General features: G+C 37.8%; 1 protein-coding gene across 1 annotated transcript; it reads right to left on the bottom strand.

The window, feature by feature from the left end:
* Positions 1–27700: 27700 nt before the first annotated feature.
* On the bottom strand, positions 27701–140319 carry LOC140246801 (uncharacterized). Its single transcript, XM_072326133.1, has 12 exons — positions 140028–140319; positions 134684–134785; positions 123933–125518; positions 122975–123121; positions 121615–121797; positions 52464–52646; positions 35062–35244; positions 33580–33762; positions 32082–32264; positions 30594–30779; positions 28230–28412; positions 27701–27757 (listed from the first exon to the last, which is right to left on the bottom strand). The coding sequence occupies exons 1-12, from the start codon at positions 140317–140319 to the stop codon at positions 27701–27703; spliced, it is 3468 nt and encodes a 1155-aa protein (XP_072182234.1).
* Between the last annotated feature and the right edge of the window lie 3860 nt (positions 140320–144179).

Genomic DNA, 144179 nt, shown 5'->3' with positions numbered 1-144179 from the left:
GCATGAATGATGGGAACGCGTGATGCAGCTGTATTATCGTATTAACTGGACCGCTAAATATCAACAATATCCCCATGGCAATATTATTGTCATGTTTCACATTATGAAACATAACAGGGAATAATACTAACAGTGATCTACCTGGCAGAACTGCGCCAGCTTCACTGTTGTAGTGAAGAAATCATGGTTTAGCAGTTTTGTCCATTGTACACTGAAGGTCGACAGACATAGCGTAGTACACACCAATCGGGCCAAATCTTTCCCCAAAGAGGACGCATATCGAACATAACTATCCTGCTCATAAACGATTAACGTCAAATCTCGTACCTGAAAAGAAAACAAAAAAAGAAAGAGAGAAATAAACAACCAGACAAACAAAAAATTGCAAACGTCCCAACCAACCATATTCATGGTAATAAGTCAATTACACATGAACAGTTCGCCCCCCCCCCCAAAAAAAGCTAAGTGTAGTTTGTTGAATTCTTTCAAAAAAGAAGACTTTTCGTGAAAGGGTGTGTATACTTCTGGTCGAGGTGAGGATTTAGCTGTTAACAAAGAGTTATAAAAAACTCAATAAGCCAAAGTACACAAAAATGAAAAACAAAACAACTAAAAAAATCGAGATACGTAGTTTTGTCAAATCAAGGCCGTGCAGCGAAAGTCAATATGTTCAATGCGCGCAGTATAAAAAACGGTGCGCACCAATCGTTCTAAACAAAATTACTTCTCCATATTTTTAATATCATTGCTTTGATAAGATAATGACATCCACGTTTAGCGCTTGCGTATTTGATTATAGTTGAAGATAATTATGCGCAAGTTGTTGTTTTTCAATGTATTGGAAACTGCGTTGACATGGACATGGCATGATATGGTCAAAGTGATGAGCCACTTCCATGTCTTTATTCGTAAAGTCCAACAAGGTCAAAGGTGAAAAGGTCAATAAACTTGCATTGCAAAACCAACTACTCACAAATTGTGATATGCAGGCATGGCATCGGTTGGTGTTTTTTGCATTAGGGCCTAAGTTTACTACATCTTTGTACATTTTGCCAATTCCCATAGATCATAATACGTGAATCTGTGTTCTTGCTTCTACTATTTTGCAGTTGTTCGAATTGTGCGACGAAACAAAACTGATCGCTGGTGTACATATCCCTTTCTAAGTATTCATACGGAATGTCACATACTGTATATCGTGAAATCGTCGATGTCACGTTGTATCTATATCATTATATTATACATTGCACATTGTTGTGTTATTGTGCTCTACATTTAAATTTTCGTTTGATGAGCTATTTTGAACACACTTGAACCACTTGCCAGTTTCTTTGTCTGTGCATGCAGAGATCTGTGGGTTCGTTGTGTCAACATTGGTAAACAAAGTAATGACACACATGTTGAGAACGCAGATTATGTTGTGGAATGTACACGACAAATTCAACCCCCGACCTTAGAAATAAATTGTAAGTGTTTTCTTGAATGAAAAAACAGAAAAAAAAAACTATTTATTTGATTTCGAATGTTGCATGTATTTTAGGTCTTGTTTTGTACATTTTTTTTTTGTTCGTGCTTGTTAAACTATGTTTTGGAATGGTATCCCAGCTTTTTCCCCTATAGGAACTCTTACCAGCTTTCTCTTTAAATAATAACATGTTCTTTATTATTCTCATGCTGTAAATAAGATCGTCAAGGGTCATATATATATATATATATATATATATATATATATATATATATCTATTTACATATTCGCAGCTGTGTATACAACTATCCTAGTGCGTTCAACCTGCTGAAGAAAAATGTCACTCGCTTAGAATCAAAGATAAGTTAATTCAAGTGTCATGCTCCACGTAATGTGACCAATGGTGTATATCTTATCCTCTTTATACCAAGTATATGAATCCATACCAGAAATGAAATGCACGTGTACTGTGACATTGCAAAAAATGATGTTTAACATGATATTAAAGTGACTGTTAACTTATGATTTATTTTTTATATGATTATTTCCATCATCATATGGTTCTTAGAATTCAGGGAAGAACAGGGCCAGTAAGTATAAGATTTCGTACAAAATCACCTAACAATTTTATTGACTCTCGGCTGGAAAAAAAACAAAAATCCCAGTCCAAAACCAAGTCACACTGATTATTACCTATACGAGGTAGTTTTGCGAGGCATTAACAGTTGGTATTTTGCAGGGTCGGGAGTTCAGCGGGCGACATTAGAGCATATCACGAGCATCCGGGTTTTATACATATACAGTGGACTCCCGTTATAACGAAATCCTCGGGACCTGCAGTTTTCTTTCGTTATATCGGAATTTTGTTATAACCGAGCAAATAAACAATAGAAATATTAGATATGAAAGGACGATTTTGTATCGGGCAATATTGTGTACGTATAAGTTCGTCTTATTTCTAGGAGCATCGAGGCGTGATGGCTGCTTTTCAGTCCCCATTACGTATACCATCATTGAAGTCCTTATTTAGGACCGGAAGTCCGTGTTCACCCCCCCCCACACACACACACCCTCATCTTTACATGCATAAAGGTGGTAAATATTTAAAGAGATGATATGACAGTGCTGTCATGTGGTTGAAAATTAGATTGTATAAAAATGCAGAGTTTGTTCGCGAAAACCGATAAGTCTATTTGGTTCAATTTTCTTAGCCTGATCCATATACTGAATTCTTAACTCTTTATGTGCCACGTTCGCACGTCCGGCTCAGTCGACGGCCTGCCAACTTCGCATATTCTGCTCAACAAACAAAGCCGCCAAAACCGATCAATAAATCGCTAATCACTGCTAATCCCGCGGCACGATGAAAGCGTTCTTCGTGCTTTTGTTCCTGTCATATACGGCTTGCATTCTATGTGGTAATTGACTATCAAGTGGTGTTCCCAACTAGATTTGCTCGTACATTCTAAGTTTCTGTCACGGTTTTATGTGCAAAAGTCATGCCTTTACAGTAATGTACAACTGGTCATTCGAAAGGGAAATTGAAAACAGGTTCGTCATAAAATTTATATCGAAACAAAGTTTGGCATTCCTCTTTGACTTTGCCTACTTATGCCCATCTTAACAGAAATTTGTAGAGGTTATGCAAATTAGAAAAACAGAATTCTTTCTCAAAGCATGACTACCTTCGTGTCTCGGAATAACGTGGCACACAGGGGGGTTTCACCATGGCACATAAAGAGTTAAATGAACGCGAATGATGTAGATATCATATATGTTGGTAATGAATGGTTTAATTTTGAGAAATCTACGCATAGAGGAACATTTGTATTCTGTACTTTACAATGTGTTTTGCGTCCACTATTCGTTTTGTTGCAAACACCGATAAGTCCACCCTGGCGGTTTGAAATGGATGCGTTGCAGTCTTCTCAAGTTTTAAAGGCAGCCGGTCGTCGCAGGCGATTCGCAGCTCAGTAGAAAAGCACGACAAGCTGCTCCTCCCGTTATTGTTCCCCCGTACGTACCGAATGCCGAACACGACGCTACGCAGCGCACCAGCGAAAACCAGATGGGGCACGAGCGCCGTGCGAGCTGTCCACTGTAATTTCAACATGGACGCCCGAATACCTACCGAATGGGGCCGAATGGGTGAATGCACAAAACCGCACAACAGCCATGCGCATGAATATCTCTCCCGGTCTGCGACACAACAAGTAGTGAGAGCTGTCGGGTGTACGCACGTACGTATCTGGCTCCAGTCTCTGTTTATATGCACTATGGTGCCAATTTCAGCAATCTAAGCAATAATATTTCAAAATGTCTGAAAATTTTACATAACAATATCATAAATTACTCATATATTACGTTGTTTAATATTTGGTATATATACATATGCTTTCATGAAGAATGTATAGCAAGTTGCAATGCATATGGCCATATGGCAGGTTGTTATGATCTCATCGTGCAATGTTGTCTGCTGCGTCAGCTGCATGTGTTATACGTACAGCTTACAGTACGTTGGGCCGGATCGTAACATAACAAAGTTGATAGAAAGTCGTCGGTACCGGTATGTCAATATCAATATTGTGTGTGGTATGCGTGTACTGTTTGCAATAAAAAGTGCCGTACTGTTTCGGCTTAGCCTTGGCTTTGGTTTAGTAATGAAACCTCACAATAGAGATCAAACAGCCGTCCAACTCGAGGCAACGTATCTACTTGTTTGACGCTATCGACGAGTGGAGAACGCAGAGAGACGTGTTCTTAGCTGGAGGACAAGTAAGAGACCAGAGGGGGAGGCTTCAGCGTGCCGATGAAAAATTTGCTTTCCACTTGCTGGAGTTGCATGAACAGTTTTGCAGGAATTTTTATTTAGAATGTGCAAATTCGTGTTACGACATGCACGGTGGAATTGTGTTGCCACGGCTTACGCCAATCAAGCAACCCCAGCTGGCCAAGTCAACAACTTCAAGGAATCCAGATCCAGATGATGTGTAAGTAGAAGTCTTCACATGAATCAATGATTGAAGTGGAATGACTTTTTCTAATCTAGTATCAGTAACTTTAGGGCATTTGCGTTTGATCGACAAGTAGGTCTATTTGTCTATGTATAATTCCGCGAAAAACTTCTCTAAGTTCTCATTTATGTCAAATTATGATAATGCCGTATTTGAAATGACATTTGCTGTGTCAGTTTAATGTCATTAGTCCCATTAAATGAGAAGTTTTTCATATCAATCATGTTATGCAAATTCCCCAAGAATATGATTTAGGATTTGCAAATAAATTTTTAAAAAATGAATAGATCTATCGCAAGCTCCATCATACATGTAGTCTAACCCAATAGATCTGGTAGAACTCTAACGTTTAAACAGGGGAACTATAGGTTCAAAGATGATAGATCTAACAATAATAGATTCTAGTTTAGGCCCTACTTCGACTTGAAGGTATGTCGGTTGGTGCACGGCCCCCTTCTACCACGGCCACAGGTATACTGTGCAGTGCAACTGTGGCCGTTGGCCCTGCACGGGCACAGTCGCTTCCCCGTCCTGAATTTACACACGCCAGGGCAAGTATGGTTGGACCTACTACTAATCGACCGCCTAATGTTTATCTGCTTGATAAGAATATTGAACACTGAAATTCACGTAAAAAAAAAACTTGACCTACGTGATTGAAAAAATCCAGCTCTATCAAAATGCCGTTGTTCCGTTTTCGATTCGAAGTTTCAGTGCAAAAATATCGCCGACGAACTTGCGTGGCCTCGTTTCAGCTCCCCACGGTAAATCGCGTTATTAGGATCGACCGCTGTTTTTGCATTGACAATGCACGCAAACCGAGTTGTATTGAACACCGTGTTGTACGAAGCTTTTTAGAAGCCTTTTAGAAACTTCCATAGACATTACATTGTGCTGTCATTACGATTCGGTGAAAATATTCATTCGAAATTTTGTCCTTGATTAAAACCATTAATGAACAATGAATTATCGCGTTTTCCCACACCATCCTCATCTACATTCAAAGCCAATCCATTTTTATGTGCTTTGCGCGCAGAGAAGTGCGTACTAAGTGTTCAGTGCGCGAATTATACGCGGTCGGTTTCAGTAAGGGTGGTCGATATGTAGTAGGGCTACCATACAAGACACAGGGTCTCCGACCCAATCGTCCGCGTTCAGAATGGACAACTCGGCGGTAATATCCGCTACCCATGACGATGTGTCATCGTCCATGATGGCCACCCTACCTATATATAATCTGATCTGACGATTACAGTGTAGTTAACGAGTGACGACGATCGACGGTGCGATGAAGAGAAGACGTACAGTAAGGGTGCCGGTTTTCGACACTTTAGCACATTTCCTTGTTTACCATCAACACTGCACCGTTTTACCTCGGAATTTCGATATGAAGTTGAGCTACAAAGGCCAATGATAATATTCCTTAAACGAATTCCCATTTGAATGCACTCGCGTTCAATTTTTAAGCGATTTCCGTCACGCCGTCGCTGGCGTCAGATTTCGACACCCAGCATCATTTTTCGACACAATCACAGCGCGCATCACTCAGAAATCACATGGCGCGTACAGTACGCGTACACTGCATTGTGGACGCAAACTAGCAATCATACCGGCGCAAGAACTTGTTGTTTCCTCTATAACGTGTCTTGATATGGGAATGTCGAAATCTGGTGCCACATTCTCAAAGCCAACTCTTTCTACAAGTTTGCTCATTTATCACGAATTCAGCCATGAAATTACTAAAGACGATTATGAAATCAAACATCAAGATTTGGCAAACAAACTGATACTAAAGCAAGATATTATATTATAACATATTGTTATAATAATAATAATAATATAATAATAATAATAATAATAATAATAATAATAATAATAATATATTATATTATTATATATTGTTTCGAAATTCCGAGGTAAAACGGTGCAGTGTTGATGGTAAACAAGGAAATGTGCTAAAGATATTGTATTATAATGTAAATAGCACCAGTCTGCAAGAATCTTCAGTCTATTGAAGGAGGCAGACTTAATCAGAAGAAGAAGAAGAAGATAACCGGCACGGGTGAATTTGATTTTACGGCGATGTATACAAAATGCGTCATATTGTTTTGAACCCCTAAAAATGGCTGACATTAACATTTCTGCTGACACTGTGTTGCTTTTCTCCTAAATATTCTACCGTCGGATTATGATGACAAGTGACAAACGGTGTTTATATAAGACTAGAAATGTGATTGATAACTTGGTTGATTGCTGAAGTCAGAAGTTTGTACTGAGTATAAAATTTTATAAGAATTATCTGCTGGGTGTCGAAATCTGGGTCCTGTTGAAAACTGGTGCACTAACGGTACACTGTAGTAGTACGAAGTATAGGCAGCTAGCTACTATAGCTCATGCGAACATTGCATCACACAGTACATACAGTATACCATACATTCAATTCACATTACACAAAACGTACTCCCCGCGCTCAGATCAATCAAGCGAGCAAACGAGATACTATAGCGCGATACATTGCTTTAGGGATGTCTTGCGCACACACACATTTCGCTTCGTAGCAACTTCGGAAGCGAGTTTACGTGCTGCCGCCCGCGGTTGAAATATGTCCATGTATCTTCGCGACTGGGTGTCTTTAAGCAACGGCAATCAAGTCTAACACACACACACGCACATACATACACACACACACACACACACATACACAAACACACACACACACACACACACACATAAGATTGGTTTGGGGATGGAGATGTGCAAGACATTCTACATTTTTTTTTCGAATGTATTGGAAACTGTGTTGCATGGTGCACGCATGACGGCATAATTATAATTTATTATTATGGCCGTAAATCAGTTTTTGATAGTCGAAGTGCATCCGCATTTTTGAGCATTCATAATGAAATTTGACCTTTGGTAAATGTGCAAGTCACAATCTTTCATGGCTCAAAAAAAAAAATGCGTTGCCATGGTAACATCTGTCATGATATGACATATTTTGTATTTGTCACGTAATAATTTGTCTCATTGTACTTCTGTTCATTATGTAGCTCATGTAAGAAATTGATGTTATCGCAATGGTTACAAAAGAAGTGCAGCTTTAAAGACAAAAGCGTGCGTCAAAATAAACATATAAGGAGATTTTGCGGTGCACAATCAAAGTAAAAGAGAGTGATTTGGAATTAAATGTTTTGGGGATGAGTAAACCCTACATGACGTCAAAATACGAGGAAAGGGTATCCCTGGTAGTATGCCTCATACTATCTGGTATGTGGACGTCATTCACGACGTCAAACACAAGTTTCTAGCTAGGTCAAAACAGGACCACTTCAAAGAATTTTAGTTTCCGTGGACAGGAAGTGATGACGTCAAGCAGAGGCTGACCAATGCAAAATGAGATACTCAGGAAAGTTTTGACAGACAGAAAACGCCAACCAATAAAAAAAGGGGGCAGGACTTCTATGAAAACTTTCTAGGAAGTCACTTCATTTGATTAATTTTACATGGAGACCTATGGTCCAACAAATGTATAAATATGCAATATTTGGGCACAAAATTCAGATGCCACATGATTTGCGGAACACTCAGGACCAGGCTACGGTACTTCGAGATTGCGAAGTTAGAGAGTAGCAGAGTGTTAATTGGAATCAGTGTGATTCAGGAATTGTTGCATTTCGGCTTGGACAGCCTGACCGTCCAGAAGAGAATCTAGAGGATTCGAGTTTAAACACCAACAACTGTTGTAAGTACCTGACCATTTCATTGAAAGTTGTTAGTGCATTGTAGGTGCTATGTAATTCTCGATATGCATTGTACGTGTAATGTTTGCATACACTGTATGTCAAACCGAACTTTAACTGCATGTGAAAGAAATAGAGACCTAGAACAACGATTACATTTTAATGGGCTGATTAATCACCCCTTCTCAACATTGAAAGATAATGATGCATTGTGAAACATTATTATGGAAAGTATGTGTTTCTAATCAGTGGTACAATAATATGATGGAATATAAATGTGTTTTGTTTAAGTTATATGAATAGAATCAGGAATAGCCAAAGACCACAAATTATAAGGAAGGTATCATGTTATTAAATTAACAGGGTGTTTAGGGTTCCAGGGAGAGAGCCACCGTTTAGGGTTCCAGCGAGGACCAAGTTTAGGGTTCCAGAGAGGACCACAGTTTGGGGTTCCAGAGAGGACCAGAAGTTGGGAAGCCAACGAAACGACCAGAAAGGGGAGACGACCCGCTACTTCAGGCAGGGCATCGTCGACAGCCTAGAGCAACCAAGCAAGGAAGCTTCTATAGAATAAAACAATCGAGCAGAGCAACCAAGCTCAAGATCAAGCGAAATTGGAAATCTGTACTCAAGTTTGTACTTATGTTATTATTGTAAACCATCACAACTTTGAGACCAGCATAATAGATAACATTGAATGTTATATTGTACGAATATTGTGTGATTGGCCACTTATTTCGAGGCACATGAGTTGCACAAGTCAATCGGAGTTGATTGAATGAATGGTCTGCTAACAATCTGCTGCATTTGGAGAAAGTCAACCTTTGACTATATAGAAAAGATCCCAGTCGCAGGGAGGACTTTCAGTCCCCAAATTCAGAGGAAAGTCCCCTGTGACAACATCATATTTGGGCAATTGGTTGGGAAAATGTTTTGGATGGAGAAAGTTCATCTTTCTTCAAAACACAATTATTAGTGTAGGAATAAAGATGTTCAAGATATTTTTCAAATGTGTTAAAACTGCGTTGTCATGGTAACAACTCATTATGTTAATAATTATGTTAACGGCTTATTGTGGAAATAAATCTGGACAATATTGTGAATCACAGAATTTCGTAATTGTTTTCAAGCAAAATGCTCATGATCTTTGGTGCACTAACATTGGTGTATTTTCTTTTTTTAATATGTTGGGAACACAACTGCGTTGCTATGGTAACGAAATGTCATGAAAAAAATCAGAACAAAAATACGTTTGGATCAAACTGCTTATGTTTTATAGCAAAGCTCATGCTATTCGACACTCACAAGTCTTTGGAACAATTGAGTATCTGAATATAAGAACGACCCAAGTCCATGGAAGACCATTTCGAGTAAACTTAAAAAAAAAAACTTCATATCTTTTTTATTTGTCCAATGATATTCTATTTAACTGTGATGGGAAGGCAACATTGTATATACACATTAGAACATATATTATTATGACAATTAACATTTACATTAATTGTGGAGAGGCCATTTTGTGTGATGGACTTGGGTCGTTCTTTGATTCATATACATGATATTCTGCTATAGAGATGAGAGAAGGACGAGAGAGGGCGCTGTAATATGAATGTAAGAATGACCCAAGTCCTTCATTCTTACATTCATATAAGATTTAACTCATTTATTTCAGGCACTTCTGGGGGTAATTAGGATTTATCATTTATACACAAGATGAGTCCATGCATAAGCTACAATTTCCCATGTCAAACTGAATTTGGCCAAAAATTGGACTTGGGTCGTTCTTATATTCAGTATGGAAGTAGGACGCCATGTTTCGAATGTGTGGAATGGACTGCGGTGCCGATAGTAATGGTAGATTTTGGTTCCAGCGCTCCGTTTTTGTCCCGGGTTGGACGAAAATATACTGGTCAGCCTCGAGAAGCTTTCTGTCACACACGATGATTTAAACCAGCACGCAATTTTAGCCTCGACGCGTATCGTTGAGTATATGGCTTTTAGTCCTACATAACTGTTAGGCATAACACAACGTAATCAATTACATTGAAATCACCTGACACATGACATGCTGATTGCTGAATATGGACTAATCAGTTTTGGCCAGAAAACACTGATTTTAGGCTGAAATAATTCGTGTTTTGTTTCGTTAGAAACTGATTATAATAATATTCTTAGATTGGTCAAACTGTTCATTAAATCCCGGCGTATAGTATGTCCAAAAAATGGACGTATTGGTTCGTGCGAACAAACTCTCCAAATAATCCACATGGCCGGCGCTACGTTTCGAAAAAAAAAATGTACTGGTGCAAAAGAAGTGGGTGGGGAGGCGTGCCGGACCCCCAGGCTGGGCTCAGCAGCTGTTCCCCCGGCCGCGTGTTTTTTTTTTTTTTTTTAGACGGCACAGATTGGGGAAACTAAAAATCTATCGGGGACCCTATTCCTAAACCTAACCCTAATCCTAATCCTAACCCTAACCATCAAACCCTAACCCTAACCCTAACCCCAACCCTAACCCTAACCCTAACCCTAACCATAACCAAAAACCCTAACCCAACGTTTTTCCCATAGGTTTAACACGCGCCATGCCCCAATTTGTGCCGTCTTAAAAAAAAAAAAAAAAAAAAAAACGCCCCCCCCCCCGGCCCTGATCCCGTCAATTTACAGATGAATTTTGACTTATTTCTCACACCAAATTAAAGCTAACAAACTATACAATTAATGTTAAATGTTATTAAAGCAATTATATTTCATTTGGTTTGAATGGGTGAACCAAAAAAAAAAAAGCCTGAAATTACACTTATTTTTTTTTTTTTTTTAATCTTCATTCAGCCCTCACAAGTACGTATAACAAAATCCAGGCAACATAATGTTCTGTACAAACCTTGTCGCAGAGGGCAGCAAATAAGTCAAGAAATGAATCTATCCAGATGGAGTATGGCGTTGTGTGCGAGATTGCCATGTGTGGTATAAAGGGAGGGGAGAATCCAATCAAAGACGTTCAGAATCTGGACTGCACAAGAGGTAAATGAATGTACAGAATAATCATATGTCACTCAATTTTCTGAAAGAATGAGTTTAAAATTCAGCATTGTGAAGCTAGTTACTCGGAGTTTATGATCATGTACCATTTTTCTTTTAGTGTTTTTTTTTTTTTATATAGACTTACCGACAGTAAGAACTTTTGCTCGGCTCATATTGTAAATGCTGCCTTAGATATAGCAAACTTCAAATTGAATAACAAATGTCTTTCATGGCTTTTATATTTTTCAATTTTGTGTGGTTGTTGTTTTTTAATTTTTTATCTGCTTGTCTGTTTCAATTTCTGACTAAATAAAGAGCACTCAGTGTCCTATCATTCAAATACATACAACTGTACATCATTCAGTGATGTCTCACTCATCAAGGCAATGAATATAGTGTCTTGACTGGTAGTAAAATGCTACAATATGCCTGTGACACCAAGAACAACAATACAGGTCGTTTACACCAGGAGAAGATGGAAAGATCCAGGCCGGCAGGTCCTCCACCTCGCTGGAGGGATTATTGTACCTACTAGGTTCCCATTCTGATTGGATTCTTAGTGCAGGCAAATCGGTAGTCATGTTACCAAGCTCCTTTCTTGTTTGCGTTTTTTTTTTTTTTTTTTTTTTTTGCTAAAAAAACTGATGTCCATATATCACAACACATGCTCCATTTCTGATGAAGAGACATTTTTTGAAAGAAGGATATGTGTTGTTTTCCACTTCAAAAGGATTCGGACTCACTTACATGCAATATAGTTCTGGTTGTATGTCATTTTGTTATTTGTTTAGTTTGTTGAGGTGTGTGTGTGTGTGTTTTATTTTGTTTGTTTGTTTTTGTTGTTGTTTTTTTTTGATTGATGCATATGGCATGATTTCAAATGCATCGGACTGAGAAGATGAAGTTGTTGTTTCCTATAGTAGGGATCCAATCCTGATTTTTATCTTCTCAATGCATCCCCGAGCCTTCAGAGCCAGATGATACTGATCTAAGAGTGTTGCTTGTAACCACTTGAATGCTACATAAAGAAGTCCCGAGTATGCTAAGGCAGGTGTGTACGGGAAATGTATGTTATAGCAAAGTGAGCTCATTCTTAATGGGTTAAAGGGATGGTAGAGTATTGGTAGAGATGAGAATCGAGCTTTTAACTTTTTGCGAGATACCAAGAAAACACTTTTGAAATAGTACAGAGCATACCATTTTAAGAGAAATTCAAAGTATATTTGATGAAAATCTGGTTTGGAATGACTGAAACATCCAAAAACAAAGTAAAACAAAGCGATCGTAATAATAGGTAGGTCCCACACTTTATTAGAATCACTCTGTTTTTGATATCTCAGCCATTTAAAAACCAAATTTTCATGAAATAAATTTAAACCGAATTCCTCGTGGAATTACATGCTCTTTCATATTTTAAAAGAGGTTTCTCTTTATCTCACCAAAAAATGTTAGAAACCTGAAAATAGGTCTCAACCAAAACTATTCGATCCCTTTGATATACAGGATGCAGCATATTCTTGGGCATTGACATGATGGTGTCTAAAGTTTAAATGCAGTCTCCAAATATTGTATTTGGATTCTCGCTTGACAAGCTTGATATCTGATATCTCTGTGATAGATAATAGCACAGTTTGGTGCTATTGTAAAACTTTGTGGCTACTGCCCTCTATTGTTCATAATTTTGTGTAATCGACAATGTGGCAGTGCTCTGAATAGATGTAAAATGTCAGTGCAGCTGGCATAATGTATAATTTAGTATTTTTGAGCGGATGAACTTTATTATCTTCTGCCTTTCTTCTCTATCATAAACGAGCCTATTGCTGAAATATTCACTTTATCATTAAATTTGAAAGGCTGGGGATATATTGGTGTAAATTATTTTTCATGATTTATTTTTTACCAAGAAGGAAATGCATAGTTTGGAGAAAAGCTAAATCCAAGCCTGCAGGTGTCACTATTTATCACATTAAAAGTAACAAAAAGGTTTGCTCTCTTAGCACCACGTAGAGTAATGTTTTGTACACGGGCACTACCCTAGTGATTATGAGGACCTAACAACCATGATGATAACTTTGTTGTACAATTTTTTACTCCGATTTTAGGGTATAAGAACAAAAAGAAATGTAAAGATTCGAGATCTAAATTTATAACATCTCCTGGGCCATTTAAGTGTTTCGTTATGTGTCTGAAATGAGGGCCCCCTGTACGAGTTACATAATAGAATAAAGAAGTGAGTCTATGACTTCAATGCAAATGAGATTGTTAGTGCTGAAGATTTTGCATGAATTTGCATAACTGACCACTTTTAGTCCAGGAAGAATAAACTTGCCTGCGGACACGGAAGTATTTTATAACCATGACAGAGATTTTAACTCACTGCTTGCCTTTCAAAATGCTATTTTGTCAGTGGTGTGCGATGTACCATGTTTATCATTAGTTTTGTTGCTTTAATTCCTACTTGAACATGGAAACGACAAATACATTTAGAATCTTGTCACATGGTTCAATAACAGCTATAGCAAAGTGTACTTTGTTTTGCAACATAGTCAAATGATTTATTTTGCTATGTGATCACACGACATGTTTTGCCATGACATTGTGTAAATTTTGAAGGAAATTTGTATCTTATGTTCTGTTCTTGTTCTTGTTGATTTTGTTTTAATCTGATTTGTGCTATCTGTAAAATAATGTTCATCTGGGTTGTGAGCCTCATGAAGAAGCAGCATTGATTCTAGTGTTTGTATTTCTCAACATGGAGAAAAAAGAATATGAATTATGAATATAATTGACATTTATGATGAAATCTGAAGCTTTTGTACCAGTGTTTATGTTCTGAGTCAGTATTTTACATTTTACATTTTACATTCTTTTGAGTAAATGCTGTATGAGCTAGAGGTGTGGGTATGTGTGTGTGTGAGTGTGTTTGCGCGCGTTGGTGTATGTGCCTTTATACAAGCTCCACATAATGCACAGAAAGCAGAAAACTCACACACACACACACACACACACACACACAAACATATTAACAAGTAGATGGTATTTTGTAAACCTTATGAGATGTACAGAAAAATAAGAACAGAAATCTACCTCAGCATAGTTTCATATTCCAAGGTTTACAGGATTGTTCTGCGTGAATATCAGTTTTTATGTGTGTGTGTGTGTGTGTGTGTGTGTGTGTGTGCATGTGTGTTTGCAGTCTGTCACAAAAAAAAAACAAAACAAACACAAAAGTTTGTTAAATGCTCTAATTTCTAGACCAGATTTTTTTTTTTTCTGATTTTGGCAATCAAAATCATAACCATGATGTAGAGTTTTCCATGCCACACCATTTTTTCCTTGTTTTCTTTCTTTTGCACTCGTAATTCATAATCCAAGAACGTAATTGCCGAAAAAGGAGGATAGACTATGTTATATACCTGTATAATAACGAATATCTATTTGCAGTCAAAAGTCAATTAAGACTATACTAAATTTATACACGGAGAAACGGATTTCTAAGTGTTGAAAGCATTCTGAAACATTGGACAAAAGAAAATTAAAATCTCACCTTGATATCTTCAAATAAAACTGGGCATTCATATTTTGCTGTAATCTAGCGTCGAGCGTCGATACATGGGTTTATGGATGAGAGTACAATCAGAACATCATAAAAAAGAACGCAAAACATATCAAGGTTTATCAATAATGAGTTTGACATAAGATATACTAAAGCGAGATTTGTGAGTCCACGACATCATAGCCCTTGATTTCAACAAAAGTTATGCAAATTGGAAATCAAAGGCAATGATGATGTCTTTATGTAAAGCCCATTATTGACAAACTCAATATGTTTTGCTTTCTTCCTTTTTTTTTGATGATGTTCTAATAAGGGGGGGGGGGGGGGGCACGCCACGAGACTGACACCATGGAGTCATACAGCCCGCGAGTCATAGAGCTCACAAGTCCTACAGCCCATGAGTTGGCCAGCGAGACCAACACATTAAGCCCCGTGTGGTATCTGTAGAATCGCTGGCTGTTTTTAACCTAGTGTCGAACTAATGGGCCTCATTTGCTAGTGTCGAACTCATGAGCTGTATGACTCGTGAGCTGTATGACTCAAGGATGTCGGTCTAACGGTATGACCCCCTTTTGTTAATGCACGAGAATCTTCACAATCCGTAACTTTTTTCTTTCTGTCTGTCTTCCTTCCATTCCTTCTTTCTCTCGCTCTTCAATTCTTTCATTATCAAATATGTTTTTCTTCTCTGCACCCGCATACAACAACCATGTTCAATGATACAGGATGTATAATTACTACTTTTGTCCATTTCCGTGTCAAAGCCTTATCATTTTTTCTCTTTTTTATGGAATAATATTTGTTTCCTTTACACAACTTTACACAAAGATGTCAAACTCTTGAATTTTCTATGTGACGTTTAACAAGGGGGGGGGGAGTGACAACATTCAATTATTGATATTTCATTCCGACTATTTTTTTTTTTTTTTAGTTTACTATATAAAACGTGGACATTTATACACATGTTTCAAGTGTAAGCAATGCCGGATGTTATTTTGCAGCTGTCTAATTACAATCTTTTGCTAGCTCACAAAACTTAATGATTCATGTGATTCTATCAAGCTTCTCAATTACAAATACACGTAGAGTGCGCGTACGTCTTCATGTATACGTACATATTGGTCGTGAGAAACAATACTAGTAACTATATGATACTTTATACAAGTTTACATGGGAACAAACCAGTGTAAACAGACAATAATTTTATGGATAAAAGGTGTCCTACTTGAACAGAGAGAACCGTTTGTGGCAGATTTTATTCATATTGTACTTTAACTCGCGATAATACACACAAAACACAAAATAACACGGTCGGGTTTTTTTAAGCATACATGACTACTTGACATTTTTTGAGATTGCTAAACGACAGATTTTGCACTAAGATATTAAACGATACCAAAAAAGGAAGAATCAAAATAGCTAAACTACGGCTTAGTGTATGCATAGAGTGCCATGAACATTTCAATTTCTATATGTCCATGTGTCATGTCAACTATAAAGTGGTAATATTCTCGGCCAAACTTAGAAAATATAACGATACAGGAGTGGTCTCTTAAATTTGTTATACACTGCATTAATAATGTTTTATGTCATATAGATATCATTGCTGGAAATGAAAACACATGAAATGAAATACATTCAGGTAAAATTTTGCTCCTGCCCTGATCAACCTGTGCGTATAACAATAACTACCACACTGACATACATTGTAATACAATAGAAACGTAGAAATCCCAAACTATCGTAAATCTCTCTCTCTCTCTCTCTCTCTGCATTTACATTATAATATCTACATGATTACAACATAAGAATCATAGCATATGCCAGATAATCATTCCAGTTATCTCCGTATATTAATCATATATAATCAGAAGAGTGCTGACAAAATGCTTTATCAATCAAATGCCATAATGACAGGAGGTTCTACTATACATTGTAGCTCATATAGTCTCCTGTAGACGGGTTGAAAAACTCAAATGATTGGCACCTGTGACAACGGAATCATGATTATGTTGCGACAAAGAAAGTGTCATCATACTATACTCCCGCATCAGTGCCATCTATGTAGGTTTAATTTACATCAACACATACGACAATCTTGTATACATGCATACGCTTAACAGTATTACAGAGAAAATGCATGTGCTTCTATGTACCTGCACCACTAGCAACATTCAAGAACATCACATATATATCGATCAAAAATGATAAAGACAAAAAATAAAACAAGAAACTGCGCATTTATACATATCTACAATTTGACTCAAACTTCAAAATACATGCTCTTCATATATAGGTGCGAAATAGAAACATACAGAAATGCAAAACACGTAAGACACGTAATTACACACATAGCGTATGTTTGATAGTTCCACTGAACCTCAATAGGCTTTCATACGTTCACATTCTCATATCCAATAAATATAATTCAGAAGCATTATAACGGATTAACTCACAGATGTCTGGCCTAAATAGTAACTTTAAGCTGCGTGTTTGTCCATATTTAAAGAGAAGGGGAGCAAGTCTACTAAATATTGCTCCTCTTCACAAAAAGTAATAAAAAACGACAACCAAAAACGAAACGCATGAAAAACAAAGAAACAAACAAACAAGTAACCTTGCCAATATGATCTAAGAGAAATGCTGGGTGACGTGGCGGAGTTTCTCCCTGCCACCTAAATTTGCACATGTGCTTGCATGTGGATTGTCTCTGCTGGCCTTCTCTCTCTCCCTCTCTCTCTCTCTCTCTCTCTCTCTCTCTCTGTTTCGCCTAATGACTCGTTTTGTTCACCTTGGCATCCTGTTGGTGACGTAAAATGCACAGTACTTTGCAGCGATGTGCACTGACAACGTTATTCAACGAGTAAATATACACTTTAAATACACCAATATCAAACACGTCACACGTCCAATGAAGTGTGGTTTTCATCATAATGAGATCTCCTATACACGTTGAAATATTTTACTGTACGAAGCATTGACAACAACAAACACAGACGTATTATACAATGCACTTGCGGAATTCAAGAGTCATTAAGGAATTGACAGATATATTGCGTTGTCTATAGTGTGTAGGCCCTACACAACCATTCTTTTTCTTATTTCTGTTAAATGTTTTACATATAACAGCAACTTGTAACGATGTATCTCCAGTCAGTCATAATGAAATATAAAATGTACGGCGCACAAAGTCACATCAGATTCAACTAACAAAGAACAACAAATATCATAGCTGCGTGGACAACGATTTGTTCAAAGTTAAAGGAAGGATGGGAACATCATGTTTGACTTTTTGTTTTAAATACATACTTGCATTTAATCATCTTCATTATGACACAAACAACAGAATCTGTTAGAAATCATATCTGAAGTAACGTAAAATAAGCATGGATAATTCCTATGCTTATCTCAAAATTTGGAAAAGATACTACACTGTATATACAAGTTTACATGAGATCAAACCAGTGCAAACAGACAATGGATAAACGTGTCTTTAAGTACATATTGTTCTTCGTGAACAGAAAAAGCCATTCATAGCGGATTGCATTCATATTGTATTTTAATACGCGATAATACACAGAAAGCACAAAATACAGTTCTTGTTTTTTTAAGCATGGCTGTACATGACTAGTACAAATTTATGAGATTGCTAAATGACAGATTTTGCATTACAATATCATTTGACACCAAAAAGAGTTAAAATACCTAAGCCACTGCTAAACGTATGTACTACGTAGTGGTAATCTTCTTGGCCAATCTTTGAAAACATTACGATGCATGATCGTAAATGTGTTATGCATTGTATTGATAGTGTGTTAAGTCATGTAAATACTATTATTGGAAATGAAATGAAATACATATAAGTAAAATCGGGCTCCTGCCCTGATCAGCCTCTGCTTAAAATAACTGCCATACCGACATAAAACGTTTAATACAATACAAACATAGAAACTTCAAATCAATAGGATCTGAAATCTCTCTCTCTCTCTCTCTCTATGTACATAATTACACCTACCAAAATAGTTACAACTACATAAGAATCATAGCATATACCGGCGTATCGTCAAAGTCATATTCGTATATGCACATTATAATCAGAAGTGTGCTGACAAATGTTTTGTCAATGCAGCAATGACGCAAAAATCAAATGTCATATAATGCCAGGAGGTTCTATAGCTTCTATAGTCTCCTGTAGACGGGTTAAAAAAGTCAAATAAGTGGCACCTGTGACAACGGAATCATGATTATGTTGCGACAAAGAAAGTGTCATCATACTATACTCCCGCATCAGTACCATCTATGTAGGCTTAATTACATCAACACATACGACAATATTGTATACATGCATGCGCTTCAACAGAATTAGAGAGAAAATGTATGTACTTCTATGTACCTGCTCCACTATCAGAATTCAAGAACATTAATCGATACTAAATGATAAAGAAGAAATATGAAACAAGAAACTGACCCAAACTCTGACTCAAACTCAAAATGCATGCTCCTATTTTATATACATGTGAGAAATAGAAATATACATAAATTCAAAACACACATCCACGTATACACACATAGCCTTGTTTGATAGTTCCACTGGACCTCAATAAGCTTTCATAAGTACATATTATTCTCATATCCAATGAAAATAATTCATAAGCATTATAACAAATTAACTCACAAATGACAGGTCTAAAAAGTAACTTGAAGCTGCTGCGCTGGGTGTTTGTCCATGTTTAACGAGAAGGGGAGCAAGTATACTAAATCTTGTCCCTCTTCACCAAAAGTAATAAAAACAACAACAAAAATGAAACACATGAAAAACAAACGAACAAGTAACCTTGCCAATATAATCTAAGACAAATGCTGGCTGATATGGTGGAGTAACTGTTCCTGCCTGCCACATAAATTTGCACATGTTCTTGCATGTGGATTGTCTCTCCTTGCCTTCTCTCTCTCTCGCTCTCTCTCTCTCTCTCTCTCGCATAATTATGACGCTTTTTGTTCACCTTGGCATCCTGCTAGTACTTTGCAGCATTAGGCTATATACACTTGACAAAATTAATCGAGTAAATACGCACTTTAAATACGCCATTATCAAACACACTACACTTCCAGTTAAGTGTGGTTCTCATGATAACGAGATATCATACACATTAAGATATTTTACAGTACGAAGCATGAGTGATTGAAAACAACAAACACAGACGTATTTTAGCATATTAGTATGCATTTGCGGGATTTAAGAATCATCAAGGAATTGACAGACAGATTGCGTTGCCAACAGTATGTAGGCCCTACAAAACCATGATATTTCTTATTCTTTATTTTATTTTTTTTTGTTTTACATATCATACAAGTTATATACAACAACTTGTTACAATGTTTCTTCAGTCGGTCATGATGAAATATACATGTATGGCACACAAAGGCACACCTGATACAACTACAAACAACAAATATCATAGCTGCGTGGACAACGATTTGATCAAAGTTAAATGGAATGTGTGAAAATGATGTTTGTCTTTGTCGTGTTAACTACATACTTGCATAATCTCCATTAGGATACAAAAAACAGAATCTGTTCGAAATCAAATTCTCGTTGGCGTACAACAAACATGAATAATTTCCAAACTTTCTCAGAATTTGGGAAAGGTAAGAAAAGGAAAACAACCGATGATAAAACGGTGTAGTTATACATGTAGTAGGCTCCTCTAGATTATGTATTATTATTATTACCCATAAGCTAACATCCGAGGAGAAAGGTGGGGCACGAATAAATCATCTATCTAGACTGGTTTAATCGCAAATGGCGCACACCATCGGTTATTCAAAGAAAATGTGCAGAATTTTAGCAGAAAATTGTTCAAAACGGTTATTTTAAAGGCGATACTGTTCATAACACACACTGTAACGTTCTCCAAAAGTACACGGTAGTGACCCAGATAAGTAAACCTGTATACCAGTATAATTGTTATAGCTGACACGGCAATAAAACTTGAGCTATGTCGGTAGACCTTTCTGATAGGTATAAATACTCTTTGTAACATATTCTTTTTAACAATAAGCCTATCATCTCACCTTAAATTTACTTGCAATAAGTCAGAGCTCATGACCGATCGTGGACAACTTCAATACCCTCAATTAGTTATTGTTATATCTATTCGATAACTCTTGGAAATATTTATTTGCATTAAACATTGCTAAATCAATTTAGATCAGCATTCCTTTTTTGGTCATGCTGAAAAAGAAAAGAGATTGTGAAATGATTGATCAAAACGATTTCATACTGTCTGTATACAGATATAGACAAACAAAAACGATGGAATTTGCTTGAAGTAAGTGTACTGTCAATGTATAATGCATGGTTTCATTTACCGTTTCTTGCCATCTTAATTTGACCTTCTCGCTTTGAGAGTGTGAATGAAACACCGACCGCTACCTTTTCCAAGTCGAGATGACCGATTTTCTAGTCATCCTTGTGTGTGTGTGTGTGTGTGTGTGTGTGTGTGTGTGTGTGTGTGAGAGTTTCCCTTTTCATTTTAGACGTCATTCTGATATGCATTATTTCGTTAGTATGAGTCTCTGTGCATGTATGTTATTTATATTGTCGCCAAATATTACTGCTTGCTGTAATTGTCTACAGAGCCAGAAATTTGTATGAGTTTAGTGCATTATTTTAGTGCACCATAGCAAGAAGAAGAAGAAGAAGAAGAAGAAGAAAAAAAAAAACAGGGTCATGATAAATATTATACACAGATGTCTTCGCAAGACCGGTCCATCAGGCATCTCTCAGATTAAAACAACAACAATAGCAATAACAACAACAACAACAACAATGTAGAGTTCTCAAATCACTCCGGATATCAGTTAATTTCATTTGGCTCTCCGAGTCTTGCCGTGGAGTCATTCATTAGGTGACCTACGTTCAATTCAATATGTTTTCACTACGGTCAAAGGTCTCGTCTATACTCATCTACTCGTACTTCTTTCTCCCTTTTTTTTTCCCAAGCTGTTTCCAGATGCATTCTGTCTGGTTCAAAGTCTCTCTGCCGATGGGTTTGTTATCGTCTTCCTCAGCCTCCTCTTCCCTTCCGTCCATCTCTCCATCTCTGTGTGTGTCTTCTCTCCCTTGTTGGTCCCAGCTTATTAATCTCGTAACAGCTGTGTAATATTATTTACCATGTTAAACCTGGGTAAATTCTAGTCTGATGTTTCAAGTCATTCTCGTGTCTTTCGTGTATCTCCTCCTGGTCCTCTCGAGAAATCATCTCCTCGGATATGGTTATATCTCTGCAAGTTGTCAGTTTTATTCATAGCTGCTGCTTACCGACAAAATCTGGCCTGTTCCGTGACCTTTCTCCCCTTCTGGGCTGCTAACTCTGCATCTCTGTGTCAGACTATAAAAAAGTCATTGATAAGACAAACATTTTGTAACACTGCCGTTTTATAGGCCTCTACTTTGACGTTATTTTACACCATTCTAGATCATACATGCTGTCTGTGTTTCTATGTTATTGTTTTTTGTGTCTATATCTATGATAACATGGTTGATGATTTACTAGATTTAACTACAAGTTCGACTTATATTATATTTCTGAAGTTCATGAATTACAGAGCAACACGAGATGAAGAAATAAGTTAAGATGCTAGAACGCTAAACAGGTTCAAAAAATAATCGCATTCCATTGATGCAATTATGGTGATGCTTTTACTCGACATTTTTTTTTTTTTACAAAATGATTTTAAGAACACTAATATTACATTTAGATGGACTACAATATGGGAAAATTAGCAAAAAGGGCTGAAGAGCACGGCGCTTTGATCTAAGTCATCAACTAAAGTGGGAGGGGGCACTACCTAAGATTATCGTTAGTATTGAGACTGAAACGAATGTCGACAGTAAACTAGTAACTCATTCAGCATTTCTGAATGAGTCGGTAGCTTCTGGTTAATCTAGCACTGATCCGCGATTGATCATTGCTTTGAAGTGTTACCAACTTCTTCCCACCATGCTAGTATCCAAGAATATAAACAGGTCAAAATAATGACAGTGTATACGTTATAACTTACGCTCCAGTAACCATTCTTCGAAAAAAAAAAAGAACACGTATTTGTTCTACGTATGATTGCTTTTTTCTGTCTTCATTTGAGATGGCAATCATAAGCATGTTTAGAAGCTACGCGTTACCATAAAAGAATGGGTCAAAAGAAAACTAAATTATCACATACAGAAAATGTGGGTTGGGATAAGACGAAATAGTAAAATAGAAATGAATCGGATTAGAACTTACACCTTCTTTCTAATTCCACTCATTCGTCTTATGGCAAAAACAATACTGATATTAAAAACGAGAAAAAAAAAGTGTTTAGAGAGTGTTGAAGGATGAAGAGATTTTCTGATATAAACTGCATCACAAAACCAACCAAAAGTCTCCAGACATATATATATATTTTTTTTTTTAGGTAAGGGCAGATTCTAAATATACTCTGAGCTTTAAGATGATGTATTGCTCGATTCAAATGGACTTCCCTGAACTATCTTAATGCTAAAAAGAAAAGAGGCTATGTAGTACAGGGTCTATTCAAGCGCTTAATCTTCACCAAGCCGTGCTAGCTGTGCAATGAAAGGGACAAAACACAGGATGTAGACCACCGGAGCAACAACAATTAAGGAATCATGAGATTACACTGAATTAAGCATGGTATATCAACACATTTTGTCTATGATTAATGTCAAGTTTCAAAGCAGTAGATTTATCCTTTCAAAAGTCATCAGACTTGAAATTGAAGAGTGTGTAAAGGACTTCAAGAAATGAAAAGGGGACTCTTAAGACATACCTGATCGTTCTATCCCCCCCCCCCCCCAAAAAAAGGAGCTGTATATAAACTGCTAAAAACACATTTCCCCGTGTATGTTACGATCCCAAACTAGAAAGAATAATTATAGAGGAAGGATAGTAGTCCGGCAGCCAAACCCTGATTTTGGGGCTAAGGTTGCATTGGAATGTTCTAGTTTTTTTTTTTTTTTTTTAAGTGACATTGAATGTTTAAACCTTCTATTTTATCAATCCATATGCTGGAGCTCTGTCAGCATTGAGCAATTTGAGATATACGCGGAAATCCAAGATGGCCGCCGGCGGCCATCTTGAAAATGCTATTTACTTACTTTTAACCCCCCTAGCACATCCAAAATGGGCAATAAAGGTTTTTAGGGATGGAGAATTCAAATCTGAGGTTAGTTTGAGGATATTACTATGTTTTGATGTCTTAAAATAAAATGGCGTCCATTTTTCAAGATGGCCGCCATCAACATGCTGTAGTGTAGACTTTATATGTAGAATCGCACAAAGACCTGACTTATCATTTAAGTTTTCCCCTTTTTTTGGACAAGGGAGGTGCATAATGTAAAAAAGAAAATATGAAGATTAAGGCCTAAAGCTTAGATTCATTGATAAAAACAATACAGGTTAATCCTGTTATAACGTAGTCGCTTATAACGAATGACCGCTTACAACGAAGCAATGCTAGCTGAGTCCCGATTCTCTGTAAATACAACCGATTCGCATACAATGAAATTCGCTTATAACGAAGTATTTTATGTGATCCCAAGCATTTCGTTATAACAGGATTCGACTGTAGTATTATCAGAAGTATTTCAAAATAGTCATGTTGCTTTTCTGTATACATTGGTATACACACAATTTCAAGGTATCTTTTTGACATGATTTTTTGAATACTTCTGCTCTGTAACGGCTCATTATTCTTGTCACAATGACCAAACGAGAGAGACAAGAGATATTACCAGCCATCCAGAAGAAACAGATGAAATAGATGCATAAACAGTATCTTCAGGAAAAAAAAGACTGATATTCAGGAACATGATCCATACATCTCAACCAAATAAAGTAGTAGACAAACTTAAATATTTGGTTTTATACAGAACAGAAGATCTGTTTTATCACCTCTGCCTGTATAGCAGTGTAACCAATGGTGACACTACAAGGGAACAAGCACTTCATTCAGGTAGGATTGTTGAATTGTTTCACACTACTCTTCAGCAAGGACAGGCCCTCCAACAGCAGGGTGATGTAAAAAAAAAAATCTCCAACCGTCATTATATAGGGTTCCAGTTTGATCATTATATTGTATCACTCAAAAGAGATCACTTTCAAAACAATCAAGAAGTATTAAAAAAAAATCATATCAAAAAGATACCTTGAAAACGTTTTCCAGTTTGGGGGGGGGGTCAAGGTCATGCCACCCCCCCCCCCCCCCCGCTTCTGGGGGGGGGGGGCAGCTGTATTATGAGGGAGCGAAGCGACCGAGCCGAGCGAGCCGAGCGAAAAGAGGGGGAGGGTATGTCCCCCTCCCAGGGTGAGAACTTTTTGCAATTTTATGTTGGAAATGGCGCAATTTGATGCGTGTTTTTGCGTGTCTTATGGACTTGAAACGGCCACACTTGTTTAATGAAGGTAGCAGGATATTTAGATGTCGATTATTATTGAACAACTTGCCTATAAAGACATTAGTGGTAGCATTTGAATAAACTTCTTGTATTAATTAATGAATTTCATGAACGCTGTCTCTTGTAAAGCAATCAAATAGAAAAGGCATGCACACGTCGAGGGTGTACATAAGGGATATTTCTCCTCCCACACTGCTAGGTGATTTTACATTTTCAGACCTGAAATTCAGCGATCTGGTGCAAACTTTTGTTGCAATACTTGGAGTTTTTTCTAGCTCCCCCCCCCAAAAAAAAAATAATGGAAACAATTAGGGCTTTTTTCAGGGAAGTGTTAATAGCAAAATCACGGGATTTAGCTATTATTCCGCATGTGCATCACCTGTGTGTATGTACAAAGTCTAGAGGGGGAGGGTGTGGGAAGGGGATGCCCCCTCCCACTCGACGGAGCTATTGAGTTTTTAAAACTGAAATAACGCGATCTGAAGCACACTTTTTGTGGGAAATTCGGAAATTGCCATTCCACAAAGTGTACTTAGTCTATAAAGGGGACCAATCAAGATACCTCTCCCATATTCGAGGGAGGTTTTTTGTTTTTGTTTGTTTGTTTTTTTTTTTTCATTTTTAGAACTGAAATTCAACAATCTGGCGCACACTTCTGTTGGCATATCTGAAAATTTGTCAAATAGAGAAGTGCAAGTCTGCAGAAGGAGACATAGCAGGATGATGTGGGAGGGGATAAGCCCTATTCGGATGGAGATTCTGTATTTTCTGGTTGCAGTTAAACGTTTTTGTGTACACATTTTGTGGTACACGTATATGTTGGGAAAACTCGAAGTGTAGCCATAGTCTACTTGTTTGCACGGGATGGGGGGGGGGGGGAGGGAGATGGGGAGAAAGCGTGGGAGAGTGCTATCCTCACCCTCCCCGTACAGGGAGCTTTTGCCTTTTTAAAATTGAAATTGAGATCTATATTTCGTATACGCATATGATGGAATATTTGGGAAAGTATTTAAAAAAAATGATCGGGGGAACCGAGAGAGGAAAGGGTTGATTAAAAGAGGATATTCCCCTTGTACATGACGGAACTTTTGATTTTTTCAGAATGTAAGTGATAAGTCTTGTGCACTCAGAATTATTCAGAATCTTAAGGGGGCGACTGCCACATCTCCCCCCCCCCCCATCCTCCTCCCCCCGCTTTTGCTATGCTGGTGCTTAGACGGGAACTTTATGTAAGGGAGGAATCTTGGGATATTCATATTTATGGGTATTTTGATTTTTCCCCGATTTTTCCTTTTTTTTTTCTTTTTTTTTTTACGAACCAAAAGTATGTGTGTGTGTGTGTGTGTGTGTGTGTGTAGGGGGGGGGGGAGGGCTGCAGCCCCCCCCCCCCCGGTTCCGCGGCCCCTGTAATACTACAGTCGAATCCTGTTACAACAAAATGCTTGGGATCACATAAAATACTTCGTTATAAGGGAATTTCGTTGTATGCGAATCGCTGTGCCATAGGTTTGTATGTACAGAGAATCGGGACTTCAGCTAGCATTGCTTTGTTGTAAGCGGTCATTCGTTATAAGCGACTTCGTTATAATAGGTAACCTGTATTATTTTTATCAATGAATCTAAGCTTTACAGGCCTTAATCTTCATAAATGTGTTACATTATGCACCTCCCTTGTCAAAAAAAAAAAGGAAAACTTAAATGATAAGTCAGGTCTTTGCGCGATTCTACGTAGTCTACATTACAGTATGTTTATATGGCGGCCATCTTGAAAGATGGCCGCCATTTTATTTTAAGACATCAAAACATAGTAATATCCTGAAACTAACCTCAGATATGAATTCTCCATCCCTAAAAACATTCAATGCCCATTTTTAATGTACTAGGGGGGGGGGGGTTAAAAGAAAGTAAATAGCATTTTCAAGATGGCCGTCGGCGGCCATTTTGGATTTCCGCGTATATCTCAAATTGCTCAATGCTGACAGAGCTCCAGCATGTGGATTGTTAAAAGAGGAGGTCTTAACAGTCAATATCAATTAAAAAAAAAAAACTATAACATTCCAATGCAACCTTACCCCCCTTGGCTGCCGGACTATAGCTCTTACAGAAAATATGAAAAACTCAGGGAAACACGGTTGACATTTTTTCATCTTTTTTTGTGTCCTCATGTAAAATCAAGGGTTAAACTTTTTGAATTCCTTTTTATGATGCACGGTCACATACAGTCTGTTTCAGAGAGGACATTATACACTTTATACTGCTCAAACCTGGCTATGCCCATTCTATCCTATATACTTATCAATAAGACTGCAGAATTAGACGATCGAATTAGAGTATTTGAAAGTAAATCCCCATCTGCATTTAACAATATGAAATACAGAATAAGATACAATGAAATACAATAAGATACAATAAAGGGCATACCAGTCCTGTGTCTTGCCTTCTTTACTTGTCATCGAGCCACTGGTTTAACGGCTTGTCATTGATGGTAATGTCCTCAAGCTGTAGCGTGCACAAAAACACAGAAGTGAATCATACGACAGCGGCTGTCTATTACACCGTGTAGGCCTACATAATTTATATAGAATAACTGATTCATGTTTTCATTTCCAATAGGCAATTGCTGTGTAGAAATATATCACTCTGTTATTTTGGTCATGAATAGCACAGCTTATTGGATCTATTGTCTCGTTGATTTGATACATTTAGAAACGCTACACTGGGGGAAATGTGGTTAAAGTGGTGTAGCGGAGGCAAAAGACAATAATATTCCGGAAAATGGATCACCCTTTCCCTTGACGGATAGATACCAGATCATTAAACTTTTGTCGCAAGAACCTTAAGACTTCTGCAGTAGGCCTATATACTTTGATATCGATCCTATATTCCTATGAGTGTAAATTATAATGATGTTTCCTGCTTTAATAGCAAGGAGTAAATAAAATGGTATCTTGTTCAGAAAATACTCATTTACCTTGCAGTTTGCGGGCTGTGAAGCCATTCCTGTGAAAAACGTCTCAGGTAGGTCGGTGCAGTTAATATCGGCTCGTTTAAGATGAGGCATATGACACAGGAATTTGGCTAAGTGTGTTGCTGCTGATGGAGACCTTGACGACTGACGGTAATACGTTTCAAACTTCATCGAAAGTTTGCGGATCTGCAGAAAAAGACAAGAAGAAGGCACACTTACAGGAGTACTCCATTTCTTTTCACTCGTCTTCGTTATGCAATTTTTACGTGACAAACGCGGCCGGCGTCACATTTTCAAAAGGAGGGGGGGGGGTAACTTCCGGGTTTGAAGCTGTGGCAAGCAAAAAGATAAAGAAAGGTCTTCAGCGCCTCAAAGTTTTCATTTTTTTTAAGTGCCACTTCCGGGTTGAAAAAAAATATGTGCGGGGAAGGGGGGGGGGGGGGAGGGAGTGACAAAATGGTGACACCTCATGTATTATATGTATTTCTGTACGGGTTCCAACAAATTCCATCACCCCCCCCCCCCTTCTATCCCGTTTCGCCTTCCCTTATAAAAACCATCGTGCCATTGACAGATACACAACTTTATAATACAAGGTATAGGGAAGACTCACGACTTGCTACAAAGACGTACAGGACATGAAACAATAATGTCGATTATACCACCTTTGATGAATTCTCGAGGAACAACATTCTGTTGCAATTCTGATTATAAGTATCGGTCCGCTAACCTCTGAATTCACGTCAACTATAAACTTTTCTTTTTGATTCCCTTCTTTTTTTTCTTGCTCGTCAGAATTTTTTTAAAGATTTTTTTTTAAATTTAATTAGAAAAAAAAAAACATCCTTTAATTTGGCAATGTCGCGTCATTGCATATTCTCCAATGGAATCGTTTATTCTGCAAATATGGTATTCACTATTAAATTAAGTACGATCTCCTTATTCCAGGCCGTACTTCTGGTGTGCATGCTAAACACAAATGCAGATTCGACTGCAATGATGTTACTGTATGTCCAACAGAATACACCGCACAATGCCGGAAGCTCAGTGGGGTTATACTACTTCTTTATTCTTTTCATGACTGCAAATTTCCAGATATTAGAGTCTTATAGAAAGTTCACATAGATTTGATTCGATCACTGTGACTTATGCGCGTTATTGTCTTTCGTCTCGTTCTGCTTTGTAGACTTTTCTTTTTCTCTTCTTTCTGTAAGCAACTCATATGTCATGTGCAACTCTGCTGTATATAAAATGTAACATTATAAACGGAAGAGAATCTGTGGCAAGACAGCGCCGAGAGAAACCCGCCCCCTCCCCTCCCCCCCCCCAAAAAAAAAAGTTTGCAACCCGTCGTACTATTAAAAGTATCACTTAAAAAAATGTTCGAGAATGGGAGTTTGTTTTCACTTTTAATAAATAAATACGTGATTTGATTTCAAATTTATATCCTTTGTGAAGTTCATGGTAACGACAAAATTGCTAAAGAAATAAGTACACATAACTCCTCTACTCCACCACCTGGTCCGTTGTAAAGTGAGTTGTTACCTTGGTTATTATTTTTTCTACCAAAGATTCACCTTCTGCCTTCACATAAACCATGTCTTCATTAATTCTGTTGTCATTTTTTGGAGAAGGAATACCCCTACCCCAGGAATGAAAAAAAGGGGGCATGACATTGTAAACTTCAATGGGTCTTTTCACCGTTTGTTGGTTTTGTGATTTACAGTGATATTAATTTATCGGATTGATCTTAATTCAGATCATTAAGTATTGTGTATAGGTCCTCCTGGAATGCACGCAATGCTTCCCTGCTTCTTGGGAAAAATCCCCCCCCCCCTTAAGAACAAACAAGAAATTGAATTGAAGTTATCACTGAAGAAGTTATTATTTCAAGTTATGAAATGCAAGCTGTAGAGGGGTTATTCTGTTACACTACACGTGTTGATACAAGCAGGATTCGGAAATGCTTTTCTCACTGAAGGACATTTTTTTTTCAGCCATCAGAGGATAATGAGACATTTTCTGTATAGGACAACTGATCTCAATACAAATACTAAATTTATTTTTCATCGAAAATGTGAGCTCTGTTTTATGTTTTATAGACCTGTTTAAAGGAATGACCTGTATTAAGGTTGAGATAAACACGTAGTTGGAAGTGGCGATGTTTCTTGTCTATGCGGAATCCCCCCCCAAAAAAAAAAAAAAATAATAATAATAATAAAAAAAAATAAAATAAAAAATAAACATAAACATAAAAAAAATACAAATAAAAAATACAAATATAATATCAACATTATCCCTCACGACAATAGTATTGTCGTGTGTCATGTTATGAAACATAACAGTGCACACTTAAATTTGACGTACCTGGCAGGATTGCGCCAGCGTTGCGGCTGTAGAGAAGAAATCATCTTGAGACAGCAAGTTGCATATCACACTGAAGGTTGAAAGATGGGGCAGAGTACATATCACTTGTGCCAGATCTTTGCGCAAAGAGGACGCATGTGAATCATCACTCCCCCAGTCATCGCTGATCAAATCCAAATGTCGTAACTGTAGAAACACCAACCAAGCAACCAACCAAATCATCGCTCAAACTACACATAAACAACTTGTTCGTTGACTTCATTAATCGATTATGTTCAAGTCCCTGTTATTTGTAATGCGAATGATACTGAGATCAGTCACTAATGTCTAACTTCCATAATAGAAGATTGCATTTTCAGGATTATACCAAGAACAAAAAATGGTAGTTTTTCATTGTGTTCCGCGTTTAAAGCCAACACACACACACACACGTAGAAAAGCAAACAACGATGCAGAAGCATGAAGAACAGGAAAACTTGCAACTGTTACGAACATTTGCGTTGTCACATAATTATTGGAATATCATCCTTCACTCTTATTTTATTCTCTTTTTCTACAGTATTGCAGTACAAAAGTGCCATGTCGCATATACAACGAATGAGACTGGTATATACAATGCTCTTATTCAGCGGTTTAAGAATCCCGTGGCTTATTTTAGATTGAAGGTACTCTCATAGTTTCTGTTATCGATATGTTGGCCATTTAATACATGGGAAATATATTCTAGCAAAGCACATGCAGATGTCTAAAGAGATAATCAGAAGTTATAAAGAGCAAAAAAAAAAAATGAATGAGAATGAGATTGTTTCTATGACAGTATACTCGCAACTAATCGTCAGGTGCTACACTACATGACGTAATCATCAGGTGCTCGATAATCTTCAATGAAATGGTGTATACTTCCTCAAGCAGTGCCCATCTTGTACCTTTATATCAACATGTATGATGATGTACTGGTTAGGACTTGTTTCAGATAGCCAAATTGAGAGACAATGCATGTTTCAATGCTGTTTGAATAATCGTAAAGAGATATAAGAGAACCAAACCAAATGCCGTGTCCAAAACAAACACGTTGAATAAGGGAAAAAAATGTCCGAAAAATGAAATCAATCTGTAGATCTATGAATCGTACATGTCAAAGGAATTCTACTATGTTCAGCTTGTGTAAAATGTATTAAAACATCAAACATGAGGAAATCAAATCAAAAGAGACAAGTCTCTAGATAGCCATGGATTTCATGCAGCACTAACGACAGGGAACCAACACATGCAGACCACAGTGCGGTGTGTACAAACATCGCACTCGATTAAGCCCATTTTACACTTCCAGGGATCATCACGGACGATCATAATCCATCAAATGCCGTTGTTGATCCAATCCCAGCCGGATGTTGACACGGACAAGTATGGTGTTTACACGAATTATTCAGACACACACGAAATATAGCCCCGTATAGTTATGTACATCATCGTCCTGACATGACATACCTGACATGATGATGCTAAGGCGATGGCTGCTGAGAGGAAATCCCCATCCAGGTAGTTGCAATCCAGACTGAAGCTTGACAGACTTGGCAGAGAAGTTACCAATTGGGCTAAGTCACCTCCCACTGAGGATTCATGTTCAGAACCATCATCCCAATCCTTAAACCACACCTTCAAATCTCGTATCTGGAGAAAAGCAAATAATACCAACACAGACGAAAACATAGCGTTAAGTTAAGAAAAAAAAAAGAAAGAAAATAAATCAGACATAGAGACAATGACTGATTAAATGACTTTACACAAATACAATGTTCGTATAGACGCCTGTAGGACGAGTCTCGAGTAACTCGGGCAAGTGTCTATGGGAAATGCGTGTTGTAGCAAATTCAGTCCGTCCTCAAGTGGTTAATCGTGAGATGTAAGAACTTTTATTGCATTCTTTCTTTTAGTTCTTTTCTTTTCTTTCTTGGAAGAAACGTACACTCTCCGACATTGTATGTACGAGAAAATAATTCTTTGTTTACTATGTATGGAACTATGGCCCAAAATTTAGGCCTCTCTTGTTGTCAAAGGACACCCTTGCGTGCCTCTTTTGGGTTATAAGAATTCTTTCATGGATTCTTCTATCGATATGTTGGCCAGTTGAGACATTAAATAAAATGTCAAAACACGTGGGAAAACAGAAAATAAGAAGTTGCAAAGAATTAGATGATTAAAAAGGACACCAATATACCACAAGACTCTAGTACACGAAATAAATAACCATTTCCGCAGAAACTGGCATGGTCCTATATAACTTCATTGTTATTTTTTTTTTTTTTCAGCAATAATGTTAAGGCATTAACTTTTCGTTTTCATTATAGAAAATTATCAATATGACAAAATATCATTGTTTTGATAATCTTCATTGAAATGGTGTACACTTACTCAAGCAGTGCCAATCTTTTACCTTCATATCAAAATGTATGATGATGTAATAGCCAAAGTGGGAGACAATGCATGTTTGAAGGCTGTTTTAATTATATCAAGATATAAGAGAACCAAACAAAATTCCGCGTTTAAAACAAACAATTACGGTAAAAATGTACGAAAATTGAAATCAAAATCTAGGCTTATGAATACTATTTTTGGGGGGAATTTTATTTGTTTCGGCTTTTGGAAAGAGTATAGAAAAAATATATTCAAACAAAAGTATGAGGAAATCAAATCAAAAGAGACAAGTCTGTGAATAGCCATGGATTTCATGCAGCACTAACGGCAGGGAACCAACACATGCAGACCACAGTGCGGTGTGTACAAACATCGCACTCGATTAAGCCCATTTTACACTTCCAGGGATCATCACGGACGATCATAATCCATCAAATGCCGTTGTTGATCCAATCCCAGCCGGATGTTGACACGGACAAGTATGATGTTTACAAGAATTATTCATACACACACGAAATATAGCGCTGTATAGTTATGTACATCGTACATATTAAGTCCTTACATGACATACCTGACATGATGATGCTAAGGTGATGGCTGCTGAGAGGAAATCCCCATCCAGGTAGTAGCGATTCAGACTGAAGCTTGACAGACTTGGCAGAGAAGTTACCAATTGGGCTAAGTCACCTCCCACTGAGGATTCATGTTCAGAAGTATCATCGTAATCCTCTAACGTCACCGTCAAATCTCGTATCTGGAGGAAAGCAAATAATACCAACACAGACGAAAACATAGCGTTAAGTTAAGAAAAAAAAAGAAAGAAAATAAATCAAACATAGAGACAATGACTGATTAAACGACTTTACACAAATACAATGTTCGTATAGAAGCCTGTAGGACGAGTCTCGAGTAACTCGGGCTAGTGTCTATGGGAAATGCGTGTTGTAGCAAATTCAGTCCGTCCTCAAGTGGTTAATCGTGAGATGTAAGAACTTTTATTGCATTCTTTCTTTTATTTCTTTTCTTTTCTTTCTTGGAAGAAACGTACACTCTCCGACATTGTATGTACGAGAGAATAATTCTTTGTTTACTATGTATGGAACTATGGCCCAAAATTTAGGCCCCTCTTGTTGTCAAAGGACACCCTTGCGTGCCTCTTTTGGGTTAAGAATTCTTTCATGGATTCTTCTATCGATATGTTGGCCAGTTGAGACATTAAATAAAATATCAAAACACGTGGGAAAACAGAAAATAAGAAGTTGCAAAGAATTAGATTATTAAAAAGGACACCAATATACCACAAGACTCTAGTACACGAAATAAATAACCATTTCCGCAGAAACTGGCATGGTCCTATATAACTTCATTGTTGATTTTTTTTTCAGCAATAATGTTGCGGCATTAACTTTTCGTTTTCATTATAGAAAATTATCAATATGACAAAATATCATTTTTTGATAATCTTCATTGAAATGGTGTACACTTACTCAAGCAGTGCCAATCTTTTACCTTCATATCAACATGTATGATGATGTAATAACCAAATTGGGAGACAATGCAGGTTTGAAGGCTGTTTTAATTACATTAAGATATGAGGGAACCAAACAAAATGCCGTGTTTAAAACAAACAAGTACGGTAAAAATGTACGAAAATTGAAATCAAAATCTAGGCTTATGAATACTATTTTTGGGGGGAATTTTATTTGTTTCGGCTTTTGGAAAGAGTATAGAAAAAATATATTCAAACAAAAGTATGAGGAAATCAAATCAAAAGAGACAAGTCTGTGAGTAGCCATGGATTTCAAGCAGCACTAACGGCAGGGAACCAATACATGCAGACCACAGTGCGGTGTGTACAAACATCGCACTCGATTAAGCCCATTTTACACTTCCAGGGATCATCACGGACGATCATAATCCATCAAATGCCGTTGTTGATCCAATCCCAGCCGGATGTTGACACGGACAAGTATGGTGTTTACACGAATTATTCAGACACACACGAAATATAGCCCCGTATAGTTATGTACATCATCGTCCTGACATGACATACCTGACATGATGATGCTAAGGCGATGGCTGCTGAGAGGAAATCCCCATCCAGGTAGTTGCAACCCAGACTGAAGCTTGACAGACTTGGCAGAGAAGTTACCAATTGGGCTAAGTCACCTCCCACTGAGGATTCATGTTCAGAACCATCATCCCAATCCTCTAACGACACCATCAAATCTTGTATCTGGAGAAAAGCAAACAATACCAACACAGATGAAAACATAGCGTTAAGTTAAGAAAAAAAGAAAGAAAATAAATCAAACATAGAGACAATGACTGATTAAATGACTTTACACAAATACAATGTTCGTATAGACGCCTGTAGGACGAGTCTCGAGCAACTCGGGCAAGTGTCTATGGGAAATGCGTGTTGTAGCAAATTCAGTCCATCCTCAAGTGGTTAATCGTGAGATGTAAGAACTTTTATTGCATTCTTTCTTTTATTTCTTTTCTTCTCTTTCTTGGAACAAACGTACACTCTCCGACAGTGTATGTACGAGAGAATGATTCTTTGTTTACTATGTATGGAACTATGGCCCAAAATTTAGGCCTCTCTTGTTGTCAAAGGACCCCCTTGCGTGCCTCTTTTGGGTTAAGAATTCTTTCATGGATTCTTCTATCGATATGTTGGCCAGTTGATACATTAAAACAAAATGTCAAAACACGTTGGAAAAATAGAAAATAAGAAGTTGCAAAGAATTAGATGATTAAAAAGGACACCAATACACCATAAGACTCTAGTTCACGAAATAAATAACCATTTCCGCAGAAGCTGCATCTATAACTTCATTGTTGAATCTTTTTTTTTTTTCGGCAATAATGTTGCGGCATTAACTTTTCATTTTCGTTATAGAAAATTATCAATGTGACAAAATATCACTTTTTGATAATCTTCATTGAAATGGTGTACACTTACTCAAGCAGTGCCTATCTTTTACCTTCATATCAACATTTTATGATGACGTATAGCCAAATTGGGAGACAATGCATGTTTGAAGGCTGTTTTAATTATATTAAGATATAAGAGAACCAAACAAAACGCCGTGTTTAAAACAAACAATTACGGTACAAATGTACGAAAATTGAAATCAAAATCTAGGCTTATGAATACTAAATTTTTTGGGAATTTTATTTGTTTCGGCTTTTGGAAAGAGTATTGAAAAAATTATTCAAACAAAAGTATGAGGAAATCAAATCAAAAGAGACAAGTCTGTGAATATCCATGGATTTCAAGCAGCACTAACGGCAGGGAACCAACACATGCAGAGCACAGCGCGCTCTGTATACAAACATCGTACTCGTTTAAGCCCATTTTACACTTCCCCAGATTGCTATTAAGACGGATCATCACGGACGATCGGAATCTAATAGTATCGTTGTTGATCCATTCCCAACTGGATGTCTACACGGAGAAGTACGATGTCTACAGGAATTATGCAGACACACAAGATGTTTAGCGACCAACAGTTATGTGGTACGTCATACGTAGACCCGACATCATACATAGTCCTAACATGACGTTCCTGATATGATGATGCTGAGGCGATGGCTGCTGAGAGGAAATCACATTTTAGGTAATAGCATTCCAGACTGAACCTCAAAAAACTTGGCAGAGTGAATACCCATTGGGCCATGTCAAAGCCCATTGAGGACGAATGTTCAGAACCGTCATACCAACTATTTAATGATAGTTTCATATCTTGTATCTGAAGAAAAGAGAGCAATAAAAAAAATATGGCGTAAACTTCAAATGAATAAATGAAATAGCCTATTACAAACAATGACTAGCTATGTGACTTTCAAAAAAAAAATGCATTACTCATGCAGAAGCCGGAAGGCAAAATCCCAATCGTAAGATGTAAGAGCTTTTATTATCACATTGTCATTGCAAATCTATCGTTACTCTCCTTCACACTCACTTACTCTTCGGGAGTATGTACGAGAACATAATTCCTTGTGTACTTTATATGAAGCTGGTATTGTTCAAACTACAGGCCAACTTAGTGGCTAAAGGAGCCTCTGGTGTTAGGTTTTAGGTTAAGAATGCTCCCATGGATGATGTTATCGACATGGTGACCAGTTGATACATCAACCTTTCGTCAAAGCACGTGGGGGAACAGAAAATGAGAAGTTGCAAAGAGTTAGGTGGTTAAAAAACACAACAATGAACCACAAGATTAATATCACAGCAACAAATGAACAAACATTTCCACAGAGGTACATCTTAAGTATTCCTTATTGTTAAATTTCTCCACATTTCTATTACGTCATCAATGTTACATACCTCATTACAAGGACGTATCAATATCCCCACACTGCATTTTTGGAATAATCATCATTGAAATGGTGTAGACCTACACTTCTTCAAGCATTGCCAAATTTGCACCTTCGTATCGAATGAATTGTGATGAAAGTTGAAGTGTAAAAAAAAAAATCAACAAATGTCTGAGGAATTCAATCAAACAGGGGCATAATTTGTGAAGACCCTTAGAATTTTGAGCAGGACGGGGGTCAGGTAACTGAAGAATACATGCAGAGTACAGCATGGTGTATGCACTCTCTGCAGGCATGTACAGATCAGATCTGTAGATCGGACGAAATAATGCCTAGATTATTAAAAAAAAATGTCATGTACGTAAGTGAATACCATTTTCATAAGTTTGGACATTTCAAGTGTGTGAAAGAAAGTCAAAACATGTACAAGTATGTAAGGAAAACAAATCCATTACCATATGGTCCACAACATATTAAATACACCGTGAATCAAACCACAGTCTTACACACTGTGATCACAGGGTTATAACCACATATTCCATTACACTGTGCTAGTCACCACATAGCTCACCACACTATGGTATTCACCATATAGTCTACCACACTGTGGCAGTGACCACATAGTGAACCACAGTACATTGTGGTAGTCGTCGTTGTTGTTGTTGTTCTTTTAGTTTTGTGGAGCTCTCTGCCGGGTGGGCAATTTACTCCAAAAAATATATTGAATTCAAATGCAATTGTGAAAAGTAGCATACTCGACTTGTAATTATTTACAAAATCTAATTATATTTATTTCAATATTTACAAATGAGATATTTACAGAGAAAGTAAGGGACAGGTTTTAGGAAAAGATGTCGCCTGCCTACTCCTGCAACGAAATGCAAGGTTACGCCATTCCCGTCGGCCAAGCAGGTAGAGGACCCACCGGCCAACGCCGGTGAAGTCTCGGCCTTTCCAGGGGGCACGCGCAGGGGTAGTTGGTAGTCACGTTGTTGTTGTTGTTGTTGTTTTAGGTTCCAGTAATGGCAATCAGTCATAATTTTTACTATTTTTGCCAGACTATATAATATATATATTTCCCTATAGATTAATCATCAATATTTCTTAACAAATTCAAATTCTATCATAATATCCATATTTGTTTCATTTCCAACCATATCTTTATTTTAATTATAAAAATTTTATTGTTTTCCTCGCTCAGTCAAAACGGCCACGTTGCCACCCTCGGTTCTGTCTTACCAACCCGGCGAAGTGCGTTTCGCAGGCTTCTCAGGCGTGCGCCCTAGGTAACTCGAGAAAGATGATGGCGATCGTCATGCCTGAGCGTGTGGAGGACAATATTCCGATATAATCGAAATCCAAATATATTCATTTTATTTATCTTTTTTTTAATATGTATGTAGCGAACATTTGTGGGCAGAATCAAGGGTGCAAATGATGAAGATAGGTGCACTGGTGGTAGGCCTATACCTTCAACATATTCTAATGTATAATAAAACATCTACACTAATCTTCCAAATACTAATATACAGTAATACTTAACATACTGCGGCATATAATATAATATGCCTGTGTGTATATGCCTATATACACACACATACCTACTCATGTATACATCTGAGATCATACAAATACACATTCACATAATATCAATAATTCACTGTTTTACAAATTTTACAAAATAAATTTTCTACTTTACACTTCATTATAAAAATACTACATTATAATCTCTAAGGTTCGTCAAACTTATCCTTGACTCAAACGATTTGTCCTGTACACAAATGTGATTATGGAATTTTGAATATTTCGATTTTGAGACGCTAAAAGTTTAATGATATCAGAGTCACGTTTTGTGTTGGTTTCTGCCATTAACATGGCTCTTTCTATTGTATCTTTCGGGCATTATATTAGAAAATGTTTAACTGTTTCAGGAGTGGGGCAGTAGGGGCAGTTTCCTGTGGGGTGTTTTGCTATTTTTGCTAAATCATAGTTAAGGCCGAGACAGCCCATTCTCAACCTGTGTATAATCATTTCATGTTGTCTGGAAAGATGACATGTGAATGGCTGAAAATTTACAGATGATTGGATGGTTTTTAGAAAGGAGGTTGAGTTGTTCCACTTACTTTGCCATTCTGTTTTATACTTAATTACGAGGACTGACTTTATCTCTGAAAAACAAAGGTCGTTGTAGATTTCGATAGGTTTCGTCAAGGCTTCTTTAGCTCGGGAATCAGCGGCTTCATTGCCGTGAATTCCACAGTGTGACGGAATCCATTCGAGTGAGATGTCCGTGCCTTTATGTTCTAGACGAGTGACAATTGTCCTGATTTCAGTGATGAAGTTGTCGTCGTACGGTTGTGATTTGATGGCCTTAAGTGAGCTCAGCGAATCGCTGAATATGACAGCTCCTGTGTGGAGGTCTAATTGCTCAAGCCAGTTTAGGGCGAGGATGATTGCAGATAGTTCTGCTCGATATGATGATGTGTGATCACGTAATCTTTTGCATTGGGAATAACGAAGTGATGGCACGTAAAAGGCGGCAGCTGAATTGCCTTCATTAGGCAATTTGGATCCATCAGTAAATATGTGAAGTTGATGTTTCCATTTGGAATTGATCAGTTCTAGGCTCCATTGTTTTTGAATTAAGGGGTTGTCGTCTTTATTGAGCCACTCAGTTAGCTCTAATGAGATTTTGATTTCGCTTAAGTGCCAGAAGGGGATTTCTGGGGGAGTGAGGGGTTCGAGTTTTGTTGCGATATTTGCGCTTTGAATTCTAAGTCCGAATGGTTTACGTGATTTTTTTTTCTCTTTCATATACTCGTATTGCCAGCAGTTTTTTGTGCTTTGTGATACCGGATGGTTTGCGATTCTCGTCAAAGACGCATAGTATTTTGTAGTCAGCATCTTTCTTCTGATGTATAAGGGGAGTTCTCCCATTTCTACTTGAAGGGATTCTAGAGAATGGCGGGAGCTGCACCAGCACATACTCGAAGAGCCTGATATTGGATGGAATCCAGTGGTTTTTTTGAGCTTTCTGAGGCGGACTCATAAGCTTCACATCCATAGTCGAGAAGAGACCTGATCAGTGCAGCTCTGTACACCATAAGAAGGGTTTTAGAAAAGTTACCCCATGTAGTTCCCGCCAGACTCTTTAAAATATTCATTTTGGGTTTACAACGATCAACAACATCATTTATGTGTGTATTCCATGTTAATTTTTGATCAAAAGTGAGACCTAAAAATTTCTGACTTTGTTGATATTTCACTACATTATCATTTATTTTTATCTCCGGTTTTTCAAGTTTAATAGAGTTTGTGAAAATTACTGGGGTTGTCTTTCTGTCGGATAATCTAAAGCCCCATTCGTTGAACCAGGAGTTCAATTTTCCAAGACATTAATTGATTTTTTTGCCAATGAACTTTACATTTTTCCCTGATTTCCAGAGTACGCAGTCATCAGCGTACATTGACATATTTACAGCGGTATCAGTGGGTATATCATACATCATGAGGTTGAAAAGAAGGGGACTGAGTATACTTCCTTGTTGAAGACCATTGCTGATGGTTTGGGGACTAGAATTTGTGTTTTGGATCCGCACTTGAATTGATCGATTCGTCAGGAAGTTATGTAAAAAGCGAACCACGTTCCCTTTTAATCCTATGCGTCTTAGTTTGAATATAAGTCCATCAATCCAAAGAGAATCAAATGCTTTTTCGATGTCGAGGAATACAGCTAATGTATGCTCCTCATTTCCTAGACTTTTTTGAATGCTATTTTCTAAGTTGACTATGTTGTCTGTAGTACTACGTCCCTTCCTGAAGCCACTTTGGAGTGCTGGAATTAGATTGTGTTTGTCTGAGTACCACTGGAGACGAGATTTTATCATACGTTCCATGATTTTAATAAAGCAGGAAGTTAAGGTGATTGGACGATACGAGGAGACATTTTGGGGGTCTTTGTTTTGTTTTGCTATCGGGGTGAGTATAGAGTGCTTGCAGGCTTTGGGGACGTGGCCAGTATTCCAGATTTGGTTTATGAGTGAAAGCATGGTTGTTCGTGCTGAAGGGGGCAATTTGCTGTAGACAAGATAGTTGATTTGATCCTGTCCTGGGGCGGATGTTTTTTCCACAATCCAGAGATTTCGACATTTCGTTCATGGAGAAATCTAAAGTACTGAAGAATATTTTTCTAGTTCGTCATGTCGGTTTCTCTCTAGAACGGTATCGTAGAGGGCGGTATTTGGTTTCTTTTTTCCGATATTTGCAAAAAATTGCGCGAAAACTTCAGCCTTCTCTTTATCTGTTATTACTTCAGTGTTATTTACAAATAACGCAGGTATATTCCTAGTAAATTTAAAAGAAACATTATTCATTGTTTTTATGGTTTTCCATATTTCACTGGTAGGGGTAAAGCGGTTCAGTTTGGCGCAGTAGTTTTCCCAGTACTGACGTTTGGCTTGTCTAATAACTTTTTGAGCTTGTGCCTTCTTTATTTTATAATCATTTAGGTATTGCTGTGACATATATTTTGCTGCTCTGTTCTTTGCTTTATTTCTTTCTCTCACTTTTTCAGAGCATTGCTTGTTCCACCAGGGAACAGCTGGACGGTCTTTTTTTTTTCTTTTGAGGAACTGATTTTGAGATGATTTTTGTCAAATTTGTAATAAAATTCTCATAAAAAGTTTCCGTGTCCTCGTGCTGAATGTCAGCGGACAACAAGGTTTCAGATAATTCTGCAAAAGTATTCCAATCTGCGTTTTTAAAGTGATAACGACTTAATCGATCTTCTTGATTTACTTCAACACTGCAAGAGAAATTCTTAATTGTTATAGCCAATGGAAAATGGTCGCTACTGAAGCGATCGGTAAGGACAGACCAGTTGCTTTTATTTGCTATGTTTGGGCTTGCCATTGTAAGGTCAAGGCATGACAGTTTGCCGGAGTATGGATCTAACCTCGTTCCTGCGCCGTCATTTAGCAGGACCAGGTGTTGGTCGTTGATAAATTCCTCGATGAGGTGACCACTGCGATTTGTGTGCTCGCTTCCCCACAGGGTGTTGTGACTGTTAAAGTCACCAAGAATTATGACATTTTTAGTATCATTTCGATTGCTTCTGATTGACTGCGAAAGTGCCTCAATTGTGTTTTGATCAATCTTTCGACAGGGGTTACAGAAATTTATTACAGTCAAACGGGAAGAATTTATATGGAGAGTTCCGCATGAGAGGTTGGCGAGTTGAAAGGGATAGTGTCATGCACGTAGATGGCACACCCGCCTCGGGGGCCACTCTTCCTATTTCGTGGGAAGCATATATGTGACCCTGCACCTCAAAACAAACAAAAAGTCGCCAGACATGAATTTTTAATTAAGACCATATTCTAAAAGAGCAGACTTTAAGCTTTAAAATGATGTATAACTCATATCAAATGGACTCAGCTAACCTATCTAAATATTGGAAAGAAAGCACAAACTCAGGAAAAGTGTGAACTGAGAAAAGAGGCTCTGAAGTACAGTGTCTATTCAAGCGCTTAATCTTTACCAAACCGTGCTGGCTGTGCGATGAATGGGACAAAAAAAAAAAAAAACAGGAAGTAAACCACCAGAGTAACAATAATGAAGGGATTGTCAGATTAAAATGAAATTAAAGATGCCTCATTAACACATTCTGCCCAAAATTAATGCCAACTTTCAAAGCAGCAGACCTATCCTTTCAAAAGTTATTAGAGTGGAAATGAAGATTGTGGACAAGGTTTTTCAGAAATGAAAAAAGGATTCTAAAGACACACCTAATCACGCTATTCTACCAAAAATGTTTGAGATAAACTGCTAAAAAAAAACACACTTTCCTGCCCGTTTTATGATACCAAATTTTAGCATAATGCAAAAGAAGACCCGCTCTTTCAGAAAATATGAAAAAGTCAAGTTCGGCTAGGTTGACCCATTTCACTTATTTTCAGTCCTCACGCAAAATCAATGTGTGCGACTTTATGTTCGTTTTGATGTGCACGGTCACATATATGTAGTCATCAGGTGTATCAATATTTGCAATGCATGAAGGCACGGTTACTGACTAGATAACACTGTTATTGAATATGAAATTACCCTTTCATAACAAAATTTATGACATTGGGCATGTTGGGTATTTCATAACATTATTAGACAATAATTCAAAGGAAATCCCATCATAATACTTCGAATTTAGAATTATTTCTATGAATTCACTAAAATTTAGGTTGCTTTCTATGAATATTCATGAGCTATGCAAAAAAAAAATACCACAGAAATTCTACATGAAGTATCACATACTGCTTCTCAGCACTTACACTTAATAGGTAATAATGTAGGAGTATACACGTGTATATATATATAGGACAGGTTAAGTACTACTTAAATAAATTGTCATAATTCACAGCATAACTCCTCTATAAATGAGATTCTGGAATATGTGTTTTGTTTTGTTTTTGCTTTGTTTTTGTTTGGTTTTTTTTTCCAGTTGGTACGACTGTGTGGTACAGCTTTGTGGTATTGTCCTGTGATAGTCATGTGGTATGGCATGTCCAGAAAAAAAAAAACAAACAAACAAACAAACACAAGAATATCCTGTGATATTTTTCTGCCTTTTATTAAAGTGTACAAGAAAGCAGTTGCAAACACAGTGTGTATCAGTGCTACTGAATATTCTCGGCACACTACCAGAAGAAATTATTGTGTGCAAGTTACAGGCAATGAAGTGGAATTTTTACAAGGTTTTGTGGTACTGGAAGATGATAGTGATGCTTTCGATGATGGCCCATTTGTAAAGAATAGAGACAGGGAGAGCCATGCTGATGCTGAACACATCAGAGTAGTAAAACGTGTGACCAATAGATTGTATGCAATACCTCTTAATGAAATCGTAGCAAAGTATGTGATTTATGAGAGAAACAGGGAAATTATAACATGTCAGTTTTTGTTCTCTTTCCATAAAGTTGATACATAAAGTTTCCTAAAAACAGGTGGGGGAACATGCAATGAGAAGCTGCAAAGAGTTGTATATCATTGGATTACTGGATATTAATTCCATTTCGATTGTACGTAACGATATCCCTCTGCCAAGTCATGTCGCAATAAAGGGGCGTCACCAGCTTTTTTTTCAGGGGGTGCGTTTTAAAACTAAATAAAACGCCTATTTTTTTTTTTTGGACAAAGATTTGGAATTCAGGAAGCTCTCAATCCCCAGGCTTTTAGAATTTTTTTTTTTTTTTTTTTTTTTTTTTTTTTTTTTTTTTTTTTTTTTTTTTTTTTTTTAGGGAAACCAAGCAGGAAAAGGGCACCGGCGTAGCTAGGATTTCATTTTTTTATTATTTTTTTTTTCTGGGGGGGGGGGGTAGTATGCGAGGGAGCGAAGCGACCGAACCCGAGCGAACGGAGCGAGAAAACTTTTTGCATTTTGATGTTGTAAATCGTGCAATTTGACGCATATCTTTGCTTGTTTTATCGACTTGAAGCAGTCCCTCTTGTTTAAGGTAGCAGTATATTCTGATGTCGAATATTATTGAACAATAAGCCTATAAAATTATATCATCAAAGTACACTTTCTGTGTTAATATGTACACTGAATATCATGAACGCGACCAAGAAAGAGCGAGCGGAGTGAGAAAGGGGAGGGCGGGGTGGGAGGGGGTGTCCCCCTCCCACGATTAGAAGCTTTTGCATAATGATGTCGTAAATGGTGCAATTTGATGCATGGTTTTCCTTGTTTTATCGCCGAATTGAAATATTCCCACCCGTTTAAGGTAGCTGTATATTTTGATGAAGATTATTATCTAACAATTTGCCTATAGAATAGTATCATCCATATAAACTTCCTGTTTTGATATTTACACTGAATATCATGAACGCGACCGAGCAAGAGCGAACATGATTTTAGCGTATTTTCTATGTAATTTTTTATATTTTAGTGAATAGCGCCCTCAGTGGATGACTTTGAGAAATTTCCAATATTGGGTCATGTAAAGTATGAGTTGCTCTACTTATGTACCAAATATGATGGTTATACATCATTTGTGACCCTGAACCTCAAAACAAACAAAAGGTCGCCAGACATGAATTTTTAGTTAAGACCATATTCTGAAAGAACAGACTTTAAGCTTTAAAATGATGTACAACTCAAATCAAATGGACTCTCCTAACCTATGTAAATAGTGGAAAGAAAGCACAAACTCAGGAAAAGTGTGAACTGAGAAAAGAGGCTCTGAAGTACAGTGTCTATTCAAGCGCTTAATCTTCACCAAACCGTGCTGGCTTTGCAATGAATGGGACAAAAAACAGGAAGTAAACCACCAGAGTAACAACAATGAAGGGATTATCAGATTAAATTGAAATTAGACATGCCTCATTAATACATTCTGTCCATAATTAATGCCAACTTTCAAAGCAGTAGCACTATCCTTTCAAAAGTTATAGGAGTTGAAACTGAAGAGTGTGGACAAGGTTTTTCAGAAATGAAAAAGGGTTTCTAAAGACACACCTAATCACACTATTCCACCAAAAATGTTCGAGATAAACTGCTAAAAAAACACACTTTCCTGCCCGTTTTATGATGCCAAATTTTAGCATAATGTAAAAGAAGACCCTCTCTTTTAGAAAATAAATATATGAAAAAGTCAAGTTCGGCTAGGTTGACCCACTTCACTTATTTTCAGTCCTCACGCAAAATCAGTGTGTGCGACTTTATGTTCGTTTTGAGGTGCACGGTCACATATGATAAAGAAGTGCCTGGAAGGGGTCAAAATAACTTGGCCTTTATAGGGTTAAAGGGGATGGCTAGTAACCGATCAGTGAGAATCAGTGGGAATGCTGAGGGATGATTGTTCCAATCCTTGTGGAATTCATTCAAATAGATTCGTCATACAATTTATATCGAAACAAAGCTTGGCATTCCTCTTTAACTTTGCCTACTATTATGCCCATCTGAACAGAAATTTTTAGAAGTTATACACATTGGAAAAACAGAATTCATTCTCAAAGCATGACTACCTTCGTGTCTCAGAATAATGTGGCACACAGGGGGTTTCCACCAAGGCACATAAAGAGTTAAGAGTACATTATATATCTACTGTTGTGTGAAAATTATTTGCTTCAGAACGGTCTCACATTCAAGTAATGTGCAGATAAATGCCCCGTCACTTACCAGGCACGCTAACCTGGAAACATTAAACTGCACATATACTTGAATATGAGACCATTCTGAAGCAAATAATTTTTCACACAACAATAGATATATAATGTACTCTTCAATGAATCCAACAAGAATTGGAACAATCATCCTCCAGCATTCCCACTGATTCCCACTGATCAGTTACTCGCCATCACCTTTAAGGTAGCAGTACATTTTGATAGAAATTGTTATTTAACAATGTGCCTATAATTGATGTCATTTAAATAAACTTCTTGTATTAATTGTTACACTGATGTCATGAACGCGACCGAGCCCGAGCAAGCGGAGCGAGCGAGGGAGAGGTTGTGGGAGTAAGGGGGTCGTCCCCCAGCACGGTGAGAACGGAAATTGCATTTTGATGTTGTAAAATGGTGCAATTTGATGCATCCAGAAATTGTCATTCCCCGTTGTGTACTAAGCCTAAAGAAGGGTCAAGGCAATGGGAGGGTGGTAAGATACCTCTCCTATATTCGATCATAATTTTTCCACCTTCCAAATTCCAGGTCAAAATCTTGGGGGGAAGGAGGGGGGGGGGAGGAGGGGCGACTGCTCTTTCGCCCTTCCCCCCACTCACACACACACACACACACACACACACACACACACACACACACACACATACTTTTAGGTGAAATATTTGGACAGATTTCTAACAAAATAAAGCAAGAAAATATTTTCATTTTGGGAATTATAATTATGTGTGGGTGGGGCAGATATGGGGCGCTTTCTTTTCTTCCAAAAGCAACACAATCTTCTCATCTCATTCAATTATTAATTATGGAGGGGGCGCAAAATTATAATATGCTTGCCCGGCCAATTTTTTAGTTGGGTAAACTTTTTTCTTTTGTTTGGCCCCCCCCCCCCCCCTCCAAAAAAAGAAGAAAATATTTTCGTCTCGATAGTTAAGGGGGGGGGGGAGGGGGAGGGCAATATTATGATATACTTGCCCTCCAGTTTTTGGTTTCTTTTCTTGTATGAGGTTAAGGCTCGCGCTTGGGCTCGCATTATCAATATGGATTGGTCACCAGCAACGTGCTGTACATAGACCCTTCATACTTGTAAGTAGCACGAAGCACGTACATGCAAACATATACGTGCTCCGTACCGTACAGTACGGTCGATAAACCATAGTAAACACTGTAGAATACTCGTAGATATGTATGAAATCAGTGCTGACAGAGCCCAGGATGAGAATCGTTTTTGCACACGATTTTGTTGTCCCTGATGGAAAATAAAAGAGAGAGAGAAAAAAAAAACCCAGAATAATCATTTAGCGTCCGACGTTGAGGTCACTCTCAGACTGATGTGGTGATTTTCTTTTTTTTTTCTTCTTCTTTTTGCGGTCTGAAGGGGGGTGCGTCCGCACCACAACGCACCCCCCCCCCCCCCCCTAGTGACGCTTATGCGATCTTACGTTATGTTTGACTCTCACATGGCTATGTCTGATCAAATCACCAACATTAAAGCAGTCCGTTTCCAACTGCGCACATCGGTTTTTTTCGCAGGTATTTGACTCGCTCTGCAACGGAAAAAAAAAATGTTCACGCACTCATTTCTTCACGCCTTGATTTCGGTAATGATTTGTTTTTCAATCTACCAAACTACGAATTGCTCAATTACAAAAGCTACAAAAAAGCCGCTGCACGTATTGTTTCTTTGTCACGTAAACACAGTCATATTACCCCTATCCTGAAGAGTCTTCATTCGTTACCTGTACAGGAGCGTATTCGGTTTAAGATACTTCTTTTGATTTATCACGTTACTGAGAGGGCAGTTCCTGATTACATTGTTTGTTTGTTTCGTCAATACCAACGTAAACGAACTCTTCGATCCTCAACTTCGGGTGTTTTACATATTCCGTTTTCTATAAGAAATCTTGGGGGAACTAACTTTCGCTCACGCCCTTCCAACACTGTGGAATTCACTTTTTCGTGAGCTGAAAGATTCATATTCCTTAAAATCTTTTTCGGAGTAATTTAAAATCTTATTTATCTATCAGTGAATTTTGAAGACAAGTGCCTTTTGAAGACGGACTTTTATATCTTTTTTTTTCTGCTTTTCATCTTCTTCTATTACGGTGATGTATTTGTATCTACAGTCTTTTTTTTTTTTGCTTCCATGTAAAGCGCCTTGAGCATTAAATTAAAGTGGAGAATGGCGCTATAGAAATTGTATGTATTATTATTACTATTAAAAAACACATCAACCCAAAATGAGACTTATGGCAGTACATGAAATAAATGATTGATATTTCATGTTTGATCACGGCGGATCCAGTAGTGCCCTGAAGGGGGCGAGTTGGGGGAGATAGAGGAGGCGGGTTTTGTTTCACTCTTTCAACATTTTTTTTTTAAAGCATGCACGGCAGATTTCACCAAACTGTTGAATGCGATCTTTTACGTTGAATTCGCCATATCAAAACATGAAATTTCAGTCAGTAATGTCTTTATAGCAGTGACTTAGCTCTATTTGTTTTGATTTGACGGAAGAAGATACCCCCCCCCCAAAAAAAAAAAAAAAATCCAGAGTTTCTAATACGGACTCTGACCTTTCAACTCCTCCTCCCTCTTTTGGAGAGGAGGGGGGGGGGAGGTTCGAATAGAAAGAAATAATGAAGATCGTATCACCATAAAGATGCTATCGGCTAGGTTTGGGGAAAATCCGTCAACGATTTTCTTTTTTGCGCCCCAATGTGTAAAAGAAAGGAACTGCAACTGTAAACTTGAACTAAAAAGATCTTCCTTTTCTAAATGTAAGCCCTCCTATCCTTGTTACCGACCTGAATAACAACATTTTCACAAAAGTTCGTTCAAACTCTTATTGCAAAATAATTAGATATCCCCTGGCTGCGAGAGTAACACATTTTAATTTTTTTTTTTCATTTTCGGAATGACAAACCTTTGGGATAATGAATAAAGGGAATAACCAGGAATTCGGAGCAACGATTCGTTGGGAGAGGAAACGTATCAAAGTGCGACCTCAAACCTATTACTCAATCATCTCTTTGTTAACATTTTTTTTTTTTGTAAAGTGAACACAAAAGTACAAACAACTCGACGATCTCTCTGTCTCTTAGATGTAAAATAAAAAAAAAATAGTTGGAATGGCAAATTACTATTGCTTTTCATTGATGAGTATAAAAACACCATATCATGCTAAACGGAGGATTTCCGTGTTTTCATCAGACAATGATTGTATACTGCATCATTTTTGTTCGTTTGTGACGAAATTTCAATGCATGAAAAATAAACAAAAACAACCCCTACAGAGAAATTCGGTATAACGGGAGTACACTGGAAATTCTTTTCTCTGCGTGTTGGAGCTCCATCCCTTCTCCGTTTCTTCTCCTTTTCATTCAACTGCTTCCACGTTTAAGAAAAAAAAAATACGTTTCTTCTTGCCACATGCCCATTACAAACTTCTTCCGTCATTTCACCCTTTTCATTGTAATATATGTGACTGCTCATCACTTTTCGGATTTTTTGTTTTTGTTTTGTTTTGTTTGTTTTTTCTTTACATTGGTCGCAGTATGTACAAACTTCTTAGGGAATGAGAGAAAAATCGTTGTGAAGGGAAAAAGTAGAACGTATAAAGGCATAGAACATAATGACAATCACAGCGAACGTCCGTGATGGAAAGCAAAAATGAATTTGTTCTGTTGAGATGGCCGCTACCCTACTCAAAATATATACACGGGGAGCATTTGTCACTAAAAAGTGGCAGTGTTCCTTTATCTACTACTTTGAAATTCATGGACTAATTCTGACAACTAACATCCGGGAGCAAAACATTTTCCTTTTGCAAACGCAGGTTAATTGAATGCTAAACGTTATTCACTTTTGCGTATGAGAGACTCCGTGATTTGATAATTAATGTTTTAAAGTAACATTAACAAAATGCACAGTGTTATATTTTTGAAATTATCAAAAATTTCCTTTCTCAGAACGAAAGTCCGTAAGCGAAACTTTTAGAACTTTTTTACAGTTCAAATTGTCTTCAAAACCTCATCAGAAAGAAGTTTAAAACGTCAGAAATTTCGTATTACTCAAAATTCCATTTTCCTATTACTTGATTTTTTGTGTTCAGCTGTTTTCATGTCAAGAGGGAAAACAAGCGTAAAGTAAATTTTGAGCTATTTGTTCCTCATGATCACATACCGCTTTAACAATTCTGAAACTACTGCTCTATATTATCGCTATCGGTCGTATTGTATACGGCACGGACGTTCGCTGAAATTGTCACGGACGTTCATTCTACTACTAGGGTCATGTTCGATTACGGGAAACTAATTGACAAAGAGTACGTAGCCTTCCTACCCCTTTCAAAATTTTGAAAAGGTATTGTCAAAGCAAATAATAAGAAATTTAACACCCTTTCAACATATATATTGCTCAGAGAGGGATAAGGAGGTGAATTTTCTGAGAAAATAAAAACTTTTTATCATTTGCTTCGCTTTCGGTGAATTGTATGGTCCAAAAAACTGCAGACGTGCCCCAGTCCGCTACATGGAATCAAGCTCATCGGCTAGAAAGCAAAAGGTAAAATGTGTCTTCGCCATCAAAGCAAGATGGTTTCCCACTTGATAACGCCTTATTTTTTCTCGGAGGTTCGCCTAAAAGCGAAAATTCGGTTCGCATTTGACAAGGGATGGACAGAAACACAAATCATACATATTATCGTGTGGCTAGATCTTAGTTGATTACGACACATAACAATATCGCCAATAACGTTTAATGGGCTACGATCTTTATTAGTAAATAACGGACGAACCTCCGTGACGAAAACTGAGTATAATCTTGTATGAAAGAATGTTACGCCCCACAGCCAGCAGACGTACAATTTTTTGCAGGATACGTACATTAGGTGGAACACCAAATTTTTGTGTACATTTTAGTTGAGACAAAAAGGCAGAATTTGCATCAGCGATAGAAATCAAGCATCACCGACGTTCGTCTGTTTATCACTTTGATACTTAAATTGTTCTCTGTAATTCTATGCGTGCTCATACTCTCTAAAAAAAATCGAGTGAAAATCTTCACTCTAAAAAGAGTGAATACAAAAAAGAGTGAATTTCGAGTGAAATTGGAGTGAATTTTGAGTGAAAATGCTCATTTTCACTCATTTTGGAGTGACGTCAGGGATCACTCGAAGATTTTGGAGTGATCCCTGACGTCACTCCAAAATGAGTGAAAATGAGCATTTTCACTCAAAATTCACTCCAAATTCACTCGAAATTCACTCTTTTTTGTATTCACTCTTTTTAGAGTGAAAATTTTCACTCGATTTTTTTTTAGAGAGTAGAGTTCTTATAATTTAGTGGTACTATACCCATGATGTGTCACATCCAGAACACGGTCAGATATTAGATGCCACGTAACTTAAAGGGCGAATAATTTTGTTTGAGAAACAGAAATAAAATGGAAATAGCATTTTACCATATTTTTACGTTTTAAGTCCTTGTCAAATGCAAAGTATCTGTCGAAAGGCCATCAAACCATCATTTCCTGAAAGGAGATTTATTAGGCTTTGAGAAGACAATGAAGAGTTTGTTTGCAAAAACCGATAAATCCATATTTGCCAAATGGAGATATTTGCGATTAAAGGTCAAGAAAAATAAAGAGAATAATAAGAAATTTTTTACTTCTTTTGACCATAACTTCAAAAATGTACCTTTATATGTAGTGACCAATATATCATTTAAAAGTTATTATCTTTTACTTTATGACAGAGACCTTAATTCCAAATCTTCAAAAATGGACTTATCGGTTTTTGCAAACAAACTCTTCACATGAAAGAAACTGATTTCTTAGATCATCCTGGTGTGTTCTGAGGGAAAGATTGCCATAACGTGCGAAAATTGGTAATTGTGCATCGTTCAAAATTCTCACCTACATTTTATATACACCTTACATAGTCCTAACATTACATACCTGACATGATGATGCTGAGGAGATGGCTGTTGAGAGGAAATCACCGTCCAGGTAAGGGCATGTCAAACTGAACCTCAACAAACTTGGCAGAGTGAATACCCATTGGGCAAAGTCACCGCCCCTTGAAGGCGGCTGTTCAGAACCGTCATACCAGCGCTTTAATGAAAAGTTCATATCTTGTATCTGGAGAAAAAAAATAACAAGAACAAACCAAAACATGACTTAAACTTCACATTAATGAATGAAATGATAAACAAAATGACTAATTACATGAATTTACACAAATACATTGTTCAAGCAGAAGCCTGAGGGTATAAGCTCAATCGTAAGATGTAAGAACTTTTATTATCACATTGCTAATGCAAATCTCTCTTTACACACCTTTGCACTTCCGTACTCTTCAGCAGTATATTTACAAGAACATAATGCCTTGTATACTATGCATTAGGCTAGTATCGTCCAAACTACAGGCCTACTTAGTGGCTAAATGAACCCTGGTGTTAGGTTTAGATTAGGAATTCTTCCATAGATTTTGTCAATATAGTGACCAGTTGATACATGAACCTTTCATCAAATCACGTGGGAGAACAGGGGAAAAAAAGAAATTGCAAAGAGTTAGGTGATGAAAAAACACACTAATATACTATAAGACTTATGATACACGAAAGAAACAGACATTTCCACAGAGGTGCATCTTTAGTTTATATCTTTATTGTTAATTTTCTCCACATTTATATTACGGTATCAAAGTTACAATTGCACATACGTCATGATAAGGAGTTATCAATTTGACCACAGTTCATTTTTTTTAATGATTATCATTGAGATGGTATAAACCTACACTTCTTGACGCATTACCCATCTTGTAACTTTATATTGATTGTATTATGATGTAAGTGGAAGTGTATTAAAAAAAGACACATGAACACACAATCAAAGTAATGTATGAGGAATTCAATCAAACAGGGACATACTTCGTGACGGAGCCCCCCCCCCCCCCGCCAGGAAAAAACAAAACAAAACAAAACGGATGGAGGTCAAGGAACTAACCTTGACAGCATAACGCCGGGATCATAAAGAAATAGAAAAAAAAGTGAAATGTAAAGAGATTGTTAAATGTCATAAGCTATAGATTTTGGAAGTGTTAAAAAAAAACACGTACGTATTACAGGAAAACAAATCAGAGGAATCTAAATTTTGGCACATATTCATTAAGATTGGTAAAACTCTGAGCAAACGAGCTGGGGACCTCCCAGCAGTGCACAATTTGCGGTAACTCCATACACCACGCTCGATGAGCAGACTGCCATAAAGACCTTACAGAAATAGGCTTGTTGCTTGAAAATGTATACACGAGTGATGGCCTACGTAACACAAATAACTGGCATAATGCAGATTAGCAGCTAAGGAAAATTAAACAGATCATCTCAGTCACAGTTGGGTCCTCCCTCTAAATATCAGCAAACTTAACGTTATTGTTCTGATCATTCTATGCGTTTCGGTTTGACGACGTGAAACTATATAACGTCCTGAAGCAAATATTGCGTACAGAATTGGCTCTACATAATTTGCAGAGACAATACGTGTAGTATATGATTTAAGTACAGAATGTGAATAACAGGATGGCTTCGGACGTGATCAAGGGAATTCGTTAAGCAATATGTGATCGGCATGTGAGAGGTTCATATCATTGGTTAATTTCCATTAGAATTATTTATTTGTTTTTCTTAGGTCTCTCGAATTCTAAGACTGTCAACCAAGTATAGGGGTCACACCTGTAAATATAATTGAATATCCCTGAGTGCTTCACAAATTGAACCAAAGATGCTAGGTATGGGTAAAAAAAAAAATCATAAATAAAAATCATAAATGCAGTTCGGCAAAAAAAAAAAGAGACCATAGGGTGCATTAAAAAAAAAAAAAAAAAATATATATATATATATATATATATATATATATATATATATTTTTTTTTTTTTTTGGGGGGGGGGGGGAAGACTCGTAATTTTGCTTTGCGAACCCTTGAACAGAGTTTGACCTGAAGAATCCCCTCGGAAATTTGATTGAAGGAAGGGATTATCTCACTTTTTTTCAGATAAGTGCAGGTAAAAAAAACTCATTTCTCCCAGCGAATTCAAATACAGAGATTCTTTTTTTTTCACACACAAAACTTTCAATATCGACTGGGAATGTAAAAACGCTGTAGCAGAATGTTAAAATCATGTGTTTCAATGGTATCATCTACCGATGGTATATGTAGAAGAACTCGATGACTAACAGAATTGCTCATAAACCATAACCGCTGCTTCAATACTATGTAAACCTCACAACGGATTTCACCAAACTTGGCAGATAACGTCCTTATGGTGAAACTTGTTATGATCGTATTTCTTTGAATGATCCCCCCCCCCCCCCCGACGAAGATAGGAAGGACAGAGGAGTTGAAACATCAGAGTACATGAGCTTTTTTATCTTTTTCCGTCAAATCGAAAAAGATAGAGCTAAGTTAATGCTATCAAGACATTAAATGACTGAAATGTCATGTTCAATTGTGACATATCCAGCAGCAGAAGGGGGAGAGGGAGGGGGTTGAAGCCTTGGAGTCCATAAACACTGTATTTGTTTGTATCTTATTCTGTCGAATTGAAGAAAAAAAGTAGAGCTAAGCTAAGTGCTTTGAAGACAGTAATGACTGAAATTCCATGTTTGATTATGGTGGATTCAGAGGTGTCCCAATGGAGGAGGGATGGGCGGAGGAGTAGTATTTTCGCTTTTTTCACCTTTCGTTTTTTGCTTTGTTTTTGTTTTCAGTTGGTACTTCTGTGTGGTACTGCCGTGTGGTATTGTGCTGTGATAGTCATGTGGTATAGCATGCCCACAGAAGAAAAAAAAAACACAAAATATCCTGCTACATTTTTTTTTTCTGTAATTAAAGTGTACAAGAAAGCAGTTGTAAAGACCGTATGTATCCATACTACTGAACATTCTCGGCACACAACCAGAAGAAATTATTGTGTGCAAGTTACAGGCAATGAAGTGGCATTTGTATATGGTTTTGTGGTTTTGGAAGATGATAGTGAAGCCTTCGATGATGGCCCATTTGTAAAGAATAGAGACAGGGAGAGCCATGCTGATGCTGGACACATCAGAGTAGTAAAACGTGTGACCAATACAGCGTATGCAGTGCCTCCTGGTGAATGTCGTAGAAAAGCATGTGATTTATGAGAGAAACAGGGAAGTCATAACATGTCACTTTTTGTTCTCTTTCCACAAGTCGATACATAAACTTTCCTAAAAAAAGGTCGGGGAACATGAAATGAAAAGTTGCAAAGAGTTGTATATCATTAGATCATTGGATATTAATTCCATTTCGATTGTAGGTAACGATATCCCTCTCGCAATCAAGTCATGTCAAGGGGGGGGGGTGCGTTTTAAAACTAAATGTAACGCAGATTTTTGGACAGACATTTAGAATTGAGGAAGCTCTCAATCCTCAGACTTTTAGTTTTTTTTTTTTTTTTAGGGAAACCAAGCGGGGAAAGGGCACCGGCGTAGCTAGGCTTCCATTGTTGTTGTTGTTGTTGTTGTTATTATTTTTTTTTTTTTTGGGGGGGGGGGGGCTGTTATAGTATGCGAGGGAGCGAAGCGACCGAGTCCGAGCGAATGGAGCGAGAAAGCGGGGGGGGGGGGGGGTGGGAGGGGGTTGTCCCCCTCCCACTTTAAGAACTTTTGCATTTTCATGTAGTAAATGGTGCAATTTGATGCAAGTTTTTTGCTTGTTTTATCGACTTGAAAAAGTCCCACTTGTTTAAGGTAGCAGTATATTTTGATGTCGATTATTATTGAACAATATGCCTATAAAATGGTATCATCAAAGTAAACTCCCTGTTTTAATATTTACACTGAATATCATGAACGAGCGGAGTGAGCAACGGGGAGGGTGTGTCCACAGTGAGGTGGGAGGTGAGAAGTTTTTGCATATTGATGTTGTAAATGGTGCAGTTTGATGCATGATTTTGCTTGTTTTATCGACTTGAAATATTCCCACCCTTTTAAGGTAGCTGTATATTTTGATGAAGATTATTGTTGTATTTGCCTATGGAATAGTATCATCCACATAAACTTCCTGTTTTGATATTTACACTGAATATCATGAACGCGACCGAGCAAAAGCGAGCGGAGGGAGCGAGAGGGGAGGGTGTGGGAGGGGGTTGTCCCCTATCCCACGGTGAGAACGTTTCTTTGTTTTTGTCTTTGTTTTTTTTTTTTTCATTTTGATGTTGTGAAAGGTGTAATTTGATGCAGGTTTTAGCGTGTTTTATCGACTTGAAGCAGTCCCACTTGATCTTGATTAAGGTAGCAGTACATTTTGATCTTCCTCTGCTTGTGGTCTGTCTGTCTGATCTGTCGTCTTGAGTCTTATGCAGTGAAGACTGCGTCCCTCAGCCAGGACCTGGCAGCAGGGGTGAGGCTACGAAGGGCAGTCATCCTCCCGCCAGGCGATGGATGGTGCAGTCCTCTACCAGGTGATCTGCTGTCTGTATTTCCCCGCAGTCGCATCTGTCTGTCTCTGACAGTTTCCACTGGTGCAGGCATGCTTGGAAGCGCCCGACTCCAGTGCGGAGTCGGTTGAGGGCGACACCAGTCCTTTCGTGGGAGGTCGCAGCCAGAGGGGTGAGATGTAAGTGGCAGCATGTTAGTGAGTCTGCCTGCAGGCTGTTGCTCCTTCCATTTGTTTTTGAGCCAGGCCTTCCGACTGAGGTTCCTGTTCTCTGAGAGGGCTTGTGCAGTCCTGATAAAAGGCTTCCTGCTTTTGAGGCGCTGTCTAGGGAGGGCAGCGTGCATCTTGGTGTGGAGGGGATGGTGTTCTTCCGTGTCAGCCTTCAGTGCTGCCTGTCTTGTAGCGCTTCTCTTCTGAGGTGATGGGGTGGAATGCCTGCTAGCACAGGGAGCTGGTGGGTGGGGTTGGTTTCAGGCAGCCTGTGATGGTGCGGAGAGCAGAGTTGAGTTGGGTGTCCACTCTCTTGGTATGGCAGCTACGCCCCCAGGCAGAGACACAGTATTCCGCTGGAGCGTAGACAAGGGCGAGGGCGGTGGAGCGGAGGGTGGTAAAATCTGCTCCCCAGTCATGGCCGCATAGTCTGCGTAGAAGGCACACTCTGGCAGATGCTTTCCCAGCTACATTCAGTGCATGGTGACGGAAGGTGAGTGAGCAGTCGAGTTTCACTCCGAGGTAAGTTGGAGTAGCACAGAATGGAAGATCGGTTCCTTGAAGTTTGACATGGAGTTGGCGGTCAAAGGAATTCTACTATGTTCAGCTTGTGTAAATGTATTAAAACATCAAACATGAGGAAATCAAATCAAAAGAGACAAGTCTGTGGATAGCCATGGATTTCAAGCAGCACTAAGGACAGGGAACCAATACATGCAGACCACAGTGCGGTGTGTACAAACATCGCACCCGATTAAGCCATTTTACACTTCCAGGGATCATCACGGACGATCATAACCCATCAAATGCCGTTGTTGATCCAATCCTAACCGGATTTGACACGGACAGTATGGTGTTTACACGAATTATTCAGACACACACGAAATATAGCCCCGTAGAGTTATGTACATCATCGTCCTGACATGACATACCTGACATGATGATGCTAAGGCGATGGCTGTTGAGGGGAAATCACCGTCCAGGTAGTAGCAATCCAGACTGAAGCTTGACAGACTTGGCAGAGAAGTTACCAATCGGGCTAAGTCACCTCCCACTGAGGATTCATGTTCAGAACCATCATCCCGATCCTTTAACAACATCTTCAAATCTTGTATCTGGAGGAAAGCAAATAATACCAACACAGACGAAAACATAGCGTTAAGTTAAGAAAAACAGAAAGAAAATAAATCAAACATAGAGACAATGACTGATTAAATGACTTTACACAAATACAATGTTCGTATAGAAGCCTGTAGGACGAGTCTCGAGTAACTCGGGCAAGTTTTGAGGAACTGATTTTGAGATGATTTTTGTCAAATTTGTAATAAAATTCTCATAAAAAGTTTCCGTGTCCTCGTGCTGAATGTCAGCGGACAACAAGGTTTCAGATAATTCTTCAAAAGTATTCCAATCTGCGTTTTTAAAGTGATAACGACTTAATCGATCTTCTTGATTTACTTCAACACTGCAAGAGAAATTCTTAATTGTTATAGCCAATGGAAAATGGTCGCTACTGAAGCGATCGGTAAGGACAGACCAGTTGCTTTTATTTGCTATGTTTGGGCTTGCCATTGTAAGGTCAAGGCATGACAGTTTGCCGGAGTATGGATCTAACCTCGTTCCTGCGCCGTCATTTAGCAGGACCAGGTGTTGGTCGTTGATAAATTCCTCGATGAGGTGACCACTGCGATTTGTGTGCTCGCTTCCCCACAGGACATTTTTAGTATCATTTCGATTGCTTCTGATTGACTGCGAAAGTGCCTCAATTGTGTTTTGATCAATCTTTTGACAGGGGTTATAGAAATTTATTACAGTCAAACGGGAAGAATTTATATGGAGAGTTCCGCATGAGAGGTTGGAGAGTTGAAAGGGATAGTGTTATGCACGTAGATGGCACACCCGCCTCGGGGGCCACTCTTCCTATTTCGTGGGAAGCATATATAAATGTAGTCATCAGGTGTATCAATATTTGCAATGCATGAAGGCACGGTTACTGACTAGATAACACTGTTATTGAATATGAAATTACCCTTTCATAACAAAATTTATATCATTGGGCATGTTGGGTATTTCATAACATTATTAGACAATAATTCAAAGGAAATCCCAGCATAATACTTCGAATTTAGAATTATTTTTATGAATTCACTAAAATTTAGGTTGCTTTCTATGAATATTCATGAGCTATGCAAAAACAAATACCACAGAAATACTACATGAAGTATCACATACTGCTTCTCAGCACTTACACTTAATAGGTAATAATGTAGGAGTATATATATATAGGACAGGTTAAGTACTACTTAAATAAATTGTCATAATTCACAGCATAACTCATCTATTAATGAGATTCTGGAATATGTGTTTTGTTTTGTTTTTGCTTTGTTTTTGTTTGTTTGTTTTTTTTTCCAGTTGGTACGACTGTGTGGTACAGCTTTGTGGTATTGTCCTGTGATAGTCATGTGGTATGGCATGTCCAGAAAAAAAAAACAAAACAAACAAACAAACACAAGAATATCCTGTGATATTTTTCTGCCTTTTATTAAAGTGTACAAGAAAGCAGTTGCAAACACAGTGTGTATCAGTGCTACTGAATATTCTCGGCACACTACCAGAAGAAATTATTGTGTGCAAGTTACAGGCAATGAAGTGGAATTTTTACAAGGTTTTGTGGTACTGGAAGATGATAGTGATGCTTTCGATGATGGCCCATTTGTAAAGAATAGAGACAGGGAGAGCCATGCTGATGCTGAACACATCAGAGTAGTAAAACGTGTGACCAATAGATTGTATGCAATACCTCTTAATGAAATCGTAGCAAAGTATGTGATTTATGAGAGAAACAGGGAAATTATAACATGTCAGTTTTTGTTCTCTTTCCATATTAAAAGTTGATACATAAAGTTTCCTAAAAACAGGTGGGGGAACATGCAATGAGAAGCTGCAAAGAGTTGTATATCATTGGATTACTGGATATTAATTCCATTTCGATTGTACGTAACGATATCCCTCTGCCAAGTCATGTCGCAATAAAGGGGCGTCACCAGCTTTTTTTCAGGGGGTGCGTTTTAAAACTAAATAAAACGCCTATTTTTTTTTTTTGGACAAAGATTTGGAATTCAGGAAGCTCTCAATCCCCAGGCTTTTAGAATTTTTTTTTTTTTTTTTTTTTTTTTTTTTTTTTTAGGGAAACCAAGCAGGAAAAGGGCACCGGCGTAGCTAGGATTTCATTTTTTATTATTTTTTTTTTCTGGGGGGGGGGGGGGTAGTATGCGAGGGAGCGAAGCGACCGAACCCGAGCGAACGGAGCGAGAAAACTTTTTGCATTTTGATGTTGTAAATCGTGCAATTTGACGCATATCTTTGCTTGTTTTATCGACTTGAAGCAGTCCCTCTTGTTTAAGGTAGCAGTATATTCTGATGTCGAATATTATTGAACAATAAGCCTATAAAATTATATCATCAAAGTACACTTTCTGTGTTAATATGTACACTGAATATCATGAACGCGACCAAGAAAGAGCGAGCGGAGTGAGAAAGGGGAGGGCGGGGTGGGAGGGGGTGTCCCCCTCCCACGATTAGAAGCTTTTGCATAATGATGTCGTAAATGGTGCAATTTGATGCATGGTTTTCCTTGTTTTATCGCCGAATTGAAATATTCCCACCCGTTTAAGGTAGCTGTATATTTTGATGAAGATTATTATCTAACAATTTGCCTATAGAATAGTATCATCCATATAAACTTCCTGTTTTGATATTTACACTGAATATCATGAACGCGACCGAGCAAGAGCGAACATGATTTTAGCGTATTTTCTATGTAATTTTTTATATTTTAGTGAATAGCGCCCTCAGTGGATGACTTTGAGAAATTTCCAATATTGGGTCATGTAAAGTATGAGTTGCTCTACTTATGTACCAAATATGATGGTTATACATCATTTGTGACCCTGAACCTCAAAACAAACAAAAGGTCGCCAGACATGAATTTTTAGTTAAGACCATATTCTGAAAGAACAGACTTTAAGCTTTAAAATGATGTACAACTCAAATCAAATGGACTCTCCTAACCTATGTAAATAGTGGAAAGAAAGCACAAACTCAGGAAAAGTGTGAACTGAGAAAAGAGGCTCTGAAGTACAGTGTCTATTCAAGCGCTTAATCTTCACCAAACCGTGCTGGCTTTGCAATGAATGGGACAAAAAACAGGAAGTAAACCACCAGAGTAACAACAATGAAGGGATTATCAGATTAAATTGAAATTAGACATGCCTCATTAATACATTCTGTCCATAATTAATGCCAACTTTCAAAGCAGTAGCACTATCCTTTCAAAAGTTATAGGAGTTGAAACTGAAGAGTGTGGACAAGGTTTTTCAGAAATGAAAAAGGGTTTCTAAAGACACACCTAATCACACTATTCCACCAAAAATGTTCGAGATAAACTGCTAAAAAAACACACTTTCCTGCCCGTTTTATGATGCCAAATTTTAGCATAATGTAAAAGAAGACCCTCTCTTTTAGAAAATAAATATATGAAAAAGTCAAGTTCGGCTAGGTTGACCCACTTCACTTATTTTCAGTCCTCACGCAAAATCAGTGTGTGCGACTTTATGTTCGTTTTGAGGTGCACGGTCACATATGATAAAGAAGTGCCTGGAAGGGGTCAAAATAACTTGGCCTTTATAGGGTTAAAGGGGATGGCTAGTAACCGATCAGTGAGAATCAGTGGGAATGCTGAGGGATGATTGTTCCAATCCTTGTGGAATTCATTCAAATAGATTCGTCATACAATTTATATCGAAACAAAGCTTGGCATTCCTCTTTAACTTTGCCTACTATTATGCCCATCTGAACAGAAATTTTTAGAAGTTATACACATTGGAAAAACAGAATTCATTCTCAAAGCATGACTACCTTCGTGTCTCAGAATAATGTGGCACACAGGGGGTTTCCACCAAGGCACATAAAGAGTTAAGAGTACATTATATATCTACTGTTGTGTGAAAATTATTTGCTTCAGAACGGTCTCACATTCAAGTAATGTGCAGATAAATGCCCCGTCACTTACCAGGCACGCTAACCTGGAAACATTAAACTGCACATTACTTGAATATGAGACCATTCTGAAGCAAATAATTTTTCACACAACAATAGATATATAATGTACTCTTCAATGAATCCAACAAGAATTGGAACAATCATCCTCCAGCATTCCCACTGATTCCCACTGATCAGTTACTCGCCATCACCTTTAAGGTAGCAGTACATTTTGATAGAAATTGTTATTTAACAATGTGCCTATAATTGATGTCATTTAACCCGTTGAGGACGAGTCCCGAGTATACTCGGGCAGGTGTCTATGGGAAATGCGTGTTGTAGCAAAATCAAACCGTCCTCAAAGGGTTAAATAAACTTCTTGTATTAATTGTTACACTGATGTCATGAACGCGACCGAGCCCGAGCAAGCGGAGCGAGCGAGGGAGAGGTTGTGGGAGTAAGGGGGTCGTCCCCCAGCACGGTGAGAACGGAAATTGCATTTTGATGTTGTAAAATGGTGCAATTTGATGCATCCAGAAATTGTCATTCCCCGTTGTGTACTAAGCCTAAAGAAGGGTCAAGGCAATGGGAGGGTGGTAAGATACCTCTCCTATATTCGATCATAATTTTTCCACCTTCCAAATTCCAGGTCAAAATCTTGGGGGGAAGGGGGGGGGAGGAGGGGCGACTGCTCTTTCGCCCTTCCCCCCACTCACACACACACACACACACACACACACACACACACACACACACACATACTTTTAGGTGAAATATTTGGACAGATTTCTAACAAAATAAAGCAAGAAAATATTTTCATTTTGGGAATTATAATTATGTGTGGGTGGGGCAGATATGGGGCGCTTTCTTTTCTTCCAAAAGCAACAAATCTTCTCATCTCATTCAATTATTAATTATGGAGGGGGCGCAAAATTATAATATGCTTGCCCGGCCAATTTTTTAGTTGGGTAAACTTTTTTCTTTTGTTTGCCCCCCCCCCCCTCCAAAAAAAGAAGAAAATATTTTCGTCTCGATAGTTAAGGGGGGGGAGGGGGAGGGCAATATTATGATATACTTGCCCTCCAGTTTTTGGTTTCTTTTCTTGTATGAGGTTAAGGCTCGCGCTTGGGCTCGCATTATCAATATGGATTGGTCACCAGCAACGTGCTGTACATAGACCCTTCATACTTGTAAGTAGCACGAAGCACGTACATGCAAACATGTACGTGCTCCGTACCGTACAGTACGGTCGATAAACCATAGTAAACACTGTAGAATACTCGTAGATATGTATGAAATCAGTGCTGACAGAGCCCAGGATGAGAATCGTTTTTGCACACGATTTTGTTGTCCCTGATGGAAAATAAAAGAGAGAGAGAAAAAAAAAACCAGAATAATCATTTAGCGTCCGACGTTGAGGTCACTCTCAGACTGAAGTGGTGATTTTCTTTTTTTTTTCTTCTTCTTTTTGCGGTCTGAAGGGGGGTGCGTCCGCACCACAACGCACCCCCCCCCCTAGTGACGCTTATGCGATCTTACGTTATGTTTGACTCTCACATGGCTATGTCTGATCAAATCACCAACATTAAAGCAGTCCGTTTCCAACTGCGCACATCGGTTTTTTCGCAGGTATTTGACTCGCTCTGGAACGGAAAAAAAAAAATGTTCACGCACTCATTTCTTCACGCCTTGATTTCGGTAATGATTTGTTTTTCAATCTACCAAACTACGAATTGTTCAATTACAAAAGCTACAAAAAAGCCGCTGCACGTATTGTTTCTTTGTCACGTAAACACAGTCATATTACCCCTATCCTGAAGAGTCTTCATTCGTTACCTGTATACAGGAGCGTATTCGGTTTAAGATACTTCTTTTGATTTATCACGTTACTGAGAGGGCAGTTCCTGATTACATTGTTTGTTTGTTTCGTCAATACCAACGTAAACGAACTCTTCGATCCTCAACTTCGGGTGTTTTACATATTCCGTTTTCTATAAGAAATCTTGGGGGAACTAACTTTCGCTCACGCCCTTCCAACACTGTGGAATTCACTTTTTCGTGAGCTGAAAGATTCATATTCCTTAAAATCTTTTTCGGAGTAATTTAAAATCTTATTTATCTATCAGTGAATTTTGAAGACAAGTGCCTTTTGAAGACGGACTTTTATATCTTTTTTTTTCTGCTTTTCATCTTCTTCTATTACGGTGATGTATTTGTATCTACAGTCTTTTTTTTTTTGCTTCCATGTAAAGCGCCTTGAGCATTAAATTAAAGTGGAGAATGGCGCTATAGAAATTGTATGTATTATTATTACTATTAAAAAACACATCAACCCAAAATGAGACTTATGGCAGTACATGAAATAAATGATTGATATTTCATGTTTGATCACGGCGGATCCAGTAGTGCCCTGAAGGGGGCGAGTTGGGGGAGATAGAGGAGGCGGGTTTTGTTTCACTCTTTCAACATTTTTTTTTTAAAGCATGCACGGCAGATTTCACCAAACTGTTGAATGCGATCTTTTACGTTGAATTCGCCATATCAAAACATGAAATTTCAGTCAGTAATGTCTTTATAGCAGTGACTTAGCTCTATTTGTTTTGATTTGACGGAAGAAGATACCCCCCCCCCCAAAAAAAAAAAAAAAAAAATCCAGAGTTTCTAATACGGACTCTGACCTTTCAACTCCTCCTCCCTCTTTTGGAGAGGGGGGGGGGAGGTTCGAATAGAAAGAAATAATGAAGATCGTATCACCATAAAGATGCTATCGGCTAGGTTTGGGAAAATCCGTCAACGATTTTCTTTTTTTGCGCCCCAATGTGTAAAAGAAAGGAACTGCAACTGTAAACTTGAACTAAAAAGATCTTCCTTTTCTAAATGTAAGCCCTCCTATCCTTGTTACCGACCTGAATAACAACATTTTCACAAAAGTTCGTTCAAACTCTTATTGCAAAATAATTAGATATCCCCTGGCTGCGAGAGTAACACATTTTAATTTTTTTTTTCATTTTCGGAATGACAAACCTTTGGGATAATGAATAAAGGGAATAACCAGGAATTCGGAGCAACGATTCGTTGGGAGAGGAAACGTATCAAAGTGCGACATCAAACCTATTACTCAATCATCTCTTTGTTAACATTTTTTTTTTTGTAAAGTGAACACAAAAGTACAAACAACTCGACGATCTCTCTGTCTCTTAAATGTAAAATAAAAAAAAAATAGTTGGAATGGCAAATTACTATTGCTTTTCATTGATGAGTATAAAAACACCATATCATGCTAAACGGAGGATTTCCGTGTTTTTCATCAGACAATGATTGTATACTGCATCATTTTTGTTCGTTTGTGACGAAATTTCAATGCATGAAAAATAAACAAAAACAACCCCTACAGAGAAATTCGGTATAACGGGAGTACACTGGCAATTCTTTTCTCTGCGTGTTGGAGCTCCATCCCTTCTCCGTTTCTTCTCCTTTTCATTCAACTGCTTCCACGTTTAAGAAAAAAAAAATACGTTTCTTCTTGCCACATGCCCATTACAAACTTCTTCCGTCATTTCACCCTTTTCATTGTAATATATGTGACTGCTCATCACTTTTCGGATTTTTTGTTTTTGTTTTGTTTTGTTTGTTTTTTCTTTACATTGGTCGCAGTATGTACAAACTTCTTAGGGAATGAGAGAAAAATCGTTGTGAAGGGAAAAAGTAGAACGTATAAAGGCATAGAACATAATGACAATCACAGCGAACGTCCGTGATGGAAAGCAAAAATGAATTTGTTCTGTTGAGATGGCCGCTACCCTACTCAAAATATATACACGGGGAGCATTTGTCACTAAAAAGTGGCAGTGTTCCTTTATCTACTACTTTGAAATTCATGGACTAATTCTGACAACTAACATCCGGGAGCAAAACATTTTCCTTTTGCAAACGCAGGTTAATTGAATGCTAAACGTTATTCACTTTTGCGTATGAGAGACTCCGTGATTTGATAATTAATGTTTTAAAGTAACATTAACAAAATGCACAGTGTTATATTTTTGAAATTATCAAAAATTTCCTTTCTCAGAACGAAAATCCGTAAGCGAAACTTTTAGAACTTTTTTACAGTTCAAATTGTCTTCAAAACCTCATCAGAAAGAAGTTTAAAACGTCAGAAATTTCGTATTACTCAAAATTCCATTTTCCTATTACTTGATTTTTTGTGTTCAGCTGTTTTCATGTCAAGAGGGAAAACAAGCGTAAAGTAAATTTTGAGCTATTTGTTCCTCATGATCACATACCGCTTTAACAATTCTGAAACTACTGCTCTATATTATCGCTATCGGTCGTATTGTATACGGCACGGACGTTCGCTGAAATTGTCACGGACGTTCATTCTACTACTAGGGTCATGTTCGATTACAGGAAACTAATTGACAAAGAGTACGTAGCCTTCCTACCTCTTTCAAAATTTTGAAAAGGTATTGTCAAAGCATATAATAAGAAATTTAACACCCTTTCAACATATATATTGCTCAGAGAGGGATAAGGAGGTGAATTTTCTGAGAAAATAAAAACTTTTTATCATTTGCTTCGCTTTCGGTGAATTGTATGGTCCAAAAAACTGCAGACGTGCCCCAGTCCGCTACATGGAATCAAGCTCATCGGCTAGAAAGCAAAAGGTAAAATGTGTCTTCGCCATCAAAGCAAGATGGTTTCCCACTTGATAACGCCTTATTTTTTCTCGGAGGTTCGCCTAAAAGCGAAATTTCGGTTCGCATTTGACAAGGGATGGACAGAAACACAAATCATACATATTATCGTGTGGCTAGATCTTAGTTGATTACGACACATAACAATATCGCCAATAACGTTTAATGGGCTACGATCTTTATTAGTAAATAACGGACGAACCTCCGTGACGAAAACTGAGTATAATCTTGTATGAAAGAATGTTACGCCCCACAGCAAGCAGACGTACAATTTTTTGCAGGATACGTACATTAGGTGGAACACCAAATTTTTGTGTACATTTTAGTTGAGACAAAAGGCAGAATTTGCATCAGCGATAGAAATCAAGCATCACCGACGTTCGTCTGTTTATCACTTTGATACTTAAATTGTTCTCTGTAATTCTATGCGTGCTCATAGAGTTCTTATAATTTAGTGGTACTATACCCATGATGTGTCACATCCAGAACACGGTCAGATATTAGATGCCACGTAACTTAAAGGGCGAATAATTTTGTTTGAGAAACAGAAATAAAATGGAAATAGCATTTTACCATATTTTTACGTTTTAAGTCCTTGTCAAATGCAAAATATCTGTCGAAAGGCCATCAAACCATCATTTCCTGAAAGGAGATTTATTAGGCTTTGAGAAGACAATGAAGAGTTTGTTTGCAAAAACCGATAAATCCATATTTGCCAAATGGAGATATTTGCGATTAAAGGTCAAGAAAAATAAAGAGAATAATAAGAAATTTTTTACTTCTTTTGACCATAACTTCAAAAATGTACCTTTATATGTAGTGACCAATATATCATTTAAAAGTTATTATCTTTTACTTTATGGCAGAGACCTTAATTCCAAATCTTCAAAAATGGACTTATCGGTTTTTGCAAACAAACTCTTCACATGAAAGAAACTGATTTCTTAGATCATCCTGGTGTGTTCTGAGGGAAAGATTGCCATAACGTGCGAAAATTGGTAATTGTGCATCGTTCAAAATTCTCACCTACATTTTATATACACCTTACATAGTCCTAACATTACATACCTGACATGATGATGCTGAGGAGATGGCTGTTGAGAGGAAATCACCGTCCAGGTAAGGGCATGTCAATCTGAACCTCAACAAACTTGGCAGAGTGAATACCCATTGGGCAAAGTCACCGCCCCTTGAAGGCGGCTGTTTAGAACGGTCATACCAGCGCTTTAATGAAAAGTTCATATCTTGTATCTGGAGAAAAAAAATAACAAGAACAAACCAAAACATGACTTAAACTTCACATTAATGAATGAAATGATAAACAAAATGACTAATTACATGAATTTACACAAATACATTGTTCAAGCAGAAGCCTGAGGGTATAAGCTCAATCGTAAGATGTAAGAACTTTTATTATCACATTGCTAATGCAAATCTCTCTTTACACACCTTTGCACTTCCGTACTCTTCAGCAGTATATTTACAAGAACATAATGCCTTGTATACTATGCATTAGGCTAGTATCGTCCAAACTACAGGCTACTTAGTGGCTAAATGAACCCTGGTGTTAGGTTTAGATTAGGAATTCTTCCATAGATTTTGTCAATATAGTGACCAGTTGATACATGAACCTTTCATCAAATCACGTGGGAGAACAGGGGAAAAAAAGAAATTGCAAAGAGTTAGGTGATGAAAAAACACACTAATATACTATAAGACTTATGATACACGAAAGAAACAGACATTTCCACAGAGGTGCATCTTTAGTTTATATCTTTATTGTTAATTTTCTCCACATTTATATTACGGTATCAAAGTTACAATTGCACATACGTCATGATAAGGAGTTATCAATAATTTGACCACAGTTCATTTTTTTTAATGATTATCATTGAGATGGTATAAACCTACACTTCTTGACGCATTACCCATCTTGTAACTTTATATTGATTGTATTATGATGTAAGTGGAAGTGTATTAAAAAAAGACACATGAACACACAATCAAAGTAATGTATGAGGAATTCAATCAAACAGGGACATACTTCGTGACGCCCCCCCCCCCCCCCCCCCCGGGCCAGGAAAAAACAAAACAAAACAAAACGGATGGAGGTCAAGGAACTAACCTTGACAGCATAACGCCGGGATCATAAAGAAATAGAAAAAAAAAGTGAAATGTAAAGAGATTGTTAAATGTCATAAGCTATAGATTTTGGAAGTGTTAAAAAAAACACGTACGTATTACAGGAAAACAAATCAGAGGAATCTAAATTTTGGCACATATTCATTAAGATTGGTAAAACTCTGAGCAAACGAGCTGGGGACCTCCCAGCAGTGCACAATTTGCGGTAACTCCATACACCACGCTCGATGAGCAGACTGCCATAAAGACCTTACAGAAATAGGCTTGTTGCTTGAAAATGTATACACGAGTGATGGCCTACGTAACACAAATAACTGGCATAATGCAGATTAGCAGCTAAGGAAAATTAAACAGATCATCTCAGTCACAGTTGGGTCCTCCCTCTAAATATCAGCAAACTTAACGTTATTGTTCTGATCATTCTATGCGTTTCGGTTTGACGACGTGAAACTATATAACGTCCTGAAGCAAATATTGCGTACAGAATTGGCTCTACATAATTTGCAGAGACAATACGTGTAGTATATGATTTAAGTACAGAATGTGAATAACAGGATGGCTTCGGACGTGATCAAGGGAATTCGTTAAGCAATATGTGATCGGCATGTGAGAGGTTCATATCATTGGTTAATTTCCATTAGAATTATTTATTTGTTTTTCTTAGGTCTCTCGAATTCTAAGACTGTCAACCAAGTATAGGGGTCACACCTGTAAATATAATTGAATATCCCTGAGTGCTTCACAAATTGAACCAAAGATGCTAGGTATGGGTAAAAAAAAAATCATAAATAAAAATCATAAATGCAGTTCGGCAAAAAAAAAAAAAAGAGACCATAGGGTGCATTAAAAAAAAAAAAAAAATATATATATATATATATATATATATATATATATTTTTTTTTTTTTTTTTGGGGGGGGGGGGAAGACTCGTAATCTTGCTTTGCGAACCCTTGAACAGAGTTTGACCTGAAGAATCCCCTCGGAAATTTGATTGAAGGAAGGGATTATCTCACTTTTTTTCAGATAAGTGCAGGTAAAAAAAACTCATTTCTCCCAGCGATTTCAAATACAGAGATTCTTTTTTTTTTTCACACACAAAACTTTCAATATCGACTGGGAATGTAAAAACGCTGTAGCAGAATGTTAAAATCATGTGTTTCAATGGTATCATCTACCGATGGTATATGTAGAAGAACTCGATGACTAACAGAATTGCTCATAAACCATAACCGCTGCTTCAATACTTTGTAAACCTCACAACGGATTTCACCAAACTTGGCAGATAACGTCCTTATGGTGAAACTTGTTATGATCGTATTTCTTTGAATGATCCCCCCCCCCCCCGACGAAGATAGGAAGGACAGAGGAGTTGAAACATCAGAGTACATGAGCTTTTTTATCTTTTTCCGTCAAATCGAAAAAGATAGAGCTAAGTTAATGCTATCAAGACATAAATGACTGAAATGTCATGTTCAATTGTGACATATCCAGCAGCAGAAGGGGGAGAGGGAGGGGGTTGAAGCCTTGGAGTCCATAAACACTGTATTTGTTTGTATCTTATTCTGTCGAATTGAAGAAAAAAAAAGTAGAGCTAAGCTAAGTGCTTTGAAGACAGTAATGACTGAAATTCCATGTTTGATTATGGTGGATTCAGAGGTGTCCCAATGGAGGAGGGATGGGCGGAGGAGTAGTAATTTCGCTTTTTTCACCTTTCGTTTTTTGCTTTGTTTTTGTTTTCAGTTGGTACTTCTGTGTGGTACTGCCGTGTGGTACTGTGCTGTGATAGTCATGTGGTATAGCATGCCCACAGAAGAAAAAAAAACACAAAATATCCTGCTACATTTTTTTTTCTGTAATTAAAGTGTACAAGAAAGCAGTTGTAAAGACCGTATGTATCCATACTACTGAACATTCTCGGCACACAACCAGAAGAAATATTGTGTGCAAGTACAGGCAATGAAGTGGCATTTGTATATGGTTTTGTGGTTTTGGAAGATGATAGTGAAGCCTTCGATGATGGCCATTTGTAAAGAATAGAGACAGGGGAAGCCATGCTGATGCTGGACACATCAGAGTAGTAAAACGTGTGACCAATACAGCGTATGCAGTGCCTCCTGGTGAATGTCGTAGAAAAGCATGTGATTTATGAGAGAAACAGGGAAGTCATAACATGTCACTTTTTGTTCTCTTTCCACAAGTCGATACATAAACTTTCCTAAAAACAGGTCGGGGAACATGAAATGAAAAGTTGCAAAGAGTTGTATATCATTAGATCATTGGATATTAATTCCATTTCGATTGTAGGTAACGATATCCCTCTCGCAATCAAGTCATGTCGCAATCCAGGGGCATCACCAGCTTTTTTATTCAAGGGGGGGGGGGGGGTGCGTTTTAAAACTAAATGTAACGCAGATTTCTGGACAGACATTTAGAATTGAGGAAGCTCTCAATCCTCAGACTTTTAGTTTTTTTTTTTTTTTTAGGGAAACCAAGCGGGGAAAGGGCACCGGCGTAGCTAGGCTTCCATTGTTGTTGTTGTTGTTGTTGTTATTTTTTTTTTTTGGGGGGGGGCTGTTATAGTATGCGAGGGAGCGAAGCGACCGAGTGCGAGCGAATGGAGCGAGAAAGCGGGGGGGGGGTGGGAGGGGGTTGTCCCCCTCCCACTTTAAGAACTTTTTGCATTTTCATGTAGTAAATGGTGCAATTTGATGCAAGTTTTTTGCTTGTTTTATCGACTTGAAAAGTCCCACTTGTTTAAGGTAGCAGTATATTTTGATGTCGATTATTATTGAACAATATGCCTATAAAATGGTATCATCAAAGTAAACTCCCTGTTTTAATATTTACACTGAATATCATGAACGAGCGGAGTGAGCAGGGGAGGGTGTGTCCACAGTGAGGTGGGAGGTGAGAAGTTTTTGCATATTGATGTTGTAAATGGTGCAGTTTGATGCATGATTTTGCTTGTTTTATCGACTTGAAATATTCCCACCCTTTTAAGGTAGCTGTATATTTTGATGAAGATTATTGTTGTATTTGCCTATGGAATAGTATCATCCACATAAACTTCCTGTTTTGATATTTACACTGAATATCATGAACGCGACCGAGCAAAAGCGAGCGGAGGGAGCGAGAGGGGAGGGTGTGGGAGGGGGTTGTCCCCTATCCCACGGTGAGAACGTTTCTTTGTTTTTGTCTTTGTTTTTTTTTTTCATTTTGATGTTGTGAAAGGTGTAATTTGATGCAGGTTTTAGCGTGTTTTATCGACTTGAAGCAGTCCCACTTGATTAAGGTAGCAGTACATTTTGATCTTCTTCTTGCTTGTGGTCTGTCTGTCTGATCTGTCGTCTTGAGTCCTTATGCAGTGAAGACTGCGTCCCTCAGCCAGGACCTGGCAGCAGGGGTGAGGCTACGGAGGGCAGTCCATCCTCCGCCAGGCGATGGATGGTGCAGTCCTCTACCAGGTGATCTGCTGTCTGTATTTCCCCGCAGTCGCATCTGTCTGTCTCTGACAGTTTCCACTGGTGCAGGCATGCTTGGAAGCGCCCGACTCCAGTGCGGAGTCGGTTGAGGCGACACCAGTCCTTTCGTGGGAGGTCGCAGCCAGAGGGGTGAGATGTAAGTGGCAGCATGTTAGTGAGTCTGCCTGCAGGCTGTTGCTCCTTCCATTTGTTTTTGAGCCAGGCCTTCCGACTGAGGTTCCTGTTCTCTGAGAGGGCTTGTGCAGTCCTGATAAAAGGCTTCCTGCTTTTGAGGCGCTGTCTAGGGAGGGCAGCGTGCATCTTGGTGTGGAGGGGATGGTGTTCTTCCGTGTCAGCCTTCAGTGCTGCCTGTCTTGTAGCGGCTTCTCTTCTGAGGTGATGGGGTGGAATGCCTGCTAGCACAGGGAGCTGGTGGGTGGGGGTTGGTTTCAGGCAGCCTGTGATGGAGCGGAGAGCAGAGTTGAGTTGGGTGTCCACTCTCTTGGTATGGCAGCTACGCCCCCAGGCAGAGACACAGTATTCCGCTGGAGCGTAGACAAGGGCGAGGGCGGTGGAGCGGAGGGTGGTAAAATCTGCTCCCCAGTCATGGCCGCATAGTCTGCGTAGAAGGCACACTCTGGCAGATGCTTTCCCAGCTACATTCAGTGCATGGTGACGGAAGGTGAGTGAGCAGTCGAGTTCACTCCGAGGTAAGTTGGAGTAGCACAGAATGGAAGATCGGTTCCTTGAAGTTTGACATGGAGTTGGCGGTCTGCTTCCTTGTTGTTCAGGTGGAACACAGAAGAGATGGTCTTTTGTGCATTAAGTTTTAGCCGCCATTGGTGGTAGTAGGTCTGCAGAGTCTGCATATCTTGGGTGAGGGTGTGTTCAGCTTCTTCAAAGGAGTTTGATGTGGAGAGAATAGCCAGGTCATCAGCATAGGCGTATTTCGAGCTGCTGATGTGGGGGATATCTGCTGTGTACAGGTTGAAGAGTGCCGGTGCAAGAACCGAGCCTTGGGGGACGCCGTTCTTGAGGGTCCTTGTTCTGCTGGATGCGCCGTCAATTATTACTTTGAAGCAGCGGTCTGTAATGATGTTTGTGATGGCTTGGACCATCTGTCTGTCTTGTAGTGCTTGATGGAGCTTGAGGGTAAGTCCTCGATGCCAGACTGTGTCGTAGGCAGATGAGAGGTCAATGAATACAGCTCCACATTTCTTCCTGTCCTCGAAGGCAGCTTCGATTTGGTTGGTTGCTGCAAGCACTTGGTCTTCAGTGCTACGCCCTTTCCTGAAGCCTGCTTGTTCATCTGGTAGGAAGTGCTCGAGGATAGGCTCTATCCTATTTAGAATGAGTCGTTCGAACAGTTTCAGGGGCACCGACAGAAGTGAGATGGGGCAGGTAGCTCTTAGGTCATTTCTGGGTTTGTTCGGCTTTAGAATGGCTACAACAGTGGCCTTCTTCCACAGCAGGGGACTTTGGCATCAGAGATGCATCGTGACATGAAGTGTCTGAGCCAGTCATTAAGGCGAGGGCCAATGTGTAGCAGTTGTTCTGGGTGGATGTTGTCAGGGCCAGGGGCTTTCCCGTGCTTGAGAGTGCCTAGTCCTTGTTTCATTTCGGAGATGGTGAAGGCTGCTGTGAGACCACGATCAACAGATGGACTGTTTCTCATTTCTTTCAGTTTGTTGTTAACATCGCGGGAGAAGTCCTTGTCAGGGAAAGGGTATCTTCCGTTGTTGATGAGAGTACGTGCTATTGCATCTGGCGTGACGGGGCAGGCCTTTTTCTTGGTTGTCCTCCCAGTGAGTCTGTTGATTAGTTGCCAAGCTTTCCGGCTTGAGTGCGTAAAGTCGATGCTCTCACAGGCTTCCCGCCAGCGTGCCTTCCGCGTGTCGTCAAGGTGGGACTTCAGCTGGGCTGCCACCTCTGCGGCGCATTTGGGGAGTTTTGGAGAGTCTTGTGGAGCCGTTCACACTCCTCGTCCCATCCAGGGATGTACTCTTTCCGACAGCCTCGTGGGATGGTTGCTTTTGATGAAGCGCTGACTGCCTGGAGGAAGGCACTATATGCCTTGTTGATGTCCGTGGTCCATGGGCAAGGAAGATTGGCTGCTAGGTTATCTGTCTCTTCCCTATAGATGTTCCAGTTTGCCTTGCGGAAGTTCCATCTTTTTGCTGGGCGTGTCATGGTTGGAGTCACTAGGGGTGTGCCTCTGATAATGATAGGTCTATGGTGGCTGTGAGGAAAGCTGTCCAGCACTAGTCTTTCAGGGGCCTCAGAGGAATCACTTTGCCACCATGCAAGGTCTATGTTGGTTGCCCATCGACTGGAGTAGAAAGTGGCAGGTTGACGTCTGTCAAATAGCAGGTTAAGGTCGAGTTCTGAAGCCCAGTTGCATAGCTCTTCGCCATTCGAGGTGCAGTAGTTATATCCCCAGTCAGTGTGCTGGCAGTTGAAGTCGCCGGCATACAGAACCGGAGACGGTGCGTGGGGAAGGTCATTGGGGACAAGCTGTGTAGGAGGAGGTTTATAGACATTGATGATGTACATTTTGATGTAAATTGTTATTGAACAATGTTTCCTATAATTGATATCTTTAAATAAACTTCTTGTATTCATTCTTACACTGATGTCATGAACGCGACCGAGCCCGAGCAAGCGGAGCGAGCGAGGGAGAGGTTGTAGGAGGGGGTCGTCCCCAGCACGGGGAGAGCTGAAGTTACATTTTCATGTTGTAAATGGTGCAATTTGATGCATCCAGAAATTGTCATTCCCCGTAGTGTACTAAGCCTATAGAAGGGACAAGGAAATGGGAGGGTGGTAAGATACCTCTCCCATATTCGATTATAATTTTTCCACTTTCCAAATTATAGGTCAAAATCTTGGGAGGGGGGGGGGGAGGCGACTGATCCATCGCCCCCCCCCCCACACACACACACACACACTTTGGGTGAAATATTTGGACAGATTTCTAACAAAGTAAAAGCAAGAAAATCTTTTCATTTCGGGAATTATAATAATGTGTGGGCCAGATAAGGTGCGCTTGCCCCTCGAACATTTTAAGGAGGCAACTTTTTTTTTTCCGTCAAAAAAATCTTATCTCATTCAATATTTTATTAGGGGGGGGGGGGCAAAATTATATGCTTGACCTTCTAATTTTTTTTTGTTGGGGTATTTTTTTTCTTTATTTTGGCAAAAAAAAAATCAAGAAAGTCTTTTCGTCTCGGGAATTAAGGGGGGGGGGGGTCGGCAATATGATATACTTGCCCTCCAGTTTTTCTTTTCTTTTTTTTTATGAGGCTAAGGCTCGCACTTTGGCTCGCATTATCAATATGGATTGGTCAGCAGTAACGTGCTGTACATAGACCCTACATACTTGTAAGTAGCACACGTACATGCAAACATGTACGTGCTCCGTACCGAACAGTATACGGTCGATAAATAATAAACACTGTAGAATTCTCGTAGATATGTATAAAACCAGTGCTGACAGAGCCCAGGATGAGAAATGTCTTTGTACACGATTTTGCTGTCCCTGGGGCAAAATAAAAGAGTAGAAAAACAAACACAAAATAATTATTTAGCGTCCGGCGTTGAGGTCGCTTGCAGACTGAAGTGGTGATTGTTTTTTTTGTTTTCTTTGTTTTTTTTTGTTTTATTTGTTTTTTGTCTGAAGGGGGGGGGGGGCTGCGTCCGCACCCAACGCAATTCCCCCCCCCCCCCCACTGGTGAAGCCCATGCACTCTGGGTGTTATGTTTGACTCTCAAATGGCTATGTCTGATCAAATCACCAACATTTCTAAATCAGTCCGTTATCAACTGCGCAATATCAGTCTTTTCGCAGGTATTTGACTCGCTCTGCAACGGAAAAAACTTGTTCATGCATGTATTTCTTCACGCCTTGATTTCGGTAATGGTTTGTTTTTCAATCTACCAAATTCACAAATTGCTCAATTACAAAAGCTACAAAAAGCCGCTACACGTATTGATTCTTTGTCACGTAAACACAGTCATATCATCCCTATCCTGAAGAGTCTTCATTGGTTGCCTGTACAGGAGCGTATTCGGTTTAAGATACTTCTTTTGGTTTATCACGTTATAAAGGGGGCAGTTCCTGATTACAATGCTTGTTTGTTTCGTCAATACCAACCTAAACGAACTATTCGATAGTCAACTTCAGGTCTTTTACATATTCCGTTTTCTAGGAAATCTTGGGGGGAACGAGCTTTCGCTCACGCTGGACCAACACTGTGGAAGTCACTTCCTTGTGAGCTGAAAGACTCAAGTTCCATAACATGTTTATAAGAATAATTTAAAATCGTATTTGTTTAGCAGTGCATTTTGAAGATCAATGTCTTTTGAAGACAGACTTTCTTGTCTTTTTTTTTTCTCTCTCTCTTCTGCTTCTTCAGCTTCTTCCATTCCGATGATGTATTTGTATCTGCAGTCTTTTTGTTTCCATGTAAAGCGCCTTTGAGCATTCAATTAAAGTGGAGAATGGCGCTATAGCAATTGTATGTATGTATGCATTATTATTATCATTATTAAAAAAAAAAACACCATGAGACTTATGTCAGCACATAAAATTAACAGCCATTTTCACAGAAACTGCATCTTTACTATATCTCCATTGTTATTTTTTCCGACATCATTTTTGCGTAATCAATATCTCATTCTCAATATAGAGAGTTATCAATGTGCCCAAATATATGATATCAATAATCTTCATTTAGTTGGTGTACACTTCCTCAAGCAGTTCCAATCTTGTACCTTCATGTCAAATGTATTTTAATGCACTGGTTAGTACTTGCTTCGAATGATCAAATTCAAAGACAATGCATGTTTCATGGCTGTTTGAATAATATTGACATATAAGGGAACCCAAACTAAGGCCGTGTTTAAAACAAACGAATTGATGGTTAAAAAATGAAGTCAAACTGTAGACTTATGAAAAGAAAAAACAAAACATGTAAAAGTAATTGTACTCTCTTCAACTTTTTGAAAGTGAATGAAAAAAAAATTCAAACAATAGTATGAGGAAATTCATTCAAAGTAGACATATCTTTTAAGAGTCACATATTCCAAGTCGCACTAAGGGCATGCATGGTATCTCCTAAAATTTGAATCCGACTCTTTCGGTCAGCTAGCGAACTGATGTATATTGTGTGACCATTAAAGATTGTTAAATTGGACATGTCAAGTATTAAATAATTTATTAATCTCTTTATTTATTTATTCATTTATTCAATGTACTTTTATATTTATTCATTTATTCATTAATTTATATATTTATTTTTTAAACTATTCATTAACCTATTCATTTAGTTAGTTAGTCATTCAAACGTTTATTTAGGAAGAAAGAATATATTAGCAGCTGTTTTCATCGAAGTCCTATGTGAACATATTTTGGGCAGTCACAGACCACAGCCAATAGATAGTGATAGAGAAGTCTGCCGCGAAACGATTGGGAAAGCTCGATCCAAGAGTGCAAAGGGCTGCTGCAAAATGATCAAAAGGGCTGCGAGATTATGACTGAAAAGGCCGCAGCCAAACCCACCAAAGGGCCGCGGGAAGAGCGCCAAGGGGAAGAGAATGTAATGCCAACCAAACGCCTATAGAATTCGGCGTATACAAAGTTGGTGGTACAGGAATAGATTTCAGACACCCCGACCTGTCCATAGTGAGATCTCCGATCCCATTGTTATGTCCGGAGAAGATGGACACTTCCGCGATGGGCATCGTGAATCGATCATCACCCATTATCTTTCCCAAAACAAACCTTTGTTGTGATATCAACGGAGGCTGAAACTGCGTGATTGGTCAGCTCCGTGGTGCATTTCCAGCAACACGCATATTAGTTCACAACCTCTATTTATTATAGAAGTAAGCTCAATAAATACCCGAAAAAAGTTTCTTCTCCTCGGAATGACGAATGACAGGTATAAACTCTAGATAGTCCCGAAGATCAAATTCGTTGCAGGTATATTTGATAATCACAGGCCTGCGAAAGGCCGGAAAATATTACGTCGCTGATGTATTAAAATGTAAAAAACAAACAAACAAACAAACAAAAAACAAAAACAAAAACAAAAACAAAAACAAAAACAAACACGCATGCATTGCATGTGAAGAACACTTACACCAAAATGGTCGCGGAAAGAATGACGGGAATAGAATACAAACTTTCCAAAACATCTTTCTTCTTGAGGGACAGGTCTGTGGATATGTTGCGTGTGTGTGTTGTGTGTGTGTTTGTTGTGTATCAGAGCCCACTTGTTTGTCATTTATACTATTAAAAAGTAATTAGTTGAACGTCCATATGCATTGATATTGATATGCATACTGCAATCTCAATGAGATCAAGCTGTTTTTGTTAAATATATTCATATATATATATATAATATATACATATATGTACCATGTGTGTGTGTGTGTGTGTGTATTTACTGGCGGTTTGTCTCTCATTTGGTATGCATTGTAGCCCTGTGTATAGTTTTGTATGATCTAAGATTCCATGATTATTTTTTTCTCCTCCATGATCGCTCTATGACTTTTTATAATTAGTATCTTTCGAAATCTTTCCCACTGTCTAACTTTTTTATTCCCCGTCATGCTTCGATGTGATAAACTCCCAAGTTTCCAAACGACAGGTGTAATGTCGCGGAAATGATTTCAATCAGTGTTTTCTTTAAATCCAGGAAGAAAGAATATTAGCAGCTGTTTTCATTGAAGTCCTGTATGAAGTTTGGACAGTCAGAGACTGCAGCCAATAGATAGTGATCGAGAAGGCTAGAGCCAAACGATTAGGAAAGCTCGATCCAAGAGTGGGAAGGGCTGCTGCAAAATGATCAAAAGGGCTGCGAGATTATGACTGAAAAGGCCGCAGCCAAACCCACCAAAAGGCCACGGGAAGAGCGCCATGGGGTATGAAATGTAATCCCAACCAAACGCCTATAGAATTCGGCATAATACACAATGGGTGGTACAGGTACAATAGATTTCAGACACCCCAACCTGTCCATAGTGAGATCTCCGATCCCATTGTTATGTCCGGAGAAGATGGCTGATCTTGGAATTATGAACACAGTCATTGCATACAACTTGGAAGGAAGGTATTCCTGACATGCTCTCATACAAAGATCCCCTTTCTCTTCATTACCACAAAGTCAAATTGGATGATATTTCCTGTATCGTGTATAAAGATGTGGGTAATAGTTATAGTTTTGTTCCTTAAAATTGATTTTGGATTGATTCACTACTTTTACACAATTATTGCGGAAGGTCCGATTGTATTTCTTTTTCTGGGGGGAGACATACGGTCGAACTTTGTTTACCTCAGGTAAAATGATATTTTAATGGCTATTCTCGAGGGTAACTGACCATCGTCTGATAGTATCATAACAGTTCAGGGAAAAAACACCCTTATCATACCATGAAGACTTCCTAGACTCTGACAGCAGAGCGCCGAAGGTTGCTCTATTTTGTTTATTTTTTCGCATGACTCAACGTATTCAATACCACTTCCATATCGAGCTACAGCCTTGTCCATTTATAAGCAAATGCCGAATTGCTCTCTATCAATTGATAGGTTTCATCGGCAGACAACATGGGGGGGGGGGGGAACAACAGTTGAGAAGTGTTCATGGTAGATTTTATAATGGCTATAATCAATAATCAATGTACATGTATGAGTCTCATTGGTCCAGTTTTGTCTGTTTTGCTGTAATAAGCGAAAATGCAAGTGCTGCACAGTGTGCGTATTTGCTGAATTTGCTTGGAATAAGTTCGTCTTCATGTGATTGCGAGCATTTCTCCGCTTCGATTTATTTCTCATGATTATGTGTATTGTATTGTACGTGGATGGTAAAAAAAAGAACTGTACGCATCCATATCTCCCTATGAGTGAATGAGTGGTGCAGTGCCGACGAGGGTCCTACGCACGCTTTTGGAAATAATTAGAAGCAAGTCGTCCAGTCTCGTGAGATTTTAGCTTCGTATTTAACAACGGCATGCATTTGAAAGTCCACGAAAAAGACAGGCTGTACCAAGTGGTGGCACAGCAGCCTGTAACTCTGAGATTGGCGATGACATGGCGTAATGAGACTTGCATACACCATGCCATACATGAAGCTGCTCCAGTGGAATGCAAAAAAAAAAAAAAAAAAAACAGAAACAAACAAACAAACTACGCATTGCACAGACACTGCAGAGAACTCGCACAAATCAGGGAGGAGTCACCTCTCTGCACCGATGCATAAATAGAGATCATACACATGCACACATATTCAAGCATAAATTTATATGCGATAACCAGGTGCATGTGCTATATCAGAATATCTTACCCTATTTTACCCTTTCTATTACTTTTTCTGTGCTCATTCAGGCTTAATGCAAGAATTAAACGTTTAAAAGGAATGACACCTTAATTCATGTTTCCCACTGATAATCGCATTATCACTACAAGCCACATGTAATCTACGGACTGATTGTCAGACGATTGAAAGTGCAAGTTTCAATTTGTCTTACAAATGTGAATATTAATAATATTTACATTAGAACCGTTTGTCACTGTCCGTCGCTTCCTTCGCACTTCACAGTGAGACATATAAGCCGAAGTACTTTATTTCTTTTAGTGTCATTGTTCGTACTTGCCTGTATGCATTGAGACAGCATGTTTTTGCAAACGACTGAAAGAATTAACGCTTGATGAGGTAATGCACTACCTGTAATAATACTGTGAAGTCAATGAATGACGCAATGAGTGGTTGTGATCTCTCAATGAATACAGCAATTAAGACCACTGGTTCGTTTCCAATTGAGTATGCTAAAAGTTATCTATGTCACATGTGTATGTATATATATATATATATATATACATGTATATATATATATATATATATATATATATATATATATATATATACACTTGGTGATTCTATCCTTCTATGAAGAGTGCTCGATATCCTGAAAGGAAGAGCTTTAGACATACTTATACGGATGAACCTGCTGTCAACCGAGTGAACTTGTTCCACTACTTCTATATATAAATATATATATATATATATATATATATGAAGAGTTTGTTTGCAAAAACCGATAAGTCCATTTTTGAAGATTTTGAAGTACGGTCTCTGTCATAAAGTACAAAATAATGCATTTTAAATGATATATTGGACACTACATATGAAGGTATATTTTGGAAGTTATGGTCAAAAGAAGCAAAAATTTTCTTATTATTCTCTTTATTTTTCTTGACCTTTAATCGCAAATATCTCCATTTGACAAATATGGACTTATCGGTTTTTGCAAACAAACTCTTCATATATATATATATATATATATATATATGTGTGTGTGTGTGTGTGTGTGTGTGTGTGTGTGTGTATGTGTGTGTAGGTGTAAATGACACAGAGAAAGGTGAATGTTTGAAAGTAAGAACATGTATGCAATCATAGTTCGCACCATTGCGCATGAATTTTAATTGAGAAAGAAAAGCTAACTATGGTTATGCGAGATTCAACAGGGGTCGAATAAGCTAATGATATCCACTCTAACCTCGTCCAAACAAACAAACAAACAAACAGACATATACACTGACGAGAACACACACACAGACAAAATTCTGCCTGTAATTGAAAAAAAAAAGAAAAATCTGCCTTGTTCTTTACATTGAAAGACGAACAATAATAAAGCATTCATGTAGAGTTAGCACTTGTAAATTATGGTACAAATTGAAGTAGGCCTTCGAGTGGTACATGTGTACTGTATTATGTATTGCATGTAAAACTATTACAATCTTTCAGCTTAATTGTTATTTCTCCTGAAGTGCTGAAGCGCCGTATAATTACATACCGTCTTCATTTGTAATAGCCCTAATTCATTTTCACGAAGTCATGATTTGCACAATGTAGCTACAGTAGGAAAAGATTGTATGTGTTATTAGAAAGTCGACGTGCGGTGTGACATGCTGTAAAGGCCGTTTTGAATACTTGTTCACGCCATCACGCGTGAACGCCTTCTCTGCTGTTTCTATATTGAAAACAGATTGAAAGTAGCATTTTATCAACTTAATACGCTATCCACCACCTTGGATCTAAAATGATAACATGTAATATATTCAGGTCTACCAAAAATCAATCCCCCCCCCCTCTCTCTCTCTCTCGTCACTGTAATGATGTAATGACGAGTTCTACCAAAAAGTTGCGTGAGCGGTAATCTCGGTGCTTTCAATACATTGACACGTTTGTACCCAATTGCTTGCCATCCCGTATTGTTCCGTATCGAGACAAAAGGTAGTGATGGATGATCAGGTGCTGTTGCTGATTTGCAAGGCATGAATCGGGTTATATTGAATAGGCTGCACGCGTCTTTTGCAAAGTTTAATAGCATACTTAGAAATCAGTAGCAGATAATAAACTGAGGCTACGCCTTTCGCAAAGATAGGAGGAAAGGCTTCAAGGAAAAAATGCCTGTATAGGGAACTGTTTCTCTGGGATCAACGACGTGCCCATAATGAACTACACAACTTTGTCCAGAAAGGAAAAATTACAAAGCTGGGTGTCAATATAATTATGCTTGGTTTTCAGCTGATTGGGCAGTAACTTCTTATGTGTGAAATATGCGGCATCACTTTTTATTCTTTGAGAACTATGTCACAAAGAAAGTACAATATACCGCGAAGTCCAGATGAAAATGTGAATTTGTAGCAAAATTTATCCAAAGTATGTGCGGCGATGGAAAGGATAAAGAAAATCAAAATGAAATGAAGGAATGTCAGGACAATACAGAAACTTTATCAAAGGCAAGTAAACATGAAACAAATTATACTTCGAGAGTGTAATGATATATCAAAGAATCACAAGCATTGAACATGTCTTAACGATTATCTTGTCACGATATACACCCCACATTATCACACAACCTGACAAGGGCATACGAGGTTGTATTTGCCCTGAATCGGGAAGGGTGTGTATGATAGAAGTGTATTCCACAAGATTCCAACGTTTTTCTTCAAGGTATTCATTCGTTCATTCATTAATAACTGACATTGTATCGACCTCTTTCCAGGAAGAGGCGATTCTACTTCTTGTGTGTGTGTGTGTGTGTGTGTGTGTGGGTGCGTGTGTTCTTTGTAGTTTTGCTAGCTGAGTAACAATTTTCCTCAGTCCTCTGCATTTTCGTGTTCGTGACATCTTTCCCCAATTTTAATAGTAAAAACAATGGTCTTGATCAGGATGTTGATTTTTAACAACCATCATTTTCTATTAAAAATGGATAACTTTTCAATGAATTGTTCGCTTTTTCTCAAGCTCCATAAACGGGTCTGCTTTTCAACATTCACGTTAGACACACAGGGAAAAGTGCATGACGTTGCTTTCGGTAGAGGTGTAGCTATAGGTTTTTAATATCTACTTTACCCTTGCAGTAACATTATCATTACCTGTTTTATCATTTATTTTTTTGTAGTGGTTCACCTCTATACGGGCAGCTGTCTTTCCAATCCGCTTTTATAGCAAAGAGAGTTAAGAATGACACATGATGATAACGGTATGTAAAATAACAAGCATGAAACATTATCTAAGCATGAAATTGTCATTCCAAATCAATATTTGATCGTGAAATTCTTTCATTGCTTTTAGACGAAAAGAATAGCACAATAACATACTTTTTTTCTTCGATTACGCATAAAAAAAATTCATTTTGTTTCTTTTTTCGACAGAACAAAACTTTCTAATTTAAGAAAATTTAATTCATTGATACGGCGATCATTCATATCTTTCTCGATCTGTGATATCATTAGACTTTGAAAACAAAAAGTTTTAAAGAAATTATCTCCATTTCAACGGTAAATGTCGTTTTGATCCACATTGTATTTACGATAAAACAGATACTACATTTCTCTTTCTGTCTGTCTGTGTATTTCTGTCTGTCTCTCCCTACGTCCCCCTTCCTGTCTTTAAACCTATTATCCCCTATAAAACAATCCCGTATTATACGAACATAACCCTACGGGGAGGGGGTAGTACTACATCACGTACTCCTCATGTATTAAAACAAAAACACGTCTCGATTTCGTGCAAGAGCACTGGACTTGTAAAATCATCACACGCATCCGTTTGTATTTCGCCACTGACTCCCTTTGTTGCTCGTATTTTTTATTTTTTTAATCTCGTTTGATGTATCAGTATGGGATTAATTACTATAAACAATTATATAGAGGATACATAGAAATTAAACCTCCGAATGACAGGTATAAACTCTAGGTAGTCCCGAAGATCAAATTCTTCGCAGGTGTATTTGATAATCACAGGCCTACGAAATGCCGGAAGATATTACGTTTCTGATATATCAAAAAGAAAAAAGACAGAATAAACACGCATGCATTGCATGTGAAGAACACAAACACCAAAATGGTCGCGGAAAGAATGATGGGAATAGAATACAAACTTTCCAAAGCATCTTTCTTCTTGAGGGACAGGTTTGTGGATATGTTGCATGTGTGTGTTTGTTTGTGTGTGTGTGTGTGTGCGTGTTGCGTGTGTGTTTGTGTAAGAGTTGACTTGTTTGTCATTTATACTATTAAGAAGTAATTAGTTGGATGTCCATATGTATTGATATTGATATGCATACTGCTATCTCAATGACATCAAGCTGTTTTTGTTAAATAGAATATATATATATCATATATAGTGTGTGTGTGTGTGTGTGTGTGTGTGTGTGTGTGTGTGTGTGTGTGTGTTTACTGGCGGTTTGTCTCTCATTAGGTATGCATTGTAGCCCAGTGTATAGTTTTGTATGATCTAAGATTCCGTGATTATTTTTTCTCCTCCATTTATGATCGCTCTATGACTTTTTATAATTAGTATCTCTCGAAATCTTTCCCACTGTCTAAGTTTTTTATTCACCGTCATGCTTCGATGTGATAAACTCCCAAGTTTCCAAACTACATGTGTAATGTCGCGGAAATGATTTCAATCTGTGTTTTCTTTAAATCCAGGAAGAACGAATATATTAGCAGTTGTTTTCATCGAAGTCCTGTATGAAGTTTGGGCAGCCAGAGACTGCAGCCAAAAGATAGTGATCGAGAAGGCTAGAGCCAAACGACTGGGAAAGCTCGATCAAAGAGTGGAAAGGGCTGCTGCGAAATGACCAAAAGGGCTGCGAGATTATGACTGAAAAGGCCGCAGCCAAACCCACCAAATTGCCGCGGGAAGAGCGCAATGGGGTATAGAATGTAATGCCAACCAAATGCCTATAGAATTCGGCATATGCAAAATAGGTGGTACAGGTACAATAGATTTTAGACACCCCGACCTGTCCATAGTGAGATCTCCGATCCCATTGTTATGTCCGGAGAAGATGGACACTTCCGCGATGGGCACCGTGAGTCGATCATTAGCCATTGTCTTTCTCAAAAACAAACCTTTGCTGTGATAGCAACGGAGGCTGAAGCACTGCGTGATTGGTCAGCTCCGTGGTGCATTTCCAGCAACATGCAGATTAATTCACAACCTCTATTTAGAAGTATTAAAGCTCAATAAATACCCGAAAAAGTTTCTTCTCCTCTGTAGTTTAACATAATTATCATCATGGATAGCAACACTTCAAGCGACAGCGATAGTTTTCATCTGCATCTCAGCGATTCTGAAGCATCTTCGGATGACGAGCAGTCGGGACTCGTTCAAGGTCGGGAACGGCATGACTCTGGATTCTGTGCAGAAGAAGACCTTTCCAGTGATGCTGACAGTTTTACAGAAGATAGAAGCCGAAATCAAGTTGAAGACGAAGAAGATGGTCATCGAGCGACGGTGTCTTCCCTGGCTGCTGAAATCAAAGCACTTCGTCAACAAGTGGACTCACAGCAACGACTCCTCAAAGAACTTCACGCTGTAGTCATCGCAAAGTCCCGAACGGCGCAGAGAAACTTCGTAGAAGATTTGCAGGGCAACAACAGCGTGAGGATCGGTGATGATGAGCACGGCATTGTGGTCAACAGAAAGAGATTCCTGCATGTGCTTGCAAGGGCAAAGTGCGGTCAATCTCTTCTGTTGAAGACAATGAGCTTGGTCTACGAAGGCGATGAGTTGGCCGGTTTCAGCTTCAACGGTGATCGCACTGTTGACCCACCGCTTTCTGCCCTCATCGATGACCAGCGTTTCAAGGCTATCAGCAGCCAAGTGGCAAAGTCATATCCCAGATAATGACAGTCCTCGCGAAATCCGCATTTTGCGAGACGCGGTGAATGGCAAATGTAAAATCCGTCGAAAGAGGAGGATTTCAACGGCGTGAATTCGCCCTTCTCTATCAAACCCAAACGGCTCTTTTCAGAGCCATCATATGATCAAGAAAGAATAATAATCCTATATGTAACAAGTGCATATAGAATGCACATAGAACGCTCTGACACATGTTATGTATATATATAGACGCACCCCCACGCAAAAACATATATTGATTCCATATGTGTATATATACATATAGTACATAGTATATATGTAATCATGCAACACGCAACTAAAAACAGCACATACTAAAACAAACAGTACATCACATAAAAAAGATAACAGAGTCTTGATAGTGAGAGAGAGTGAGAAATGGTATATAAGGGTGCACTGTATGTATTCTGCATCTGAGTTCAATGTATATTCATTAAATTCTGATTACGAATACTCATATCACTTTGTTGGTATCAAAGGCTCTTAAAGGTAGGGGATACCTTTTACAGACCTCCCAAAATGCAGCAAAACATTAAATATGAACCTCAGGGGACTTGCTTAGGCCACTGCTTAGAAATTTGGAAGTCAACAGTTGTCTAAAATTTGAATAATGCACAAAACTCAACTACTCAGTAGTTGTGTGTGTCAGCCGCACTTAAGCCTTTTTGTTGCATTCTTCTGTATTTGTGATCTATAAACACAAATCTAAAAGTTCAAGAGCTGATGTAATAACATATAGAGTGTGTGGCAAGAATGTATACAGATATGTTTGCAAGTGTTGATGAACTTTCTTCACAAAATATACATGATGGACACACATGCAGTACATGGGTCTGCAAAGGTAGCCTAGTAATGTACTGGAATTTACGGTGAGCCCCGAAAACAATTCAATTCAAAATCTAACGGTCAAGAAAAGGTACTAAATGTTACCTTCCACTTCCAATACTTTATGGGAGTTTCAAAAATGATTCTCTCTTCAACATACCACTGTATTTATACAACTCTTCATTTAAGGCGTGCAAATGGGATTCCCTACCTTTAAGATCCACTTCGATGATCATCATTAACCCCTTTCAGCGATCTCATCTCTAAAAAATGTGGTCATCAAGTATATATATCAAGCTGTCTAGCTATGTCTGTACTTTCTATATAACAATAATATATCAAATTATCAATCGGTCTTACTTTGTTTACTCATTCACGAGACGTTTGTTATTTTTTGTTTCATACATAGCAATTACGGTATGGAAAAGATAGTAATAAAAAAAAGTAAGTGATAGATAGTGATAGTAGTTGTTGTAACAGTATAGGCCTAAGCAGTATGTGTTGCATAATCATAATAATCATAATAATCATAATAATAATAATAATAATAATAATAATAATAATAATAATAATAATAATAATAATATATCAATTTAGAAAGCGCAAAACCTATAGACATATATTTTTCTGCGCTGCAAAAGCTTCTGATGTGCTTGATAATGACGAGCAGTTAAATGAAAAGATGTGATTTGAGTCGTGATTTAAAGACTGCTACTGTTGGGGATTTCCGGACTTCTAATGGTAGATCACTCCAGAGTTTGGGAGCTGCACAGGCAAATGCTCTGTCTCCCAATGTTACTTTTGTTTTACATGTTGGAATATGTAAAAGGAGAGTGTCCTTAGAACTGCGCAAATCATGAGTATGTCGATGAGATTTAAACACTAATAATTCGGATATGTAACTGGGGGCTTGACCGATAAGTGGCTTATACACAATCAACAAGATCTTAAACAATATTCGTTTACGAATCGGAAGCCAGTGTAAATCTTTCAGAAGAGGAGTAATCCTTGAAAACCTAGGTTTGTTACAAATAAGCCTTGCACAGGAGTTTTGGACTCGCTGCAGGCTCCCAACTTGAGAATCAGGGAGTCCATATAATAACCCATTACAACAATCCATTTTACTAACAATACATGCTTGGACAATCATTTGCATACTGTTCTCATCAATATAATTCCTGATACGTCTAAGGTTATAAATCATATGGTATGATGATTTACACACATTTGTGATGTGTGCTTCCCTGTTCAGATGCGTGTCAAAACACACTCCAAGATTCCTAACAATGGAAGATGACTTTATGACAGAACTTCTAACCCATATCCCATCAAAAGAAAGTTTGGATATTTGCTTTGATGTGCCAATCAATGACAGTTCAGTCTTACTGTCATTTAGCATGAGTTTGTTTAGCAGCATCCATTCACGTACATAATTGACACATATTTCCATGTGAGTGACGCTTTGCTGCTGAGCATGTGCGTCAGGTGTGAACGACAAATACATATGTGTGTCATCTGCGTAGCAGCGACAGGATACACCAGGAAACTTAAAGGACAAGTCCACCTTCATATACATAAGGAGTGAGAGAATGCAGCAATATTAGTAGAACACATCAGTGAAAGTTTGAGGAATATTGGACAATCCGTTCAAAAGTTACGAATATTTTAAGTATCTGCACAGTCACTGCTGGAAGAGAAGACTACTACAGTGTATGATGTCACATGTGTACAACTATATAAGGAAAATAAAAAGAGAATTTCACAAAACTTTACTTTTTGAATAAAGTGCACATTTCTTCGACTTGCTACTGACGCATGTTAAGGGTAATATTATTCCCCCTGCCTTCTGAAAGAGAGAAGTCGAGTGTTCTTTTGTTATGCGAGCAAAATGGAAATATGTTGAATTTCCCTTATTCTTTCTTTATATTGTTGTACTCATGTGACATCACAAGCTATAGTAGTCTTTTCATCCAGCCGTGACTTAACAGAAACTTCAAAAATTCATAACTTTTTAACGGATTGTCCGATTTTGCTCAAACTCTCACTGATGTGTTCTACTAATATTGCTGCATTCACTCAACCAAAATGTCTATGAAGGTGAACTTGTCCTTTAAAGTACAAAGTAGTCGTGAAGAAGGGATGAGAATATGTATTGCAATTTGTAGGTGTAAATGACACAGAGAAGGGTGAATCGCAGCTATGAGGAATATCTTTTACGCGGTTCCTTTCCATTGACTTTCTTTGAAAGTAAGAATTATATGCATACAATTATAGTTCCCACCAATGCGCATGAATTTTAATTGAGAAAGAATAGCTAACTATAGTTTATGCGAGACTGAACAGGGGTCGAATAAGCTAATGATGTCCACTCTAACCTCGTCCAAACAAACAAACAAACATACACTAACGAGAACACACACAGAGACAAAATCCTGCCTGTAATTGAAAACAAAAGAAAAATCTGCCTTGTTCTGTACACTGAAAGACGATAAGTCCTAAAACGTGCATGTAGAGGTAGCACTTGTAAATGATGGTACAAATTGAAGTAGGCCTTCGAGTGGTATTATGTATTACATATAAAGGTATTACAATCTTTCAGCTTAATTGTTATTTCTCCTGAATCGCTGAAGCACCGTATGATTACATACTGTCTTCATTTGTAATAGCCCTGATTCATTTTCACGAAGTCATGATTGGCACGACGTACAGCTATTAAAATTAGTATGAAAAGATTGTATTAGAAGCCGTGCAGTGTAACATGCTGTTCCTAAGCCGTTTTGTTCACGCCATCATGCGTGAACGCCTTCTCTGCTGTTTTATATTGAAAACAGATTGAAAGTAGCATTTTATCACCTTAATTGTTACGCTAATTTCCACCACCATGGATCTAAATGACGAAATGTGATATATTCAGTTCTATCAAAAATCGATTTTTTTTTTCTCTCCCTCTCGTCACTGTAATGATTTAATGACGAGTTCTACCAAAAGGTTGCGTGAGTGGTAATCTTGGTGCTTACAATACATTGACACTTTTGTACCCAATCGCTTGCCATGGCGTATTGTTCCGTATCGAGACAAAAGGTATTGATGGAAGATTACGTGTTGTTGCTGATTTGAAAGGCGTTGATCAGCTATAAGGAAGTTTTCGCTACACGAAGGACAGACCGAGAGTACGCGGAAGCAATCAACTGTGAAAGTACCCGTACTCGGACTCCCGTCACCATAGCAGTTTCGCTTTCCTGTACAGGACGAGGCGTGGGGACAAGATCGCTCATTGGCTGGCTGGCTGACTGGCTCACTCATGCCCAGCGTCGGGACCGAACGCTGGGCATGAGTGAGCCAGTCATGAGTGGCTGAATCCCGCGCACCAGTGTTCCCCACGGGACGTTTCTCGGATTTGATCATGCGCAGATGCAAATTTGCACATGGTATGCTCAAATCCCGGCCGCGTCGTGCTTGCGAAAACTCCCTATTGAATAGGCGGCACGTATCTTTGCAAAGTTTAATAGCGTAGTTTGAAATCAGTAGCACATAATGAACTGAAGGGTACGCCTTTTTCAAAGCCAGGAGAAAGGGCTTCAAGGAAAAAATTGTCTGTATTGTGGACATGTTTCTCTGAGATCAACGACGTGCCCATAATGAACTACACAACTTCGCCAAACAATAGAAATTACGAAAGCTGGATGTCAATATAATGTTTGGTTTTCAGTTGAGTTCAAAACAAATGAAAAATAATATGCATACCATGGGCAGTGTCTTCTAATGCGTCATCACTTTTTAACCGTTGAGAAATATGTCACAAAGAAAGTACAATGTACAAGTCAAGACGAAAATGTGGATTTGTAGCAAAATGTATCCTACGTATTCACAGGATAAAAAATGAAATGAAGGAATGTCAGGACAATACAGAAATTTTAACGAATGCAAGTAAACATGAAACAAATTATACTTCGAGAGTGTAACGATATATCAAAGAATCACAAGCAATAAACACGTCTTAACGATTATCTGGTCACTTAACTACACCCCACATAATCACACAATCTGACAAGGGCAGACGAGGTTGTATTTGGCCTGGGGAAGGGAATTATTATAAAAGTGTAATTCACAAGATTTCAATGTTTTTCTTCAAAATATGCATTTATCCATTCCTTTGTAACTGACCTACGTTGTGTCGACCTCTTTCCAGGAAGAGGCGGTTCTATTTCTTGTTTGCTTATGTTTGCTTGTTTGTGTGTGTGTGTGTGTGTGTGTGTGTGTGTGTGTGTGAGTGCATATGATATGCTCTTTTTCGTTTTGTTAGCAGAGTAACAAATAGTGACGTTCCCTCAATCCTCTGTCTTTTCGTGTTCGTGACATCTTTCCCCAATTGAGTCAAAACAATTTTCTTGATCAGCACATTTATCTTTATGTAAAACCATTATTTTCTGTTGAAAATGGATAACTTTTGAACGAATTGTTCGCGTTTTCTCAAGCTTTAAAAATGGTCTGCTTTTCTACAGTCACTGCAGTCATAGGTAACCATGGTGTCTGTAATAGCTGGAGTACAAATTTTGGAGGAACGGCTAGAGTGAACTGACGGATTGACATTCCATGGGACCATAAATTATGAAAAACAAAAATCTAATGCAGTTTAGCAGGTCACCAAATCAACAGCTGCAGAATGGATGAAGTTCGATATTTATGACTGGTTTGAAGGCAGCAACATGAATTTACAGAACGTCATTTTCTGTTTAGAGTATAAGAATTAAAGTTATTACTTATCTGCTTTTCTACCAGTTTGAGGTGGTCACATTTCTATTTCGTTGAGTTTATTCAGGACAGTTACACAGAAAGCTACAAATCTCTCGAGATCTAGGAAAACAAATTAGAATCGGCTATTGGGATACGAAAATAATTGCGTTTTTGCCTTTGTTCTGGACGAGCTGGAGAGGGTGTAGAGGAGAGCAATGAATTGCTTCGGCCTTTTGTGGGATGTGTGGCCGGCTTGGAAGGGGGATAAAGTCATCAGTGAGATGACTCTGCGTTTTCACCGGAAGAATGTTAGTGTTGTATTAGTTTAATGATAGTTAAAGACACTCTTGTGTAGAGGGCGTGGTAATCTATTGAAGACTGAAGGAATTGCGTGTCGACTGATAAGGTATCCGGTTAGACTTTTGCACTCTAGATACTTTACAACAAGATACTTTATTACTTTAGATGTGTGTGTGTGTGTGTGTGTGTGTGCCCGCGCGCTTGGGTAACTGCAAATTGATCAATCTTTTTTGTTTCATTATTTTGTGTGAGGTTTTTTCTGGATATTGCCCCATGTGCCCCAAACACACACACACACACACACACACACACGCATTGTAACAAGTTATAATGAAAAACATGTTATGTTATGTTATGTTATGTTAATAACAAGTACAGTATGATACAGGCCCGTAGCCGGGGGGGGGGGGGGGGTGCGTCGGGTGCGTACGCACCCCCCAAAATTCTGAAAGGTCCACTTTTTCATAATAACGGTTTTTAGCAATTCTCAAGATAACAATCCAAATAAATATAAAGACACATTATATGCTACATAAATGTGGAAGAGTACGTTTAACAATGTTAAAAATAATTGTACGAAACCCTTTTGTTGTATGAACCATCGGATCGTCCCCATGCACACAAACACAAATATTATGTATCAATTTGTGCGAGCTATTACATATTGAAAACTTTCGGTCATCTGCGAAGCCGCGCTTCCGTGCGAACGCTACAACACGTAAAACGGGTCAAAAATCGACGCATTTTTCCACAAAATCTGCCATAACTTTTAAACTGTTTAAGAAGCAAACTTGGGGCGCCCGGATTCTGAAAGTGGACACTTTATAGGGATTATTTATGTGTATCTTTATTGTAACATTTGTAGCAGTGACGCAAATTAGATCAGAAAAGTACCTTATGAGTAGAATTGTCTATGGCGAACAGTCCAAATTTGACGAATTTGAGCATATTTTGCCGTCTTGCAATTCTTCCAGACGGGATATCTCGAGAACGGAAGATCGCACAAACTTGGGACGCACGGTTTCAGAAAGTAGAAGTTCTGCCCATTTTTGTGACATAAGAATCTTGTCCATTGCTTGAGCAGTCCTGACGCAAATTTGCAGTAAAGCTAGACTACCCATTCACAATTGCTGTCATAGGGAACACAATCCATACAGAACTATCACGTGATGAGACTACCAACGAAAATTTGAGCCGTTGACCTTCACTGTCTGCCGTTGTCAGCAGTGTGAATTCCTGTGATTTCAAGCTTTTGTTTCTCGCCAAATATCATTTTCAACGCAATATCCAGATACAGTTGTATGTGAGACATTATCTAGATACGTATAGCAGCCTTATTGACAACATAACTGTTATTTACTAATCTCTTTTCTAACTTACAGGTAGCGGATTTCTTTGCAGGCCAAATTCGGAAATGTAGTGTTGATTATTACTCATACATTTTCTCATGTTGTGACAGTTCTATTGGTTCTCATTTTAAAGTGAGCCAAAACCTAAGAGCATTTTCACTTATAATTTCCAAAGAGTATTATGCAGGCACGCAAACTCATTTTAGTTGTATTTCATTTAAATGTAATGGGTAAGAGGGTATGAGAGAGAATGGAAAGTGCTGAGCTATGAAGTAAAATGGTAAAGTAAAAAGTTTGTCAGATAGTATTAAAAAGAAACTCATTCTTTTTTGTTTGTTTATTTTATCATTATTTACTTATCTCTCTTCTAACTTAAAGGTAGTGGATCATTTTGTAGCCCAAATTCGAAAATGCCTAGAGACAGCTAGTAACCAAATATGCTACTATAACAATTCAATAAATAAGAAATAACCATTCCAGTATGTATCTTAGTGTGCACAGTAAGACAGATCAAATCAAATAGGAAAACATCTGAGCACTAAGCCTGAGGTCTGAATTTGCACTCAACTTCTTCCAATGGCTAACGGATGTTTAATTTTTGAATTTCACTGACCTCCAAATTTCACAAAGAAAACCTTCTTAGCATGATGGTTAGTATGACATTTGACTGATATTGGAGATGTTTGCGAATCGGATCTACTACCTTTAATATTATTAAATCTAAAATGATTATTTGAAAGTTCGGAAATGCTGGAAATATCCTACCACAAGGAGGCAAAATATAAATGGTTCACATTTACAATTCATTTTGTTTAAAAAAATTTCTTATTTATTTTCGTTTTTGACAAACTCGCATACCAACGGCTGATATACTGTATAGTAAAGTGAATGTTTCATCTTCCAAACAGCATCCAATGGGATGGAAAACACCGTGACCATACTCGCTAAAGAAAACGCGTAATAGGGGTCGTTTTTTTTCTCACGGATTAGATGGAAAGTGTGATGTACGAGCGTATATAATCAAAGGGTATCAAAAAGGCCGAAATTTGGGAAAATGGTTTATTGTTCAATCATGATGAAGTACTTCTTTAGGGTGCAGGAAACATTTAAGGAATACTTGTTTTTAAGGCCCGAAAAAAATCATATGATCATTACTCGTTTAGGGGCCATTTTGAAAGTCCATGTATGAGCATGGTGTCCACCTTTTAATTGTCGCTACCCCTCCCGGGACAGTATCAAAGGACCGTTTTGTTAATTAACGCAATCCCCCCTTCCTTTAAAAATCCTGGCTTCAGGCCTGCTAACGCGGGTATACAATAGAAAAGATAAAAGTTAAAACAACACCAGGAAAATCACTATTCTCAATTTTGCGGCGCGCTACGCGCGCAGAGTCTCGAACACAATTAAACTTTGCAACTTCCTGGCAAAATGAGTTTTTACTATTTCCTAGATGAAATACCGTAACGCGATTGCATGCAACAGACAAAAATACAAATTTCCTCGAGACTTTAAAACGTCATTAAAACAGTCAAAATTCACAATTTGCGGCGCGCTTTGCGCGCAAATGTTTATACAACTTTTGTAGTTCGGTCGTCCAAAGAATATTATATATATATATATATATATATATATATATATATATATATATATATATAATTGTGTGTGTGTGTGTGTGTGTGTGTGTGTGTGTGTGTGTGTGTGTGTCATCATTGGTATTGGTACCGAAGGTCCGTTTTTTTAGTGACCGCACCCCCCCCCCCCCCTTGAAAAATCCTGGCTACGGGCCTGTGATACTATTTAAAGGCAACCTATTAAAGCTCATCCAGCGTTCTTTCAGTCGTTTGGATGGCGGCAGTGTCAAAAATAGATTACAAACCGTAGCCCCCACCCCCCCCCAACAAAAAATACAACGTCACCTTCCGCAACGATAAAAGACAGGGAATCAATCCAAATACAATATCAGGGTATGAAACTTTAACTCATTTATTGAACTTCTCTATAGAGGTTGTGAACTAGTCTGCATGTTGCTGGAAATGCAACACGGAGCTGACCATCAATCACGCAGTTTCAGCCTCCGTTGCTATCACAACAAAGGTTTGTTTTTGGAAAGACAATGAGCAATGATCGACTCACGGTGCCCATCGCGGAAGTGTCCATCTTCTCCGGACATAACAATGGGATCGGAGATCTCACTATGGACAGGTCGGGGTGTCTGAAATTTATTGTACCTGTACCACCTATTTTGTATATGCCGAATTCTATAGGTATTTGGTTGGCATTACATTCTATACCCTAGTACACTCTTCCCGCGGCCCTTTGGTGGGTTTGGCTGCGGCCTTTTCAGTCATAATCTCGCAGCCCTTTTGATCATTTTGCAGCAGCCCTTTGCACTCTTTAGATCACGCTTTCCCAATCGTTTAGTTGCAGCCTTCTCTATCACTATCTTTTGGCTGCAGCCTCTGACTGCCCGAAATATCATGTTCACATGGACTTCGATGAAAGCAACTGCTAATATTTTCTTTCTTCCTGGATTAGCGTTTGAATGAATAACTAAATGAATAGACAAATAGATAAATAAATAGGTGAACAAATAGATAAACAAACAAATAAATAAATAGATAAATAAATAAATAAGCACATAGATTCATTAACTGATAGATACTTGACATGTACATTTTAACATTCTATAATAGTCACGCTATATACATCTGTTCGTTAGCTGACCGAGAGAGTCGGATTCAAATGTCGGTAGATGCTAAGCATGCAGCACAAAATGTACAAACTGTATACCGATATTATGACTTCGCTGAGACATGCTGGTTTAAATGTGTAAATGTTTGCAAGGCGAAATTAGTGCCCGCATCCGTCACGTCCAATTCAGGTATGTTTGATGTTGTCGTTCATTTTCTATATCCGCAGTATATTTTTATCCTCTTGTAATAATTTTGTACATACATTTCGTACACAAAATACAACCGCTTTGCCATAAAAACGATAAAAAGAAAACGACTGGTAACGTTATTCTATAGTGTGTATCCATACACATGTGCGTGACGAGGATCTATGGATGTTTAATATTAAACTGCCGTGTTGATATTCAAAGTCGAATGATAGTTCGATAGCTGGTATGGATTTGAAATTATCTTCTGACATTGGGTGTTTTAATAGCACAAGATTGGCGTTTTTATTGTTCAAAGGAAATATTGATTGAAATAATTCCGCGATAAGATACTTGTAGTTTGGAGTCTTGAGAGTTTATGATAATAGAATTACGATGGTGAAAAAAAGGAGTTAGACAGATTGGGAGGATTTCGAGAGATACTGATTATAAAAAGTCATAGCGCGATCATGGAGGAAAAAAAATAAATCGTGGAATCTAAGACCACACTAAACTATACACAGGGCAACAATGCCGGCATACCTAATGAGAGACAAACCGCGAGTAAATACACACACACACACACACACATACACACACACAACACACACACACACACACACACACACATTATATATATATATATATATATATATATATAATATATATATAATGTTACAAAAACAGCTGGATGTCATCAAGATAGAAGTATGCACATCAACTGCCGAGCCTCCTCAGCATCGCTATGCTGGAGAACAATTATAGAAGGACGTTCAACTGATTTGTCTTTAATAGCAAAAAATGACAGACAAGTGAACACAATACACACACAACATATCCACAGGCCTGCATGCATTTGCAATGCACATTCAATTCAATTGTATGCATCCGTTCATCAAAAAAGAAACGTCCGTGTAGACATGTAAACAAAAATATGCACGCAATTATATCGAAAAAAAGTATAGCAATGAAGGGTCATGGACACCTATAAAGCAGGGCTTATATCGATGGGGTCCAGTAACAAAATTATAATTATTTTGACACAAATCGAAATCTGTATTTAATACATTTTAAACAGATTTAATAAACATGGAGAATAGACATTCGTGTAGTTTGGAAACTTCAGTTTCATTAATTGACGTGTTATTGTACACCATGAATGTGCCTAATAGCAAAAAACAAAAACAAAACAAAACAAAACAAACAAACAAACAAACAAACAAAAAACAAACAAAAAAAAAACACTCTTTCCCGTGCAGGCCCAAACTCCTTGACTTCTATGCGTCATTACTGTCACTACTGGTTGCATGTGTTGTAATACATTAATCACTGATAACAGCAAAAGGAATAAAAATAAGTAACAAACCAACACACAAACACACGCGTGCGCACGCACACACACACACACACACATGTTACGACAAATTGATTAAAATTTCGACTGTCAAACCATCATAAAAATCCCTGATTGAAATATATTCCATGTTTGTGGAAATAAAGATCGAAAATATACATCGTTATTATTTAGAAGATAAGATACACTGTGCAAACATAGAAAGCATATTGTTATTAAAATCACATGCTTTAAGTTTCATCTTCCTGATATGGGCCATTTGAACCTGCATTCAGTATGCAAATTGCAGAGGTGAGACGAACCTATGAGGTGACAGCGTTTTATCATTTTCTGTTTTGTGCTACCTACAGGTTCAGAACTCTATTAAAACTTCACTACTAACACTGTGTGTAGAGTTCTGTGCTCCAGCATACTGTTCAAAGACACGATTAGACGCTGCCACGAGAGGGCGTTGTTCTAAAAAAGTTGTTCGTCACAACAAGGAGTTTGTTATTCATAAAAGGGTTTGCAAAACCCTAGCGGCGTTTTGAAAGGAAAAGCCGGAGAGCGGGCCACTGCGGGAATACGCTTGAGTACCCGGCGTATTAACGGGCTTTTCAAAGCGCCGCTCAAAGGACCGCTGAACGGCGGCGCCGCTGTTTTCCTGCACAATGTAATCTGCCAAGGCGCCTTAGTTAAGAGCATATTCTAAAAGAGCAGATTTTGAGCTTTAAAATGATGTATAACTCAAATCAAACGGACTCTCCTCACCTATCTAAATATTGGAAAGAAAGCAGACACTCAGGAAAAGTGTGCTCTAAAGTACAGTGTCAAGCGCTTAATCTTTACCAAGCTGTGCTGCTGTGCGATAAATGGGACAAAAAACCGGAGGTAAACCACAGGAGTAACAACAATGAAGAGATTATCAGATCAAACTAAAATTGAGCATGCCTTATTAACATACTCTGTCCTTAATTAATGCCAACTTTCAAGACAGAAGCAGCATCCTTTCAAAAGTTATGGGAGTTGAAAGTGAAGAGCGAGTACATGGTTTTTAAGAAATGAAAAGAGGACTCTAAAGACACACTCAATCACTCTATTCTGCCAAAAAAACGTGTTCGAGATAAACTGCTAAGAAACACATTTTCCTGCCTGTTTGATGATTCCAAATTTTAGCATATATAATGTAGAAGAAGACGTGCTCTTCCTGAAAATATGAAAAAAGTCAAGATCGGCTCCTTTGACCTATTTCACCTATTTTCAGTCCTCACTCAAAATCAGTGTGTGCGACTTTTTGTTCGTTTTGTGATGCACGGTAACATAGAGACAATGACTGATTAAGTGACATTACACAAATACAATGTAAGTGTAGAAACCCGGAAGACGAGTCCCGAGAATACGCGACAAGTGTCTATGGGTCAAGCTTGTTGTAGCAAATTCAGTCCGTCCTCAACGGGTTAATCGTGAGATGGTAGGAACTTTTATTGTAGTATTGTCATTGCAAGATCTCTTTTACTGTTCTAGTTGAGCGCACATACCTTTTTTCATTTATTTTTTTTTTCACTCACGTCTACTCTCCGACAGTGTATGTACGAGGAAATAATGCTTGTGTACTATGTATGGAACTGTTATCGTCCAAACTTTAGGTCTCTTTAGTTGTCACAGGACCCCCTTGCGTGAAGCTTTGGGTTAAGAATGCTTTCATGGATTCTACTATCGATATGTTGACCAGTTGATACATTGAAATATATATATATACATATATATATATATATATATATATATATATATATATATATATATATATATATACATACATATATATCGTCAAAACGCATGGAAAAACAGAAACCGGAACCAATACATGCAAAGCACAGAGCGGTGTATACAAGGACAAGTACGAGTTATTCAGACACACACAATATTTGCGACCCTGCACCACAACACACCCCCCATTGAGGACGGATGTTCAGAGCCGTCATACCAGATATTTAATGAGAACTTCATATCTTTTTCTAGATGAAAGAAAACAATAACAAAGAAGCAAACCAAAACATGGCGTAAACTTCAAATTAATAAATGAAGTAATAAACAAATGATATACTACATGAATTTACACAAATACATTGTTCAAGCAGAAGCCTGAGGGCATAAGCTCAATCGTAAGATGTAAGAAATTTTATTACCAAATTGTTATTGCAAATCTCTTTTTACTCACCGTTGCACTTCCGTACTCTTCAGCAGCATATTTACGAGAACATAATGCTGCGTGTAATATGCATGAGGCTGGTATCGTCCAAACTACAGGCCTACTTAGTGGCTAAATGAACCCCTGGTGTTAGGCTTTAGATTAAGAATTCGCCCATAGACTTTATCAATATAGTGACCAGCGATACGTAAACCCTTCGTCAAATCACGTGGGAGAACAGGAAAAGAGAAATTGCAAAGAGTTAGGTGATTAAAGAACACACCGATATACCATGAGACTAATGTTAATGCTCGAGACATTTCAACAGAGATGCATCTTTAGTTTATATCGTTATTGTTAATTTTCTGCACATTACTATTGCTTTATCAAAGTTACAATTTGTACATTCCTCACTTATATAAGGAGATATTAATTTGACCACAGTTCATTTTTGGAATAATGATCATTGAAATGGTGTAAACCTACACTTCTTGAAGCATTACCAATCTTGTTCCTTCATATTGACTGTATTATGGTGTAAGTTGAAGTGTATTAAAAAAAAAAATGCATAAACACACATTCAAAGTAATGTATGAAGAATACTTCGTGACGAGCCCCCCCCCCCCCCCAAAAAAAAAAGAAGGATGGAGTTCAAAGAATACATGCAGAGTACAACGCGGTGTATGCAAACACTGCATGTTAATTATATTATGTAAACCAAACACTTGACAGCAAAACGTTGAGATCATAAAAAAATAGAAAAAAGTGAAATGTAAAGAGATTGGTAAATGTCATAAGCTACAGATTTTTAAGTGTTAAAAAAAAACACGTACGTATTACAGGAAAACAAATCCATGAGGAACCTAAATTTTGGCGCATATTCATAAAGATTGGTAAAACTCTGAGCAAACGAGCTGGGACCTAATACATGCAGTGCACAATTTGCAGTAACTCCATACCACCACGCTCGAAGCAAACTGCCATGTAGACCTTACAGAAATAGGCTTGTTGCTTGAAAATGCATACACAAGTGATGGCCTACGTAACACAAAATAACTGGCATAATGCAGATTAGCAGCTAAGGAAAGTTAAACAGATCATCTCAGTCACAGTTGGTTCTTCCCTCTAAATATCAGCAAACTTAACTGTTCTGATCATTCTATGCGTTTCGGTTTGACGACGTGAAACTATAACGTCCTGAAGCAAATATTGCGTACAGTATTGGCTCTACATATTTCCAGAGACAATGACCAATACGTGTAGTATTGAGGGTACAGAATGTGAATAACAGGATGGCTTCGGACGTGATCAAGGGAATTCGTTAAGCAATATGCAATCGGCATGTGAATGGTTCATATCATTGGTTAATTTCCATCAGAATCATTTATTTGTTTTTCTCAGGTCTCTCGAATTCCAAGACTGTCATCCCAGTATAGGGCTCACATCTGTAAATATAATGGAATATCCCTGAGTGCTTCACAAAATTGAACCTAAGATGGTACATATGGGTAAAAAAACAAAAACAAAAACAAAAACAAAAAAAATAATAAAACCATAAATGCAGTTTGCCAAAAAAGAGACTATAATTATTGTATAATTATAGGGTGCATAACATATTATATATATATATTATAATTTATTTATTTATTTATATATATATATTTTGTTTTTATTTTTATTTTTTTTTTTTGGGGGGGGAGACTCGTAATCTTGCCTTGCGAACCCTTGAACAGAGTTTGACCTGAAGAACCCCCTCGGAAATTTGGTTGAAGGAAGGGATATCTCATTTTTTTTTTCAGATAAGTGCAGGTAAAAAACCTCATTTCTCCCAGCGATTTTAAATACAGAGATTCTTCTTTTTTTTCACACACGTCTCTATGGGGAAGGAAATTATGCGCGTGACTCCTGTAGCAGAAGCGTTGTTGAACGGGAATTTTTCAAAAAGCGCCGGGATATGTAGAAACACTGGGAAATGAAATAATGTCTCGCCGGGAAATGTAAAAAACTTTCAATATCGACTGGGAATGTAAAAACGCTGTAGCGGAATGTTAAAATCATGTATTTCAATGGTATCATCTACCAATGGTATATGTAGAAGAACTCGATGTCTAACAGAATTGCTCATGAACCATTACCGCTGCTTCAATACTTGTGTAAACCTCACAACGGATTTTCACCAAACTTGGCAGATAATGTCCCTTATGGTGAAAATGTTATGATCGTATTTCTTTGAATGATCCCCCCCCCCCCCCCCCGGACGAAGATATACACTAGGAAGGACAGAGGAGTTGAAACATCAGAGTACATGAGCTTTTCTTATCTTTTTTCCGTCAAATCGAAAAAGATAGAGCTAAGTTGGTGCTATCAAGACATTAATGACTTGAAATGTCATGTTCAATTGTGACGTATCCAGCAGCGGAAGGGGGAGAGGGAGGGGGTTGAAGCCTTGGCCTCCATAAAACACTGTATTTGTTTGTATCTTATTCTGTCGAATTGAAAAAAAAAGTAGAGCTAAGCTAAGTGCTTTGAAGACATTAATGACTGAAATTCCATGTTTTATTATGGTGGTCTAATGGAGGAGGGATGGGCGGAGGAGTAGTATTTTCGCTTTTTTTCCCCTTTCGTTTTTGCTTTGTTTTTGTTTTCAGTTGGTACTTCTGTGTGGTACTGCCGTGTGGTATTGTCCTGTGATAGTCATGTGGTATAGCATGTCCACGAAGAAAAAAAAAACACAAAAATATCCTGTTACATTTTTTTTTCTGTAATTAAAGTGTACAAGAAAGCAGTTGTAAAGACCGTATGTATCCATACTACTGAATATTCTCGGCACACCAGACAGAAAATTATTGTGTGTAAGTTACAGGAAATGAAGTGGCATTTGTACATTGGTTTTGTGGTTTTGGAAGATGATAGTGACGCCTTATACATAAACTTTCCTAAAAACAGGTCGGGGAACATGAAATGAGAAGTTGCAAAGAGTTGTATATCATTAGATCATTGGATATTAATTCCATTTCGATGGTAGGTAACGATATCCCTCTCGCAATCAAGCATGTCGCAATCCCAGGGGCTTCACCAGCTTTTTTTTTCGGGGGGGGGTGCGGTTTTAAAACTAAGTGTAACGCAGATTTTTGGACAGACATTTAGAATTCAGGAAGCTCTCAATCCTCAGACTTTTAGGGTTTTTTTTTTTTAGGGAAACCAAGCGGGGAAAGGGCACCGGCGTAGCTGATTCAATTGTTTGTTTTTGTGTGTGTGTGTGTGTGTTTGTTTTGTTTGTTTGTTTTGTTTTTTGGGGGGGGGGGGGCTTTAGTATGCGAGGGAGCGAAGCGACCGAGCCCAAGCGAACGGAGCGAGAACTTTTTTTTGCATTTTCATGTAGTAAACGGTGCAATTGATGCATGTTTTTTGCTTGCTTTATCGACTTGAAACAGTCCCACTTGTTTAAGGTAGCAGTATATTTTGATGTCGATTATTATTGAACAATATGCCTATAAAATGGTATCATCAAAGTAAACTCCTGTTTTAATAATATTTACACTGAATATCATGAACGAGCGGAGTGAGCAAGGGGGAGGGTGTGTCCACAGTGAGGTGGGAGGTGAGAAGTTTTTGCATATTGATGTTGTAAATGGTGCAATTTGATGCATGATTTTGCTTGTTTTATCGACTTGAAATATTCCCACCCTTTTAAGGTAGCTGTATATTTTGATGAAGATATTGTTGTATTTGCCTATAGAAGTATCATCCACATAAACTTCCTGTTTTGATATTTACACTGAATATCATGAACGCGACCGAGCAAGAGCGAGCGGAGGGAGCGAGAGGGGAGGTGTGGGAGGGGGTTGTCCCCTATCCCACGGTGAGAACGTTTCTTTGTTTGTCTTTGTCTTTGTTTTTTTTTTTTCATTTTGATGTTGTGAAAGATGTAATTTGATGCAGGTTTTTGCGTGTTTTATCGACTTGAAGCAGTCCCACTTGTTTAACGTAGCAGTACATTTTGATGTTAATTGTCATTGAACAATGTTTCCTATAATTGATAACTTTAAATAAACTTCTTGTATTAATTCTTACACTGATGTCATGAACGCGACCGAGCCCGAGCAAGCGGAGCGAGCGGAGGGAGAGGTTGTGGGATGGGGTCGTCCCCAGCAGGGGGGGGGGGGACGTGGGGGGGGGGGGGAACGACTGCTCCATCGCCCCCCCCCCCCCCACACACACACACATACTTTGGGTGAAATATTTGGACAGATTTCTAACAAAATAAAAGCAAGAAAATCTTTCATTTCGGGAATTATAATAACGTGTGGGTGGGCCTGATATGGTGCGCTTGCCCCTGAACATTTTATGGAGGCAACTTTTTTTTTTTTCGTCAAAAAAAATCTTTTCAATCATTCAATTATTTAATATGGGGGGGGGCTTATTATATGCTTGACCTTCCAATTTTTTTGTTGGGTAATTTTTTTTTCTTTTTTTGGCAAAAAAAAAATCAAGGAAATCTTTTTCGTCTCGGGAATTAAGGGGGGGGGGTCGGCAATATGATATACTTGCCCTCCAGTTTTTGTTTTCTTTTTTTATGAGCTAAGGCTCGCACTCGGGCTCGCATTATCAATATGGATTGGTCAGCAGTAACGTGCTGTACATAGACCCTACGTACTTGTAAGTAGCACCGTACCGAACAGTACGGTCGATAATAGTAAACACTGAAGCTTTTCGTAGATATGTCTTAAATCAGTGCTGACAGAGCCCAGGATGAGAAATGTTTTTTGCACACGATTTTGCTGTCCCTGGGGCAAAATAAAAGAGTAGAAAAAAAACAAACAAACAAACACAAAATAATCATTAGCGTCCGGCGTTGAGGTCGCTCGCAGACTGAAGTGGTTATCTTTTTTTTCCTTTTTTTTTTTTTTTTTTTGGCTGAAGGGGGGGGGGGGGGCGTACGCACCCAACGCAACTCCCCCCCCCCTCCTGGTAACGCCCATGCAATCTGGGTGTTATGTTTGAATCTCAAATGGCTATGTCTGATCAAATCACCAACATTTCTAAATCAGTCCGTTATCAACTGCGCAATATCAGTCTTTTCGCAGGTGTTGACTCGCTCTGCAAACGGAAAAACTTGTTCATGCACGTATTTTTTCTCGCCTTGATTCGGTAATGGTTTGTTTTTACTACCAATTTACAAATTGCTAAATTACAAAACGCTACAAAAAGCCGCTGCACGTATTGTTTCTTTGTCACTCACCCCTTTCCTGAAGAGTCTTCATTGGTTGCCTGTACAGGAGCGTATTCGGTTTAAGATACTTCTTTTGGTTTATCACGTATAAAGGGGGCAGTTCCTGATTACAATGCTTGTTTGTTTCGCCAATACCAACCTTAACGAACTATTCGATCCTCAACTTCAGGTCTTTTAAATGTTCCATTTTCTAGGAAATCTTGTGGGTAACGAGCTTTCGCTCACGCTGGACCAACACATGACTGTGGAAGTCACTTCATCGTGAGCTGAAAGACTCAAGTTCCATAACATCTTTTGGGAGTGATTTAAAATCGTATTTGCATGTTTAGCAGTGCATTTTGAAGATCAGTGCCTCTTGAAGACAGACTTTCATGTCTTTTTTTTCTTCTGCCTCTTCAGCTTCTTCTATTACGGTGATGTATTTGTATCTCCAGTCTTTTTGCTTCGATGTAAAGCGCCTTGAGGATTTAATCAAGGTGGAGAATGGCGCTATAGGAATTGTATATATGTATTATTATTATTATTAAAAAACACACACCAACACACCATGAGACTTATGTCAGTACATGAAATAAACAGCCATTTTCACAGAAACTGCATCTTTACTATATCGCTATTGTTATTTGTTCCGACATCATTTTTGCGTCATCCGAATATCTCATTGTCATTACAGAGAGTTATCAATGTGCCCAAATATATGATATTAATAATCTTCATTTAAATGGTGTACACTTCCTCAAGCAATTCCAATCTTTTACACTGTAAAAACATCGGTGTTAGATTTAACACCACGAGTGTTAAATCTAACACCGGTCAATTTTCAATAAAGGAACCACACCCACAGGTGTTGAAAATGCACTGTGATGGTGTTGAAAAGTGTTCACCTGACACTTCGTGGTGTTAATTTGACACTGTACCTGGTGTTATTTTGACACTGTACTGGTGTTAATTAAAAAATGACACTATATGGTGTTGTTTTGATATTTGCTGGTGCTAATATCACACCCGTCCAGCTTCAATAAGAGACCACACCAGCTGGTGTTACTGTGCACACAGAGAAATTAGGGTTCTATCAGGGTTCTTATTTTCACCCTACGAGCAAATCTAACTAAGTGGCACCTTATAGGGTTCGGGATGGATGTAGGGGTGCAAATCCGAACCCTAAAGGGAGCCAAGTCTTAAGGGTTCGAATTTGGAACCATTCCATAGTCTTTCCCGAAAGCTGACATGTGCGTGTTGAATGGTGTTTGCTTAAAATGCCACACTATTTTTGGATATTATCGTATATTTTTATTAGAAAATATAACTACACGTTGTTAAAGAGTAACAGTGTCATCAGTAATACTGTACTAAACAAATTACTACTTGAATTAAACATTTGTTTTTTTCTTCTCGCACCGGGATCAAGAATATCATTTTAATGACGTTATAATAGAGAGAAAGCAAACGAGTACAAGTACACGTACTATGCGTGCACGCGTGGACCGTTGAGCACTTGGTCAATGGCAATTAAAGCTAAAATCGCATGCGCACGCCACGCCGTAGGTCGCGCGGTATACGTACGTGCATACTACTGACGTTCCTCGTTTGGAATGGACAGACGACCGTGAGGTTGGGATGATGAATTAATCTTTTTGATGAGCCAAACATTGTGAGTGGATAATTGTACTGTAATTCCGTTGAAAATATTTCACATTAATCGATGATGATATGTGTGAATTATGCTCATAGAATGCTGAGTGGTGAAAACTGATGCGAAAGAGTTGTATCGAGGTACATGTGTACTAACATGTCAGAAGTGCGATCATACATACAGTAAAGCAGAGCGAATAAGTCAATGAAAGTGCACAGTAATACGGAAAGCCTCAACCAAGGTACTAACTACGACCAACAGCCCCATACGCATAGCGTAATTACGCTATGCGTATTGGGCTGCTGGACGCAGTTACCAAGGTACGTAAGTAAATAGGTGACCGGATATAGTCGCATCATTTTCGTTAATGGGAATTATTACGTTTGAGCCGAGTTGAGGCTCAGTTGGATATTGGTTTCTGTGAAGTTGACAGAAAGAACGATGTAGGCATGTATGATGTGCCTAGTGAAGAAAAATAGTGTTCCTGGTTCATTTAGGAGAATTTAAGACATGTATGAAGATTGAAGTCAGAAAATTTAGGTTGGCCTTGACTCCTTGTTGTCTATCAATGAAAACAGAATGTGTGTTATAAATTAGCAATGCCATAGTCACAGAGCATAAGCAATAATACACGATATGTGAATTTAGATAATATCCACTGGAGAAGTTGCATGTGCTAGACATGACATAAAATAAGTCACACAAACAAGGTATGTAAACGGTAAATCACTTCAGAAGTACAACTACTTGATCCCATACTTTAGCAGGTAGATATTCCAATATTGATTGTATGTTGAACTTTGTTTTATTCAATTACAGGTTGAACCTTGCTGATCCATGCTGATGCATGGTGTTAGCTTGGTCTCATACTGGGCCAAAGGGACCTGTGTTTGATTGATTATTCATCATCGAGTTCACTATGCATCAAATTCAATAATGATCTTCAGGATGAGTGATGCAGGTCAACCTCGAGAGACTGGTGAGCAATATAGGATGCCAGAGCTGGAGATGGAAGATGTTCAGGATGTCAATCCTGGTTCCTCGTTGAGTCAGTGTGGAAGCCATGCCAGTTCTTCTGAGAGTGATGGCCAGAAGGGCATACTATTTGGCAGCTGAAGCAGCTGCTATAGCAACGCATCAAAAACTAGAGCTCGAGGAGTTTCGACTTATGCAGCGTAAGATGAGATTAGCTATGAAGACCAAGCTGCATTTTGCTGAAGCAGAGGAGCAGATATACCTTGACTATGAGAACAAGAAGCTGGGAGTCGGCTTTCCTGTGAAAGCAGAGGATGAAACCTTGCTGTACCCAACTGAATGCGCCAACCAACCAGTACACACGAGTACACCGATTTCCCTGACTAGAGAAGTAGCAAAAAAGTTATTTTCAAATTTTCTTTGACTTTTAGCAGATATAGTCCAAAAGCCAATAAGATCATCAGCATCATGTAGTATCCCTGAACCAGGTTTGATGAAATCCCATCAATTTTTCCGTAGATACATCCGTACTGACCGGGAGACAGACAGTCAACCTGAAAACATATGCCTCCGGCACCATTCAGGGCGGAGGCATAATAATGAGACTCCTATATGTCATGTATGTTTGAACCATATAAAATTTGAGACGGGTCACATTGAACCCCCTCCCCCCCCCCCCCCAATTAGATTTGCTAAACACCACTGTTCTAGAAACATCTTTCCATTTTAATTCAGAAAGTAATCACCTCCCTGTTTTTAGCCGAGGGTGAGCATAAAGCCACTCCATGAAATGAAGATTAGCATTTTTTTTTTTTTTTGCAAAATATATGTGAAAATGTCTAATTTCATAGATAACGATAACTATTTATTCTGTCTTCTAAACTGTTGTCAGGTTATTCCCTTTCTTAGAATGCACTGGCCTTGAATATTTACAAGAATACTCTAAAGAAATATATGATAGAAAAATACAAGAGAACGAACTTGCAAATTACAAATTTAAACACAACCTAAAGAGAACTTGACTTCTATTCACTTTTATCTTTTTTTTTGGGGGGGGGGAGGGGAGGGTGAATTATGGATGAAAATATGAATCTGCTAATGGATATGAAATACTCAAAGTATGTTTTCCATTATATTTCATACTAGATGGGGTTAGTTTGTATTGTTCATATTTTGGTTATTTCTTCACCATCGATAGCCTCAGTGCTTCAACAACACATGCACACTTTGAATTGATTGTTTAAGTAGGGAACAAAAAAAAACTAGATATATCGCTACGGCGACTGATATGCCTCCGCCATAATGCATGGTTCTCCTAATAGGTCTATAGTACAATGTCTTGACAATGTGTGATGACAGTTTCACACAATTGGCAAAATATTAAAATGACAGGTTTGCCACAAATGTGCTGAATGTTCACTTTCCTAGAACTACATGTAGGTTCAATTGGATGAATTATTCAAATGTCAGAGTGCAGGTATTTGGGGAAGTGATGATTTTTACTTGACTTTTGACCCTTTTATAAGTTTATGCATTGAGTAATCTTCAAGGTATTGAGAAAAAGTATAATTTCAGTATCAAATGGGAAAACAGCATTATCTAAACCTGGTCTTTGACCTTTGACCTCACAGTTCCACAGAAAATCACTGTTAGGTAGAACATGCATAAATATGTAAGTTTCATGATGATACCTTGAGTTACTTTCGAGATATGGAGGAAAAAGTGCAAGTTAGCACTTTCACTTGACCTTTTACCTTTTGACCTTTGACCTTTTGGCAAGAAACTTCCCCAAAAATACATATTGGGTAATACATGCCATACATCAAGTTAAAAAAAAAAAACCTTCAGGCATATTGCATTTTAAGGAAAGTAGTGATATTTTGAGGAGTTGACCTTTGACCCCCTGACCTTTGACCCATGACCCCCAACTTCCCTAGATAATCACTGCCCATCGGTACAAGCATATATACTAAGTTCCATGAAGATACCTTGAACCATTTGCGAGATATGGAGAAAAACATGAAATTTCAATTTTTTCACAAAATAACCTGTGACCTTTGACCTTTGACCCTGTGACCTTAAAATCCACACAAAGTATTATCCCCCAAGGATATACCCTCATACCAAGTTTGATGTAAAACCACCACACGGTTCTTGAGATATCGACAAAAACAAAACGGGACGGACGGACGTACGGACGGACGGACGGACGGACGGACGGACGTACGGACGGACGTACGGACGGACGGACGGACGGACGGACGACCCGAAAACATAATGCCTCCGGCCACTTCGTTGCGGAGGCATAAAAAGTCGCCTGCTGTTCTTTGTAGTAGACAGCCACACAATGTATGTCAATTTTGGGCAATCTCTGGCAATGCAATGTCATAAGTAGAGTAGTTTGTGACACTTGACAAAAGCATGATTTCTCACAAACCCTTTATGTATATAGGATTGAAAAATAGAGTTTGTTCCAAAACCTGAGAAAACTCAACATATCATATCTACTTTATTTTGCATATAAAAGAACACTGGACTTCACTCTTTAAGAAGGCAGAAACTTTTATCATTGCCCTTACATACGTCAGTGACTTGTCGAGGAAATGTGCATGTTTTTTCCTAAAAGAAAAAAATGTGAAATTCTCTTTAGGTTTTCCTTGAATTGTTCTACGCATGTGACATCATAAACTCTTCTCACTCTGCTGCGACTGCACAAATGATTTAAAGATTATTAACTTTTGAACTGAATGTCCGCTTTTCATTTTTTTTTTTTTCTGTGTTCTAGTAGTATAAGCCAGTTCGGGGTACCAGTTTGAGCATGTGCAGAAAAAGGTTATTTGTACCGAGAGACAGGTTGTTTTTTTTTTTTTATTTCACTGAGATAAGCATCTGTAATGCTAGGATTATTCATGGAGTCCTTATAAATGGTGCCTGCCAGTACATCCACGTGACAGCAAGGCTGGTATTTGGCAATGTTAACACACAAAAAAAGTTTGTTAACATATTCAAAACAACACTTAATAAAATAGATGATTCCCTAAGTGTTGATTGACGAACCATACTGGTCACTTCATCTACACTGCTTAGGTTCATTCTTTGTTTGAATATGAGTTCCATAAATGGCTATGGTGGGCAAGCTGCTGCATTATGTCACTTTGAATTGAGTGAAGTGCCTAACCAACTGAGAAAAATGAAAGGTCATCTGTACCTATGTGCACGAGCTACCTCCGGACTGGCTTATTGCTGCGCATTCACTCAATCCACATGTAGGTCTATTATGAAGGTGGACTTGCCCTCTAACTCTGATCATAATTTTAAGCTTTAAGTAGGTTGTATAAAGTGCTGATATATTTGTGTAAGGTTTGGTGAAAATTAAGTGTTAATGATTGGAAGAGTTGTGAGACTGTAACATGAACACTTGAGGTATTTCTCATGCATGATCATAAATCTCTGTAAAATATTGATGGTAATAGTAATAATGATAATAATGATGATAATGATAATAATAGTAATATTACTTGATTATGATAGTAATAATAATATATTTTGCTCCTGATCATTATGCTTGTGATGATGCCAATACCAATACCTGCTTTATAAATGTGAAAAATCGACTGCTCTTTACAATATTTTGAATGTTGGGGCTAAACTGCATACATTGTGTAATTACATTTATGGTCTACTGAGTACAATGTGCTTCTTGTTTCCATCGCTTGAAAAAAAAAACAATGTATCCAAAAAAAAATTGTTTTTAAACTTGTCTCACAAGACATATTCCTTCCTCTTTATGTCCAGTCTGTCATACCACTGATTGGTTAACCTTATTTTCCCTTTCTGAGGAAACATTTTCTGTGGAATTGTTAATGTTAATTTGATGCAATGAAAAGTGTTCTCAGATGTGCTATTCTGCCCGAGATTTATAACTGGGACATATCTTTAGCTGTGTGCATAAAAAAGTAACCAAATTTAGATGTGCATTCTTCATTTTTTGATTCTTTTTTTTTCACCTTTCTTATCATTGGTGTAATTGTATATGAAAAACAAAATGTGAAGTATACTAATTGTATAATGGGGCACATTCGCAAGCTCTCAAGCTTGGAATTGGATGGAATATGTCAGTACAAGTAGTGAGTTTCAAATATATATGACAGAACTTTGCCATACCCTTCGTTGTTTTGGCAATAACTTGTGTACGAGAAATCAGAGTTGACATATCGCTGTTAATGTCTAAGAGCGTCATAAAGGTGCTTTTGATTACCGTAAGATGTACCGGTAAATTCAAGGTACATATCTATGATCCATTCTAGAAGTAGAAGGACAATGTGAAAGATATTTGTCTCATAGTTTAGGCCTACTATTACTCTGCACAAGCTTCAGGGATTTTTTAAATAAAAAGAATTAATGTTTTTTGTCAATGTGGTAACTTCATTTAAAAGAAGAAAAAGTAATCATTTGATGGAAAGAAGGAATATTTGTCTTCTTATTCAATGTACTGATCAAATTTCATACATTTTTGATTTACATTGCCCTTTTTATGACAAAATATGCATCTCGTATGAGAATTTGTAGAAATACAATGTATATTTGATGTTCATTTTTAAGTCAACCATGAAAAATAAAATCGCTGTTAACTTGTCCCTCTTCCATGAGACATATATTAAAATGTTAATAATTTATATGTAAGTATGCACTGTATTTATCATGTTTATGTTCTATTTGTTGTTGAATTGAAGTCTCTGACTTCAGTTTTTGAAAGATTGTGGATTTAATTGACTGAGAAACTGTGTGTAAATCTATGCATGCTATTTTGCTTCATGTCTGGAGTGTTACCTTAGGCAATTGCTTGTGAAGTCAGTGAAGGCATCCAGTATATAATTATTTTGGTTAAAAAAAAAAGGTTACAATTTTCACCATATGGGGTGCACCAACGCTGGACCAACACTGTGGAAGTCACTTCCTCGTGAGCTGAAAGACTCAAGTTCCATAACATGTTTTTAAGAATAATTTAAAATCTTATTTGTTTAGCAGTGCATTTTGAAGACCAATGCCTTTTGAAGACAGACTTTCTTGTCTTTTTTTTTTCTCTCTCTCTCTTCTGCTACTTCAGCTTCTTCCATTCCGATGATGTATTTGTATCTGCAGTCTTTTTGTTTCGATGTAAAGCGCCTTTGAGCATTCAATTAAAGTGGAGAATGGCGCTATAGCAATTGTATGTATGTATGCATTATTATTATTATTATTAAAAAAACACACCAACACACCATGAGACTTATGTCAGCACATAAAATTAACAGCCATTTTCACAGAAACTGCATCTTTACTATATCTCCATTGTTATTTTTTCCGACATCATTTTTGCGTAATCAATATCTCATTCTCAATATAGAGAGTTATCAATGTGCCCAAATATATGATATAAATAATCTTCATTTATGTGTTGTTTGAAGGTTTGCATGGTGAAGTAAATGAGGAAGAAAGATTTGCGGTGACACCATGTGTATGTAGTCCTTAACCGGATCGTTGTTTGGCAGAAGAGCCTAGAAAGAGGAGAAACCAAGAGGGAAGCGACATATGGGGGTTGTGAGGAGGGCAACAAGTGAAGAGTGGGAGACAGTAATGGGCTAGAGGTTGAAGTTGCACTAGTGGAGACGGTAGAGAAAGGAACACAGAGAGTGGTAAGGAAGAATAGTGTGAGAATCAAGTAGGATGTTCGGACATCGTTAGAAGGGGAAAGATGAAATAGGAGGGAAGAGGAAGAGGAAGGAGTTGAATGTTGGAGAATCATGGAGATAGGGGAGAGCCGTAAAGATTCATGAAACCAAGAAAAGAAAAGCGAAGTCGGCGAACAGTGTGGCTATGGAATGCGGAATCAATGGAGAAAGGACGAATAATCTCTCGAAGGAAGGGTAAGTAGAGGAGAGATGAGAATATGTTGAGAGAAGGGAGAGAGAGAGAGAGGGGGGGCGAGGGGGGGGGGGGGGACAAAGAAAAGAAGTAAAAAGAACAAATTGAGATTCAAGACGTAAATTAGAGGGAGCTAGTATGGATCCTAGAGTGAAATGCTGCTGAGGAGAAGGGAAAAAATTGGAGAGGAAAATTGATGACAGTTAAATCCTGAACAGGTTCCTGTGGGAGAAATGCAAAAATAAGAAATCAAAATGAGGTTAAAGTGTAGACCTAAGGAGAGAAGACAAGAGCAATAACCTGTGGAGAAATGTGTAAATTAATACTAGTGGTCCTGAAAAGGACCGTTGGGTTGTATGGAAAGAAGAAATAAATGAAAAAGAAGAAGAAGAGAAGAGAACAGAAAAGGAAAGAAAAGGTAAGTAGTGTAGAAACAGACAAAAGTGTAAGAGAGAGAGAGAGTGGAAAGAGAAATGAAACACTGAGTAAAGGTGCTAGTGAAAATAGAGCAAGAAGTCTAGTTATAAGAATAACTAGGAGAACCGAGGAACTTGACGTTTCGGGCAGGTTGACTGTCCTTCGTCAGAAGTGAAGCGTGATCTGAGAAGAGGCGGGCTATATATGGAGAATGCGGACCTAGATGGAAGTGGTCGGTCGAGGCGGGCTCGCAGGCGAGCTGAGCGTCGGCTGTTGGTGGAGTGTTGCGGTCGTTGATGCGTTCTATTGTTCTCGGAGTGTGTTGATGGCGGAGTATATCTGTGAGAGCTAACTTGGCTGTTAGTAGGTCGTGGCCGGAGATTGGAGTCCGGGTTAGTAGTTGGGGTGGACGCCGGTGGAGTGGATGACTTGTGTCGGTGAGGGCGTCTTCTGGAACCAGCGATAGGTGTGGTCGTGAGTGGGAGGCGCGGTTGACGTCGTGGGCGCTGTTGTGAAGAGGTGGGGGAAGAGATATGAGAGAGAGAAGTAGAGGGGGGAATGTGCTGTGGAGAGAGTGTGTTGTTGTTGTTGTCATTGTTGGTGTTCGATGGTTTGTTGATGAGAGGGAGCCAGATGTTGTTGATGTGGAGTCCAGTGTCCTGTGTAACAGTGTCGTGTGTGTGAATTTCTATGGCTTCTCTGATGCGTCGTGTGTTCCAGTTTTTGATGGATGTGATGAGTTTGCTGTCTTCCCAGTTGATGCGATGTTCCGACTGTTGAGCGTGTTTCACGATAGCTGACTTTTCCCATTCCGAACGTCTGTAGCATGTTTTGTGTTCTTTCAGTCTGGTCTCTAGTGATCTACCTGTTTCACCTATGTAGACTTTGCCGCATTCGCATGGGATACGGTAGACACCTGGTTGTTTGTGTTTGGGGTGCTTGTCTTTGTGTGAGTGCAATGAATTGTGAAGTTTGTTGGAAGATGTATGACGGACCTGGATGTTGGCGGACTTGAAGATGCGTTGTAGTTTCAACCGACCACTTCCATCTAGGTCCGCATTCTCCATATATAGCCCGCCTCTTCTCAGATCACGCTTCACTTCTGACGAAGGACAGTCAACCTGCCCGAAACGTCAAGTTCCTCGGTTCTCCTAGTTATTCTTATAACTAGACTTCTTGCTCTATTTTCACTAGCACCTTTACTCAGTGTTTCATTTCTCTTTCCACTCTCTCTCTCTCTTACACTTTTGTCTGTTTCTACACTACTTACCTTTTCTTTCCTTTTCTGTTCTGTTCTCTTCTTCTTCTTTTTCTTTTATTTCTTCCTTCCATACAACCCAACGGTCCTTTTCAGGACCACTAGTATTAATTTACACATTTCTCCACAGGTTATTGCTCTTGTCTTCTCTCCTTAGGTCTACACTTTAACCTCATTTTGATTTCTTATTTTTGCATTTCTCCCACAGGAACCTGTTCAGGATTTAACTGTCATCAATTTTCCTCTCCAATTTTTTCCCTTCTCCTCAGCAGCATTTCACTCTAGGATCCATACTAGCTCCCTCTAATTTACGTCTTGAATCTCAATTTGTTCTTTTTACTTCTTTTCTTTGTCCCCCCCCCTCGCGCCCCCCTCTCTCTCTCTCCCTTCTCTCAACATATTCTCATCTCTCCTCTACTTACCCTTCCTTCGAGAGATTATTCGTCCTTTCTCCATTGATTCCGCATTCCATAGCCACACTGTTCGCCGACTTCGCTTTTCTTTTCTTGGTTTCATGAATCTTTACGGCTCTCCCCTATCTCCATGATTCTCCAACTTTCAACTCCTTCCTCTTCCTCTTCCCTTCTATTTCATTTTTCCCCTTCTAACGATGTCCGAACATCTTACTTGATTCTCACACTATTCTTCCTTACCACTCTCTGTGTTCCTTTCTCTACCGTCTCCACTAGTGCAACTTCAACCTCTAGCCCATTACTGTCTCCCACTCTTCACTTGTTGCCCTCCTCACAACCCCCATATGTCGCTTCCCTCTTGGTTTCTCCTCTTTCTAGGCTCTTCTGCCAAACAACGATCCGGTTAAGGACTACATACACATGGTGTCACCGCAAATCTTTCTTCCTCAATCTTCATTTAGTTGGTGTACACTTCCTCAAGCAGTTCCAATCTTGTACCTTCATGTCAAATGTATTTTAATGCACTGGTTAGTACTTGCTAACACAAATAACTGGCATAATGCAAATCAGCAGCTAAGGAAGATTAAACAAATCATCTCAATAAAAGTTGAGTCTTCCCTCTAAATCTCAGCAAACTTAACTGTTCTGATCATTCTATGCGTTTCGGTTTGACAACATGAAACTAACGTCCTACGCAAATATTGCGCACAGTATTGGTACTACATGAAGAGTTTGTTCGCAAACACCGAGGTCCATTTTGAAGATTTTGAAGTACGATCTCTGTCATAAAGCAAAAATTAGTATATTTTTTAATTATTGGTCATTACATATAAAGGTACATTTTTGAAGTTATGTAGATATAATGGAATATCCCTGAGCGCTTCACTAAATTGAACCAAAGATGCGAGATATGGGTAAAAAAAAAACATAATAAAATTATAAATGCAGTTTGGCAAAACAAGAGACTATAATCATTGTAGAGGATGCATAAAATATTATATATACATATATATATATATAATATCTCGCAATTTTGCTTTGCGAACCCTTGAACAGAGTTTGACCTGAAGAACCCCCTCGGAAATTTGATTGAAGGAAGGGATTATCTCACTTTTTTCAGATAAGTGCAGGTAAAAAAAAAACTCATTTCTCCCAGTGATTTTAAATACAGAGATTCTTTTTTTTTTTCTTCACACACGTCTCTATGGGGAAGGAAATATGCGCGTGACTCCTGTAGCAGAAGCGTTGTTGAACGGGAATTTTCAAAAAGCGCCGGGATATGTAAAAACACCGGGAAATGAAATAATGTGTCACCGGGAAATGTAAAAAAACTTTCAATATCGACTGGGAATGTAAAAACGCTGTAGCGGAATGTTAAAACCATGTGTTTCAATGGTATCATCCACCGATGGTATATGTAGAAGAACTCGATGTCTAACAGAATTGCTCATGAACCGTTTCCGCTGCTTCAATACTTTTGTAAACCTCACAACAGATTTTCACCAAACTTGGCAGATAACGTCTTTATGGTGAAAATTGTTTTGATCGTATTTCTTTGAATGATCCCCCCCCCCACGAAGATAGGAAGGAGAGAGGAGTTGAAACATCAGAGTACATGACCTTTTTTTATCTTTTTCCGTCAAATCGAAAAAGATAGAGCTAAGTTAATGCTATCAAGACATTAATGACTGAAATGTCATGTTCAATTGTGACATATCCAGCAGCAGAAGTGGGAGAGGGAGGGGGTTGAAGCCTTGGAGTCCATAAACACTGTATTTGTTTGTATCTTATTCTGTCGAATTGAAAAAAAAAAGTAAAGCTAAGCTAAGTGCTTTGAAGACATTAATGACTGAAATTCCATGTTTGATTATGGTGGATTCACAGGTGTCCTAATGGAGGAGGGATGGGCGGAGGAGTAGTATTTTTCGCTTTTTACACCTTTTGTTTTTGCTTTGTTTTTGTTTTCAGTTGGTACTTCTGTGTGGTACTGCCGTGTGGTATTGTCCTGTGATAGTCATGTGGTATAGCATGTCCACAGAAGAAAAAAAAAACACAAAAATATCCTGTTACATTTTTTCTGTAATTAAAGTGTACAAGAAAGCAGTTGTAACACCGTATGTATCCATACTACTGAACATTCTCGGCACACAACCAGAAGAAATTATTGTGTCCAAGTTACAGGCAATGACGTGGCATTAATGTACATGGTTCTGTGGTTTTGGAAGATGATAGTGATGCTCTCGATGATGGCCCATTTTTAAACAATAGAGACAGGGATAGCCATGCTGATGCTGGACACATCAGAGTAGTAAAATGTGTGACCAATAGATTGAATGTAATACCTCCTGTTGAAATCGTAGGAAAGCATGCGATTTATGAGAGCAACAGGGAAATTATAACATGTCAGTTTTTGTTCTCTTTCCACAAGTTGATACATTTTCCTAAAATCAGGTGGAGAACATGAAATGAGAAGTTGCAAAGAGTTGTATATCATTGAATCATTGGATATTAATTCCATTTCGATTGTAGGTTACGATATCCCTCTGCCAAGTCATGTCGCAATAAGGGGGCGTCACCAGCTTTATTTCAAGGGGGTGCGTCTTAAAACTAAATGTAACGCATATTTTTGGGACAGATATTTGGAATTCAGGAAGCTCTCAATCCCCAGACTTTTAGGATTCTTTTTTTTTAAATGGAAACAAAGGGGAAAAGGGGCACTGGCGTAGCTAGGATTTCATTTTGTTGTTCTTGATTTTTTGTTTGTTTGTGTGTTGTTTTATTTCGGGGGGGGGGGTAGTACTGCTGTTAGTATGCGAGGGAGCGAGAAAGCGGGGGGGGGGGTTGTGGTAGGGGGTTGTCCCCCTCCCACTTTAAGAACTTCTTGCATTCTAATGTTGTAAATGATGCAATTTGACGCATATCTTTGCTTGTTTTATCGACTTGAAACACAGTCCCGCTTGTTTAAGGTACCAGTATATTCTGATGTCGATTATTACTGAACAATATGCCTATAAAATGGTATCATCAAAGTAAACTTCCTGTGTTAATATTTACACTGAATATCAAGAACGCGACCAAGCAAGAGCGAGCGGAGTGAGCAAGGGGTAGGGTGTGGGAGGGGGTGTCCCCCTCCCACGGTTAGAAACTTTTGCATAATGATGTTGTAAATGGTGTAATTTGATGCATGGTTTTCCTTGGTTTTATCGACTTGAAATATTCCTACCCTTTTAAGGTACATGTAGCTGTATATTTTGATGAAGATTATCATTGAACAATCTGCCTATAGAATAGTATCATCCATATAAACTTCCTGTTTTGATATTTACACTGAATATCATGAACGCGACCGAGTAAGAGCGAGCGGAAGGAGCGAGAGGGGAGGGTTTGGGAGGGGGCTATCAAAAGACAGACTCACAACTTGAATCTTTGCCTGTGAATTGAAATCAATGAAGTAGATAGTGATGTTGCTATCAACGTGGTATCCAGTAGTCATTATAGGAAAGGCATACCGACAAGTGACACCAAATAAATAGGACTTACTTACTTATTTACATTGACAATTCATTAGTAAAGTCAGTTACATTTTTTTTCTTTTCGTTTGCATGATTTTCACAAAAAATGAGCTAAGATCATCCCATTACTCAGAGTCAGTGACGCACAATTTTGTCTTTTTATTCATTAAATATTTTGGATATAATTATTATAAGATGGACTCCATGGAGAAAATGTGGATATTCTTAAATGTTAAAAGGAAGGGAAATGACTATAATCGAGACATTACAAAGTTATTGCTTTAGCGCATCCAACAACTCAACAACAAAAGTGATTACTATACAGCTGTCCAATCTGGTTTCAACGAAGCTTTCCGTACACGTTTTTAGGCTAAAATTTAGAGCGAAGTATTTTTTTGTATATCCTGCGCATCTTTCATTTAATACTACCAATAATCAGAGAGATTAATGCAAAAAAAAAATAACAATGCGATATCAATTATGTGGAAGTTTACGAGGCTATCCTGGAGTTTGTTATGTGTAATTTTGATCATAATTCTAATGGGCCATTCTTCGGAAAAGTGTGCAATTACCGTTGTACAAATGACCCAACAAATGGAAAGAAATCAGCATTGAACATTTTATCCAGTCTTTTATCAATTCAGAAACTTCATTACCTTAGAAATACAAAACAATCAACGCCTGATTTTTGAAAGGTCACATTTTCCCCTAGAAACATTTCCACACATAGAGACCTTTTTTTTTTTTACATGTTAAATCCAAATATCAGATACGTTGCCAAATGCAGCATCTTAGAAATCTGTTGATTGTCAGCTTATTTTTTGCTTCAAAATGGCAATGCTTGTTTCTTAAACAACAAGCTTACGATAACATAACACACATCATGGGAACATTTTAAGAGTAAGCTTTGATTTAATCTGTAATAAGAATGATCGCAATCTAATATATATATAATATGTATGTATATATATTATATATATATATATATATATATATATATATATATAATATTTCGGTTTAAAATATGTTCACCTTATCTAACTTCTTTTCCTCCATTCTAAATATATCAATGATCTTATTGATCATGTATGCAACTTTATTAACAAGACAATTACACTTCTAATAAATAGCAAATGTCAGGTAACATCTCCATGTATGCGTTAGGTTGACTTTGTTTGACACATGAAATTACACTGATATGCGGCATTATACTTTGATATTCTCTCAAGAGTCTGGAAAGGGAAACCTGATTGCGATTTGGTGACCTGATTGAAGTGATCTCTTAGAGAAATATCAAACTATCATATTTTATATGATATTTCATTTAGGCACTTGTGGGGCAACAGGATGAGGTACAGAAGAATTGATTTGAATGATATGCTAACGAGTAAAAACTTATATAATCGCTTCCTTCTCAGGAGGCATGGGGTATCTAATAGGGTTATATCGGTTACTTGGGATCATATTTCTAGTTTTATCCCGGACGTCCTTATAGCTTTATTGATATGTATTTTACAGGTCTAACCTCTCGAGTGAATGTATCCACACACACACACACACACACACACACAAAATTCTTAGGGAAAATAATCGATTTAAACTGTATGAACATGCTGGCGATACGTAAATCAAAGTTTTGCACACTTTTTTGGGAAAATGGTCCTAATAGCTCACTTTATGAACATTATGTACCCATCCTGTGTGTGTAGCAAAACTCATATCATTTCCCACATATTTAGAGCAAGATACCAGAAACCATTTCAACACCATAAAAGTTATAATCACTTGTCAAACAAAATAATGGCTACCATGAGCATGCCTCCAGAATCATGAAGAGACTAAATCAATGAAACAAATAAAGACTTAGACGGAAAAAACTATGCATATTAAAAGTCAAAAGTATAAATCTAACATAGTCCTGATATGACATACTTGACATGATGACGCTGAGGCGATTGCTGTTGAGAGGAAATCACCGTCCAGGTAAGAGCAATTCAGGCTGAAGCTTGAAAGACTTGACATAGTGACTGCCCATTTTGCCAAGTTACCCCCCATCGAAGAGTGATGTCGAGAACCGTCATTCCAGCTTCCAATAGTTATATTCACATCTTGAAGCTGTAGAAAGACAAATTGACAAGATTTGAATAATAATTTGTAAATAGGTTAAAGTTCGCAAAAAGAGTAAATGCAAATAAATCGATAAAATATACTGCAATTTAAGTGACTGCGGGACGAATATGAAGAACATATCAGTTAAAACAAACAAACATACGCCAACACACACACACAAATAACTCCAACTTTTTAAGTCTAAAATCAGTGTTTGTTTGTTTGTTGTTGTTTTTTTTTTTTTTGCAATATCACATTAAGCACACCCCATCACTTTTTTGTTTGTAAAAAGCGATATGTCTAATTTACCACTCATCGCATCGTATAATGATTACAAATTTTATGTTTGGTGATTTCAAGGTATCTATTTCCATGTTACACTGTATCATTCATGTTGTAAAAATATTAATGTACTTACACGCAAGCTGCGGATTTTGCGATAAGCATAAGCTGATCTAAATAATAGGGGTATGACAGAAACCTCTGTGCTGGTCAGCTTTTGTCTGACCCGGGACGAAAACGGAAGTGCAGGCAATAAAATATGCCTTCTATATAAAAACGCAGGTTTTCCAAACACTGAAAAATACTATGTGTTTTGCTCCCCTTCATCCACCGAACAGTATTTGTGCTGAATTGGCAGCTGCATGGGTACTAATCAATAAGAACCAAAAAAAGTAGAAAGCTAGTTTTATCCAGAAAAAGGTCCTTATTTATTGTCATAATAAGTGATAGCGATAATAATATTTTGGTTATCATAGCAATTCAGCATTAAAGAAACTGTATACATTTTTATTCAGTAGAAATTAACAAGAAATTTCTGGAATCTCAGCTGCACAGTAATTATTTGTATAGTTTCAGTTACTGGAAGCAATTTTACAGTGAAACTTAAGTTAAATTACTGTAAAACTTACAATGAATAGCCCTAGGTCTTACAGTAATTCATTGTAAGACTTACAGAAGAATTTTTCGAAAAAAAAAACATAATTATGACGTACATGATTTACTTGTGCCTAATGCAGACAGTGCCTACTGAAAGAGAGGGAATGATTCGGAGAGAAACAGCACGTATTTTCTTCATAAAATCGTATACTTACACATCGTACATACTGTTTATCACTTCAAGTTCAGTTTGTATAGCACAGGGCGGGAGCTACGAAACTGCTAGTATCGTGGACGATCTCACCTGACAGTTCGAAGCCTTGTAGAAGTCCGCGTGGAATTTTGAGTACTCTATTGTCACTTTGCGCAGCACACAGCTGGAACACATTCCCTCTGCCAAGTCACGTGACATAGTTCTTCCACAGATGACTTTGTCTATAAATAGCGACCGCTAATGTATGAACCAAACATTAATTCATGTAGATAAAACATAAAGGTGGAACTCTAATAAACACACACACACACACACACACAAAAAAAAAAAAACAATCGCATTCAATTTGGACGGGGGGGGGGGGACAAAAAAAAAAACATGATTACTGCATTCATGTTTTCATTCAAGCCTCCAGGTACTGGATGGTACAAATAAAAAAAAAATGCCGGACCTGCTTCATTTCTTAACGGGGCTGACCGAGAAGAAAGGAAATGAGACGTGGATTCATAATACATTGTACTGCGAGTCCTAAATGTACGCACGACGTAGTGTATATCGCATCGAAACATTAAGACAGGAAACTGTTTGAAAATTGATCTGATTTGTCAAGAATATGAAACAGTTGCAGTTCTCTTCCAATGAGATATCACTATTTCTTATTATCTTGGGAAACATCGTAGGGTTGTTTAATCGAAACATTTCAAGCAGGCTGTTGATATGACATTTGTCGTATTTATATCATTAACAAAAGATACAAACAATTCATAACAGTTTCATATCAACTCAAAGGCCAATTATATTGATATTAAAGAGGAAAGCATTTTAAATCAAATGCAACATTATACATCTATTTGAAAAGAACAGGCTAACGACAATCAGCGTAAGTTTTCAGAATGTTAACGATTACATTGTATAAGGTACAGAAGGTAAAAGGATTCACGCCCAGTCACGCAGAGAAGAAGCCACCACTAAGAAAACGGACCAAAAATATATTACCGTTTTTCGTAAATTATTATTTTCAAGTCGATTTGCAAGTCGTGTCACTTACCGCTTGGTCAAAGCTCACCATGAATGCTACTCCTGATTGTGTATGTTGTGGCATATTAATTGATAGCTTGTATTCTTTCCACCCTTCTCCGACTGTTTGGGCGGCCTCCTCAGTATGACATTCAAACGCAACGTCAATGCAGAAATCCTTGTTAGCACACTTTAGCAGATCTTTTATGATATCAAGGCCAAGTTCTTTCCCTAATGCAGAGGCGAAGTAAAGTAGGTAGCGTAACTCTTCACGTTGGTGAATAAGTCTTTTTTTCAGCTGCTCGTACTTAGCACGATCACTGACGTATACATTTGCAACATACACCCCTCCAAGATATTCTTGGAACAATTTATGGGGGAAAGAAACCTCTGACTTCACAACAGATCGAGTACTATCCCGTTGAGGGTATGCGTGTTGTGGCAAAATCAGTCGGTCCCCACCATGCTGACGCCCCTCTCTGTTGGCTCCTTTATCTATAGTCAAAACCCCGACTTTGCAGCATGTTTCCATAGCGTCATTACAATCTTTGAACTGTTCTTCAGGAAATGTAAACGACTTGTCAAGCAACCCGTTCAGTGCTATTTCACTTATATCTCGAATCGCTCTTTCAGCTTTCGTCAAATGATCATCAATCTCTTGGTCGTGTAGATGCTCACATTCTTTTGATGCGTAGTGTTCTATCAGAAAAGAGATAATTTCTCCAAAAATCTGAGAGAAAGTTTGCAGTTTTGACATTTTTTTCCTTTTGTCTTCACTGAAGTCATTCCACATGAGGCAAAGCATTGCACAGTAGATAGGAAACGGGGCCATGTTCGATCGAATGATATCATTTTCCTCCATAAAACTTATCAAGCTCTCTGCAAGAGCATTCTTTTGTGTACTTTTAAAGTATCGCCTGATATAATTTGTTAAGTTCTCCTCGGTAAATCCTTCCACGTTGATAAAAGTATAAGTTTCGGCAAGTTTTTTCGTTATCTTGAAAGCATGGCTTCTCCATGGTCGTGTGGTAACTATTACCGTACATGACTTATATTGCTCCATTGCTAGAATGCGGGCGACCTCACTGTTGCTCCTGTCGTCTAAATCTTCGCTAAACTCGTCAAAACCATCCAAAACAAGAAGAATTCTGCTTTGATGTTCAGAGATATAGCCATCTATCTGGTCCGGTGTTGCTGCATTACAATCAGACAAATAGCTTCTCACAATAGCACCAATACTCTTATCAGCAGTGACATCTCGAAGAGGAATTACGATCACCCAATCCAGATCGTGGAGAATCCTTCCCTGGCACCAGTCCCAGGCGATTTTAGAGGAAAGCGTTGTTTTACCAACACCTCCTTCGCCCTGGATTAGAAGCCGATTTGTGAGATTTCCACTCTCGTCATTGGCCAAAATGTCCTCGTAGGTAATTGGTGTTCTACGCGAGCTGCTTCTATCTGTCAGGCTCAAATTTGTGAAGATTTCATCGAAGTTAACGCGTTCCATAAAGTTAAGTGGATCCAATATGAGCGTACGGCGTGACTCACGGTAATACTTCTTCAGTTCTTCCTTGCATTGTTGTACTTGTTTCTCTTCAAGCGATGGCAGGTTTGATGCTGATTTTTTGGAAGAGACAAAAAAAAAAAAAAAAGATGTAGAGAAATAAATCCATGATACGTATATATATATATAGTACTATGTAATACATAATATGTTACTGTTCATATCATTAAAGGTGTGTATTATAAATATATACAGGGTGTCTCTAAAAAAGTAAACCCAACTTCAACGGCAAATTTTCAGAAAACTATAAAATATTTACAAAATATTTTTTCATGGTTAGATAGTCCAATAAGTCCTCTGTCCAATGATACCACATAGGTAATGTAACTCTCATGCATGACTGACCATGATTCAACTTAGTGAATGGGTGTCAAATCATCACTGTGGCAAGTTCTGTGATCAGCATACTTTCTCACATTGTACCAGGTGGCTCTTTTTGTTGGAGGCTGCCTGTCGGGGAACTGCACCCAAAAAGCCTCTTGAACTTCCACGAAACTTCTTGTTTCCTGGTGTCGAGTTACCAGGAATACTCTCGGCTCAATTGTCAACTGTACCATGTTTGGAAAGCATGTGAAGTGTGCCTGTGTAAGGAACAACCTTTGCTGAAGTTGTTTTGTAATCATAGGCTTAACATGTGACAAAAATTTAACTTCAAATATGCCCTGAATGCATGACAATAGCAAGAAATAACTTGCCACAGTGATGATTTCACACCCATGCACTAAGTTTAATCATGCTCAGTCATGCATGAGATTTACATTACCTACGTGGTATCATTGGTTAGAGGACTTATTGGACTATCTAACCATGAAAAAATAATGTGCAAATATTTGATACTTTTCTGAAAATTCGCGGTTGAAATTGGGTTTACTTTTTTTAGAGACACACTGTATATTATACATAAGATTTCAGTTAAATGATTTACTTTAATTCCTTGAATTTCCACGGAGATATAAAAAAAAAATGTATTTACAACATGCATCCATCACAATGGAAATCAACACTAGTTATACGTTCAGTATATATTACACAACATTACAATCTCAGGACAATAAATCAATTGAAATCATTTTCAAATACCATTGTGTGTGGGGAGAATCTACATAAAAGCAGATATTTTGGAGTTTTTGTGTACCGAAAGAAAGTCAAACATAATTATATGTGCATATGTATATTGTATTATTGATATTTACACTTATATACTTTATATATATAATGTATATATGAAGAGTTTGTTTGCAAAAACCGATAAGTCCATATTTGCCAAATGGATATATTTGCGATTAAAGGTCAAGAAAAATAAAGAGAATGATAAGAAAATTTTTGCTTCTTTTGACCATAACTTCAAAAATGTACCTTTATATGTAGTGACCAATGTATCATTTAATAGGTATTATTTTGTACTTTATGACAGACATCGTACTTCAAATCTTAAAAAATGGACTTATCGGTTTTTGCGAACAAACTCTTCATATATATATATATATATATATATATATATATATATGAAGAGTTTGTTCGCAAAAACCGATAAGTCCATTTTTGAAGATTTTGAAGTACAGTCTCTGTCATAAAGTACAAAATAATACCTTTCAGATGACATATTGGTCACTACATATAGAGGTACACTTTTGAAGTTATGATCAAAAGAAGCAAACATTTTCTTATTATTCTCTTTATTTTTCTTGACCTTTAATCGCATATATCTCCATTTGGCAAATATGGACTTATCGGTTTTTGCGAACAAACTCTTCATATATACATGTATATGACACATGTATTTATTTTTCTGGAGAGAGAATCAGTCAGATTGAAGCCAAACGTAATACTGATTTGGAATATGTATCTAAATGGCTGAAGTGTAATCACTTAGTTCTAAATTCCAATAAATGTGAAGCTATGATAATTGGTTCACATAAGCGAGTTAAAAAGCAACATATCAATATAGTAATTAACAACACAACCATTAAACAGGTTTCTTGTTGTAAATATCTTTGCGTTTATGTTGACCAATCACTTGACTGGAATGAACACATCAATTATTTGTATAAAAGTACAGTGAAAAAGTTGTACTTGTTGAAACGAATTCGGTCTTTTATTTCTGATGATATTGCCCTTTTGTTTTATAAATCAATTATTCAAAGTAAATTAGATTATTGTGATGTTGTGTGGAGGAATATAACGAAATCTCATATTCAAAGACTCCAAATTCTTCAAAATAGATCACTGCGTGCTGTACTGAACGTACAAGCTAGGTTCCCAACTGACTTATTATACACAGCACTACCCATCGATAAACTGGATAAGAGGCGACTTAAACATACTCTACAAATTATGTATAAAATTGCACACAAGTTTTGCCCGAAATATTTGCTTGATATGTTTCAATTCAAAGTTGTCAGCTATAACGTAAGGAATTCATCGTCAAATGTTGTGTTACCTTTGATTAAGACTTGTTTCATACATAAAAGTTTGACATATTCTGGATCCAATGCATTGGAATAAGTTACCATTGGAATTGAAACAAAAACCAACGTTTGTAAGCTTTAAAAACGCACTTGACCGAAACTGTTAATTGACGTTTTCAGTGTCCCCCTTTGTATGGGCTTCTCTCTCCCTATTTTTCCTCTCTCTCTCTCTCTCTGTTTCTCTTTCTGTCTGCCTCCCTTATTCTCTCTCTCTCCTGAACTCTCATTTGTTTTCGTCTCTTTCATTTTAAACTACGGCGATCATTTGTATAATTCTACATGGTTATCTCTGATTGATCATGTTTGTTTCTGTCGAAATGTGTGCCGCAGTTTCATTAACATGTCATTGTGTTTTTTCTATATTTTTTTTTTGTATGTATGAGTTTTGTTTTTTGTTTGTTTGGTTTCTTTTTTCATTTCTGCATAAAATGTATATCTATGTTGTATTTTTTTTTTATCCGCACGGACCTGCGGAAGAACAGCCTTCGGGCTGAAGTATGTGCCGTGCATAAATAAATGAATGAAATGAAATGAAATATATAAATATGTATATATATATATATATGCAAGTCATGTATTATATATATATGAAGAGTTTACCCATCTGTTTCAAATGTACTATATTCATAATTTCAAGTTTTGGGGAAAAAGGGATTTTTGGATTATTATATTTAGCAAGCTCAGACTGGAATGATATTTTCCCGTATTATACTTATATGATACAACACTAACACCACTCTTTAAAAAAAATCCAGGTCCGTACGTTTATTTTTATGAATTATGTTTGTTAATGTAGTACCTTTTAAAATCGAAATTTCGCATTTCGGATATATATATATATATAAATATATATATGGGTCAACCCAATTATACTAGGATTTTCCCAGAGGAACATGTTTTTATTCACCGCTGAAGTTCACCATGTCCAGAGCAGCGAACGAACGTGAGGAATAGTACTGCACATACACTTGAATACCATTTAACATAGTTTGCAAAGATCTGATTCAGTTCAAAATCCTAACGAAATATCTTTAGGGACACGTGTACGTGCTTGCAGAATATTAAAAGCTTGTACTCTTAACCTGTACGTAATGGTAGACAACTGATGATTTAACTAAATTCGTCGTTTCTGTTGAAATATTGCTCTTCCGCTAAACACTTTCTCCACTTTACGCGCATTTTACAGAAACTCAATATTTTGATCTCTTATTTCGCTATCCCATACTTTAATCCTCACTCCCAAATAATAACATACCTTTTTAAGATGTATCTGATCTAGGCAGTCTCTATAACCCTTCAAACATAGCATATTTTGCGTCACGGAGGTTCGCATGTAGCTCACGGACGTTCGGAACAAACAAGATGCAGCTCTCTTGAGTTGGAAACGCATTCTACTCACAACAAACAGCAATTTCATGTCGAGAACAAACTCCTCTGCAAAATCCTGAATAGATATTACCAATTCTCAATTACATAAGCTTGTTTATCTTCTCATACTGAGGTATCAAAGAAAACAATTTTTCCATCTCTCGTGAATGAATGTACAAACGTACGTGTAATCTCATCCTTGAGAACGAATATATTTATCAAAACTTCGTTATCATGAAGTAAAGATTCAGGTCCTAAATTTGTTATCTTAAGTCTACAATGCAAAATTTTGCTTATAACGAACATGGTCACAGCTAAAATTATGACAAAGAATTAACATAAAAAGACAACAGAAATGTGCTCCGTTATAGAAATACGAAGTTTAGCTGGGGAGGGCAAACGAACACGTTGGGAAGAAATCCCTCTATGTTTGCTCCTTGTGTTACACACTGTTACCGAGGAGAATTTGTATTATTATATTAGTCAGAAATGATAATAGGTTCGATACTGCGATGTTTCGTCATAACAAGACACAATAAGTCCATATAACTTGGATGGATGTTTGTGACTTCGATATCATACAATATGGTTTGTTATAACAAACATTTTGTAGCGCGTCATTTCGAAGGCTCGTTATTCATACAGTTTGTCAATACGAAACTTGATAGAGTTCGTATAATTATGAAGCTTTTTTATTCGGTAAATGATAGGAATATCCGAAGGTTAATCGAAAGGTTTATTAATTGGAACATGAAAAATCGTGTTCGCTTATCCAAATGTGGAGAAACAAATTAACAACTAAAATCCTCCAAATTTCAAAACCTCATAATAACCGTTTTCACCTAAACGAATATCAGGCCCTCTCCACTTTTACAGGGACGGACCTAAAAATAATGATCCTTGATATTTATTTTTCGGACTAACAAACTTTCGGAATAAGAAAAATTTTAATAACAAACCTCCTTAATTAACTAAAAACTTTTTTTTTTCATTTTCGGAATAACAAACCTTTGGACATCGGAGGAACGGATCTTAGGAAGAGCGAACGTATCAAAGTGCAACCTTAAACCTATTCTTAATCATTACTTTGTTTAACATGTGTTTTCAAAGTAAGCACAAAAGCACAAACAAATTGACGATCTCTCTGTCTCTTAAATGTAAAATGAAAATAAAAATCTTGGAAAAAATTACAAATGAATATTGCTTTTCATTGATGAGTATAAAACAACACCATGTGATGATAAGCGGAGGATTTGTGTGTTTTCATCAGACAATAATTGTATACTGCATGATTTTTGTTCGCTTGTGACGGCATTTCGATGAATAAAAAACATAAACAAGCAAACAAAAACTTCTCCAGAGGAATTTGGTATAACGGGAGTGCACTGGCAATACTTTTCTCTGTGTGTTGGAGCTCGTTCCCTTCTCTGTTTCTCAGTCATTTTCATTGAACTGCTTCCACGTCCTTTTGAAACTTTTCCGTTTCTTATTCAACACATGCTCATTACAGACTTCTTCCGTCATTATCCTGAATGTGATTGCGTAGCACTTTTCGGATTTGTTTTGTTTTGTTTTGTTGTGTTTTTGTTTTCTGTTTGGTCGCAGCATGTTCAGGCTATTGAGGGAATCGAGATAAAAATCGTCATGAAGAGAAAAATAAGAATGAATTAAGGCATTTAATATCATGACAATTACAGCGAACGTCCGTTATGGAGACCAAAACTGGATGTGTTCTGTTTGAGACGGCAGCTACCATACTCAAAAGATAAACACTTAGAGCACCTGTCACTAAAAAGTGGCACTGGTCCTCTTTCTCCTACTATGTAATCCACTGACTTATTCAACCAATGAACATCCGTGAAAAAAAAAAAAAAAACGTTTTCCGTTTGTTATTACAGGCAAATTGAGTGCTGAACGCTATTCACTTTCGGGTATGAGCGGCTCGGTGATTTGGTAATATTTTCAACTAACATTAATCTTTATGTGCAGTGATATATTTGTAATTGTCAGAAATTTCCTTTCTCGGACAGAACGTCCGTGAGCGAAACTTTCAGAACCTGTAACAGTACAAATTGTCTCCAGAACCTCATTAGAAAGACATTTAAACGCACAGAAATTAAAGATTACGCAAAATTCCATTTTCCTATAACTTTGTTTTAAGTGTTTAGCTGTTTTTTTTTTTTGTATAATTAGAGAGAAAACAAGCGGGTGTAAGTAAATTTTCAGTTGCTTGTTCATCATGATCACATAACGCCTTAAAAATTCTGAAACTACTGATCTAAACTCATTTCCTACTTTGTAAAACTTTATTTGTCGCTATTCGAGCCAAAAGTTTTAAAGAATACAGGACACCTTAGGGACAAGTTATCCCTATCGGAGGGATTGCATACGTCACGGACGTTCTCTGGAATTATCACGGACGTTCGTTCTACTACTAGGGTCATGTTCCAGGACGGATAACTAATCGGCAGAGATTAACAAGCCTTCCTAACTCTTTCAAAAAATTGAAAATGTATTGTCAATGCAAATTATAAGAAATTTGACATCCTTACAACATATGAATTGCTCAAAGGGGGATCAGGAGGTGAATTTTCAGAGAAAATATTAATTATTTGCTTGGTTTTTGGTGAATTGCATGGTCCAAAAACTGCGGACGAACCTCAGTCCGCTACAAAAATGGCATGCAGCTCCTCGGCTAGAGAGCCAAAGGTAAAATGCACCTTCGCCATCAAAGCAAGATGGTGTCCCACTCGAAAACGTTTTAATCATCACGGACGTTCTTTTTTTCTTGGAGGTTTGTCTAAAAATATAATTTCGGTTCCTATTTGACAAAGGATGGACAGAAACTCAAAACAAACATATTATCGTGTTGCTAGATCTTACTTGATTACGACCCAGAACAATATCGCCAATAACGTTTCATGGGCTACGATCTTTATTAGAAAATAGCGGAGGCACGTCCGTGATGAAAACTGAGTATAATTTTGCATAAAAGAATATTACGTCCCATGTACAGCCAGCAGACGTACAATTTTTGCAGGATATGTTCATTAGGTGGAACACCAAATTTTCGTATACGTTACAGTTGGGACAACAAAGTAGAATTTGCAGCAGCGATAGAAATAAAAGAATCACGGACGTTCGTCTGTTTAGGACTTTGATATTTCAATTGTTCTCTGTGATTTTATACGTGCTCATAAAGTTCTTATAATTTTGTGGTACATACCCATGATATGTCAGATCCAGAACATGGTCAGATATTAGATGCCACGTACCATTAAACATGCACATCATTAGTTTGAAAAACAAAACTTATTGTCAAAATAGCGTTTTTAGCGTATTTTTACGCTTTAAGTCCATGTCAAATGAAAAATATCAGGCAAAAGTCAACCAAACCATATATTTCCTGAAAGGAAATTTACCAATCTTTGAGATGACATGAAAAAATCTGGTTTCTTAGATCATCCTGGCGTGTTCTAAGGGAAAGAATGTCATAAGGTACGGAAATTGGCAATTGTACATCGTTCAAAATTTTTACCCATATATATATATATATATGTGACAATGCACCTCAAAACAAACAAAAAATCGCCAGAAATGATTTTTTAGTTAAGACTATATTCTGAAAGAGCAGACTTTAAGCTTTAAAATGATGTATACTTCAAATCAAATGGACTCTCCTAACCTATCTAAATATTGGAAAGAAAGCACAAACTCAGGAAAAGCGTGAACTGAGAAAAGAGGCTCTGAAGTACAGTGTCTATTCAAGCGCTTAATCTTTACCAAACCGTGCTGGCTGTGTGATGAATGGGACAAAAAGACAGGAATTAAACCACCGGAGTAACAACAATGAAGGGATTATCAGATTAAACTGAAATTAAACATGCCTCATTAAAGGGACTGTACAGTACTGGTTGAGGTAGGGATTCATGTTTTGAACATTTCTAAGTGAGATGATGAAAAACCTCTTATTAAATATGACAGAGCATGTAATTTTAAGAAGGATTCAACGTTTATTTGATGAAAATTTGGTTTTATATGGATGAGATATCCAAAAAAGTGCTAGTAATAAAAGGCGACATGCCCCAACTTTATTTTTATCTCTTTGTTTCACCTTGTTTTTGGATATCTCAGCCATTTCAAAAACCGATTTTCATCGAATAAACTTTTGATATCTCTTAGAACTGCATGCTCTTTGACATCTCATAGAGTGGTTTCTGAACATCTCACAAAACGTTAAAAGCTAAATCTTCACCTCGACCAGAACTGTACACACCCTTTCACTTATTCTGTCCATAATCAAGGCCAACTTTCAAAGCAGTAGCTGTATCCTCCAAAAGTTATTAGAGTTGTAAGTGAAGAGTGAAGACAAGGTTTTTTTTTTCAGAAATGAAAAAGGGATTCTAAAGACACACCTAATCACACTATTCTACCAAAAAAATGTTCGAGATAAAACTGCTTAAAAACACACTTTCCTGCCCGTTTTATGGTACCAAAATTTAGCATAATGTAAAAGAAGACCTGCTCTTTCAGAAAATATGAAAAAGTCAAGTTCAGCTAGGTTGACCCATTTCACTTATTTTCAGTCCTCACGCAAAATCAGTGTGTGCGACTTTATGTTCGTTTTGAGGTGCACGGTCACATATATATATATATATATATATATATATATATATATATGTGTGTGTGTATGTGTGTGTGTATGTGTATGTTTGTGTGTGTGTGTATTCAGTTTGATGTCATGTCATGTTTTGCAGATTTATTTTTACAAGGAATTGTTATAATTAGGATGGAATAATCTAGGTCATACCAAGATATTGGCAATGCCCTAGCAGCAACAATAACAAACAAATGTGCACGGCGAATGCCCCACTTCTCCCTTGCTGACCACTATTCAATTTTGAATGAATAATTGTCATTGGTCCTATACATTCAAACATTTTTTTTTCCCCTCTTTTTTTTAACTCACGCTCACCGGAATAATACACTCTTCCCTTTTTGTTTTCTTCTCACAGGCTCTATCTTCTGATTTCTTTTTTGTCTGTTCTTCTTTGTATTAATTTTTGGCTATTTTTCTCTGTGTGTCTCAAGAATACTGTATTCATAATTTTTTTCTTTCTTTTCTGTTTCAATGGAATTTCTAAGGGGAAAGATGGAAGTGTCTGAAAAAGTTGTATTATATCGATGACGTCATCAATATTCTTCATATGAATTTCATTCTGCTTTGTTCTTTACCAGATAAGATTTAGATAATGATTTATAATGAACAATAATAATGTCACTATTCATCTTTATCATTGTTATTCTTATTGTTAGTCTTCATCTTCTTCTTATCATTATTATCATTATAAGTAATTTCATCCAAGTTAACGTGTCCCATACAGGTGAGTTGATCCATGGTGAGCCATGACTCACGGTAATACTTCTTCAGTTCTTCCTTGTTTTGCTGTACGTGTTTCTCCTCAAGCAACGGCTTGCTTGATGCTGATTTTGGAAAAGACCAAAAAAAAAAAAAATCAGCTGCAGAGAAATTAATCATGATACGTCTAAAAGTTAATGAATTATGCATAATATGTTACCGTTTATATCATTAGATGGGTGAGAATTTTGCACGATGTACAATTGCCAATTTTCGCACCTTATGACACTCTTTCCCTTGGAACACAACAGGATGATCTAAGAAACCAAATTCGTTCATGTCATCTCAAAGCCTGGTCAATATCTTTTCAGGAAATTCATGGGTTGGTGTACTTTTGACTGATATTTTGCATTTGAAAAGTACTTCAAACGCAAAGATACGGCAAAAATGATATTTTCACAATTATTTCTTTGTTTTTCAAACCAATGATTCCACTTTTAAATGAACGTAGCATCTATGATCTGACCATGTTCTGAATCTGACATATCATTGGAATGTACCGCAAAATTAAAAGAACTCTTTGAGCACGAATAAAATTACCGAGAACAATTACAATATCAATGTCCTAGACAGGCGAACGTCCGTGATGCTTCTTTCTCTATTGCTGCTGCAAATTCTACTTTGTTGTCTCAACTGTAATGTACATTTTTTTTTTTTTTTTGGTGTTCCACCTAATGTACATATCCTGCAAAAATATGTACGTCTGCTGGCTTTGCATGGGATGGAATATTCTTTTACGTAAAATACTCAGTTTTCGTCACTGACATGCGTCCGCTACTTACTAATAAAGATCGTAGCCCATTAAACGTTAACTTGATTGGCGATATTGTTGTGAGTCGTAATCAACTAAGATCTAGTCACACGATAATATGTTTGTTTTGAGTTTCGGTTCATCCGTTGTCAAAATGCGAAGCGAAATTACATTTCAGACTAAACTCAGTGAAAAAAAAAAGAACGTCTGTGATGATTAAAACTTTATCGAGTGGGGCACCATCTTGCTTTAATGGCGAAGGTATACATTGTATCACTGGTTTTTTAGCCAAGGAGCTGCATGCCACGTTTGGAGCGGACTGGGGCTCGTCTGCAGTTTTTGGACCATACGATTCACCGAAAGGCAAGCAAATAATTAATATTTTCTCTTAAAATTCACCTTCCAATCCCTCTCTGAGCAATATATATGTTGGAAGGGTGTCAAATTTCTCATAATTTGCACTGACAATACCTTTTAATTTTTATTTTTTGAAAGAGTTAAAGGAAGGCTAATTACTTTCTGTCGATTAGTTAACCCGTCCTGGAACATGACCCTTGTAGTAGAACGAACGTCCTGGACAATTTCAGTGAACGTCCGTCACGTATACAATCCGACCGACAGGGATAACTTGTCTCGAAAGTATCCTTTATTCTTTAAAACCTTTAGCTCCAATGGCGACAAATTAAGTTTTACAAAGTAAACAATGATCTTAGATCAGTAGTTTCAGAATTTTTAAGTCGGTACGTAATCATGATCACCAAACAGGTAAAAAAATTACTCGCAATTTTACGCTTGTTTTCCCTGTAATTATAATGTATTATGAAAACAGCTAAACACTGAAAACCAAGTTATATGAAAATGGAATTTTGCGTGATATGTAGTGCATTTGAATTTCTTTTTGATGAGGTTTTGGACACAATTTGCACTTTGAAGGGCTTTTTACACTTGTAAATGTTTGCTTTTAGTCCCACCGTTGGTACGGGATTATCCTTTGCCCACTGTCTGTGTACACTCGTTTCTGCCAAAGTGGGCTGGCCCCACCGATAATCCCGTACTATCTGGCCCTGCAAAATAGCAGGGTTAGCACCGCAATTGCGGTGTCAAGCAAGTGAGTGTAAACAGAACGAAAAAATAATCCGGGGCTAAACGACGGAGACGAAGTCCGACCCCCACTGACCAATCAGAAATGAGATAATCAAGTGCTGCCGGTGCGTGCGTGTACGTGTACAGTGCACAACGTAATCATGAATATTCATGTGGTTTGGAAAGTACCGGACTAAGAAATATGAGTGTAAAAAGGTCAATTTTCTCCTTAGCCCCGGACAAGAGCTTAGTACGGGACTAATTAGGATTAAAGTATGCGAAGTGAAATAGGATGTCGAAATATTGAGTTTCTGTAAAATGCGCCTAACATAGAGAAAGTGTTTTGCGAAACAGTAATATTTCAACAGAAATTACGAATTTGGTTAAATCAACAATTGTCTACCATTGCGTACAGCTTAATTAATATTTTGCAAACACATTCACATATCCCTTAAGATACTTCGTTACAATTTTGAACTGAATCAGATTATTGCAAGCTATGTCAAATGGTATTCGACTTAATGTATGTACAGTATTATTCCTGACGGACGTTCGCTGGTCTGGACATGGTAAATTTCCGAGGTGAATAAAATTTGTTCCCCAGGGAAAATCTTAGTATAATTAGGTTCACATTGAAGCTTGAATTGAATTGAACTCTTTCATGAATGATAAATGGTTTTGAGTAATTCGTACTTCATTTGGTGTAGTTTTGGCTCAATTGTACATCGTTCAAAGTTCTGACCCATATACTGTTTATATATATATGTATATACATATATATAATATATATATATATATATACAAATGTGTGTGTGTGTTCTTTTTGATCAGTGACTATCAGGAAAGTCTGATACAGTATTCCATCACGGACAAAACACAGCTACTGGCTGGGATGTCTATATGGGAGTCGGAGATGTGAGGTTGCGTCAGTGAAAGATAAGATGAGGTGGGTCTCAAAGCTGTTTATCTTCGTGATAGTAAATCGGAGGACGGCGTTGGCAAAATACCATTGAGAAGCTATCAAGGATTCATGTTTGCATTTTTTTTTTACATTGAAATCATCCTTTCATCTTTGGCTCTTCATGGAGGGAACCATATCTATGCGTCCGTCGTTGCTACGCCAAACACGCACAGGCACAGTGCGCGATTACCACGCACTGTCGCAGCAACTACCAGACTACACGCATTCCATCACAAGCAGGTTAGTTTTGAAATCCCTCCGACCAGAAGCAGGCGTATACCCTTGTGTGTATGTCTGCAACAGGGACGGATTTTAATCTAACATCATATCGCATCCTGGTCGCTGATGAAGAATGCGATGACTCACCCGTTTGGTGCCTTCTTTCTAAAACATGCGCTTTCCTCGCCAGGATAAAGCGTTTTCTATTTATAGATGTATGACATTTTAGTTTTTTGTAACATATATACATTTCACTTAGATAATTTCGTTTCATTTCATAAGTTTTTCACACATATCATAAAGTGTTGTATTTACAACATCCATCCTCGACGACGTCTATCAACACTGAAGCAAGAGTTAGAAGTCCAGAATATACAAAAAGAAAAACATTTTCATGACACAAATTCGTATGAAATCATTCTCAAGGCTATTAGATTCATGGCAGATAAAAGTAATACAATAGTGTGTGGAGGGAACCTGTAAAGAAGCAGATGCTTGTGAGAGTTATTTTCCGGAAAGAAAGTCAAACATATGTATCATTATTATTAGTAGTATTCATGATTTCTTATTCATCATTAGTTTTATTATTACTTTTATTTGTATATGTACACACACCTATATATATATATATATATATATATAGAGAGAGAGAGAGAGAGAGAGAGAGAGAGGAGAGCGGCAGATATAACGCCATTCGAGATTTTCTAGAGACTCTTATTTACGTTACCTGCCTACATTTTCATATTCAGATTACTCTTTCTTCTCTCTTCAGTTATTCTTTTTTTTTTATTGGTACTCTCTTTTTGTACACCACTTTTCCATCACTCAATGCACTATTTAAAAAATGTACATGTATTTTATTTCTTCGCTGGATTACGTAAAAAAGACAAAATAACTGAGATTGGAGTAAGATCGAATGTTGTCATCTACTGGCCTTTCGAAAAGTAAGGGCAAAGACTCCAGGGAAGCTTTGTTGTTGGCTTTATGCTCAAAGCACCAATTAATTACGGATCACAATAAATAGCAACCACTTCGTAAGAGGGGAGTCATGCGTAAGAGACAACATAATAACACTAAGTGGTTGTGAAGGATATAAACACATTCAACAGAAAATAATGACCAAAAATATGTATAACAATATCTTTATGACCATTGGTTATAATGCTCTTTGCCATATCTCTTGAATATTCAAATGTTAGATTATCGAAATCTCAGCAAAAATCAGATGCACTCTACGAGATATCTGTAGCTTGTTTTACAGTCTTCTTTTTTTTTTTTCACGGAACATAATAATCCAAAGTGTATAACAAAAATAAAAATGATGTTTTTGTTCCCAGCTGTCAACAGTTCGTTTATGTAAGACGTATTGAATTTGGGTTTAAAACTGCGTCCAATTTTGTATATCGTGATACAGTTATTTTTATTTATTTTTTTTTTTTAAGAATGCACAAGGATATTGAAATCTAAGGAATCCCTGAAACTATTTCCAGTAAATAATAAGTTGCTTTTGCTTAGGGATACAAAGCATCATGAAAGTTTAACTAATACTTCCTCTATCCAGCATACATTGTGTGAACAATCGGAATGTGTTATGAAAAAAAAAAAAAGAATCTCGGTAGGCGAGGAATATCTTCAGGAGTTATTGTTTTTTAGTGTGGTTTTCTTTTTTTTTTTTTTTACATTTCTTCTAGCATTATCAGGATGTAAATCGGAATGAAACTCAAATATACAAGATGCTTAACTAAATGCAAAATGTTATTAATCACATCAGTGAACGTTGTAATCATATGCAGTACGAGTGTACAGGAAATAATAATAGAGAAAAATGTATATAATAAAAGTACAAATTCCCTGGACTTTTTACTGGCATAGTTTAAAGGTTATACTATTCCCTTTCTGAAAGAGATAATTCTAGTGATTTCTAATTATGCTAGAAAAGTGAAAATCCGTTGAATTTTCTGAATATTTTCTTTGTATCGTATAGTACATGCATGGTGCCATGAACTGTAGTAGTCTTCTGAATTAGCTGTATTGTCACCAATACTTCAAAAATTTGTAATTTTTGAACGGATTGTCAAATTTTCCTTAAACTTTCACTGATGCATTCTACTTGTATTGCTGCATTCACTCATTCGACATGTATCTTGGAGGTTCATTTTCTCAGAAATCTTCTGATGATGGTTGTATATTTGGTTACTCTTGTCAGGACTACCGCACCTTTCAAGACTGCACAACCGCCGGCGGGAGGGCGCTTTACAAGTCTCTAACCCGGTATAGCAGTATGATGACTAACCTGATGGTAGATGTGTTTCAGCAATCCGAACTAGCTTGGCTCTCATCAGAGCCTCTCTTAGGTCCGATCGAAGTGACGATGGACTCACTCTGTGACTCCACTTCCAAAGCATCCTTTCAGTTCCATAGCTTGTTATTTCATCGTAACGACTGTTAGTTCGTATGAAGTTCTTGATATCTCCCACGGCGAAGCCCAACTCTTTCCCAAGGTCCTCAATGGCTTCATCGTCTGGGATATCTCTTGCAATGGCTTTCAGAACGGAGTCCACATCACACGACTGTTTTTCAGCCATCCTGTATTGCAGTTGTACTTTGCAAAAAAAAAAAAAAAAAAAAAGTAGCGCCTATTCACTTTTTGTACGCTTTATTTGCATTAATTTGAATAAACATCAGTGCTTTAATTGTGATTCTTAAACCTGACGCAAATCATGGTAGCCCTGATCAATGCCTATAATAAGGAATAGTGTTCTTTAATGGAAAACATCAATGCGTTTTTATCTATATGAAATGTATAATAATGGGTAGTCACGAAGAACGTCGAATAAAGACACACTTTTGCCAGTATGTGGTTCATTGCATGTCTTATCGCTTTACAGGGGACATGCCCGATAGTATCCCATTGCATTGCAAGCTATTTTCCTTGAAGTATGTGCTTATATTATGTGTTAAAGCGCCCCTCAGAGTTTCGTCCAAGTATGATTTAAACAAACTAAATCTTCAGAGTTTTTTGTCGTAGTATACCGTACATACAATATATGATCACCACGTCAAGTAAGCCCTCACCATCCAGTACACCGGTGAAACACTCATAAATCATTTGTTAAATATCGATCCATACACCAAACTTTTCTTTTCACGTATCTGAGCATTACTTTGAAAATGTGTCACACTTATATAACCTGACAGTTTTAGCTCTTTCATTATGTAATAATCACCAATGTTAAATAGCTCATTTCTGCGAAGGCCTTTTTCTTCTTCTTCTTCTTCTTCTTCTTCTTCGATTTTTCCTTTTTTTAGGGGGATTATTTCGCTATAAATTGGAAGTAACTTAAAGCTTGTACACTGTTTACCTGAAGAGTGTTTTATTCATTAGTTATTTATTTTGTTTTGAGAGAGCAGCCATTGATATAATGTATATGTGTGACAATGCCCCAACTAGTTTATCGATGATTTGAATTGTGAAATTGGACATGCCAACAGTTACACGTACATTTATCTCCTGCCAAGTGTCATGGTATTTTTTTAAGAATTACCGTTGCTCAAGAGAAGTTTCTGAAGACTATAAGTTTAACTAAGCCAAAGCCATGTTTTTACTTTGTAATCTGATTTTGGCTTTAAAAACAAATGCTTGATTCAATCACTTTTTTTGTTATTGTTGTTGTTTGTTTGTTTACTTGTTTCTTTATAAGACATTGTATACGCATTTTAATACTCCGTGGCCATCAACATGGAGAGTAAGATATAGTTTGCTGGATTTCTGTATGAAAAAAAAAAATAATATCCCATGTTGATGCAATGCGTAACTTACCTCCTATCATCAAACTGGGGTTGAAGCTGGTCACGCTTTGGAGCCTTGCTGGACGTTCCTTTCCTTTCAGGTGTTAAGCACGCTTTTTAGACATGATTTCCTGTGATGTTTTTACGAATGTGATGATAAAGGTACTGATTCCAGCGATGCCTGCAGACAGTAGACAAGACAGCTGAAGATGGTTCAGGGCGGTGAGATAATTCCTCCTCTACTGGTAATACCATAGTAGAGTAAACCACGTAGTCACGAAAAGGGAGTGGCTAGACCCAACTTATTCCGCGATCTGCAACGATAGACGAATGAAGATCAATTATTCTTATTTGGCGATATACTTAAAATGTGTTGGGACTGGGAACCTATTTAATTGAATTCAATTTCATTTCATTTATAAATTTCTGAATGGAAAGAAACGGTAGAAAAGAAAAAAAGGTCATTGTATTTTTGTTTTGTTTTTATAAACAAAAATAAATTCGAACAAAACTAAACTCTACGTGTATCTCAGAGTGGTTGCAGATAAAAAAAAAAACAAACATTAACATTGGTTCAGAGCGATTGAGAATAATGGAACAAACGTTGACCTTTCGGTTTCGGTTTTTTGTTTGCTTGTTTTTTGCTTGCATTCGGGGAGGGAAGGGGTGAGAGAGGTGTGTATGTGTGTGTGTGTGTGTGTGGGGGGGGGGGGGGGGCGTTACACTAACTCATACCGGCAGGCAGGTCTCTGGCGTTGGAAATCCAATATGTAAACTGTTAAATGGAGTTGACACTACTGTTTCATAAAATAAACAAGGTAAGAAATTTTCAAAAGGAGACATAAGGTTCGGATTTTCTTCGTGACAGTGGCGCGTCAATTTCACTAATCAGTGCACTAATGTGCGGTAGCTCATCTAATCACTCAGGACAAGGTTCCTAAAAATGTATTCTATATGTTCACGGGGAAATATCTAGACGCGGTAACGTTATGTTTCGACCAGTTTGAAAGTTCTTCGAGAGAGCTTCGAAATATGAGAGTCTTCCTCGAAATACTCTATAGGATGGTGCCTATTAGAGCCTTTGAATACACGAATTCAACCTTCTCGTGTATAATGGTCTCTAACAGTAATTTTTGTATGTATTTATTATATTTTTGAAAACAGAATTCAAAACATTATATTTGCAAGATACAAACTATGAAACGCCCCTTCATGTTTTTTTTTTTTTTTCTAAATGTGTCCTTTTTACGGCACATTTTTGTAAATTGCATATTTTGGTACCAGCACATTTCAGTAAAATTACCAACTTATTGCTCCTCTCAAATCATTAAAAAAAAATGTAAGGGCAGTCAGTTTTCGTCCCCGCCGAATCAGTTCGGTAGTCTAAGAGGACTATGAAACCGCATGTTTGTGTGTGTGCGTGTGTGCATAGTAAGTGTGTTTAAAGTAATAAGATTTGCTTCCCCTCTGTGCCGATTTTGCTTCCTCTCTGTGCCGATTTTGCTTCTGATTGCTCTGAGTTATGAAAATAGGTATGGAGTCAGAAACTCCAACACAAAATTCTGAAATTCATAAAATGATGCAAATGTATGATTTTTTCCAGAATTGAAATTTAAGAGTGGGTTTTGATTCTGCTTATATTATCTTATAGGGCTTGGTTGGGACTACCAAAGTTCAATGAAGAATTCTAAAATTTATGAATTATGCAAATGTATGCAAATGCATGTAAAATTATGGGGAGTTGTTAATACTCGAAAATTCTACTATGTTTTATAGCGGATGTGATTGTTTTATCTTATTATAGGGCTTGGATGAGACTACCAATCCTAATCACAGTATTCAGCAAATAATTTATTATGGAACTTTATGAAGATGTATTCAGTTTTACAGTTTTTACCAAAATGCTTCTTCTCTTACATTTAACAGTGTATTTTTTATTCTGCGTGCCCATTTGAAAGGGCTATATTGGGACAACCAGATTTCAACACAGAATTCTGAATTTCATGATGTTAGCAAATCTTGGCATTTGAAAATGAAAATTATTGAACAAAAAAAAATGCTTCTTCGAGTTTTTACAATGGATTTTGATTTTCGTTGTTTTATCGGATTGCTTGATTGGCAATAAATCCCCAATTCGGGGACAAAGCACTGAATCCACGATGACACACATACGTCGCCCCCAATTAACACACCCACACGTATGCACAATTTAGCCTAAGATGTTGCCCCTTTTCGAATCTTGGTGTGTTGCGCAGATGGTTCTGTGATGTGCTTTCCCCGTACCATAGCCCCTGACAGTGGTCGTGAATTACCCTCCAACCTTCTAATCTCTGGTGAGAACCCACCCCCCCCCCCTCCAGGTCCATGGTACATGAATATAACTTGAATGACCCGGAAGCGTTTGGATACCACAGAGTGGGACCATGATTTGTCTCAGATAGCATAGGTTTTCCCGCCCAGTTTTATCAGATTTATATTCGAATAAATGAAAAGCCCTTCAAACGTGTCAAATTCGAACGACTTTAATAACTGCTCTACTCACACAATTAATTTCAATTCTTACACCCGTCACTTACACATCATGTCATTTTGAAAGCTTCTTTCTAATTGATTTGGAGAGAAATTCAGTCGGTTTTAAACCCTCAGTTGACAGTCT

This window comes from Diadema setosum, chromosome 3, assembly GCF_964275005.1.
Source record: "Diadema setosum chromosome 3, eeDiaSeto1, whole genome shotgun sequence".
NCBI classification, from domain to species: Eukaryota; Metazoa; Echinodermata; class Echinoidea; order Diadematoida; family Diadematidae; genus Diadema; species Diadema setosum.
This window is presented reverse-complemented; position numbering and strand designations above follow the sequence as displayed.

Bases quoted from the DNA above. Each gene is read 5' to 3' on its own strand.
- LOC140246801 (XM_072326133.1), bottom strand. From the start codon at position 140,319: ATGGCTGAAAAACAGTCGTGTGATGTGGACTCCGTTCTGAAAGCCATT. The intron at 123,122-123,932 runs GTAAGTGACACG...TTCATACATTAG, and splicing joins TGGTGAGCTTTGACCAAGCG to CGGTCGCTATTTATAGACAA. The intron at 33,763-35,061 runs GTATGTCATGTC...GCTTTCCTCCAG, and splicing joins CCTTAGCATCATCATGTCAG to ATACGAGATTTGACGGTGAC.